The sequence below is a fragment of the Pagrus pagrus genome (genome assembly GCF_965226575.1).
Source record: "Pagrus pagrus genome assembly, chromosome: 3".
Taxonomy (NCBI): domain Eukaryota; kingdom Metazoa; phylum Chordata; class Actinopteri; order Spariformes; family Sparidae; genus Pagrus; species Pagrus pagrus.
Window position 1 is genome coordinate 10,767,565 of NC_140187.1, and position 104,539 is coordinate 10,872,103.

Below are 104,539 nucleotides of genomic sequence, written 5' to 3' on the forward strand. Positions count from 1 at the left end.
TACTTGAGTAAATATACTTAGTTACATTCCATCACTGCCACAAGCTGTAGGCGATTTAAAAGACAAATCACAATTTTACGAGGGGCACCTGAAAGCAGCAGGGGGGTCGCTGGTGATAAATAGCAGGCACACCACCTCCTGAAGCACCTGTCACGTGGCTGGCAGATACAACAGCCAATCAGGAGCCAGAAAGTTGTTTTGGAGAGCAGGGGTCTGCCTGCTGTGAGGACTGTGTCTGTGAGCAGATCTGGATTCATGTAAACTTTTGTCTCCACAGAATTCAGTGTAACGAATGAAACAGATGAGGGTCATAAACAGAAGTCAGCTATGGTGAAATCACAACATTACCTCATGTCTGTCTCTGCGTCCTCAGGGATATCTAGGTCTGAGAAAGTTTCCCAGCTGTTTACAACACATGATCCCCAGCCAGCCATGAATGTTTTGGCAAGGAAATCTAGATATTACACGGATGATTTACATGCTGATGAAAAGTGCATATCTGTGACAGAAAAATACTTTCTTGAGTCTTTAGCACCCACTGGTTAGCACTGGTGTAGATTAACTACTGAGTGTCTCCACCATTGATTAATCTCCCAATCATACATCTTAATCAATCATTCATTTGGTCCAAATGGTCCAATTTGGTCCATTTCTTTTCATATTTAGCATACTGTCGTCATCATTTTAAATTTTAAGTTAACCATGTTGATAACAGACGGTGTTATAATGAGCTGATTTCAAGTAGCAAATGTTTTACTTGTGTTTAATAGCTCTGTGAATGTTAGACATTTACAAAGGTCACAAAGAGCATTAATGAATGGCTGACAGAACAAGCAAACCTTTACATGAGGACTACTAACTGTGTCCACAGGTCTCAACCTATACTAAAAAAAAGTCATAATTAGTCAAAGGATGGACAAGTAAATAGACCATCCTTAAATAAACATTTATAAAAAACAGTTTACTCTTGGCGTTAAACGGCTTAGCTGTGGACTTTATGGCATGTGTGTTAATTAAAGATGTAATATGTAAGATTTTTTGTTGAAGAGATCTACTGAAGTTAGCATGCTAACCAGCTAGCTCTGGTCTGTCTCGGTCTAAAGCTCCCAAGCTAGCAGTGTAAGCATCAACACTCCCCCACTCCCCATGCTCATCGTCTAGACTTCTAGCTGCATGGCTAACTGAGCTAACTAGCTAATGGCAGCTACACTTCGCAGCAATTAGCGGTTGCTCTGGTGATATGCTACCCCTTTTGTAATATATATATTAGCAAGAGAGACAATTGTCAACAGTTACAGAATGCGTATTATTGTATTAATTAACTGTTACTTAATGACTGTATTAGGTAATAGTATCTTTAATAATATATTATTTAATATCTTTATAAACTATTAAATAGTGTAGAAATTAATACCATAGATAACATGAACATGTCAGTTAATGATGACTAGTGCACTGTTGATTAAATGTTAATGCTTAACTCTGCATGAATTAATTTACCCTGAGTGTAAAGTGTTACCACGAGAAGAAAATCACCAACCTGTAAAGGTTTTCATACATCCTTGTTCAGTGATGTGGCTTCACACAGTTGTAACAGAGAGTGCTGACATTTTTTGATGGTATTTCTTTTATTTGTGGTCAAATTGACCTTTGCAATCCGAGGACACTGTTTACTGATAGTAAAATCTTGTTTATTTAGCCTCTGATGGTTGACAGCATTCATCCCAATGAACATAAATAACAGTGTCAAAAGGCACAGTCAAACAAACAAACAGTCAATTATATAATACAGTTTCATTATTTTCTGTCATATCCTCTATCTCAAGCAGACATTAGACAAGAAAAAATTCTTTCACGTGGCAGATTATGCACCTTTAAATATAATCATTGCAACATCAGATCATTGCATGGCCAGTGTAGATAAGGAATACGGGTATTTTGAAAGGCAAAAGATTTACTTCTTTGAGTCATCCTCTGTACTGCATCAAAATGACACAAAAAGGCTGATAACTTTGAAGACAGATCTTCAAAGACATCACGAGTTACACGCTCTTTGAAGGACGAGGCAGCACCAGCTTCAGCCCAAGATCAACTACACAGGACGGCATGTAAGACAGGGGGATCCAGATAAGCTTGGCATCCCAGCCGGCGCTGTATCTGGTGCGTGGGTAGGCAGCCGTCAGAGCGTGCTCCATGCAGTTGGTCACTTTGCTGAGGTCAGAGTCGCAGACAGCAGTCATGATCAAACGTTGGACCTTGATGTCTGAAAATTAGAAATCAATTAAAATATATTTTGAGCATAACATGTGATACTTTCAACACATTTTTTTTTACCTCACCTTTAAATTTATGTCAGATTTATTTCTAAAGTCACAATGAACCTGCATTTTTAGATAAATGCAATGTGATTTTATATAGAAATACAGAAAACCATGAATGCTTTCCAAATTTTGACATTCATTGCTTAAAAGAGGACATTTCAATGATAAATAAGCAAACACTTTTCATTCTAATTAAAAACAGCACAACTTTCAGTATAACATATATTTCTCTCCAAATGTGTTTTAAAAAAATAAAAAAATCTTAAAAATGGTTAAAAAAAATACATACAGTGTGAAAAAAAATTAAATATTAGCAGTCTACTTACACTTATCAAGGTACTTGTCTCCATAGCTGGCTTGTACCTCAGGGGTGAGCTGGTCCCACAGGCGATGCAGCTCCCTCTCGATGGGATCGAGGCTCGTCACTGCTGTCTTGAAAAAGCCCGGCTCAATGATGCACACGTTAATTCCAAAGTAGTTTATATCTCTCCTGAAGGCAGAAAGCATATTGAGTAAATAACAGAGCTTGAAGCAGGTTTGTGACAATGGCTGCAACCCTTTGCATGAACCTTTAATATCATAAACAGGCTTAAAAACCCAGATGAAGTAAGGGTATTGCTTTATGGTAAGCACAATGAACTCATTGAAAAGCAAAGAGAAAAAACAATACTCTTCCCTGTCTGGCCTCATCTGCCCTTTCCCCTTGGCATCTGCTGCTATTATTTGATTTTAATATTACCGAAAAGGTTTAATACAAACCCCCTGTCTGCAAAGCAAATCTCCCTCATGGAACATTAAAGATATTAGGATTATGACTTCACTGACTGTTTTGTCTCATAATTGAAATACAGATGAAAAAAGGACTAACTAGCGCTACAAATCATTTAGATGGGGCTGTGTAAGTCCCACCTGAGGCAGTCGGAGAAAGACTCCACTGCAAACTTGGAGATGCAGTATCCACCGCCGTTTGCAGCCACCCTGCCCAGCACTGATGCGACGTTTACGATACGGCCTCGTGCCTTTTTGATGAGGGGCAGGAAAGTCATCGTCATGGCAATCACTCCGTTCATGTTGACTTTCAGCGTGCTGTGGTAATCCTCCACTTTCATCCACTCTGAAGGGCCCATGGGTAAAGAGCGTCCAGCGTTGTTCACAATACCCCAAAGTCCTACGAAGGAAATGAAAGAACATATTTTTGTGTTAGAGATCTCCCTTGTGAAGAGTATATTCAAGAATGCAACGTCATCAGTCACCTTTCTCGCCAACCTCCTTCTTGGTCCACTCCATGGCTTTCTGGACACTGTCCAGACTGGTCACATCCAGCAGGACGGTCTTCAAATAAGGCCCCGCCACCCTCTTCAGGTCATCTGCTCCCTTTTCTGTGAGACAGCCAGCCAGCACACGGAAACCTTTGCGATCGAGCTTCTTACACAACAGGTTTCCAAACCCAGTGTCGCAGCCGGTCACAAAGACATACTTCTCTGTGATTTCCTCAATCTCCAGGCTGTCTCTGTACAGCCACACGACAATCCATAACGTCACGAGGGTGCCGCTGATGTACAACCAAGCATTTTCCCTGAAATAGAAACAGAGAGAAGTTTGGACAGGAGAAGGCAGGGATTTGTCTTTTACAAAATAATTTACAAGCCTCAAAGTTCAAAAGTCAGGTAACAGCTGCCAAAAATGTAGTGTTTCATCGATATTTCTCACCCTAAAAGGTCGTAGACGAACTGTGTATCCATGCTGCTTCCAGGTTTAGAGGTTTTTTGGTCAACTGGAGGACTTAGTGCTTGCTGGAAAAACATGTTGAGCAAATGTTACCAGGTATTGACATGGCAAACTGCCAAATCTGATTTCTCAGGAATGGAACAGAAAGTAGAAATACACCAACTTATTTCAAGAATCATTACAACCAAATCCCTACTCGATTTCATAATATTTTAGGTTTTATTAAAGCATTCTCCTGGTTTATTGAGCCTTTGTGCCAACTTATGGGATACAATGAGTTTGTTCACCGAGGGCCTTATTAGTAGAGGTAATACTGAACTGCTTTGGGCGCATGAGAAATATTTGGATAATACTCTTAGAGAAGGAAGAAAGGCCCTGGTGAGGGAGGGAGACCCGAGGAGGGAGGGGTGCATTGTTTTCAAGCCTGATTTTAATGCCCGTGACGGAGCTGCTTAAGCTGCCCATTGCTGGAAACCAATTAGTTTTCTGGCTCATTAATGAGAAAAATAAAAGATCTTTCATTGAGTCATTTTGTACGTGATATCAAAATATCCTGCAGACTCAAAACAGATACAAGACCCACACTGTTGCTGTTGGCATGGCAACATTATTCACAAAACAAATGATCAGGTTAAGAAAATGTAATATAGTTTCAAAGCCCAAGTTAATTTATACCAGAATACCTCAATATTAATATAAATCAATCTAGTTGAATCAAACCTTTTTTTTAATACACATTTAAACAAATTATTTTGTAGATAAGAAAATAGGATTTTTACCAACATGACAGAGGTTAATCATTAAAAAACAAGTCTGACCCATGACATGCAAGCCAGAGAAAGCACGTTGTTTAATTTGATGGCGAGCAACATAAAAACTATATTATCCTACCTTTTCCTGATGGATCACCACAAGTTATCCGTCCTCTTCCCTTTCCCTTTCTGGTTATTCTTCTGTCTTAACTCAGAGAGGCCGGTCAGAGAGAGGCTTTATCCCTGTGGTTTATCCCTTAAGACAAGGCCACGATTGGTAATCCCCAATCCGTAACAAAAAAAAAAAAAAAAAAGTGGTGGTGGCGGTTTCTGTACACAATGTGAACTTGGTTATCAAAGAACTTTTTGTTTAGATATTCCAACTTGTCACTGTGAAGGATTTGCTTCTGAATCACGTCCGGTGAAAAGTTTTTTACAAAAAATCTTGTGTTTCTTTTTTTAGCATCTTCTGGCACCCAAAGGTATACAGGCAGGCATAATACGTACTTTATGTTTAAAAATTATAATAATCCCACACGTTAAAGACTTACGCACCCTCAAAAACATGTGTATAATCTCATCAGCTCATTCAGTTCACTGACCAGTTATATCACTTTTAAAGTGCACACAGTATATGCAGTATACTCTGTAGCTAGTTGTCAATACTTGAAATGAATATTTGAAATGTTTTGAGACTAGTCAGCTCATACTGCTGATGTTGACAATAAGTGGCCATTGTATTGTGGCTTATCAATATATTACTTTAACAAAACCCTGGTGCGATGAGAAAAAGTTTCTGAATATCATAACTTTTTTTCTGTCAAACATTCTGACATTTCTGTGAAAATGTTGGCTCAGATAAAGATGAATGTTCACATAAACACTACCAGCGTGAAGATGAACAGGCATGTTTCTATGTGAAGGATCAAGTGTATTACCAGCTGGTTCTTGACCCTGGTTTTTCTACCAAAAGTGGCCTTCACAGTGAATTGAAAGTGTAACTCGTTACCAAACACGCCTGCAATTACATGACCGCACCAAACAGCCAAGTACATTGTGACATAACTCTCTTTCACGTCACACATTCTAAGAATTGTCCAATGACCATAGCCAGGAAAAACCAATCAAGTCATTATTTTTAGTGGTTTACCAACAGTTTTCTTGCAAAACTTTATTGGACTTCATTAGTTGTAACCCACATATGTATACCGCGATCCACAAATATTACACTGTCCACAAACACGTAGTTTTTAAATTAAATTTGTGTTTGTGTTGTGGATGGCTTTCTGTCAGTGTGTGGGTCAAGTGACATTTGTGACTTCCCTCCTTTTTGTTTGCAGATCTTTGTCAAATTTGTATCGCAGTAGATCTGTAGAGAAAAAACATCCACAAATGTGAGGTGCAGTAATTTGTAAATTTGTAATTCTTTCATTTTATTAGTCTTTCTGTTGGTATGACTTTACACAAAGTACAGAAAATACAAATAAGATAATACACTGTGAAATATTCATGGATCATGGTACACTTTTAAGGATTGTCTTCTGTGGGTTACACCTAAATTTTAAGATCTTGAATCATGTTATTACTTTGTAATCTGGTCTGCCTTCCATTTTTGCATTGGTCATAATTAAGCCATCAGCCAAAGAACAATCCTTGATTGGGAAGTACTTTACAACTAAAAAAGCTTCACCAACTATACCTGTTTAAATAACCTGCTAAAAGCTCCCCTTTTAAAAATGAGGTTCTTATGCAAAGGTTTACTTTTCCTAATTTTTTATTTCTTCTCAGATCACAGCTGTTGTGAAGCCTGACATACAGTCATACGTTAGTGGCATTTTTATTTTGCCTCGTTTCACAAGAAAAAACACCAGTGCATTTGTTAACTTTATTAAAAATGATGTTCCATCACTGGTAACAACATTTTAAATTAAGTTGTCGGGCAAAAAACAGTGTCAGTCATCACTATGCATAAGCATATAAAAACATAAATGTAGGCGTACATAGTTCAGGTATCAGGTGCTGAAAAGAAGCCTCGGTATCAACGGACAAGGAAACAGGCGGCAATTTTTTTGCAGCCCCTTAAACTTATCACAAGCAGGTGACTACTTTCATGTGACATAGCTTGTTCCCCAACTATACAATAACTAAAATGTTATGTTTTAACTGAAGTCACTAATAAATAGAGGTTAGATCTATTTAATTTTACACACACGTTTGATCTTTGAACTCCAGCATTATTGTGTGCCTGCACTGGTTGACATTGTTGCTCACACAAGAGTTAAAGCAGTGATGCAGGTGTGTGCAATGACTTTCAACATTTCACTGAACAAAATAACCATCAGCATTAGCCCACTCAGCGGGGCAGGCAGACAAGAAAAGTCATTGCTGCTTGCATCTTAGCTCACAGGAGTCATGCGGATTTCTTTCCAGTGTATTTAGTTTCAGCTGTAAACATCCCACCAATAGGTTTATGAGGAAGCAGACTGAAGTTGACCCTTGTGCACATACTCCAGAGCTGATGCGATAGTCCTCATGTCCATCTCAATACTGCGGGCCCAGTTCTCCACATCCCCAATTTCCTGTTCAAAAGAGTAGAGAATCAGAATTAGTGTCCCCATAGTTTACATCTACCAATCTACCTATATCTACCTATAACAAGGACCAGCAACAGACTGTCTTTAAACATTTCCAGACATCCTTTCACACCCTGTAAAGAAGATAAAAATGGGAAAATTGTAGAGGGAGTGGAAACTCATTAATTTTTACCACCTTTCAAATCCGCTTGGATCTAGACCTCTGTCAAGGCTCTCGAGTGAAACTAATCTGCTTTTTGTGAACCTGATAAAAGTCACTGTGATACTGTACACTTTACATGGTGGAAAAGCCTTGTTTTGAATTAATTTCTTGTTGATACAGTGTATCCTACCTTTAGGGCCTGATTGAAACCCTCCACCATACTGATCCACTGGGCAGTTTGTTTGGAGAACTGGCTCGCCTGCACCTGGAGGGTCTTCACCTCATGGTCGAGCTTACGCTGGTTTACATATGCCTGGGCAACTCTAAAGAAAAACAGGAAACAACAATGAGATGTGCTGCAGTATTGTTAATACATACATATGGGTCATTAATTTCTTCCTTTGTAGTGAAATCATATTATAATATTCAGGCTAGACTTAATCTTACAGAGGCACTAAAGGATTTTGGCTGTAATCCTTTCTATAAAGGAACAGCTAACAATGGTCTTTGCATCCCAGTCTTGTTCTTTAAGCTGATTTCATCACAACTTTCACATTGTTAACAATCTTAATGTGTCATTTTTGGTTGTGTCACACATTAGGCAAATTCTGGTCTGCTAAGAATGGACTGATTCTATTTCTAGAAACAGCTGTTGGTGGTGGGAAACCCCAGCGGGTCAGTCTGAGTGAAATCTGTTCGGGAACTATAGTTCCTACCTAGTCTGGCACGTGCATGCGTGGCCTGTGACTTCAAGGAATATGTTTATTCGAATGGACCAGAAAAAATTTCCCACATTGTGGGACAATAAAGTTAATCTTAATCTTTATGATGCAAAAACATTATTTAGTAAATAATATGCCTCTTATCAGGAGTTGGATTACTGAGATCATCTATTGTCACTGGACCAACAAATTTAGAATTTGCTGTAAACTCTGTAAGCTCTGTAAAATGATATGTTCAAGAATGAACATTAATTATCTATCATCATGACATGTGCTGAAATACTAAAATGAAAAAATGTAAAACCATTACACTCGATTTTGAAGCAAAATTGTTAAAAAAGTGATGTTTCATCTTCTCAAAAATGAAGATTGCTGCTCTTTCTTGTTGAATACCTTTATGCTGGAGATTCATTTGAAGACATCACATTGGGCATAGTACTTTTTCAATATTTTTTGTAATTTTATTGATTACACCTTGAATCCTAAAATAAATTGAAACATCAATCAAAAACCTTTCATCCATTATTTAGCCAGTGATTTTGCTGATCTCAAAATTAATTTCAGTCCTTTTTCAAGCAAAAATACCAAACATTCTTTTGTTTTAACATCTTAATATATGAAGATCCGCTGCCTTTACCTTTTATATATTAATTAAAAGGTAATATATTTTGTCTTGGCTGTTTGTCAGACATTTGAAGACGTCACCTTGAACTTGAGGAAATTGTAACGGCCATTATTCAGAGCTTTTTGACATTTTATAGATCATATGAGATTGAGAAAGGAATGAGCAGATTAATTATTAATGAAAATCTTTAATTACACTACTAAATAACATATAATCAAAGCTAACTGTACTGGCTATTGCAGTTGATTAACAGCAATACAAGACTAAATATAAATGCAAGGCAGTTGGGTATCTTGTGAGTGAGGTGGCAAAGGTTTGAGACCAGAATTTAACAGAATTATATGACCTTTAACTGGGCCATAACTCCCAACTTCACCTATCACCACTACCACTACACCATTATGAAATCTAATGACAGGACGTCTGCTTAATATAAGGTTTAAAGAACAAGAGCAGTGAGGAAAGGAGCAGACTTTTCATACCCAACATTGAGGTGGTCTACCAGGGCTTCTGTCAGACAGGTGGCTGCAGCAATAGCTTCACGCCTGCGTCTCTCTGTGCAAGCAAACACATGAACACAGACAAAAAAAACCATCGATAAGTTGGTGGACGACAGGAGCACTCTCACAACTTCATCAGCTTTGTTTTTAGCATCCGTTAGCACGCTAGCTAACCATCTATCCTCTTACCCTGCAGCTCCTTCCGCTCATTTTGCTTCGCCTGGTGCTCCTTCAGTAAACGAGACAACATTTTAAGTGGTAGTTGAGATTATTTCGCAAATGTTTTTGTTGTTTTAACTAGCTGAATAGCATGGCTTTTACTAAACGAGACGTTGGGTATGCTAACAGCTGACTACTAGCACAGGGCGGTATCACGAGACCAGGCTCCAGAACGACAGGAGTGGGCGTTCCCAAAATGGCGTCTCGTATAAACCTATTTATCATTATTGTAATGTGTTCATGTGTGTTATTAATTACGTCACACGCAGATTAGGACTCAGACATATTTATATTTTACACGATGACACACAATGTAAGGACGAACTGCTCTTTATATTATAATTGAATCGTGAACATTTGTGTTATGGTGATGTCAATATCAGTTTTGACGTCATGCCGTTCTTGCCTTCAAAATAAAAGTGTAAATAAAAACTACTACTACTACTACTACTACACTTATAAAACTAATAATAACTCAAAAGTAAAATGGAGTGGATACAAGAATATTCCATAGATTAACATTTAGTTACTGTACACAAACATCCAATGAGATGAGATGGAAAGCAACAACAGTGATAACACAGGTAGTAAAACAAATTCCCAGTCATTACTGTTGTTATGATTGAGAACAGCAGCAGTAATAATAATAATAATAATAATAATAATAATAATAATAATAATAACTCTACTGAACTTGTTTTAAGAACATACAGTAATGTGACAGACATGCAACAACAAAACTAGCAATTCCATTAAAAAAAATCTTTGCTGTAAGTGACACAAAAGAAAACATTGTGCTCAATTGGAGCAAAACAATCCCTGCCTGAGGTCCAAGAGCTTTTCCAGAGCTTTCAGCATTGTTACAGCACAGTCCTAAAAGTGCAATGGTCATTGACACATTTAATCACAGCTACTGAGCTTGCAAGTCAGACCCATGAAACAGTTAAGTCAGATTGACCTATCTCCATTGCAACAGATCAAACTCCATCCACTGATGAAGACTTTAATTTGTTTTACAAAATTATAATTTTAAGGACACGAATGACATTGCATGATTAAATTGTGCAGAACGTGTTTTGTTATATTATTTATAATTAAATAAGTATATTTTTGTGCAAGAAAAAAAATAGGATACACTATTTTCTTTTGAAAATCTCGCACCGGAAAAGCCGGTCTTGTTCTGGCTAGCGGAACACAGGTCTGCTCTGATGGCAGGCAGTTATCTGTCAACAATCTAGGCAATTAGCTGAAACTGAAGTCTGTGAGGCCCTTTATCGTCTGCTTCTTTCAGGTATGGACATTTAGTCTTTCACTGAATGTCATGTGTGAGACTATCTCAACTGTACCATCGAAGCTGCTAACGGTGGTGTTAGCATTACTAACGTTAGTTAATGCATGGTTAGCTAAAGCCTCGGTGTTCAGGACGTCGCCGAACAAAGTTCCTCTCGGTGGTGAAACTTCTCAGTTTCTATTAATAATTCACAAAACCATTTAGATTATAGTTAGCTTATAATACATTTTAGCTATGTCACATGCGAAACACTTGGTCTACAAAAGGGTAGTGTGGGAAGTTGTCTAAACAACACATCTCCTGTTGGCTAACCTCTTGCTAACATGACAGATAAAGCTATTAAGCCACAGTTGAAGCTAACATTTCTTCCTTCATGTTGCAGATGGCAGGAAGCACGCCGCCTCTTTGACAACTATGATACTGATTTACACACAACATCTTTCTGTTAAATTATATTTATTAATGTCCCGTTTGTCAATCATTCAGAATACCTTCTTGTCCTGCCAAAGGATATTGTCAAAGATTAACAAAGTAGGTTTAGTGAGACTTAATTTAGCCAAGGATGGGATTTTCTGTTATGGAAGGTGCACAGTGGTTTCTTGAAATAGCTAAGACCTTAAACCTAGACACTGATTAACGTACTTTATAAAGCTGCAATGATAAGATGAGTTAGACAGAGCTGAGATATAGTATCCCTTCAGTGTGACTATGAACAAACAATCCAAATTATGTAAAAATGTGTGCACAGTTTATGGAGTTTAAATCCATCCTATAAATCAATCCTAGATCCTTCACTTGAAATATATCAGCCCAGCTTTATGGTAGAGATATGAGTTAACCTGGGTTGTATCTTTGAATTAGCATCATTACAAACATACTCTTTTAATGTTTCTGTATTGTACCCTACCATGTCATACATGCCCCTTGTTTTAGTTAGATTGTCCCCTCTTTCCATACTTGCAGTTTCACTCTATGTAAAGTGAGGTTGTATTTTCCGCTGACTGAAGAAACCTAATAGCCTAATCACTCTTTAAGTAGGTTACCTGCATAGAGTGTCCAATGTTTACATCTGATGATCTCATTGCGTTCGTTGCAGGTCCTTTCAGTGTAGCCAATCAAGGCTGCAGTGTTATGGATGAACCATGAAGGCCCAATTACAAGTCACAGGTAGGTTATTGTTACAAAACGTGTCTATCAACAAAAATGAGAGTACTTTGGACAGAGGAAGCTACGCTCTATGGAAGTTACTGTAGTAAATGCATGTCTTATGAGCCAGTGTTTAGGCTACTGGAAGTGGTGGTTTATATATTCATAACAAAATGGTATTAGCAAGTGATGTTGCGTGCAATTTCATTGTGGTGTTTTCTCTTTCCAGTTCTTTCAGCCAAGCTGAAGGAAAACAAAAAGAACTGGTTTGGTCCTAGTCCGTATGTTGAGGTAGCAGTGGATGGCCAGTCAAAGAGGACGGAGAAGTGTAACAATACACACAGTCCCAAATGGAAGCAGGCTCTCACAGTGTGAGTACCAATGCTGTGTTTGTCCTAGTAGAGGAGTCACTTCACAAATAGCCGATTAATTATTGGATGATGTGCTAGATGATAATAGATATATTATTAATCTGAACTGAATTTAGTATACATACAGTATTGTGAGTATTAACATCTATATTTTGGTTGCATGTTGTAACTGATTAATTGACTTTTCATTATTAGTGACAATAACCCTTAATTTTAATTTGTCTGAATTCTTAATCTTGTCATTTTCTCACATTTCTACAGAATTGTGACTCCGGTCAGCAAGCTGATCTTTCGTGTTTGGAGCCACCAGACACTGAAAGCAGACATCCTGTTGGGAATGGCCACACTGGAGATCAGTGAGACCCTTAAGGCTAATGACTTGAAACGTGAGTTCATACTACTTTGCATTACTTTTAAGGATTTTAAGTAAATATTACATTCAAAATTTTCCACTCACCGTTCCATTTACTGGCATGAGCTGAGACAACTGTGATCTTGTCATAGCACTAGGCTATTTGGTAGAGTTTGCTTGTACTTCTTTTGTCATTTCAACTTTGAATACGGAAAATATGTGTTGTCCAAGGTTCAGAATGTGGAGCTAATATTTCCAGGCTCTGGGGACTGATTCCCACAGAATATTATGAGGTATTCAGGAGGACAAGGCACCCACTACATTGTTTTTTTTTTTTTTCAACATAATAGCAAATTGTATCTTTTGTAATCTTCTTTTTCAGTCTTCATTTTGTGCCTCTGCGTCCGTCAGCAGCATATTCTGTTGTGCACACGTGTTGTGTAAGAGTGCAGATCTGCCTGTGTTTGTTATGAGAATGTTTTTATTGGGCTTTGATAAGCATAACAACCGACATGCAAACTACTCACTAGGTTTTCTTTTCCCTGGGATACAGGCCTCACCTAAGCTTATGACCTTCTGCTTGCTTGGAGTGTGTTTACAGCCTAATACAATGGCTCCCTCAGACCTGGTCAGCATGTGAAACCACGTGACAAGCAGAGAGTCTGGTCCATATTTTTCATAGCTGCTTGAATTTCATTTGCCATTACTGAACAATAAAGCATGCTTTTGGCCCCTCAAGACTAAAGAGGTTTGAGTGACTGACACTACCATCTTTAGAGCCCCATACTTAAACTAGCAGGGCTGTAACCGGTCAACAAATACCTTGAGAATGAGAGGATTACGAAAGGCCTGTGTGTGTGTGTGTGTGTGTATGTGTGTGTGTGTGTGTGTGTGTGTGGTGGGGGTTTCCTAAAGTAAATGTGTCTCTTTTTTAATCCTCCATTTATTCAGCTGCAAGCCCCACTACATCAGTGTTTCTTTGATGGTTCAATGTCTATGTCCGTGTGATGAGTTTTCCTGAGGTCTGTTTGACACTTTATGTTGTGCCCTCCCCAGTATGTGAGGTGGTGCAGACGCTGCAGCTGTGCTCTGACAGAGACCCCCGGGATGTTGTTGGTGACCTGTCAGTCTGTCTGGACGGCATGCAGGTAGACCCAGAAACCTTCGCCACAGCAGAGAAAGAACATGGTAACTAACCCCACACAGAGACACAAACTTGTTATACGAGGTTGAACAGGGTCACAATTTGACAACATACACGATGCGCAAATGTGCAGGAATCTATAAATTAAGCTGTTACTAAGAGATTTTTCCTTCCTTTCTCTTCATAGTTTGTTAAATAGTTATTAATTTTAGTGAAAAAGGCTGACACGGCTGCGGGTGTACATTTATTGGTTCTTTATATATATATATGTATGTATGCTGTTGAGAGGGAATTTTTAATGCACAAATACATTTGAGGTAATTGGCCATTACATACTTTGTACACCAGAGAACACAATTGTGTAATAAACAAAATTGTGGGATCCCTCAAAAGTAGATGCTGACGTTCTGTGTTTATGTTAAATAACCAATGATAAAATCGATTGTCCTCATTAAGTAAATGCCAAGTTGTATTGTTGCATTAACATTAACGACGTCACTGATGATGTTTTCTCTGTCATTCTAGCTACTGTTCCAAATGGAAATGCAAGACAAAATGGAGACGCTGGCAACAGGTTTAGTACACTTTCATTTCAATAAACCTATTCATGTAGAGCCGAATCTGGGCCAATAGTTTTGTTAGTTTAAAAAAAAGTTGTAATGGAAAAATTAAAATCTGAAATTGAAAGTAATTGAAAGAAAGTTCAAGTTTTCATCTTGAACTCTGAAAATACAACAATGTACTCAATTTGAAAAATAAGTGTATTATAAGTTTTTTTCCCCCAATTTAAATATAATTTGGATTTAATTGTGAAATTCTTCTGAATACATTTTTTATTTTCATTTTCCGCTTTTATTTTTCACTTTCATAAATATAGTCATATCTGAGGTCTTTTTTTTCAAGGTAATCAAACTATTGGGCCAGAATTGGCTTGTACACATAAGTACATATTTATATACATGCTTTTTTGTGTGCAAATCTTTGGTCAGCATTGGGTAAGATAAAAGCATATCTCTTATGAAGTTTGTGCGTTTACTTATAGAAACTAGTCATTGTACACTGGAAGAATTACTTGAGTAAATATTTTGATTCTCAGGTCAAGCAGAGACACATCTCCCTCCAGCGACTCAGAGGAGTGGGTTATCGTACCTAATGGTCATGCTGTCAATGGAACGGGATCTCCTTCACGATCTCCAGGGGGCTCCATCGCCTCACGTCCTCCCAGACCAGCCCGACCTCCTCCTGCTACGCCACGCCGACCAGCAGCCTCACCAAGTAGGACAGGCACAAGACATCAAAGACTTTATAATATCACAGTAGCTCACATACAGATTGACATACCAATAATTTCATATTCTTTCATATTCTTACGACCTATGAATTTTCTATCATATACAAACATGTTGTGTGCACTGTGTAATGACTGCAATCAAAGAAAACACACTGGTGCAAACATATTCACAAACTAAAATGTTTTCTTCTCTGCCATTCTCACCACTCCTCTCCCCAGCCTCCTCCAGCAGTTCCTCCCCCAGTGAGCTGAGTGAGGGTCCGGCTTCAGATGGCTCTTCTCAGGCTTCAGCCAGTGGGTGTTCAAATCAGCAGGATGACTCAGGCACAGGAGCAGCAGCAGCAGCAGCAGCAGCAGCAGCAGCAGCAGCAGCAGGCTCTTCACAGACAGCAAGCGGCCCCAAACCAGGGACCTCAACTTCAACAGCTGTGGCCACAACAACTCCGAGAATCGCACCCATGGCTAATGGCCCCTTACCACCAGGGTAAAAGAGCAGTGCGCTACACTTGGTTCTACGAGACTTCATTGAGGCCACCGATAATATTCATATAAGTTTAATTTACAGCCTCAGAAATATTTGTGTGTGTTTTAGGTTTTTTAAAGAATTTTTTTTTTTTCTGAATCTGTTTCTGGCTCTTGTGTTATGTCTTTACTCACTCATTTGTATTGTCTCTGCAGGTGGGAGCAAAGGGTGGACCAGAATGGACGGGTGTACTATGTAGATCACATTGAGAAAAGGACAACCTGGGACAGACCTGAGCCTCTGCCTACAGGGTACAGCAACACTTATCTATTATACTATGCATACTAACATGCTTCGGGTTCTGCTCTTTTGGACCTTGCAGTTGTAATACCATAAAAAAACATCTCAGACAGACATTTTTTATAACCACTTTTACCATAACTCTAGAGCTGCACTCATTTTTGTTCAAAGTGTGTTTTTAAATTTATCAGTGATGTTAAACAGATAAAAATGTCAGGTGAAGCCCTCAGGCACATCTGACATTTGGCTGACAGTGTCAACTCATCACTGCCTTCTTTTCATTTCCCTTCTCTGTAGGTGGGAGCGCAGGGTGGACCCGATGGGTAGGGTGTACTACGTGGACCACATAACCCGAACTACGACATGGCAACGCCCCACACAGGAGTCAGTGCGTAACTATGAGGAGTGGCAGCACCAGCGCAGCCAGCTGCAGGGAGCTATGCAGCAGTTCAACCAGAGGTTCATTTATGGGGTGAGAGCAATCACTTTCTTAAAACTGGATTTGTCACTTTCACCGCTCGTGCAGCACAGTTCAAACATTTATTTCTTTTGATTTGATTTAAGATCCCATTCAGACGTGATTTATGATCGATAAAAATACTCTGCTTTGAATAATAATTAGTGTCTTATATGGTTTTACCTCAGAAAAACATCATTTTAAATTTCTTAAAATTACAATTACTCCTTCCAACCTATAGAAATCCAGAATCTTTGAATATGTAGATAGGCATGATACGATATGAAAATGTCATCTCATAATTATTGTGGCAAAAGTGAGTGCCATTCATGATATTATTCCGATGATCATCAAAATAAGCTTAAAACATTTAAAATGTCTTATTTCTTGTGTTTAGTGTGTGACATCTGCGCTGCTTCTCATTCTATTCGTCTAATTTGGCTCTCGAGTCTAAAATGGGCTCAAATAGGGGTTTAGGCTACTGAGCATGACTCTGTATGTATGCATGCATGACCCCAATAATGGGTATCATTTTGAGTGACATGGTTGACAAACTTCAAATTGTAAACACTCAGTGGGAACAGAGATAACAGAGCTACAAGTTCAGTCACGCTTCATGATACATTTGAACTCTACTACAGTTCTGTGGTAGTATGTGGTAGTTTTTATGGGTTTTTTTTAGACTGAATCAACATTTTTCACGTTCTCTCTCTCTCTCTTTCTCTGGCTCAGCTCCAAGACCAGTTGGCTGCCACGGCCAATAAAGAGTTTGACCCGCTGGGCCCTCTGCCACATGGTTGGGGTAAATATTACTGAACATTGGTTTCAGCTGTATTCACAAATATGTTAAGAAAACACTGCAAAGTTGTTTTCTAGGATTTAGGCTGTGATATTAGTAGAAATGCTCGGCGGTACATTGATACTGAATCATACATTGAAAAAATAATTGTGTTTATTTTAATGTCAGAGAAAAGAACAGACACCAACGGCAGGGTGTATTTTGTTCACCACCCGACTCGGACGACACAGTGGGAGGACCCCAGGACGCAAGGGTGAGTGTATGACTGTGACTGCATCTGTGTGCACCATGTACCAAGTGAATCTTGATACTGTCTTACCTTTTTATTATACAGACTACACTGTAAATTATTCTGCCAAACCTAGCTGTACTTTTGTTTTACTGTCAGTAAGAGGCGCTAATGTGTCACCAACTTGCTCAACTCCAGTATTTCTAAAACACTCCCAAATAGGAAATCAGTGCTTACTGGTGTTAGGGGTGAAGTATGGAGAATAGAGTGACACATAATTGGGACCTCTTTTCAGAAATTCTGCTTCGGGGCAACCATTTAATACTCTGATGGATGCACAAATATTGCATGTTTAGATGTGTACATAAACCGTTATGCTCCTGCTGATAGTATATATTGGTGTTAAGTGCACATTTTCTCTTTTAATGGAATTTCAGGCTGCTGAATGATAAACCCCTGCCAGAGGGTTGGGAGATGAGGTTCACTGTGGATGGTATTCCCTACTTTGTAGACCACAACCGGCGAACCACAACCTACATCGACCCTCGCACAGGGAAATCTTCACTGTAAGTTCTTGTTTGTTTGTGTCAAGTCATGGATGTGAAGAGCGCCACACACAACATGTGTATAAGTTATCTAAATGTGCTTGAAAATGGTTTTTCGGTCTTTTCCACAGTGAGAATGGGCCACAGATAACCTATGTCAGGGACTTCAAAGCCAAAGTGCAATACTTCAGGTTCTGGTGTCAGGTATGTTCTGCACAGCAGGTGATGTAATGTTTGTTATCTCCCATTGTGAAATCTTTCTTTATCTTCATTCTGCTTTTCTGTGGGCACTCATGTCTGTAGCACTTAAGGCATGACAGGTGAATAGGGTTAAAAATATAACTAATAGATGTCACCATGAAACTTCCCCCACTGATTACTTACAAGTTTTCTTAAATTTATGTTTAAATTTGTCAGTGAAGCAAAATCTGTTTAAGCTTTAAGATAAGATAAGACATACCTTAAGTGATCTCTCTAAGGGGAAATTCAATTTGACACAACAGCACAAGGGACAAAAAGTAGCAGCGTAGAGATAGGAATGTACTAAGAGAAAAATGAAATTAAATAAAAATATACTTTATAAATAAGATTAAAATAGAAATATGAAGTGCTACACAGAATAGATTGATCTGTGTGCATATATGGAGATTTCTGACTGGGAAACAATCATTTTGAGGAAATGGCCTTTTAAAGATATGTATTATTATTATTCCACACATTTTTAGACAAAAAATGGTGAATGGGGTAAAACTAATAATGATAAAATAAACACTGTAATGTGTGTTTTGGACATTTTCTTTCCAATAGACATGTTATGGCAGATAAAAAATCCCCGAATGTCTTGAAATGAATGAAAAAACAGTGTTTTCACCTTTAACGTCTCCTCTTGAATGTGCAAAGATAAAAATGACTTTGTCCAAAATGTAGGTATTTGAATTGTTTTTGTTTTTCCTTCTCAGCAATTGTCGATGCCTCAGCACATTAAGATTACCGTCTCCCGTAAAACCTTGTTTGAGGACTCATTCCAACAGGTGATCTTTTCAATATACTTTCCTCTTTCTTTACAGTTGTCTGTTTGACAGTATTGTCTTGTTAGTGTTTGGGTTGTGTAAATGTTTTAATTCTTTTATCCGTATTCAAAGATCATGAGCTTCCACCCGCAAGATCTGAGGCGTAGACTGTGGATTATTTTTCCTGGAGAGGAAGGCTTAGACTACGGAGGTGTGGCCAGGTAATTTCAACAGAAATTTTGTGGAATCGCGTCTTATTGTATGACGTGTAAGGTGTGTTCTGTTATCGTTTGACTGTTTGACCCTACTCTTGCCTCACAAGCCACGCAACCTGTCATTCAAGTATGATTAATTTGTCAATTTATTTGTTAATTGTCTTTTGTGGTTGTGTTTTCCAGAGAATGGTTCTTCTTGCTCTCTCATGAGGTGCTCAACCCAATGTACTGTTTGTTTGAGTACGCTGGGAAGGACAACTACTGTCTGCAGATCAACCCTGCCTCCTACATCAATCCTGATCACCTGAAGTACTTCAAGTTCATTGGACGCTTCATTGCCATGGTACCTGCACTATTTGCCAACACAGTTACTTAATGTGCCATTAGTATTTGAACTTAAGGTGATGGCAGGAGTAATTTGGCCCATAAGATGGGTCATACTAATCATCATGTATAAATTATCCAAAATTGTATACAAAATCATGTTTGAAATTGAATTGGATAATGTGACACTTAAATGACAATGGCTGTCCTGCATTGTTCCTTCCAGGCTTTGTTCCACGGCAAGTTCATCGACACAGGTTTCTCCCTCCCCTTCTACAAGCGTATTCTGAACAAACCTCTGGCTCTCAAAGACCTCGAGTCCATAGATCCAGAGTTTTACAACTCACTCATCTGGATCAAGTAGGTCTGGGGATACAAACCTTAATGTGCATCTTGGTGGGTGGGTAGCTGATGGAGACGGTGTACATGATTTAATGAATAGGAAAGAATATTTATGTCACTCAAAATGGCATAGTGGTCATTTTTATGTTGGCACCCTTAATCGTTTTTATCCTGTAGACGCATGAGATATGTAAGCACCGTATTTTATTAAACAAGATGAATTTGTCTCCCAGTTACAACTGATTAAACAAAGGAGATATAACATATTAATTAGTGAGCTTTAGTGCTGCTGGTAGGTGGATTTGTTATCGTTGGACAGAGCCAGGCTAGCTCGGCTAAACTAAGCTAAGCTGTGAAAAGCTTTACTCCCCGGACATGTGAGTGGTATTAATCTTCTCCTCTACGAGAAAGTTAATCAGCTTGTTTCCCAAAATGTCAAACTTGTTCATTAAGTACACTCATAGTTGGCAAGTGATTGTGCAAAATTCTCCGTGATGCTACAGCAGCTTGTTAAACATAAAGGAGCATCTTTCAGCGGTCATGGCTCTAATTGAATTACATTTTTTCATGATTTATCCCAATGCTGTAATGTTCCTGTTTAAGTTTCAGATATTTTCAAAAAAAAACATGGCTGTCATCGGCAAAACTTTCACTAAATGCATTGTAATGCAGAAAAAACAAAACCTTGCGTTTTCTATCTCTAATGAAAAGACTTTAGATGGCTTTGTAGCCTGCTGGTCATACACGCTCTTTGATTTCTTTACAGCATTGTTATTTAAACCGTGTTAATAATGATGGTGTCTGTCTGGCCTGCAGGGATAATAACATAGAAGAGTGTGGGCTGGAGATGTTCTTCTCCGTTGACAAGGAGATCCTGGGCGAGGTTACCACCCACGAGCTGAAACCAGATGGAGGGAACGTCCAAGTAACAGAGGAAAACAAGGAGGAATACATCAGGTACACTACATCCTCTGCTGCCTCTCATTTCCCATGATATTGTATGAAGGACATTGTCATTAATAAATAAATAAATTAATTAAATGCATCATATTGTTGTAGAATGACAGCATTTAAAGGAGACCTACTGTATATTAGTATTTCAAATTTTTATTTTATGATTTAAAAACTGAATCTGATCATTCCTTCTGTATGTTTGAATTTATTTTATTTCATTGTGTTTATCTCTCTGGTTGCAGGCTGGTGGCAGAGTGGAGGCTGTCCAGAGGTGTGGAGGAGCAGACTCAAGCGTTCTTCGAAGGCTTCAATGAAGTTTTGCCTCAGCAATACCTGCAATACTTTGACGCTAAGGAATTAGAGGTACTGAAGTAACTAGACCTATTCTGTACGACCTTCACCAGAACAGAAATGTTTGATATTTAGGGTAGTGTTGTTCCTTTGAAAAAGTGTTTATGCTGCAGATAACAATCCTCCAAATTTGAGTGTGTTGTTGACACAATTATGATTTCGCTTCCCTCTTACCTGTAGGTGATGCTGTGTGGGATGCAGGAGATAGACCTGGTGGACTGGCAGAGAAACACAATCTACAGGCATTATGCCCGGAGTAGCAAACAGATCCTCTGGTTCTGGCAGGTTAGTTGCACACTGTGACTAGATTAAAAAACTATTTCTCATGCACCCCTTCTCACTTTGCTCTATTACTATAGTAGATTAATACTTTGCAATAGTAGTGTGGTAAGTTTAATGTTTTCAGTCTCAGGGTTTCATTTTCCTTTTAGCTCATAACTTGTGATGTGATGTTTTTTGCTGTGAGACAGTGAGTCATTGGGTCCAAAGACTGTCAAAACCCTGGATTAAGCACATGATTTATGAGCACTATATATAATTAAATTGTCCCTGTAAAATGAAGATAAGTATGTCACGCTGTATTTGCTGAGTTTTAACACTGAATCATCTGTTGACAGTTTGTGAAGGAGATGGACAACGAGAAGAGGATGAGACTGCTGCAGTTTGTCACAGGAACCTGTCGTCTTCCTGTGGGTGGCTTCGCTGACCTGATGGGTATGCAAAATATACACATACATTCACACACACACATACTGTGTGTCAAAACCAGCACTGACTTCTTGATTTAATTGTCTTGGTTCATACAGGAAGCAACGGCCCTCAAAAGTTCTGCATTGAAAAAGTAGGCAAAGAGAACTGGCTTCCACGAAGCCACACATGGTAAGACCTGTTATTCTATTTCTACTTTTATCAAAGTCCTCATGCCTATTACACCAGATATCTTTGTCCGAAAGGACAGGGGATTAAACTTTCATAACCAAACCCACTTAGTCATGTAGGATCGAGCAACAGCTTGCCTTCCTTTGTTGTTGGTGTTTAATTTGGCATTGGATGTTACATAACACTGAGAGAATGTTTTGTTGTTGGACTGTGAGTAATACAGTTAGTAAAATGTTTATTTAGCAGATACCATTCTGCAGCATGAAGTGGAATTGTGCAGCAGTGAACTTTAGTGCACAGTTCACACCAGATATGTCAGAATGTTTGTAAATTACACTGTACAAGTAGGAAAGCAAAGCATTTCTTCTATCAACGGCTATGTTAAAATCTGTTCATACGGCTGAATAATTACTTTGTGTTGTAAGAAATCCAATGTAAAAGTGTTATAGATTACATATTACAAGAGTGATCTAGTTTCTTTCTCTTCGTTGCATAGCTTTAATCGTCTGGACCTCCCTCCTTACAAGAGCTATGAGCAGCTGAAGGAGAAGCTCATGTTCGCTATAGAAGAGACGGAAGGTTTTGGGCAGGAGTGATGCGACAAGAACAGGAGCTGCAGGGATGGGTTGGAGGAGCCATATCCATTTCAGACAAGAGCACTTTTCAACAGATTCTCCTTGCAGCCAGGAGCTGCTTATAAACTGGTATATGGACGTACAATTCTTCATATTCTGTCACATTATCATCCGCAGTAACAAATGTTTCTAAGCTGTTTCGTCAGAAATTCCTTCATCCCGCAAGAGACCTGTGAATCCTCCTCAACCTGTTTCACTTCTCACCTGTATGATAAATTTCAGCCTAATCCAGCAGATCTTACTCTGCCCTGCTCAGCCCACTATCAGGTGACGAAGGCAGAAGAAACGCCTTTCTCACCCTTTCATGTCTGCACTCGCTGCACGTTGCGCAAGTGCAGTTTCGACGCGTACATCTGTGAATGAGTAAAGTCTTGCACCTCATGCACTAGAATTAATAATTTCAGAGGAAAGAACCATATTTGTGCATTTTGACTTAAAAATAAATAGCTTCATATCTACAAGCAACATCAAACGCACAGATATGGTTTTGGACTCGACTTTAATTTGTCTTTTATTGAAAGGATGGATGGATGAATGGATGGATGTTTTTTTTTTTTTTAAACAGCTGACTGGAGTGACTCCTGTAGCACAGTTTCTTTAATAACTTTGATAAATGTGATTACGCTTATCGAAATGATGATTTCTCTTATTTTGACAGGTTGATTATTCCTTAACTTTATAATGAGTTGAAACTTGGAACTAGTTTGCACACAGTTATGTGAGCAGTAAGACGGTTGTGATTGTTCTTAAGAGAGGTTGTATTTTTATGTGCAATAGTTTTGTAGAAAACATTTTTGCCAATAATAGAGCCAAACAGTGATTTGTTTGATCATTTTTATAACACTTGGGTAAGTTTCAGCATTTACTGTTGATTTAAATTTTCAAAATGAAGTAGGGAACACTTGCATACGGTGAAGCTTGTTTGGTTGTGATTCCATCTGACAAACTTTGCCTTCCAGAAATGGTCCGTGCTGTCTAAATATCAGCCTACATGACCATGGATGCTCACCTCCTTTACCAGTCAGGGAGGCCGAAAAGTGATAGTTATGAGGCGTTACTAATGAAGTGGGAGCATTAGAATGTATGTGTAATAGAGAACATTGATTTGAATAATTCCCACTGAAAGGTAGCCAGCTTTTTGGTAGATATCCAGAGTTAAGTATTAATCTAGATCAATAATGAAGATGCTGAATCCTAACTGTTTAATGTGTTAAGTGACTAATGCAGTTTATGTAAATATACTTAAAAATTAGTAAATGTGTTTAATGTCTTAATACGTTTAGTTCACCCAGGCAGTGGACCCCTTTGAGTTTTAGACAGAAGTTGATATAATTAAGATTTGAATCGATGCATTAGAAGGTGGCCCTAGTTTTATAGGGTGTTAGGTATTCAGATTGTACAGGAGTAGTTTATTTCATGTCTTTTCCAAAAACTAGCTACGCTAACATCATACTTAAAGTTTCTTTTTAGTATCAGGTAGAGTATCACTTTAAGGAACTGACTATGGAACCAATTTACCAAAGGATTATATTTAATTTTTTTTTTGTAAAGAATTTGGCTAGAAAGTCTAATTCAACAATCAGTTTTTAACATCCCCAAATGATTACACATTGTTGTAACTATTAAGTTCTGAGTTGTTTTTCATTATAAAGTAGGTAACGCTATGAGGTACAAGAAAACAAAAGGGTAGCTCAGCTGCTTACATTTTAAATACAAATTTCGATCTGTAAAGTGATATATATTTTTTAAGACTAGTAGCTGTCCAAGCATCAAAGCTGTGTGTAGTGTGTGTAGGCAGCGTGGTGTGATTTCCGTGGCATAATTTCAATGTTTATCCCAGATCATTACACAAATTCAGTTTCAGCAAGTTCCTTTTAATTTCAATAGGACGTATCCGCAAAAATATAACTCATGTATGAACTATGTGGGTGTATGTCATTACAAAATTTAAAAAATGCTGGTTCTCAATGGCCTAACCTCTCCCTCACTGACCTGACGGGTATTTTAACCCCTCAGTCAATACCAGTTACTGCTCACTTTGTCAGATGTTTCACATTATCTCACATTTTTCCCCCTAATTCAATGCACATCCACCTTTAACACTCAGTGTGTAACTGCCAGTGTGCAGACTTGTGAAGAGATTATTCTAAAAAAAGAAAAAAACCCTTGATTTTTTTTTAAAAAAGGGCTTTGTGATTTAAAATGTTGACTGTTGAATATTTTAACAGATTAAAACTCATATTATAGCACCTTCACACTCCAAACTGGTTGAATTAACCACTTCACTGTTAAATCTCTGCTGTGTTCCAGATCATGGGGCAGTTCTATGTATAGAAATATGCAAACTAGTGTTTTAGATGTGCTGATTGCATTGTAAATCATGTTGATATTGTAATCACTGTTTTTTTTTTTTTTTGAGGCTCTAACTTTTTTGATAAGTGGAAGTCAAGGGTTGAAGACTATTTATTTCGAGGATGGGTTTCATGTAACAATGGACTGGATTGATTGAGAAAATTAAAAAAGTAATAAAATGATTGAAACACTGGGCTCCTGCAGGACACTTGTGACGTGTTACTGATTATCACTGAAATGTATTTTTTTCACTGTCATACACACAATTCACTACATTTTAAAAAAAAACTTAGGCAACAATTGTATTGCATATTAACCTCTTAAAATATGAAAAATATATTGACCGAAGAACAAAATCTCAAAATGTGCTGACGGAATTAAAATAGTATTATGCACTGTAACCTGTGCAGGGTAAGACTTAAGACTTTAATTACTGAGCATTAATTCTGAAAGGTGTCATAACACGTGTCTGCACTCTTTCGTTGTGTGACATCCACTCTCACAGCAACAGCATAGCTGGCTAATTCAATTACCAATGTTACGCACCAAAGTCTTGAATCCACAGCAAACAACAGATTATAGACAAACAAATCAGTTTTGCAGTCTCATCTCATCTAAAATACATTTACATACGAAATAAGGGACATTCATTTTAGTTAATTTAATTCACTTTTTTTTTCTTTTTATATTGGAACCAGTACAGTACAGTGTCATTTATTTACATAGGATGGATTATCTGACATCTTAAAGATAAGTGGAAGTGAATAGTACCTAAATACATCATTTTATTATATTCATTATTAATTTACTACTATTATACTGTATACAACAACAGAATGCTGCGTCTACATTAATAAAACAGTGAAAGGAGGCATACTACACCTCTACTTGTGATATTTTAGATATATTTTGCATGTATTCTTGTGCTTTTACTGAAATAAACTGTGAATGTATGGCTTTTATTTTGGGGTTTTAGTACTTTTACTTAATTAAAGGATGAGAGTACTTCTTCCACCAAAGGTTATGTACTGTAAAAAAAAGTTTTCAAAATGTTTTCTTTTATTACATAAACATATGACTTACAATGAGCATGGCTATTACATGTAATATGTACCAGATAACTGTACACGTGAACACCCTTAAATTTAAGCCTCCCATTTTAAAAGTACCACATTTTGTGCCACCTGACTCTAACTCCTGCAGGACATGACTAAAGACTGGTCATAAATGTCTTTGTTTTTGTTCTGAAAGGCGTTCTAACATATGTCTGCACTTTGCATGTGAGACATCCACTCTGGCATTATGTAATATGCAAAAGCTTAATGACTAATTCAGTAATATTATGCACCGAAGTGGCTTTAATCCACAACAAACAGCAAACATTTGACATTTAGAGTCTCATCTTGTTGACATTCTTCAGTGATGAATGTGACAAATGAAGGGACACTCTCAAGTAAGCATGTGTCTTACAATGAGCAGGTATTACATGTTATCTGCACCAGATTACTGTACACGTGTACAACCTTAAATTAAGGCCTCCCATTTTAAAAGTACCACACTTTGTGCCACCTGACTCTTACTCCTCCAGGACATGACTAAAGACTGGTCATACATTTCTGTGCTTTTGTTCTGAAAGGTGTTCTAACATGTGTCTGTACAGCTTTAATCCACAACAAACGGCACATATTTGACATTTAGCGTCTCATCTTGCCGACATTCTTCAGTGATTATTGTGACAAATGAAGGGACACTCAAGTTAAAATATGCCCATTTTTTGGTCATTCTAGGAACACATTTTTTTTTCTTTTCATACCGTCATATTGTTAAGGTCTGCACTCTTTGTACGAGGCCTCCACTGTCACATTATGTAACGCAGTAACTAAATGACTAATACTAACTAACCATACACACCAAAGCCTGGTATGTAGCCTGGTACCTGTAGTGCTAGTTCATCGCGCTTATCTGAAATAGGATGTTAGTGTAAGTTAACGGTTGAATGCTATTTATACATGTATGGAGGATGGATGGGTTTCATGTCACAACAGACTGGACAGGGATAGAGGGAATATAATTATTGAAACACCAGGCTCCTACAGGACACTTGTGGATTGTTAATCATGTTTAAATATATCTTCTAAATAAATATTGGCCATTGTTTTGCACATTGACAGAATGTAGCAGTATTCTCGGTCTCTCTTTGCCCCTTATTTAAAAAAACCTAAAATATGTGCCCCTGATTGTACTTCTCCTGCAGGATTTGACTATCGACTGGTCTTGAATTTCTTTGTATTTCTTCTGAAAGATGTGACAAAATGTGTAACTCTTCATAGGCGGAATCCACTGTCACATTATGTAACATGCTGTAGCTAAATGACTAATTCAGTTACCGATGTTACACACCTTTAATTCAGCTTTATTCCACAACAAACCCATTTAAAGTCCCATCTTGCCAACATTTTCAATACATTTACACACAAATCAAGGAACATTTATAACTTAAATAATATAATCTATAAATATAATGTCTATTCTAAAAACATTTTTATTTTGGTACCAAAAACAGATTTGTTCACTGCCCTTAATTTACAACGGATGTTAGTGGGAAGTTAATGGTTAAACACCGCTTGAAATTGGTGCCCTCTGATTGGACTTCTGCAGGATTTGACTAAAAGCTGGACTTGAAATTCTTTGTATTTCTGTGAGAAAATGTGTCAGTCTTCATAGGAGGAATCCATTCTCACATTATGTAACAGGTGAGAGCTATATGACTAATGCAAAGTTACACACCAAAGTCTGGTATGCAGCTTTTAGCTACAACTGAGTCAGACTAAGCAAATAGTACAACAGTAACAGTGTTTTGAGGCCATATCTCGCCTTAATTTCTTTATGTTTACATAAAACCGAAGGGACTCTTTTAAGCTAAAATATATCTGATATTTATGTATTTTTTTGTTTACAAAAATCACACATTTGGTACCAAAACACCAAAATAGCGCACTGCACTTATTTTACATAGGAACCTCTTTTCTACTGCTGCACGACGGCGAGTTTCCGCTGTGACGCTTGTGTGTGCAACATGTATTTGTGTCCCCTCGGCTCTGTTGAAAGTCATGGCAGGTCCCGATCTGTTAAAAACTCTTCTGTACACCGTCAATAATCTCCTGCAGCAGGAGAAATACAAAGCGGCGTTGGCAGTGCTGAAAGGATTCAGAAATGGCGCCGTGTGAGTGAAAACGTTCAATAAACTAGCTAGCTCGCTCGCTAAGCTAACGATAGTTTACTTTACCACACAGCTGGTGGCTGACAGCTCTGTGGCCAATCAGCTGTAGTTTACATAGGTCGTTAGCTTCAGCTCCCTTGAGTACTGTACAAAAGCAGCAGATTTTGTTGACTAAATTAAAAGCAGTGGGGGATGTTTGACCTTGTTTTGTGATCCCAGTCAACACTGACATTGCAGTGTGTTTTATTTCTCAGATATGGGGCCAAAATCAGAGCACCACATGCCTTGGTAATGACATTTCTATTCAGAAGTGGCAGGTAAGAATTTGAGATGTCGTGAAGCACCTTCCTTTTCTAATACGTACAATGCCTCTGAAGTCTGAACACGTTTTTCTTTCTTCTGACAGTTTGAAGGACAAGCTCAAAGCCATTTTGAAGGCCACATACACCCACTCTCGCAACCTGGCGTACTTTGTGTTCACATACAAAGGACTGCAAGGCATCCAGGAGAGGATCCAGGGGAAGAGTTTGCAGTCTCACTCCTTTCTGGCTGCCTGTGTTGGAGGATGGTTGGTGTTTGGAGATAACAACAACATCAATAGTCAGGTCTGATCAGCCTGTTGTCCAGAAACGTCACTCTTCATGAGCACATCATCATAAATCTGAGGCTGTAATTGATCATTTAAATGCGTTCAACTCATTAACACTTTCCCTTTCTCTGTAGATCAACATGTACCTGCTGTCCAGGATCCTGTTCGCGCTGTCTCGGCTGGCTGTAGAGAAAGGATTTATCCCCCAGCCTAAACACGACCCTTTCCCACTGTTCGCCACGCTGGTGTGGGGCATTGTGTTGTGGCTGTTTGAGTATTACCCACACACCCTCCAGCCCTCCCTGCAGTCCTCAATGAACTACCTCTACCATGACAGCAATGTGTGGCATGACATCTCAGACTTCCTCGTTTACAATAAGCCAAGGACTCCTGCTGTTTAGAAAGGAAGCTTTTTTCTCTATGGACCAATTCTCTACAATGCAATGAATAGTATTTTTTAAAATTATGATTGAATGTTGCCTTTTTAAAATTATTGCCAGATTATAGTTGTATAGAACTGTGTAACGTTTTTTTTGTTTAATGTTTGATTAACCAAAGTATTTTCTTGTGTGTTGAGCATGTTGTGCTGCTGACACCAAATTTTCAGCTAAAGACACACACCAGCATATATGCACATGCTGTATAATTTGTCCCGCTGATATTTGGGTGATTGTACAATTGTCTGTTTTTAATTCAAGGAGTATGTCATTAAATTTCCCCGTTTGCGGGACAAATAAAGGAATTTCTGATTCTGATTCTCTGAATACACTCATAATAGACTGAGAGCTATTGAAGTGTATGAGGTAATGATGACAACTATCTGAAATTTGGAGCATTCTGTGTTGCAGTGTCAAGTGCCATGTCTCCCATTTTGGTGTTACTACTAATCAAGTAAAGATTACCTCACACTGCTGCAATCTTATTTAAGACACTGATCTGCTCTGCAGGACCTGCAGAAGAAATAATGGTTGTGCACCTTGATGCTTTTGTTCATTTAGTTTGCTTTGAAACCAAAGGTGTGCCATTATTATATCATATTCAATGAGGGTTGAATGAAGTCCTGTTTCAGTCAAACCTGTTTCCAGATTTCCTTTTCTTCAAAGGCTTAACCACCACTTTTGCAATTCAATATCCAAAATGAATGGATCTGCAAGTCAAAGTACAAGTACAAATGATTTTGTAATCTATGCCATATTGCCTTACAAGAGTGCGGTATTAATTTGGATTAGAATGCATGAGCAGAAAATGCATCAATATCTTCAAATGTGTAAACGGCTGTTATGTAACTTAACAAAGTTTGTACTTGACTCACTAATGTAGTTTTAAAGCTTCAATATTTGTGATTGCAAGTGATTGAAAGTAATGTGCATTTAGTTTAGCTCTGCACTTACAGTTTTCAAGTAGTTTTCACAGGATTTCAATTGTATGTTACATCACGTACATACATACATCATCTGCTCTATATGTTATGTGGCCTAAAGGGAACTTGTGATAGTTTGATGCTGCTTTAAGCTCAATGCTAACTTCAGCATACCCAGAATGAATGATGCTAATATGCTAAAGACTGCTGAGTCTTACTTTTGCAGGCATTTTGTCATAAACCGCTGGGAAATTAGAGTTGTGATCTGATAATAGTGTTAGAGGTAAGAGAGGCAATCAAATAATTGAAGGTAATTGGAGATGTTTCCCTCAAAACCACAAATGTTGACATAATGTTGGTGCTAAGGGAAAAGTCAGTGGTTCACCAAAGTCATTAGGATTTATCCTCAGGGATTCATGAATTCTGGTACCAAATCTTGTACCAATCTACAAAAGGTGAAGATATTTCACTAGAATAATGAAATATTCCATTTGACACTGTTGCATGAAGACACCAGATAGATAAGTAGTCCCCTGGCCTGTCGCAACTTCAAGTCAGTATTCATTCTCCAAAAATGTATCCACCCAATGTACAGGACATACCTGTCATTATCAAGAGATGAGTGGCCCATATACCCATTGAACATGAATTGCGCAATAAAGCTATTTTCTCTTGTAGGCAAGCCTGAACATCAATGGGAACACTTATAAGCTCCCACGCCTCTAACTAAGAAGTAACTGTGTCTTAGTTCAACCTGGTCAGGGCTGCAGGCAGTGGGTTAAAGTGCAGTACATGCGAGGAAACTGCATTATCCCTCTACTTTCAGCTAATCTGCCTTTATGATCAAAGCAGCTCATGAATGTAATGCTGTACCAGTCCACATCAGGGAACTCAGTTACAGTAAAGGACACGACCTATGCCATAAAATCTGAGAAACATTATTTGGCAAATGTCTGTTAATATGCAACATCTACTGCTAAACTGCCCTGTTGCCTGTCCTAAATTTGGTTGGTTGTTGGTATTGGTAATTGGTGTCCTTATCTGCGTATTTGGCGATGTTACGTGCCATGTCGGTGCTTGCTTGTCTTTGCTTGTCTGTTTTTAGTCACGAGTGACTTGCTCTGCTTTTACTGTACTTGACGTGCCTTACATCATGATTGTTGCTTTAAACTTGTTTCTTGATTTTGGTGAGTGTGTGTATGTTTGCATCAGTAAACTGTTATAACTTTTTCATTTTTTAGACTTGAGGGACTTTGCAATTGGATAAAAACAATGTTTAGCTTTTGACAGTGTGCATGAACTTTTGTGACTCAACTACTCGACGAGTTCACTTCACTTAAGAGTGCAGTCACTTAAAGCAACAATATGTAGAAATTTTGAATTGAATACAAATTGGCACCCCCATAGTTTCTGAGTGCAACACCACTGCTGTAAATAAAAAAAAATCCCAGGCTAATGGCAGCTACAGTTAGCCGCAGTTAGCAGTTACTTAACAACAAGTAGCTTATCTTGTCCATCAGGAAACTCCATAAATCAATGCCAGTTCAGGAAGAGCAGTCAGAGGACATCAGAGGGAAAAAACAGTAAATATGTTCTACTTTCTTATTGCATGTCTGTATTTTTATGTTCAGGAACCCAGGAAGACAAGAGGCACATCCATGTGCTTAAATAAACACAAACATAAACACACATACCATAGTTCTTATAGGACTAATGTGTAATCCCAGCTAAACCTTAAAGACTGTAACTGCAAGGAATGGAACACCATTACAGACGTGTTCACAAAACTGTCTGAAGCTCACCACTCGTGCATTTTATTGAACAGACAATGATCAGATCAGCATCTGACACAGGTGTATAACCCAAAACAGACAGTCTTTAAATGCCACTCATATAAAATAACCAGTCAATATAAGAAGAATGACACACAGAGGTACTTAGTGGTTAATAATTGTTTTTATTTTACTAGTACTACTATACTACTAATAATAGTTATATTAATTTTGATAAGTAAATGAGTATATTAAAACATTTAAAACTGAAGATGATTAATCATAATTCAAAATAATTCAAGTCACGTAAACAAAGGAAACACCTTAATCTTAATTAGTCATTTTATGTTGTACGTAGAGTCAAAGACAATGACGAAAGTCGCAGCAGTGAGTAAAGAACCAGTGTATTCTGACCACGCTGGGCTTCCCGGGAAGCAGATGTGCCAGCAAAACCACAAGAGTCTGAATCAATTTTCAAAATAAATGATGAAACAAACGTCACGTAAAAGTCTCTGTCACGCAAGATCAAAAGGAAAGATAAGTGTGGCGTGAAAAAACTCATCCTCACTGAATAAAAGTATAACAGCACATGGCGTGAAATAATACTGCAATAAGAGCTTTCTGAATAGATGTTATATTTAATAAAAGAGAATGAGGTTTGCTCTGTTCTCACTAAAAATGTATCACTGCTCCTGCTACAGATCTTATATCTGTGTTGCAATGTTGTCAGCGTGCAGGTTTTCACACCCATCACTATAATCCTCTGGCTCCGTGGAAGTGGGCGAGTCTGATTACTCATGTGATGCCTAATTTTACACGTGAAACCGTACACCTGCAACCTCGACGAGGAGGGGCGTACTTTGTGATGTACACATGACTTGAGGGCCTTGGTGACTATGGAGAAAAACCAGTTCACTTTCTCACTGATGCTTGTAGAGGGTGCGGCGAGAGCTTTATAAAGCTGTAGAGGGCGACAGTAGGGCCATAAGCATCAGAGCGAAAAAAGAGACACTAGCAAATGGAAGGTGAGACTTCGGATATGCACGCTTACTCTCTTTTCTTTGCTCATTTTGTTGTTTTATCACTTATCCGTCACAGCAACCTGGCTTTATGCTCTTGATCATTTTATTTCTTGCATAAAGCTGCTGTCTAACTGTTGAATACCTTTTTCTGTGGCAATTTCTAATTAGTCTTTTATGCATTTGCAGACTTAAGGTTTAAAAATGTCGACCTGGAAAATTCGGAGAACCTGGAGAAACACAGGACGGAGGACTTCAGCACCTCCAAAGCCCTGGTGGTGCGGAGAGGAGCCCCGTTCAGAGTCAGTCTGCAGCTGGAGGGCCGACCTTTCAACCCCAAGACTGACTCTCTGAGGGTCAAAGTTATGCTAGGTAGGCTAGATTTAGATTTAATCTAGATTTTGCTGCATGGGTGTCTTTAAAAATCCCTTTGCCTGATTGTCCTTCTCCCTTTTTCTCCTCAGGCCGCCTGTATGTGGTGATGCCCGTCACTTTCATTAAGAAGGTTTCTTCCACTCACTGGACTGCATACATTGAACCAAAGGGCTTGAACCTCCAGAACCCCTCCGTATACATCTCCTCCCCTGCCTCCGCCACGGTGGGCTGCTACAGATTTCAGGTGTTCGCTCAGAACAACCGGAAGACCCGCGCCTATGGCAAATTCATCCTGCTCTGCAATCCCTGGTGTCCTGGTGAGTACAAGTGAATTAGTCAGGAGCTTTTTAATGAAGTCTAAATAAAATTTTGCAGACTCAAAAGGTTTTGGCTTGTAAGCTAAACAAACCAGATATTTACTTCTAGGTATGATTTGATGAGTTCAAGATGATGCATCTCATTCATTCATCACCTTTAATCCTTATTAGTTCCCTTTGTGTGAGTCTGATCGCTACAGTACAGTGGTGATTTGCTGTGTGACTGGCTTTGTGAATCATACAGAGGTAAGGGATGATCCTCACAGCGAATGTCCGGCACCAGCTTCACAAACTAGATTAAAAAGATGTAATAAAATGAATATGGATGCTGCAGTCTTGAACTATTTGTGGTGTATTTTAAATGCAGGATGTACTAAACACAAGGTTTATTTCTCTCAGAGGACACAGTGCATATTCCCTTTGAGGACCAGAGAGAGGAGTACGTCCAGAACGACTCTGGGCTGCTGTTTATGGGCACGGCTAAGAACATTGTGTCAAGACCATGGTCCTTTGATCAGGTACGAAAATGAAAATCTGTTGATCAGGATTTTTGTTGAGCTAGAAAATAAATCATGAGGTTATTAACAGAGGAGGTGATGATTCAATTCTGGGAGTCAGTTTTACATGTAGCCTCATAAATGTAGTTTATATTGTTGCGCCTTTTTTATTGGATTGCTTGTGTCAACTCGCAGTTTCTTCTTTTAGTCTTTGAGTTGGATTCAATCCTTCTGTCAGAAAGCAGCTGTTACAAAATCAAGGGAAATAGAGGGAACAAAGGAGGGTTAAAGTTTGGTAAAAGAATATTTAGTTAAAAGTAAAACCCTCAATCCTAAAACTGACCTGAAATATCACATATTGGTAAAAAATAAAACAAAAGGAAGACTTGTGACGAAAGATAAAATGGCATAACCAGATCTTGGCACTCAAGGTGGTTTGAAGAATATAAAAGACCTTTTTCCCATCAGGCTAGAAACATAAAAAAATACACCAACATGTATCGACTTGCGCCTTCTTCAAGGTAGCACCCTGAAACCTTGAGTGCCTGCACCTGGATGATTTATGCTGCTTTTTCTTTCTTCACCGGTGGTTTGAGGGACACCAGTAGCACTCCTGCCACCTTTTTCTATCACATATTGATCATTTGAAAGGATGTTAATCATGTATAAATGCTTCAAAAGTGATGACATTTGAATCTAATTCTCATTCTCATTTCTTTAAAGTATGAGCCTGGGGTTCTGGAGACGTGCCTGAACCTTCTCCAGGTCAGCCCTCAGCACCAGAAGAACAGGAGAATGGACTACCTGAACCGAAACAACCCCGTCTACATCAGCAGGGTCGTGTCTGCCATGGTGAGTGTGAACGGATTCAGGGTAAAAAACACAACGTCATGTTTGCTCAAGTCTGTCTCAGGTATTTTTTATTGTTTACTTTGTGTGACAACAACAGCGTCAAAGCTGCTTATTAAAAACATGTTGCGGCTTGAACTGGGTCACTGTGTTCTGCACACGTTGTACAGATAAACACACACCTCCTGCAATGTTCTGTACAGTAAATGATGCATGCAGGAACACTATAATTATTTAAATTGATGAAAGTTGTTATTAAAATGACTGTGTAACTGCTTGATTTATGTTCATTGGGAACTCATACTTATCTTTTATGTTCAGATAAACAGTGAGGACGACCGGGGAGTGCTGAAAGGGAACTGGTCTGGTGACTACAAACAAGGAGTTCATCCCTCCTTGTGGACTGGGAGCGCTGACATCTTGAAACAGTGGACTCAGTCTGGTTACAGCCCAGTCAAGTATGGGCAGTGCTGGGTGTTCGCAGCTGTCATGTGCACAGGTGATTATATAACGATAACTGAAAAATGAATTACATATCGGTTATTCACTCTTTACATAACTATACGTCTCGTTTGGTCCCCAGTTATGATGTTTCCACACTTAAAAATTTGAATTCCACATTTTAATGTACATTTCTTACATTGAAATTTGCATTCATATTTGAAAAAAAGACAATTACTTGTGAAAATGCCCACTTCACTTTTTATTTTTTATTTTCACATGTTAACATGATCATGTAAAAAAAAAAGTGGATATCGTGTGCCATGTTTTGTCTCCGCATGTGGAAATTCTAGTTCATATGTGACATTGTTTCTTTTCCTGCGTTAAGATTTCAGTCCAAATGTGAAAACACTCACTGTGTTGCTCCTGTGTGAAAAGGCAACTTTCACACATGACAAATTCACAAACGCAGTACTTAACCAATAACATCTGACGCCACGACTGATGTCTTATCAGTGATGACAGCTGATTAATTTTTCCGTGACGCATCCCTCGGGTGTCATCATCATGTTAACGTCTTTGCCTGTGTTCTGATTACCCCTTTCAGTCATGAGAGTTCTTGGCATTCCTTGTCGCGTCGTCACCAACTTCAACTCTGCTCACGACACCAATGGCAACCTGGTGATTGAGGAGTTTTACAGTGAGACAGGGAAGAAGCTCCACCGCAGCAAAGACAGCATTTGGTGAGCGGTTATTTAACTCCTGAATGTTTTTTTCAGATATGATCAACAGTTTGGGGAATTTTTTTGAATAGATTTAAAGTGACTAATAACATGTATTGAGTTTTGTGAATCAAACAAGCCTATTCATGCTTTTTCCTTCTTTTGCCTCTTCTAAACAGGAACTTCCACGTCTGGGTGGAGTGCTGGATGAACCGCCGGGATCTTGGAAAGGGATTGGATGGCTGGCAGGTTCTGGACCCGACCCCCCAGGAGAGGAGTGGAGGTGTGTGAGACTTTCCTGTTCTCACTTCTATACTCAGCTCTGAATGTTTTCCTGAGTAAACATGACCATCTTTCCCTCCTAGGAGTGTTCTGCTGTGGCCCTGCCCCGGTCAAAGCAATCAGGGATCGGCGTATTGACCTGGTTTATGACATCCCCTTTGTCTACGCCGAGGTGAACGCCGACGTCCACTCAATCGTACTGAGCGAGGGTCGGGTGCTCAGCTACAACAAAGACACAGAGCGAGTGGGATCCCTCATCTGCACCAAAGCTGTGGGCTACCCCAGATACCAGAACCTCACAGGAGACTACAAACACCTGAAAAGTATGAGCCAAAACCAGAAAATACACACAATAAGTGCCATGATGTTATCTTCAAGACATGAAAATCACTCAAGTCTTTCTTTCAATCTTTGCATCACAGGCCCCACTTCAACACTTTCATCAAGAAGTTCCACAATGTCAGATGACTCAACATTAAGAAGAGGTAATTTTTAATTTTCCATTCAGTAATCAGACTCGTTCTCCGTCTAAACAAACGTCATCTCACGCGCCGGCTTTCTTCATGTTTAATCAGCAGGCTCGTCCAAGGGGGTCGCGGTCTTCCTGGCCCTGGACAAGGCTCCTGTCGCCGGGGAGCCCGTCCGCTTCACGGTGAAGGTCATCAACAGGCAGAGCGTTGCCAAGATGATGAAGGTGCATGTCAACGCCCAGGCTAAAGAGTACAACAACAGCCCCTTAGACACCTTCTGGGAAACTCACGGTGTCATAAAGCTGGCCCCCATGGAAGGTAAATCCACTTTTTTCTCTCATCTACACACTCAAATTCCCACTTCTTAAGTGTTGTGTTGTTAAATATCTGCCTCTTCCTCCCTCAGCCAAAGTCATTCAACAGCAGATCCTCCCAGCTCAGTATGAGGATGTGGTGGGAGACAACCTGGTCAACCTGGCTGTAGTCCTGCAGGACACGGCCAGTCAGGAACGGGTCCTGGCCACAGAGGAGTTCAATATCACCAGCCCAGAGCTCAGCATAGAGGTATGAGAGACATGTTATTCAGCAATAGTTTAGATGACAAAGTCACTTCTATGGAGGGATTAGGCTCTTAAAATGTGTGGTAATAAATGAAGCCAACTTTTAGATACCAAATATGTAATGCTTTACAAAGGGATACAAAAACAGATTTACTTATCTGTTAAGTAAATGTGTGAAACATTCTGGTTTCACATCGAGTCAATTTCGGGGGTTCACTAACGCAAACGTCTCCTTCAGGTTGCAGATGGAGGCTCCGTCGTGCCTGGAAAAGAGCAGACAGCCACAGTGTCCTTCACCAACCCATTCTCACACCCGGTGAGCGGAGCGCTGACTGTCGCCGGCGCCGGGCTGCTCCAGGGCAAGGTTCACTTCAGGTGAGAAGGCTTCATTGTTTATGTGTGTGTTGATGTCGCCTCAGTGACTTGTGCACATCATGAATAGCAGCAGAATGAGTAAGGAATGCTCAGACAGAGGAGTGTCACTGTAAAATACAAGATGGTACAGTGTGTGTTTGTGGAAGGAATGCAGGCTTGTTACACTTCTTTTGTTAAGCCAGTGTGTTCAGTGTTTATTCAGGTGTGGCTAATGATCAACCAAATGTTCCAGTTTGCAGACTAGGGGAATTATTTGAGTACTGAAGGGTCATTTAATACTATTACACTGCACTTTGTCATGTTTTATCTACCATAGAGTGAATTAGGGCATAGAAGACGTACAGTGTCCACAATCAATGTGAGATTTGACCATGTTTTTCGAAGATTAAAAAACTAGTAAACAACTTTTAAAATAAGATAATCTCATATTTCCTGATCTCATATTTTAAATCTTGGCAAGCACAGAAGTTTTTTTTTAACAGTGAAGTTTTAGATGATTAGCCATGTGTGATCTCTACAGTATTTGTAGTACTTTAATAACTCTTTAATATCTTGTGTCTTCCTGCAGGATGTCTCAGCTGCGTCCAGGAGGAACAGTGCAGCAGGGGATCACCTTCACCCCCAGCATGGTGGGATCGAAGATGCTGCAGGCCAGCCTGCTGCTCACAAACATGAACACCACCATCAGAGGCTTCAAAATGGTCTTTGTCAGCAGAGCTTAGGTCCTCTTCATTGTGTGTATTGCCTATTTTACTTTTCATTTGGAGAGTTTGATTGCAGCGTTTTGTTTCGTCTTCGCTTCAGAATCGCACTTTTTATTTATGTTGTAAAAAAAAAAAAAGGAGAAGCCAGAACGTGGCAACGAGGTGGCAGCATCAGACGCAGGGGAAACATTCTGATTATTGCTGTGTGTGATATAAATGTGAATGTAAATTATAATTATTTATTTTGCTATTTATTTTTGCTATTTATGTGATCGAGCCATGAGAGTTATTACCGCTACGTGAAAATCCTGCATTTTACTTGAATTTTTAAAAAAGCTGCAACAAATGATTTCCATTGATTACTGTGCTTTTTTGCTACGTGTGGAAAATAAAATAAACAAACAGGTTTAAATCTACAAGAAATGGAAGTGTGTTTTTTTTCCTCTCCTGTAGAGGGAGACATGTCCTCAAGAAAGGTCTAATTTAGCTCAGTCAGCATGATATGTCTCTCAAACCTCTTGATATTTATATGTATTTCACACAAGGGTCATTTATCATTTATTTATTTGTCATTTAATCCGACTCGCTTCATACGCCTCTGGGCCGAGGAAATCTGGAAAATGATATGAAACTCGACTCGTCTTTCCCCACAATGCAATTAATTTATCTTTATTAATCTATTTCAACTGTCTGTCAAAACAAAATCGACAATAAAGCATTATATACAAATCATAGCTAAGCTGACAGGCAGTGTAATCGGCACATGCACAACCATACCAGATCATCTATATTACAAACAGGTTACTTTGGAGATGAAACAAGGGCAGAAAAGGAGGAGAGTTAAAACATGACAACACATACAACCCAGAATCAAAAGTAAGGATTCGAGCACCAGCCTATAATACAGCATCTTCAAGACAACTTCTTGTCAAAACATATTTTACAAGAGCACATTTTTGGTCTTTGAAGGGAAGTTTTTTTTTTTAACGGCGAGCTCCCAAACTGTTTATACCTCATTGTGTTGTGAATTTAACTAATAATAAATAGCTCACATTTTAATGGTAAAATACAATCAGACTATTTTCAATAGCCTCTACCTATGAGGAGAAAATGACACATGGATCAAACGTTTCTAAAATAATAGTGAAGACGAATCTATCCCACGTAAGATAATAACTTTAAGTTTCTAATTTTTGTCTTTAGAAGAGATTTGATCATTGGAAAATGGGTTAAGTCTCACAACAAATAATAATAATAAAAAAAGACACAGCAGAACAAACAACCCCACAGCAATCTGACCTTTTCATCCATGCATTCAGTGCATCACTTTTTATGTACAAAAGTGGGACACCTGTCATAAAGTTGAGATGAACTGAATAAAAGAAAAGGAAAAAGGCTTTTAAAAAAGTATTTGCAGTATTAACCACAGTTCTCCCTGGGGTTAGTTCTGAAGCTTTGGTTCCCTTTTTTGTACTTTGGTCTTTTGTTTTTGGTCCGGCACTTTTGGCTTCATGTGTCATAGATATACTGCAGCCTCGCTTCGAAATCCTCACTGTTCCTTTGGCTTTGGTGTGAAATTGTCCGCCTGGGTGCTCATTAGGGATCAAATGTCTTTCGCCAAACCTTGAAAGAGCAATACTGACTCTGAATCAGTCTCTAGGGTGCGCCTTCACCGACTAGCTGCACTCAGGAGTTCAGCAGCTTCTCATGATTTGGATGGAAGAGCAGAAGCATGTCAGCTGGCGCCCTCTAGAGGTAGTCCAGCTCCAGTGCATGGCTCAGGGCCTCCAGATCGGCCCGACAGGACACCCTCCAGAACGGCATGTTCTTCTGAGAAAACAACAACGACAACATTGTTAATGGAAATTAAAATCAAGGTTATGTATCATGCAAACTTATGCAGTGCAGATGTGCAAAACAGACTATGGTTGGGAGTTTGTTTATAGTATGTGACAAAGTACATGTGGATAACATAGTTAGTCTCTAATGTACAAAAGCACGATGCAAAGAAAGATTTGCTGGAATGTCAAAGCCAGGAAAAAATCTGACATTTCAATTCAAAGAATATATATAAAAAAAAGCATATGGACACAGGAGCTGAAGAAACTGTGAGTCTCTGAAGGTTAACTGATTAGTTGAGGTCCATTTTTCAAGCAGTCAGAGTCATAAAAAAACAGATTGAGTTATACCTTCTTGGCCACGGACTCTTCTTCCGCTCCGTCTCCTATCACAACATACACTGCTCTCCGACCAAACCTCTGAGAGACACGCTCGAAACAGCTCTCTTTGCCTTTGAAAAGAAGGAAAATCAGAATTTATATTAAAGATGATATAAGATATTTTATTAGGTAATATTAAAGATCCCCCACACATGTTCTTTGATGTTATTCTTGCAGAAAGAGAGGATAATTACCACAGAAACATTCCTACTCATACTCGCAAATATTTATCATTTCACAGGTTTAACTGTTTGACACAAGATGTCTCCTTCGTCACCATTAAGTCCATCGTCAGTGCATGTGCACTGGAGGCTTCATGTTCCCACATCAGACTAGTGTCTGCTGAATATTGGACCAGGACTGGCTTCAAAACTATTTGTGGTGTCACAACTAACGGTCGTAGGCCCACCTCTTAAAATCAGATCTTCAATAAGTGCAAAGAAAATTTTGACTTTCTGCAGATTACTGTGCACATGCATCATTCTCTGCAGTGAAGCTCAAACATTCAACTAAAGGAACAAGAAGAAAAACTCATTTTTGTCTGGAGGACATTTTCCTCACCTGTCTTGGTGGCACTGTATATGTTCTCTATGGGGAACGCTGAGCCCAGACCGTACAGTAACACCTTGGAGAGGGCGGGGATGAGCTGGGTGGTGGTTACCAACACATTCACACAGTTCGGCCTGAGGGAACAAAGGACAGAAACATTTATACTACGGTTCAGTCACGACACCTTAATTGACACATAAATACAGCTAATGTTATTTGACCTGCTGCTGTAAATCAAGCCACGGGAGCATGAACCAACCTGGAGTTAATGAGAGCCAAAGCTTTGAGTGCCTGAGTCAGCCACAGGTCAGTCAGGACCTCCATCTCTCTCCTCAGCTGTAACCACTCCTCTCGCTTGGGGCTGCCCAGCAAACCTGCCCAACAGAGAGACGCTTGGTGGTCAGTTATTGTACCAAAACAAGGAGCACATGAGCCCCTCCAGCTCCAATGCATGGAAGACCTCATTAACTGACACGCTGCAAAACCATATTTTTACAGCAGGACCGTCTGCAGCGTTTGGTCGGATAATTCTCACACGACAACCTCGAGCCAAAACCTCACACACATGGTTTCCAGCAGACTTAAAGCAGCCAGCTGCAATCGGCGGAGCACACAGGTCCACACACAACAAGTTGTGAGTCATTATCCCAGTTGACAAACAAAGCTGCCGCCTTCCTTTCAGCTTTCATCACCACATCATGGTTCAATTAATTTAATGAGTAATACGTCGGGAATGAGGCATATTTTGCTGCAAAGATTCTCCTCTAAAGAGCAGGTGTTTATCGTTTACGGTCACAACGTTTTCATCCCTAATAGAAGTTTGATGATGCACAAACTGGAGCTTCAACAGTGCAGCTTTTATAGCTCGATAAGGCCTCTCTCTATCAAAACAATGACAACAAAAGACAGTTGATGATGTTGTGGAGTAGCGTGGGATCATGGGCGTCTTCATTTTGAAACAGCCATTACCCATGAAAATCTATCTGAAGCTAATGAGGCATTTAAGCTTTAATCAGGTTACATTGAGTCACATTATCGTTATCTCGAGTAAATTTACACATTTCTTTTGGTTTGAAAATAGTTGGAAACTACACAACTCAATAAAAAACAAGATCTCGTCATTTTTAGACATTTAAATGTGGAAATGTTACATTTTAAACCTTTGATTAAATTAATTAGCTTGTTGCCTACACTGTAAATTTTAAAAGTTGATTTTATTTTAACAACATTAGGAAACTGATTACCTCAGAACTATAAAATTTAAGATGTACGAGTTAAAATGTTTTAACAATCTAAAATCATTAGTCCACTTTACTTGGTAATTTTGAGGTAACCAGTTTCCTTGATTTTTTTAAAGTAAGATCACGTTATCAGATTTTACAGTGTGGTGTCAGGTAAATATGTATGTTTCCATGATGATATTAATCACATAATATAATTAATCACATCAATTAATCCCAATGATTATATCTTCTGCCATTATTAGTTCTAATTTCACTGTGTGAAAACCACATACAACCCTTATTAAACCTCAGGGAAAAGAGGCGCGCCTCTTTTCCCTGAGGTTTAATAAGGGTTGTATGTGGTTAAACCTGATGAACTGATCTTACCTAAAAAATCAAGGAAAGCGATTGCCTCAAAACTAATAATTTAAAGTTAAAAATGCTGAGCTCATACAACTTAAATGTGATAGTCTACTTATATAAGGTAATCTGCTCCCTTACTTTTTTAAAGTAAAGTCAACTTTTAAAATATACAGCAGAGGTTGACAGCAGACAGCTGAGTTAAATAAAAAGAGAGTGAAGCTTACCCCCGACATTATTCTTGTATGTATTGTAGATCTCCTTGACTCTGCGGTATCGGAAAGCCAGCTTCCTCATCCAGTCCACCCCTCCGTGGACCCCTGACCCGAGGCACAGAGAGCCGGCCCCTGCTGGGCTCTGGAAGCCGTCCGTCCCGAAGTTGTAAGTGCTGCAGGATCACGATACAGGAAACAGTCAGGGTATAGATCATAAAGACGCAAGCTGCATTTTTCCAGAGCGTCGTATAGTAGCACTATCATGTGTGTGTCAGCGGGGATGCTCTAAGAATAAGGACGACTGTATTCATGGATACATTTTCTAGCTGTTGGAGTTGATTCAGACTTTTAAGAACAAGAAGGCAGCGCTTAAACCATTCATCAAATTTAGGGAGGTGTGCCAGTGCAACCACAAAAAATTTCAAGGACAAGAAACGCTTTAAAATCGAACCTCGAAGACACTGAGTTTTAGCCATGAATGACGCTTTGTCAGGAAGGAATCATGAAGCATATACATTCAGCACGACTGGGATGAATATAAAAACATCTCTGAGAATTGAAAAGGGCCAAGTTCAATAAAATAAATACTTCAAAAAAAGTAGTTTGGTACAGTCTGGCTCTTTCTCAAATCACTCCGAAAAGTATCCTAAAGTGCTTCAACAAGTTTATCCAATAAAACGTCTGGACTGGGGGAGACAGAGGGAATGATAAAGAGAGATTTTGATGAGGAATGAAAGCGTTGGATAATCCTGCGACATATTATATGGCTGTGGAAGTCGGGAAAATAAAAGACATGCACATGCTTGCATGCATGAACACACACAGACACACACTCGTCGTCTCATCTCTCGGCCTTTTTTTCCTCCCGTGCACTAAAACCCAGAGGGCAAGTCTGGTTCATAAGCCACAGCAGAACTGCTGGATTGTCAAGTAACTCAGTAAGCGCGTACAGTAACACAGTAGAAGCCTCACCTCAGGTCCTGTCCGTTGTCATCTGATGCCACGTCATCAATATGAACCTGGTCACATTCCTGGGAAATGAAAAGGAGAGCGGATGTATCAAGAGATCCATTTTCAGAGTGAAGCCCTGTACGGGCAGATCCCCTCTTCAGGGGAGCCTGCGGGGAGCGATAGGAGTTACAGAAATAAAAAAGAGCTAAAATAAAAGGCGAGGAAGGAGGAACTAAAGTGTCAAGACACGGGACAGCGAGGCGCCGGAGATGCACGACAGTCAACTTGGCTGTGCGATTCTTGTGTAACCGCGTAGTAACTCAATGCAAAGCATAGCTGCGTTTTATCAGACTCCCAACATTCTGGTTCAAAATCAAAATAAAGAAAAGGCCCATTGTCTGACGGCAGCACAGTGGTGAGCATGTTGTTCCTCTCTATTGAACGTTAATGCTACCAACCAAACCACACTGTTTAAAACTACACTGTTGCTCAAACATGTGGCTACAAAACACCGTCAGCAATATGCAGTTAAATGTGAAACTTGAAAACAGTTATTCCGATTGAATAAGAAAATGAAACAAGGGGCATAAATCCATCATCACAGGCAACGAGGAAATACACAAGTGCTTCTAGCAATGACCGTCCGCTGACAAAACTAAGATCTGTATTGTTTCTTGTCTTTATCCAGAGTCTAGCCTCAAACCTCCAAGTCTCACAGCAGTGATACACACACACACACACACACACATAAAAAAGTCCCAGTATAACTTCCAGTTGTCACGCATTGACCCAGGACAGACAGGGGCTCCTATCACCTTTCAGCCATCTTGAGCCAGATGGAGACGCTACCTCATCTTCCCTCCAATCTCCTCATAACTCAATTCCCAGCGGCTGCAACCGCCTCCCACTCAGGTGCCATCCGCCCCCGCAGCACCGCCACTGACCATGCGATACAAATGACCCATTAGGGCTTCACAGTGAGTAGAGAAAGCCTGCAGAGGATTCTCATTTTATTTCAGATTTAGAGCTGGAAATTAATTGGCATACACGTCGTAGCAACCTCATTATTTAGGAAAATTTCAACTGGAAACTCTGACTTTGATTAATCAGGCAGCCAGGCACGCCAATTACAATTATGTAATTTTCTAGTGGTATTAGTTATGACAGCAGCGATAACACTCAAAGCCACTGATGTAGCTACTGACATGGGAAGGACAGGATAATTGTACCTCAAGACTCAACAGCGGTTGTCGGGCCGCTGTGGCGTACTGCTTCAGAGATTTACTGAGCCCTGACAACAAAAGAGGGGATAAGAACCGGGTTTGCAAATGGCTTTGTTGGCTCCTTTCCCTCCCTCTCGACTGTTCCTCCTCCCATTTGACTAATTTTCCTCTCGGATACTCCGACACACACCTATAATTACAGCACAAAGTGTACTTGTTCTCTCTCCCTCCCGACCCTCTCTAATCGTTTTTCTTTGTCGGAACAAGGCAGAGGAATGCGGGACGACAAACACATGAACTCCTCAGTCACTCGCAGGTAGTAAAGCTGCATTTTAATGACCACTTTTTTGAGGAGTCATCCTTTTAAGAGGTTGCATCAATGCCCGCGTTCACTGTGCTGGATTTCTAGGCAAGCAGTTTGGGCCTAACTCTGAGAGAGCTCATGCCAGCAGTTAACAACCCCTCCTTTTAATATTCTTGCTCAGCTGAGGAGGGCAGATTGTTAGGAAAATGCTGTAGTAAGAATTAATACTGGATAGATGTTGCGTGAGGGGATTTTTTTTACAATGACTGCCACTGTGCTTTACGCCAGGTAAGAAAACAGCACCCAAATGTCAAACCTCTTACTAGGCTACCAGGGAAGGGTTTCTGGTCAGCAGTGTGCCAGCTTATAATATTGGATATGTCCTCACCACGGCTAATTTCCAGCTTACTGGAAAATAATTCACAGTTTCATGATTATTGCATAAGACTGAGGTGAATATAAAATAGTATAAGCGTTTCTCTCAACACACTCCACTCATTGTCTTCTGTCATGGCTCAGATATAAACTCACCTCCAAGTCGTTGAAGAAAAGCCTTGAGTCGGCCAGGTTAAAGATCATCTCTTCCATCCACAAACCGAGAGACACGGCCTTTGAGGAGTCCTGATGCACACAAAGAGAGACACACATGAACTCTGGATTAATACGTTGCTTTGAAACCGCACTGCACACTTCTACTACAGGGTTAAAAGTCACTGTTTACACTTCTGCATCTATTATTTCGACCTTATCTTGAATGAGGTTTTTTTTAATTCTCTTTGGCTTCTCGAACCAAAACTACAACCAATTAATGCCCCAACGTATTCCCCATCAATCAAATGTGTCAGCGAAGGATGTACTATGTCTTTAGGCATGTGCAGTTTACATACAGCATAATGAGGCAACAAAATTCCCCCTCAAGCACAGTTAGTACTCTTATCTCACGATCAACCAGACATCGCGTGGGTTTCGACACATTTAAATGAAAGAAAACTGGTCTGTAAAGCGTGTGGTTTGACCTAGTTAAAAAAAAAAATGATACCAGGACAACAGCTCTCCATAACTTCAGGGGATGCATCCCTCTCTAACAAATAATAAAATCACGAGCTCAGGCTGAGATTGATGGCCTAAGAGGTTTGGTATTCAGAGAGTAATCAGTTAAATCGGATTATTGAACATTACTCTTCTCAGTCTTCTCGTCTTGTCAGCGCAGCCGCCTGTTTGTCTCTCCGAACAACTTTTTTTCTTCCCTTCCTCAGCAAATTCATCAGCGAGATTGACATCAACAGGTTTTTTCAGGGAGAGGCAAGAGTGAATATTTATCTGTCAATCAAACTGCCGATTCTTATCTTCGACTATTCCTTTTCTGACCTGTTTTGGCTCTCGGCCCGCCAGTTCCCCAAAACTTTTGCCTGATTTATTACAGTAAATTATGCACAGCCTCATTTAATTTAATCATTTAAAATCACAGATGACTCAGTTATTAAACTTCATGAAAAAACAATAAGGAACAGTGTTTTTTAGAAAGCTTGAGCCCCTGAACTAAAGTTGGGACGTTGTGTAAAATGTAAATAAAAACTGAACTCGATGACTTGCAAATCCTTCATGATCTTCATTCAATTGAATACACAACAAAGACAAAGATATTAATGTTCAAACTGCTGAACGTTATTGTTTTGTGTAAATGCACACTCATAGATTTGATGCCTGCGGCACACAAAGCGAGAAGAACCACAGCGTCCCAACTTTTTTGAATACTGATATTATACAATATTTGGTTTATTTGCTTTACCATGCAAACATACTTTATATATATAAGATAAAGTCACTAAGGTACCAACAAGACTAAAAGTCAACCATGCAAGCGTACTAGACTGTGTGAGGCTGTACACAGTACTATTTTGAGCTAAATGCTAACATCAGCATGCTAACATGCTCACTATGACGATGCTAAAATGTTTAGCCGGTATAATATTTACCAGGTTAAAGTTGCTATTTGTAAACGTGGGCCACCTGTTGAATTCATACTCCAGAAAAATAGGGGCGGCGTGTCACCAGAGTAGCTACTAACTGCATCCATCTTTAGTCATAAGTCAGTTAGCCATGCAGCTAGCGCTCCTTCTACCTGAGTCTGACCAGGGGCTAGGTAGTGAGCATGCTAACTCCATAAGAAATCTCTGCAACACAATATATATATGTATTCTTCTTATTCTTTCTGGATGTTTTAAACCAAAATTCTTACATATTGCACCTTCAACCATCTTAGTTTAGCTTGTTAGCATTTGTGAACTAGCATTAAACACAAGATGCAGCAGAGGCTGATGGAAATATAATGAGTTTTGCAGGTATTTGGACACAGCAACGGACAAATTACAATTTTGACCACATGGAAAGTGAAGGGCTTTCCAAAAATGATTACAGTTCCTCCATGAACGTGTGCGCCAAATTTCATGGCCCTCCATCCAATAGTTGTTGCACCACTTCACTTCAGACTAAAAGTGTCAACTCAAGGGTGCGGAAAAAAAGTCAGGCAAGGTTCATCCTCTGGGGGACCATGAATGCCTGTACAAATTTCCATGTCAATCCATCCAATATTTGTTGAGCTATTTCAGTCTGGATCAAAGTGCTGGACCCGGAGAGCAGCATTTCCATCCAACACTGCTAGTACAGCACAAATTGTAGGTAGACTTGGTGTTCACTGTGATAGATGACACAGTTGTAGCAAGTTTTAAGAATCTCCTGTTTGATTTTCATTCAGATTATCATATAAATTAATGAAAACCAATGACCGAACAACAACAAGTCAATGCAATGTGTCGCATGCGATGTCTTATAAACAACAAGGCGCCGCAGATTTCACCCGAATTAATCATCTCAGTTAGAGCAGTAAAAAAGAGGACAGGTATCTTTGATCTACTGCACTCTTTGTTTGTGTTCGTTGTTCACTCTCTTTCATTAACATCACCCAGCCTTTCTTCTCCCCTTCCCTTTCTTTTACACGGGAAAACACCAGACAAACATGCCGGTGTTGCATTACGTAAATTTCAGTTTTTTTCTTCTTAATAAGCAAATAAGGGATCATCAGACGCAGAACACAGATATACAAAATGTGTGGGCAGACAGGCTGACAAGCAGCGGGGGGGTGTTGTCGTTGACGACTACAAAAGCAGGTGTGTGTGTGTATGTGTGCTGCATTGTTTTGATGGCGCGATGGCCCGTCTTTGGCAGCGAGACAAGAGAAACAGCGGGGTGTCAGCCAAAGGTGAACGATAGATTTATGCACCTGAAATGGAAGGCCTGAAGACCTGTCTCCTGGAGCAAAAATGGCAGAAACGGGCTTGATGACACATGCGAGGTAAATGATGACAATTACAATGCACCCCCCCTCCGACAAAAGGGTGCAAAGAGAAAAAGGTAAGTGAGGACAAAGGGCGGAAAGAGTTCAGCGGGAGGATGGCGAGGAGAAAATGATGAGGGGGAGGATTGAGAAACACTGGCGTGAAGAGGAAGAGATGAATGGAAAAGATGAAGAGGGTGGTGTTAAAGGCTTAAGAGAGGATTGTGCTTGTCTAAATAATTGAAATAATTATCTCTAATCACAGTCCTCTGAGAACGAGGGCTGCTCTACAGACTGGCACAAATAAAAGCCTCTGTCTGATAATCCCGGAGAAGGAGAAAGACAAAAAAAGGAGTTAGGAAAAGACAAAAAAACCCCCCAGAAGCATTACGTTCCCACCTTCACCTTAAGTTCGATATGAAAGACAGAGCTAGGAGGAAAAAATTCTCACACAAGAGGACAAAAAGTGGTGCTGTATGATAGATGAGATAATGGAAGAGCTGTTAGAGGGGAGGGAATCAGCTCCTCATGTGGATGTCCATTCACCTCTGGCTCACCAAGCTGGTGAAAACAACTGTCTCTCAACACACCCATTAGTCTTTCCTGCAGGCCGGGTCCAGACTTGCCTTTACGTATAGGTCCAAACATTTGTTTATGATAAGAGTTAAATCCGCTGACTCTAATGGGACGAGCCTGGGTTGTTAAAAGCAGACATGCAGCGGGACACAGAGCGGTGAAGTGATTCATGCCAGAAAAAAGCAGCACTATGGTTGTCAGAGGAGGATGAGTTAGCTGCGTTGCGAGGTCCTAAGCTGTCTTGACGCTTTGCACTGTTAATCTGTTTTTCCGCTGTCACTCATTTAATTCCTCCGCTGCATGTCTGAGTTTTGATGTCAGAGTCTGTCCAACTGAGCTTCCCTGGATCCAGCAGCGGGACGTTTGGGTGGTGGGAGGAATCAGGAATTCTTGGCACATGAGTCACATTTCAACACATCCACTCTCTCCACGCTCTATCTCTCGTTGTCTCTTCCTCCTTGTTTCTTTTCGTCCCCCCCCCCTTCTCCTCCCCGTGGCAGAAAAGAAAGAAAAAGAAACAACTGCATGCATGGCCTGCCGAGGGCTGAACCGATCAGAAACGCTGCTCTCAAACTCCCATCAGCCTTGTGTCAACCCGCAGGGGGACCGTGAGAATTCAAAACACAGATTCCCGGCCAAAACTAAGAAACGCACCGCTGTCCGCCCCTTGTCAGCTGCCTGTCTGTTATGTAAAGGTCCCACTGGTTGTCAATCACGCCGCAGCATGCCGGGGTAGCTAAACAACCCCGGTGCATTAAGAAAAGAAACAAGAGGGCAGAAAGGCAAAACAGTCAGCGTGTGAAAATGCTCAGGGATGAGACCCAAAGGTTGTGGATTCGGCTTTGGCTGCCAATCCTTTGACTGTGTCTTTGACTGACAAAGACGAATTTGGGTAAAGAAAGATGACACTGGTTTTATGCTGTGAGGGTTTGGAGCCAAACCGTGCCTACATATCCTGTAATCATCTCTTGTCAAAGTGTGGTGATCTACAGCACATATGTCTTACTGTAAATGACAGAGGGAGGGGTCATATCACCGTACCTTGCCAAATCGTGAGGAGAAGGTTCCCGTGAGGAGCGAATGGAAAATGATGATGGTTTCATCCAGGTCCCAGATAAACACCCGCTGCAGTGAAATAACAGATATGTAATGTTAACCTCATGAATGTGTGCGTGTGTGTGAGGCAGAGGGAGAAAGATAAATACTGTCGAGAAATACTGATAATGTTCAATAACACTGTGTGTGTGCGTGTGTTCACCTCTATATCAGAGTCCAGAGGTGGAGCGGGGTCACTGACTCTTTTCCTCCCCCTCAGCTTCCCATCTGACCCCCTTCGTGCTGGGACCCCCTCTTCTTTACCTGGTGTGGGGGGGCTGGGCGGCGGGTGGTACTCTCCTAGAACAAACACCCGTCAAACAAAGCTATTAACCAGTCTCTATTAAACAAGCTTCATTTAAAATTTCCACATGTGAAATTTACATTTTTACATATGAATGACATGCTTGCTTTGTCTTTATCTCACATGAAGGTCTCAAAACACGTGAAAGATGCTATTTTCACACGTGAATTCCACATTTTTACAAGCAATGGCCTATTTTCCTCATGTGAACTGGCTCTATAGCTCAGTGGTTAGAGCACTGGTCTTGTAAACCAGGGGTCGTGAGTTCAATCCTCACTAGGGCCTGAGTTAACCTTAAGTTTGTCCTTCTACCAAGCTACATATTCTGTCCTGCTAATGGAAATGTTTATGTGGTCTCTGAATATGACTGAAGGGAAAAGAAAAAAGCTGGAATGCCAAATAAAGTAGGTGAAATAAATACTTCAATACATTTCTGATTAACTATTGCCGATTATCTTGTCCATTTAAAAACAAATAACAAACAAACAAAAAATGTAACGGCGTAAACATTATGAATCCAAACAAAAAGCACAGGTGGTTCATCGCTTCTTACCTGTGTGTGACTCTGGGCTGTGATTGGGCAGCATGACGGGATGTTCTGGATGCTGATAGGCTAATGGAGCTGTGATGGCAGCAGGGCTGATGTTGCTGCCGGTTAGGTAGGGGCTGTTGTAGTGATGTGAGTTATAATATGGAGAGTATTGACTCGGACTGTAGCTTGAGTACGCTGAAAACTCCTGTCAGGGAATAAACTTTAATTAGTCAGTGGCATTAAAAATGAAGAGCGTCATTCCAACACTATGATTAATATGAGACAGCTATGAAAGCAGCTCAATTTTTATGTTATTCATTAAATTTGCTATGATTTATGTCATATTTTTTCCTTTTATTGTGGAAACTCTTCAGATGTCTCGGAGGTAAAGCTTGTGACTCACTTGTTGTGTAGGGTTGAACGGGGTCGAACTGGAGATTGCATGGGTGCCTTGAAAAATTCCAGATGAAATACCGCCACCTGAGAAGGGATGTGAAGACAAAGGTCAAACTTTTCAGCAATAAATCATGGAGAACATAGAGAGCAATTAAAACCTGTAAACTGGTAGATTGAGATTTGACTGCGTTAACACCTTCTATCGATGAATATAATTTCACAACATCCGATCTGAGCCGTGTTGGAGGAAGTAATGAGCCGTAAACTGTGGCTCCTTCTTCCATGTGACAGCTCAGTGCTGCAGGGGCTGGGGGTGAGATTTATGTTTGACATAACTATACAGGTGGGAAAGTCTGCCGCTCTTCTCCTAGTGATGTTACTCTTCTCAAGAATCTTCTCAGTCTAATCAAGCCAAGGCAGGAATGTCTTACTCTGAAGCAATTTCCTGCCACCTCAACCTGCATCTTTCTGTCAAGTCTGTTGTTTGTTTGTCTGATTGATCATTTCTCTTGTAATCTAATTACCTTTTGCCTACGGCACTGTAAAGCTTTTTAAATCTTCATTCCATCCCTTTTGTTTGTGCATCATATGTGGCTTCTCATAAAGGACATTTAACTTATCGATGGGTTCATTTAAGTATAGTATCAAACAGTCTTACATCATAGTGCCAATGGAGATCTCCTTAATGATTTTTCAATCGTCAGTGACTGGAACAGTGTTTACTTGTGTGGTGAAGTTTAAACAAGACTGCTAATCGAGCGCTAAGAGCCTGTGCTCTCATGCCCGCCACTGATGGTGACATGCTGATGGCATGCAGGTATGTTTTCCATGTTTAGTGTGTTTAGCTCAGAGCTACAATAACATTTGATGATTAGCCTGAAACACAAAGTACAGCTGAGGCTTACAGAACACTATGAGGTACTACTTTGGCTCTAATTCAAATATTGATGGCACTTGGTAAAAAAGGAAAGAGATAAAGTTATAACAGTTCCTCTTATGGTGAACATAAATGTCTGTACCAAATTTCATGGCAATCCATCCAACTGTCACATATATAAGACCCAGTGTGGCACTAGACGTAACGTTGGGAGATCCCCAAAGTCAGCAGGATCAGTCCTCTGGGAACTATGAATGTCTGTGAGAAATTTAAAATCCATCAAGCAGATCTTGAGATATTTCACTAGATAAGTGAAAACTTATAAAGTTTATAAAGATAAAGTCAGGAATCATAAAATTCATTAGGATCCATCCTCTCGGGACTATGAATGCCTGGAGAAAAATGAATGGCAGTCAAATTAATAGTTAATGAAATGGTTCAGTGTAGACCAAAGTGGAGGACCAACTGACTAAAACTGATGCTAGCTGGCGTTGCTAAAAATGCTGAAAGGACCAGTGTGTAGGATTGTAGGAGTGTAGTGAAGTAGCATCTCCCCTCACCCTCCCCTTCCAGTCCTGCTAAAAATGCGATTGGCACTTTCTAGAGCCGGTGTGGTTTGTCTGTTCTGGGCTACTGTAGACACGGTGGACTCAGTGAAATGGAAATCGCTCCCTCTGTCTATATAAAAGGCTCGTTCCAAGGTAACAAATTTGTGTGTTGCCGCGAGCTGCAACCTGACACAAAGTAAACTCTGGACATCTAGACATGTAGAAGATAATACTTGTATGCACTGCAATGAAAGCACCGTGATATTAACCAGATCAAATAACATTCACAAAGAATTGCTTCCAACTATTTACTGAATGGGTGTTTTTTGTTATTGAAGGGAGGAAGGTACAATTAACATCATGCAATTGAAGAACTAACCTCAGGTCCGTCATTAGAAAGACTAAATCAACTTTAAACCATCTGTTTGTTTTGACTGTTTGCTGTACAACAGGTTGCCCTCCGGCATTATTAAAAAGGTACTCTCCTCTGCCCTGACATGGCCCGAAGCATCCTGAGCTGTTTTTAAACATGTACTTCCTCATGGCTGCCTTCCATCATTTCACCAGTCCATACCGCTCCCTCTTCCTCCCTATTTCTTCTCCTCCACTCCACAGTGCATGACAAACAGGAGAATAATGACTCAGTGGAAGAACCACGCTGAAACCTCCCCGCACAACACAACAATCTTCAAAGCGGCTAAAGGAAAAATACAGGAGGTCTCTCGAGTAAACACGAAAAGGCTCCCAAAGTCCCCATTTGGTTTGAGTTGTATGCACAGTGTACAGTACGTGTTTCAGTGGCTTTTTGTGGTATGTGTCCGTTTGTGCGTGCTTGTGTATTGTGTACAGTATAATGGATGACATGGAAACATTCCGAAATCCTACAAACATTTGGTTGTTGTGGCCGTTTATTACCGTTTGAAGTTTGCAGTTAATGATTTATGCATAAAAATATTCAAACAAAATTATGCTGTTTGGGAACAGTGTCTCTCAAACTCAAACTACACTCTGTTAAAAAAAAAACTTTTTTGTCGCGCTCCAACAGAGCCCAGTCACTGAAAGCTTTGCAGTTTGTTAGAGGTTTCATCAAAAGTGTGTTTACATGAATATTTACATTCCTGTGTAATGTCTGACATCTGAATATTCTCTTAAAGAGGAAGTGATATGGAAAACAAGACATTCACATCGAAACACCAAAGACAGTGAGAGGATAGAGACAGGGGGTACCATTCCCCCCTCATGTACTCCAACATCTTCTCACGTGACTGAAGTTTCTATACATGTGATAACAGCTCAGTCATCTCCATGACAACCAAGCAAACTTCAGTGGACGTTGAGTTGATGCTGTCAAACTGCGACTCCAAGGTCCAAAAAAGAAATGTCCGGCTTAAGTGATGCACTAACTCACAAACTTCTTTGCATAACCTTTTTAAGTCTGGCTCTGAATCAGCTGACTGTGTGGTGAAGAAAAGGAGGTCAGTATTTATCCCAAACCAACAATTCTGGTAAAACATGTTGATAAAATCAGACAGAAACTGCGGTGTACAACTGTAGATTAAAGTCGGACCACAAAGCCATTCTGTAAACTGTGATGAAATTCATAATGTTCAGTTCGGTTAATAATTGCACTGTTTATTAGGGCTTAAAATTAATCATAAAAAAATAAATAACGTCTGTACGCACACTCCCATTAACATTTATAACCTCCACGTGACGTCAAGGCTTTTATTTTTCTATTTTTAACCTCTGATTCTGCCCAGCAACTAGTGTTTGGGTGCTCCCGCTTTAAACCCCTTGAACTGTTCATCAGTTCATCAGTTACGATGGATTAAATTAAATTTGAATATGCAATAACTTAGGAAAATCCAGAGGTCTAACCGGTTTGAAACAGGCCGTCGAATAACATATCCTTCACGAATAATAAGAATAAGAGAGTGAATAAGAGGGAGCTGTTTGATCTTCAGATAAAGTTTTATGACTTTTTATTTCAATAAGTGTTTTTTGTAATGTGTAGATATGCAGATCTTTTAAAGACACGTTTATGTCGAGAAACACTACAAAATATACTCGTGGTAATGGTTTTGCCCTCCTACTGTATGAACATAAAAAATAAAATAGGTACTCATATGGTTCCAATCTATGTGTTTATCTGTAATGAATGATCAAACGTCAGCTGTACTGTTCATCTTTGTTTCCTCTTCCAAATAAGCTCCGCTGACCTGAAGGTTTGTTGAAAACCTCACATACGTATGACTGCTACTTTTACCCCGTCTGATTTCTTGTTCGGCTTTGACCCACCATACTCGCTCCATTCCTGGATAAATGAGGGATTATTATCAACTTTCAGAGCGCCAACTCCTGATTTGACATCCAAATAAGGCGGTTTAGATCGTTGGCTTTTATAAAAACCTGTCTGACTCTCTGAACGCTCCGTTTCTTGGCCTGTGTTGCCGCTGTGTACCCTGATCTCAGCGACTGACTCGGTGGGTACAATGCTGTTATTACTGGTCAAAACTACAAAAATAAGATCAGAGATACAGTAAAAACCTGGAATTAACCTTTACCGAACTCTAAATAATCTCAAATGTGTACACTTTTTGTGAATGTCATCGGTGGGTATTCTTGGAACAAAATCATCCCAACGTGCCACTAAAAAGGAAAATACTAAAGATAGAGATGTGAATGTATTGTCCCATTATAATAAAGAGAGCTCATATTCCAATTAGCAGAGATCTGAGCATTTTAAAAAGCTGACATATTCAGTATTTAGTAACGTGGGGAAAACCAAACTCATCTGTTTACTGTTAACCCTGTTTGTTTCTCCTTTGTCTCATCCATACAGTGGAATCAGGGTCATCCCACCAGTCTGCAACTTTAAACCTACTCACCCCTCCGTATAATGCACCTTAACCTCTCCCCTCTCACACACAAGGTCAATTTCACGCTGCTTTCAAAGCCATAAAGTCGCACAGAGCGAGTCATGCTTTGGGCGCCGGACGACTGAGGAATGTGTACAGCGCAGATACACACAATCACAAAAACACTCACACACTCACACGGCCATGCGTGGGCAGAGAGCTGCACACACTCCCGAGCATACCACGTCTTCATTTTGAGTTTTTGTTTTTCCGGCAAAGACCCTCTTCCCATCTCTTCTCCCCTTCGTTATTCTTGTTTTTTTTTTCTCTTTCCTCCCATCCTCTCTATTTCTCTTCCCCTCTTCCTATGTGTTTTCTTACTCTCTCCTTTTCTCTACCAGACACAAACGCTTGCATGCTGTGTTGTTGGTCTGAGCGGAGAAAGGGGGCCTGACCCCGAGAAAAGAGGAGGGGTGGGGAGACTTTTGACGCCAGGAGTCCAGACCGCAGCTAATGGAGAACAGGTGTGGCAGAGAGAAGGAGAGGAAAAAGAGAGAAAGAGGAGAGGAGAGGAGAGGAGAGGAGAGGAGAGGAGAGGAGAGGAGAGGAGAGGAGAGGAAAATAAAAGATGCATGCTCCTTCCAGTACGGTTAAAATCTCAGTTTTGTATCCATACATTCAGTAAAGTGTTTCAGACTGACCGTGTGTGTGAGAGTAGCCGTAGAGACTCTGACCGGGAGGAGTGCTGCTGAAGTTCGAGTAGCCGAGGAGTCCCGTCTGTCCTGGAGAGTGACTCAGGCCGTCTTCTGTTTTAATGTCTAGGTGTGAAGACAGGTAACAGGGAACGAATGAGCTCGAGCTGACAGAACAACGTTACGTTTGTAGTCGCAAGTACATTAGAATATCTTTATTGTCAATGTGCAAGTAGATATGACAAAATTAAGTACACAGCTTCCATGCTCGATGCTAAAACAATAAATGGTAGGGGTGGGAATCAAAGTGAAACTCCAGATACGATATTGTAACAAAGTTATTGCCTATGATAACGATGACAGTGATTCTGCGAGACATTACGATACTTTACAATGTCTGATGAACTGATGAAGAAAATAATGGGTTTTAAATCAGGGTTATTCTGCATGCATGTATGGAAGTTTTAGTATACACTCTCTATTGTGAGGCGTTGTCTTTTTTCCAAAGTGTGCACTTTTCCCTCAACAACCCTGACCACGAGCTTAGGACTCAAAGTAAGTATGTAGAACACTTTAAAATCCATCTCTGTAACACAACCAGCTTGTTTCTTGTGTACACTACATTTCCCCCTCTTGTCCCCCTCGTGTCTCCTTTTGTGTTCTGTAATGTCATTGTGGTGTAATGTGACTGAGTTCATTTTCAGTTCAACGCTGATGATGTCCAATGTGCTGTACTCTTATTGTGTAGTAACCTGAGCTACACTAAGTCACAGAGTGTGGTGACAGATGATTTAGAAAAGTTTGGCTGTACTTACTGTAGGATGGCATGCTGTAGCCCTGCGTATGGTGAGTGTAAGGTGTGTATGGCCCTGCAGCCTGGAGGGCAGGGCTGTACTGAGTCTGTCCATACGCAGCCATGACACTTCTCCAGGTCAGCTGAGCTTGGAGAGGGAAGAAACGACGAAGAAACTTTTGTCTGCAACGACAGAACATCGGTGGCGGCACAGTTAGAAATGAGAGTGAGGACGAACATACTCTGCTACACAATAAATGCTACAAACAGAAAAAAACAGAACTGGTTTGTTGCGCCTCTAGCGCAAAGCAACAACTAATTATAATCTCAGTTAAGCAACAAAATGTGACTTGCTGGAAAGATAAAGTTGATTCTTGTGTCTCATTCCCAGGTGAGCAAACACTAAGGTTGGCATCCAACCTGAGCTGTCAACCCAAAGTGCTGGGATGAGGCTCAATGATTAATACTTTTCTCCAGGAAGGTAAAGGAAAAGAAAAACCTAATAAACCCTTACAGCTCTTGGTCCGATGAACTTAACATCAGACAGTTTAAGGCTAAATCACAATGAATTTAAAGGATCTGGCGTTTCCCTCCTGATTTCAATCAACAGACATTAACAGTGCCAAATGTTTGCTTCAACTCTTTTAAGTATGAATACAAAGACATAACTTTCCAAAGCATGACAAAAAAAGTGACGCAATTCCACTTTTACTGTAATTTCAGTGACGAATGTTGGGAAAAACTCACCTGCAGCAGGTAGGACGGAATCGAAACAGATAATCAAAAAGCCCTGTGAATGAAAAAAGAAGGAATTTAATAAAACAAATAAACAAAATGTTTTAAATAAGATGAAACTTTATTTTATCGGACATTATCCCCTAATCACGGTTGTGAAATTCCAGAGAACGTTCACAATGCAGAGGCAGACTCTTTAACTCTTAACAAAAATGTGGTAACACCCATCATCTCATCGCCTTACTCTCCAAAAAATAAATAAAGGTGTGAAATCCTGACAAACAGTTTGGTTATCATGCAAAGGTTTATGTTAAGCGTCTTTATTCTGTCTGTCGACTTCACGGTCAGAACGGCCTCCTTTCATCTATAGCACTTCACTCTCGTCTTTGTAGTTTCCCCTCTCTCACCTGGCTCTGTAGAGAGAGCTTTATCCTCTTTATCCCTTCACACTGCTGTTAGTCAGGTTCCTCTCGAGCCGTCAACTGTCCTGTGGAAACAATAGCAAACAGACACCATCAGGACACAGGTATGCAGGTAACTGACACATGGTGACGTGCCCCGGGCCCTACGAGGAGGGGGGGTTTGGTTTTTTCTCCGTGCACACAGTTTTTGAGGTGAAGGACAGATGGAAAGAGAAAGAACAAGATTAATGTGGTATTGATGTGCAGAGTGTGGTCACTGATGACTGACAACCAAATGATGAGCAAAAGGAACCTGACAGGTGACACAGTTTCGAGGGAAAATGTTACGCAATGCTGCACAATGACTCCCTGGTGCTGTGCATATTGTGGGCAGTTACTCAGCAAAAATAACCAGGAAAGAGACAAGGCACTGGTCCAAATTCAAACTAACAGCGACATGTGGGTAATTCTCATTCCCGGCAGAACTTCTCATGTATTTTTGATGATCCGATGATACAATAGAGCTTTGTTTGGCAAGAAGACAAAGGCAGGTTGACACAGGAGAGATTTTGCAATTGATTTCTGCTGAGGTTTATAAATGGTATTTCATTTGAATCTACAGAAAATTAAATGTATCATAACATCTATAAGTTTGCACAAAGTGAAATGGAAGTTTTTGTCTAATGTATGCTGCCAACTCCATTAAGAAGTAGTGATGGAAGGATTAAAAGAGGCTGGAAAGATGAGAGGGAAGGGGAGGTCCCGGCTCAGAGAGCTGGAGGTCAAAAGGCCAGTGCCACATGAATTAGTCTGAGCAGGAAGCTGAATGAGGTCAGTCCGCCCGCCAGCAGATCCTAAACTCACACAAGTCGAAAGCAAGATGCACTGTGGATGACTTTAGGTCAAAACCAAGTGATACAAACACTTCTGTGTACTTTTGCACTCAGCAAACACTGAGACGTTGTATGACCGTTGTTTGAACGTCAAATCAAGACGTCAAAATACTTCCAAAATGGAAATTGTGCAAACATCCATGTGTTGACTGGTTGTCAGCTGGACGTCTTTCCTGGATGTCATAGCAACGTTGAAATATGAAATTTCCCACCGAAAGGCTTATTCAGCTATGCTGCTGAAGTTTATATATACAGTGTGCAGGTTTATACACCCTAAAAACCCTAAATAATAAGTATAAAATTACTTAAAAACGTTTAAAATGAAGTACAACTCAGAAAGGAACATGGCCTTCAGGACTCAAACCACAGTCTCGTGGATGAAAATGGAAGCCATCTTTGTACGGCGTCACAGTTTGGACGTCTGACTGGTGCATTTACTTGTTTTAAGTAAAATGATCAATATTCCCTGCTTTAAAAGAGCGGGTCTGACTGGGCCATTATGGATGTGGAAACAATGTCACCATCTGCCGTCTGCCTCATAACCACATTTAAGTACAGGCCTCAGACTCGGACACAACATCACCAATGTTTGCTGCAGTAGGCAACAATGTCTTAAACAACAGTGAAAATACATTCAATTTTGTGGCAAAAGCTTGAGAAAGACCCTCTCCTCTATCAACTTGATAATTCCCAGAGCACTAAAATGATTAAAGTTGGTTTTCTGAGTTTGGTGTAAAAGAACTCAACCCCACCTGACACCTTTGGGATGAAATAAAATGGCGACTATGAGCCAGGCGTGATTGCCAAACACTAGTAGTGCCCTTGTGGCTGAACGGGATCATCCCTAAAGCCAGGATCCAAATAATCACATGGAAAGCCGTCCCAGAAGAGTGAGAGTCTGGTAGAGCAACACATTAGTACCCATGGGTTTGAATGAGCTGTTCAACCATCACACGTGACCTCACGCTTTTGGTCGTGTGGTCTTAAAAAACATAAAACAGTAAGAAAACGACAAAAGGTTAAAATACTCATGCTCTTGTTTATTTGTGTTGTATATCAATGCACAACAAGCTGAACTCATATCATTTTCATCTTTCTCTTTCTCTCTCCCTCTGCCTCTTTCCGTCTCTCTCTTCCCCTCTGGGCCATTCCAATCTGGCAAAGCTGCAGCTAACTGCCCCGACCCCTGACCCCGCTGACAACACAACGACAGAGACAGATGACAGTCATGAATTATAGGGGCAGCAGGGTTTTACAGCGGCAGCGAGATGAAGGCGAGGGGGGGGAAAGTAAAAGCTGGGACCGTGTTGATCAACAGAAGCTTCGCCGGCGTCACAAAACCTGAGACGACCTACAGAATATGTTGTGCTGTTCTCATGTCATTAAGAGCAACATTTTTGACAGAATAGAAGAGAAAACTAATGTTATGTTATGTCAGCTCCAGCTGATGGAGCCTCCCTCCCGGCTTTTAAAACACCCGAGACAGCTCACTGTGTTTTTTGAGTAAATAAAGATGTTTCTACCATGAAACAGCCACAACGAATCCACCTGCACGTCTGTTATTGACCGTAAAATAAACATTAATAACAGCCTGTAAATGTGACACTAAGGAGATGATTTAAAGTCTGTCTTATCACTAATATCAATAGCAAGAGGATCCAAGTATAGATGGATTTTTAGATATTTCTGATTGAATTTGTTCCAAGTGAAGAATTAAGCAAATTAACCAACAAACTGTCTTTTTTTTTAACTTCAACTCACTTTGAATCTGTACTTTTAATCCAAACCATGTGTTCATGTTTTTCATTGGCTTTTCTATGATCTTCCACTTCAGAAATGACCCACAAGACCTTGTAACCATCAGAGACCCCGATGCGACCTTCATCACAGGCAGACTGTGAAGCTCGAGAGAGTATCACTGATCCCACAGCACAGAGGATAAACAAGGAAAGTGCTGTTGAGCTTTGCATTTCCTAGTAGGGATCAAAATGTGAAGGCAACGGCTGGTCAGAGTCCTCTTGACTTCAGCTGCATCCCTGCAACCGTCCTGTTCGCACACACACACACGCATGTACACACAAAAACCGTGTGTGATAGCGAAGGCACTTCCTGGTTCAGGGCGAGGCCTGGGAGGAGGGCGCACAAGGCCATGGGAACTGCAGGACACCGGAGGGAAGATGAGCGGAGCTCAGCAGAGATGTGGAGGGCCGAGGGCTGAAACTAAAGCTAAAACAAACCCAGCGGGGCCACGGGGGGCCACAGGGCCACAAGGCCAGTCCCGCCAGCTTCACCTGGGTCCCAGGGTTCTGCTAGACCACTGCTTCTTTCACGGATATCAAATTCTACCCTTCGAGCTGATGGACTACATCACGGGATGGTGTATTGTGTTTTAAGTTGAAATGTCATTTGATACAGTCAAAGGGATACACCGAGTTTATACAGATTTACCTGTTGTTCAACCAAACTGTTGAGCGAGGAAAAGACGACAGAAATGAAACTGATATGTGCCGACTAGTTCATTAATCAAGAGGACGTCACGCTCATTACAAGGTAGCCCGTGCGAGGCATCGTTCGACAACATCCGTTGGCAAGCGGTCAAGTGCAGAGGGGGGCTGAAACAGGAGGAGACATAGCAATCGATAAAATGTGTCCAGATAAAATCCACCAACATCTTATATGAAAGGTCAACTGTCTCGTCAAGTGTTGGTTCACGAGTGAGTCAGGGTTAATTAAATTTTCTATGAAGGATGTGTGCCGTTGATCTTATTTACATTCTTCAAAACTGATTTGAATATTATGTCTGGTTTCTGTATGTCTGTCTGTCTGTGTGTGTGTCTGTTCGTGGTTGGACGTGTTTAGAGTGTCAATACATGTTTCGTATCAGTGTCTGTCTGAGTCCTTGTCATGTCTGGTCACACACTGCGGCGACCCTGCGAGGATTTGACCTCTTATTAAAACATTTCTCGACCAACTGCTTGGCTAGGTGACTCGCTGGTCTGTAATCGTGCCATATGGGACCCCACCTGGAGCCCTCAAATTTGGACAGTCGATTTGCCGAAGTGCCTGGGGCAAGGTTGGGGGTGGATTCAGTGCCGCACACAAACCCTCTCTCTTTCTCTCTGTCGCTGATAAAAGACACAGAACAAGGGCCCAGTATCTGTGTGACACTGTCGTGCCATCTGCCAGCTACTGATCTGTTCCACGATCTTTGGCACACGGTCCAACAGACTGCAGTCAAAAGCAAAAGCACACTTTTATTTCAGCATATCATATATCAAGGATTTTCATGTTATGTTTTCATTTGCATCCAGATTCAGATTTAAAAAGAAAGCCAGCGCCTTGTTAGAAGTGGTTGTTTCACTTGACAGTTTATTTATAATCTCTGAAAAAATAACGTAATTTTTTCTTCTTTTATTGTGTTTTATGACTACTTTTTTGCCCTTTATAAGGCACCTTGTGACGTCTCTGCTATTGAAAAGTGCTATATATATAAGTTTCTTACTTAGAGCCAACATATTAGCCCTTTCCTGCAAACTCTGTCCTGATAAGCCTGATAATCCCTCAATAAACTCACTGTATACAGCTTCAGAGAGAGATCTACCATGTCCCATGCAAACTCATTATATACCTATAGACAGAAATAGAAATATACAGTGCAGAGCTACAGCTAAGGATGATTATTATCTATTATTCAGTAGATTCAATTCTCTTCGCTCCATAATTTGCCTTCTCTTAGAAAATAGTAAAAACAGTCCAGTATTACATCATAACCAAAGTGAAGACCGTAATATTTATTTTTCTGTCAAATAAGACAAAGAAAAGTGTTTAACTCTCTCAACTGAGGAGCTGGAGCCAGGTTATGTTTGGGTTTTTTGTTTGAAACATAACTTAAATCGATTGTCAATTATCAAAATTGCTGCTGATTCAGTTTCGACTAATCATCTTAGCTCCACAAAGAATCGTCAAACACTACCTACAAACACTGCCGTCAAGTTGGGCACAATGTTTATCGTCAGTCCAAGATGGATGGTTGAACTTGTCTTTAATCAACGAAGGATAAAAGTAATAAACGTGTAAAGTGTAAAAGAGAGAAACGCTGAAAATCAAAGTTTCCTTTGGCCAATTGAAACTGGTTAATTAGCTGTGCAGAAACTGAGGCTCAGACGTGCTGGTGGTCCGCCAACAGATGTTCAGGATTGATAATCTCAACCCGGGACGACCTCAGCAACCAGAGAATTCATTAAGAGGCAAACACATTCCAAGTGCACATATTTTAGCATCAAGTACATTAACAAAGTTTGTTATCACAGCCCATATTCTGCTCGATGTCCTATTTGTGCTAATGTGTGTACACTTGATACACTATAATTCATTGTTGTTGCCACGCCAAAATCAATTAACAGAATATTTCTGTTTACACGCAGACAAAGACGTCCATCAGCAGAAAAAAAAAGAAAGAGAAACAGTGGGTTACTTTTGATGTTTGGAATACGCTTAACTCTGCCAGTAACCTGTCGAGTTTCTGTTGACTCCACAACACATTCGCTGACGCAGTAAAAAGCGAAAATACAAGAGTAAGATGTTTCCGTGTTTCAGTCACCTGTTTTATCAGGCTGACCCATCTCGGTGAGGTTTCACACAGCCGGCACGGAAACGCTCGGAGGGCTGTGGTGTTTAAATCATCAACCGAGAATTAGGGAACCTGAGTGACCAGTTTAAAACCTGCGCAAGCGATAAATCCCGATTAATCCCCTTTACAGACACGTTCAACTCTCACAGGAGTCTCTGCAACTTTTTCTTCAAATAAGCAAAAAAACACACACACCTGGCCAGTACTTCAGCTCTTTAAATGAAAAGTGAATGTCTCCTTTGAACAAAACAGAAGTCATTCTACAAGAGGCTCCAATTAATCTCTGGCAGCAGTGAACCTGTTGCCGACTCTGTCTGCACTCTGTAACTTTAGACGGAGACTTGGTGGCCCTTTTCTTTCCACTTGACTAACTCCCTGCAACAAGACTTGCTTTAATGCCAGCAGCTACCCCCTTCTGTCCCCTCAGTAATGAAAACCTCTTTCTTCCACAATGCCAGTGTCTTTATCTCCTGCACACACTCCTTTCGCTCCTTCCTAAATTACCTCTCAATAAAATTCTGCATTCTTTTTATACTTCCTAATTCTTTCTTTCGTCCCTCCTCGCTCGCCCTCATCTCCCGACACACACTCTAATAATATCCCTAATAATTTTCCCCTGTAATATTGCCAAATCCGAGAGGGACCACCTACCCCAAGGCCCAGACTCTGACTCTCCCAGAACCAGTGCCCCGGGACGGGGGTCAGAGTGGGGGACAGCTGGCAGACCTCCCAGCAGCCTGGAGGAGTGGGTGTGGGGTTGGAGGACTGGGCTGACCCCAGTCAGATGGTGGTCTGGCTCCCAGGTAAAAAACATCTGGTCCAGTGATGGGAGGGCGGTCGCACACGCGCTCGCACACTCAAAACTGACACACGCCTGACTGCATGAGTGCTCCTGCCTTCTCTAATGAACTCACACACACACACAAATGTACACACACACTCAGGCTGGCTGCTTTATTAGTCATTAGGACAAAAAGGTTTGCCCTCGATCAGTCTCCTCAGCAGATAGAAGCAAGTGGCCGCCCTAGTTGCCAACAGCTGGCCAGACAAACTTGCTGGTAGCTGAAGGTCCAATTACTTCTTTACTGATAATTTTACTGTGTGAGCGTGTGTGTGTGTGTGTGAGAGACAGAGAAAGTGAGAGAAAAGAGGAAGCAAGAGAGATTTATGCCTCCGTGCACAGATAAGAATGCAGGACAAATGAGATAAGACAGAAATTATGAGCAGGTATTAAAAGATGGAAAATGGTGGAGAAAAAATTTGGACGCCTCATGAAATAGTCCCTGAGCTTCAGAGAATGATTAAATTCTCTTTTCAGTGGAAAACACCCAAAACGTCATTATTAGGCACGAAAAAAAATGAAATACGGTCGCTGCGATGTGTGTGGCTTCACCAGTCTCCAGATGAGATAAGGGGGAGAGGAGATGGCCAGAGAGACAGCTGTTGTCTGCTGACAGCCGAGGGTTTGATACACACACATAGACCTACACACACATCGCCCACGAGGCCTCCCCGGGTGCTCTCTGGGGCTTAGGGGAATTAAAAAGGCAGGGAGGAAGGGTGAGGAGAAGACTTTCAGAGGGAAGTGCGATAACCTCTGAGCCTCAGACTGTTCGAGAGCCAACGGATCAACATGTAGTGTCACCAGCATCTCTTTTCCATCCCGGTCTCTGGTTTCACATATTAATATGTACGTGCAGATTCACACACGCACACGTCCGAGGTCTCACCACACAACTGACTCACTACTTCTGACAGTTTACACTGATTAGAGGGTGAAAAAAAAAAATCTTTGTTTGGCATCATCACCTTCTGCTGTTGCTTTAATGCTTTGCTTTGATAAAGAGGTTTTTTTTTTTTGTTTTTTTTTTTACAGAGAACAGTCTTGATGTAGTCAGACAGCTGCACATATCAGGCTACACTCATGATTACTTCTTCTGAAGTTGTATAAAGTTCAGAAGCTGAAACCTGAAACTCGAAACATGAAATTAATGATTTTTTTAACCCAAAGTTTGACTTCTTTCTTTTGTTTTTAAATTTGACTTTTTTTTTTGAAAGACTTCCATGATAATGCCCTCAGGAGATATTTGGACTTAAACACAAAAAACTTAAGATGCAAAAGTAAAAGAGGTGCAAATGCAATACGATAAAGAAGAAAAATGTCGGATAAACGAGCAAAAAAAGTGCACTTCTGGCTCTTTAAAAGTCATTTTTTATTTACGAACAAAGTGAGACTTTAAAGTCTCCTGTGTTCAGATTTACGGTTCAAGTAATCTGTTGCTCTCATTATAAAAACAAGGACAAACCGAGGTAATGACACTTTAATTACCTGTCGAACATAAAGTACACAGTGTTGGAACCTGCTCCACCAAACTGTCAGATTATGACGACCTTGTGCAAATTTGGACGAGCACAAAGACAGAGTGTGAACGAACACAATGGTGTCACGGAACAAGAAAAACAGCATCTGAACTGAGCACGACGACAACTTGCACAACGCACCGCATATCCAGCCCGTCGGGGAAAAAACTGTGAGAATATCTCGAATATATTCTCAGACTGTGACAGCCCTGGTTTAACCCTGAGTTCAAGTCAGCAAAGGCTGTTTGACTCCCAGAGAAAGAGAGAGAGGAGGAGGAGGAGGAGGAGGAGGAGGAGAAAGAGATACACAGAAGCTAAGAGACATCTAGAGCCGTGCGGCTGTGAAGAAATATAATGAAATCGGTGCAGATAAAGTCAGGAAGAGCAGAGCTTCCTATGAAAATATTTATCATTCCACGAACGTTTGGCTTCAGAGGGCTTTGGACTTAATTTGTGTTTTCTTAAGAGGGGGTGCCTCGCGCTACAGGATGGGGAATTCTCCACAGCCCGGGACTTTTTGGGCTGCTGCGCTTATTCACAATTTATTAGAGCCAGTAATAGGAACCATGAAGGCTGAGGAGAGCGAGGGGGAGAGGGAGAGAGAGAGGGAGAGAGAAGGTCCCGGCCCGGCCGTGCATGGAGAGGAGGGAGTCCAGAAATGGGGCCTAATGTTATTAAGAGAAGAACCGCAGTGTTAAATCAAACACGCCCGAGCACACACACCTTCGGTATGTGGTCTGTGCGCACAACTCGGGCCCTCCCCCTCCCTCCACCTCCACCTCCACCTCCACCTCCATCAAGACTCCTGGATGTTATTTGTGTGGGGTTGAGATACAGGTATATAAAGGAGAGTTACTGAGATTTACAATCCGTCACTGAACTGAAGCTGATACGGTGTCTGTCGAAAATAGAAATCCCACTTTGGCTGACAAGAGACAAGGAGAGATATACGTTCAGTTATTTTTATAAAAGTCGAGAGTAGAGAGCTGGTGTGAAAGAAAATTATTTTAATATTAAACTGTGTTTCCCCTGCGTTAACAATGATGATATTAATAAAAATGTATTTTTTTTCCATCTAGGAAGATGAAAAAACTAAATTGTATAGTTGAAATAATGCTAATTTAAATTTTATTAATTTTATTTTAAATAGAAATGATGTTAGGAGCTCTCGTATTTCTTTAAAAAATGCATACGTTTTAAAAAATCAGGACAATTTTAAGAATGACAAGAAAATGCCATATTATATCTATTTTTTTTATTTTTTAAACCCAAAGGGCCCCATTAATCCTTGTCCCTCCAACTGTGCAGCTGATAGAAAATGATTAAAGGTGATTTAAATGGCTGGCAAAACACAGCGGGTGAGTGAGTTTTCAGGTCTGGAGCCATGAAGGGGTCCTTGAAAAATATGAATACCGGCCTTTGAAAAATGCTTAGCGAGGCTCCCCCCCCCAATTTACTTAATGAGGGTCCCTGCGTGGCTGCTGAGGGGGTGTCAGTGATTTGGGTGTAATCTTCTGTACTTAAAGCCAAAAAAGTGTTGCAGCGACTCCAGCAAGAAAAACAAAGGCGCTCAGGGTGCCTCACACACTCCTCGGCCCACCACACACACCTTTTAAAGGGCTCAGTGAGCTATTTTTTTTAAGTTTTCTGTTGTTATTGATGACTTTCACAATAAATAAAAACAACAGAGACTGGAGCAGTAAGGGTGGAAATGATGTGACAGTATCTCCAGCTGACAGGAAGATTTCCAAAGAGCATTTACGCTTCCCATTGGCTTTACTTTGTCTTCATTACAACACAGTTTGTAGTCTATAATTTAAAATATGTCCTGCGAGCGTTTGGTTGTTTTATGAAACACGTGAGATCCTTTTTCTTTAAGAATTATAAAAAATAATATTAATATCTGTCTGCTATTGTTGTTTCCTCAATTATCCAGACACATTCAATGAAAATAAACCTTTTCAAAAACTGTCATCTGTTTTATTTAATGATCTGATTAAAAAAACACAAATGGAAATATTTTATAAATTAATTATATATAATATTCATTCTTATGTTTATATTGTAAACTTAATATAAGTGTGTCAGGGGGTTATTAGTGGCATTAAGGGGATATCATTCTGATATAAATCTAAAATTAAATGCCAGGAATTAAAGCAGATTGAAGCAGCTGAAATATACTTATTTACATATTTTCCCAGAGAGAAAGGTGAGCTCCAGTGTTTGGACCAGAATAAACACCTTAAATCACAAACTCGATGTCATGATCGTAAATATAAAAAAAGGCTGAAGGAGTTCACACTTACCATAATTCAGGAGGAAGAATATGCAGGAAAATAATAATTAAAAAATCCGATTATCAGTCAGAGCGGTTGTCTCTCCATGCCCCGGAGGACTCCGCAGACTCTCCACCAGTGTCCCGGCAAATCAGCGACAAAGTGAGCGAGCTCACAGATCCCGAGAAGAAGAAGAAGAGGAGGCAGAAGAAGAGGAGGAAGAAGAGGAAGAAGCACGAGTTTGTCGGTCGACAGACAGCTGACAGCTTTCTGCAGACACTCACTCTCATCGATCTCACTTCTCCTCTGCAGCTTCAGGAGCGTGTTTGCTTTCCCGGCGGTGGGGAAGTGATGTTAAGTAAATGAGCGAAGATCTCTGGTTCCTCCTCCTCCTCCTCCTCCTCCTCACCCAGAGAGGTGCGCGCAATGCACACAGCCTGAACGTGTATGTGTGTGTGTGTGTGTGTGTGGCGCCCTCCCATATCCAAACCATTTAGAGCTGCTTCACCTCTCTTCTTCTTCTTCTTCTTCTTCTTCTTCTTCTTCTTCTTCTATCTGCGCTTTAAATCTTTGTTTGGTCAAGGGCTCTTCTTCGTTTGTTTACACAACGACTCACCCAACTATTCAGTGCGACTCTGTGAAGCTGCGGACTCTCTGTATGCACTCCAGATAGGAGCATTTATCAGTTTGTGGTAAACAACTGCAGGGTATGGACAGCTTTATCAAGATTGTTATCTTGAGTGTGTGTGTGTGTGTGTGTGTGTGTGTGTGTGTGTGGGTGTGTGGGGGTGGGGAGATTCATTATTTCCATCCCTCCTCTCACTTCATTCATACTATTTCTTTATAGGATTTACCTGGCAGGTGACAACTCTCTAGCTGAAACAATGAACAGCACACACAGTTACCTTTTGCAAAAATGTGCTGTTTTTTTTAAAATTAATTATTTTTTTTATTGGTCTTTGGTCAAAGCTAAACCCAAGACTAATACACAGCAATTACGTGATTAGCCTGTTAAAAGTCATTGGAAAAAGTAGGTTACTCATTATCCAATAAGTGTTAAGTTATTGTATAAATACCACTGATTAGCCCACTGATGCAATAAAGCATACAGTTGTCACTCTACTGTAATTTTAAATGTTGACACGATACTAAAATCCACCTCTTTGATACGGCAAAAAGGGAAAACAAAAAAATCATCTGCTCACAAAGTAGGATGATGACCTTACTTTTCCCCTCCTTGTCCATTTCTTGGTTGTTCGGTGGGTTTTTCAGCAGCTACTGAATGGATTTCCACCAAACTTGGTTGGAGGATGGGTTTCGGCCCACAACAGACCCCATTAGCTTTTGTTGCAGATCCAGGAATTTTTTTCTCACTCTCTGTAACATTGTGAGATGGGATGTTTTTCTCCATTTTCATGAATCTCTCCAGGAATAATGATCTTAATGAAAAAACTTACTGGTATCTGAGAGTGAGTATCATTCCATGCAGATCTGGTGAGCTTAAAGGAGCACTATGTAGTTTTGGAGAAGAAATTCAAAGTCAGACTTTTGATATTTACAGTTTTAATGAGGTAATAATACAAACTCAGAATGTTTTCCCCATAACTGAATACACAAGCTGTTCTCAGAGGAAAATAAGGTCCCCACGACACTGTTTCAAGCTAGAAAGGTGGCAGGGTCCGCCAAATAAAAAACAAAGTAAAACGGTATGAAATCGTGTCGTCCATTATGGTCAGTTTGTTTATCAGCCATGAAAACGAAGACATGTTAACTTAGTTTGTTTAGGCATGAAAAATCAGCCGATGAAGATCTTTCTCTTCTGAATTAAATGTCTTCCCCAAAACTACATAGTGCACTTTTAATTAATGGTTAATCAGTTATGGGTGGTTTAAAATTTAGAGAGGTATAGGCCTGTCAAGCTTGATATTAGATAGAGACTGTAGGGCCTTGGTGAAGGTATACACTATGTAGTTTTGGAAAAGAAATTCAAACTCAAAAAGGTAACATTCACAATGTTAATACGGTAATAATACAAACTTAGAAATATATAGTGGATATATACTTCCATAACTAAATACACAAGCTGTTCTCAGAGGAAAACAAGGTCCCCAGAGCACAGTTTGAAGCGGTGGTGGCTTCTTAGGGTCCTGCAAATATAGACAAAGTAAAACAGTATCACACTCACAAATGTTTAATGATGTCTATTCAGTTTCTTTAGTCGTGAAAATTTAGATTTATCTCCTCTGATCAAAATTCAGAGAGCGCTGGTGCAGCACACGTCACACATGCCAGCAGATTTGTAATGATTTTAATATCTGTGCAGCCTTCGGTTGAAATTCTGACTGTAGATCTGCTTTTTTTAAGAGCTTCAGTACTTTCAAAATGATCAAATGCAGACATCATATCTTTTTAAACACAAAAAAGTTTAAAAGTAATGATGCTTTGGACAACCTTATTAAAGCATAAGCATAAACCTTTTATTGAGAGTAGCTCACTGGAAAATCTGACTTGCCTTTGGGTAGTTTAATCGATAACAATGAATTATATTATGAAGCCGATCACATGTTTCGTTTGTAAAATCGTAACTTCAGTTTAATTTGTCTGGTAAATCGAATGGAATGTTTCCCCTCATCTGTGTATAAATATAAAGTCACATAAAAATGGAAATACGCAAGTGCCTCGAAAAGTACAGTTTACCAAATGTTCTTTTGACTGCCGATCATTTATTTTTACACCAAAATAGAGCTGCAAAAGACATCTGGAAAAAAGCTGCGTACTGTAAATAAACTGTAAAATTGATCCCAGTTGCACGAAACTTCCACGTCCATCAGGGCTTTTTTTCATCGCTCCAAAATCAGTCGGGAAGCTGTAATTATTTCTGTAAAATCATATTTTGATTCTCTCAGTTTGAAGACCTAAAATCAAAATGACTGACATCTACATATTTATGTCGTCCTTTTCCTACATTATCTAAATACATGTTCCTAGTTCCTTCTGACATTTCCAGGATAAATTATCAGGCAACAAACCCATTTTAAACTCATTCTCATTTTCTCTTTTTTAACCCTGGAGCGTATCACCTGCTCCTGGTTGTGTATATGGTAAATGTCAAAGATCCTTCAAGGTTACCAAAACAGGTCATGTGGGTGTCTTGACAACACCTGCTGAATAGAAGAAAAGCAATACATGATGGTCTGCTCCTCCCGTTTCCACATAAGTTCCCTTGAAACAGACAATGCAGGCGTCTCGTCATCTGTCTGCCTGTTTGTTTCTTATAATGAGAATATGTGTGTGTGTGTGTGTCTGTGCCAGCTTGATATGTGCCCAACGTGTGTGCCATTGTCTCAGTGTGTATTCTGTAACATGAGGAACAGTGTGTCGGAGCTAGAAGCCGAGACTCAGGAGGAAACAGGTTCTCCTGAGCGAGGACAACAGGATGCCCTCGCTGACATCCGCAGACATGGATACGTCAGGGCACCTGGGGGAGACTCATGCTGCTTCACATGGGCCAGTGTCGGCATCACTGACCTTTCTGAATAAAAGAAAAGAACATCCTCGAGGGTACGGCTCTCAAAAAAGCTGGATAACAACACGTGTCCTGGGTGAAAAAGGTGTTATTTTTCAGCGCAGTGTAAAATAAGGACAAAGGGACAAAAAGAAGGAGAAAGATAGATGAGGAACTGAATTTGTGGTTGCTACGATATCAAGAATTTAAAGGACACTTCACCATATTATAGTTTATTGGATAAATTACAGTTGTTATGTTGTGCTGTGATGCTGTCATTTACTGCTTTATTTCCTTGACCCAATAAATCAAGATCGACTTCAGTTTAATTCTCCTGCTGCCAATAGTCACATCCAAAATCCCCCGCAGAATGCGCCACAACTTGTTGCATTTGGCACCGTGAGCTGTCAGACTCACGACAGTGACAGCAATAAGGAAGAGAGGACACTTTCCTGTTGTGAAAATGATTCATGGCCTTCCCTCAAAATTCTGCGTTACTTCAGCGTGGAGTGGAAAATTGATATATCTCCGACTTATGCAGTCAATGATGACAATTATGAGTCTAGAAAGGAAATCTTGGTCTTTAAATGTGAGAAGATACAAAAACAAAATGTTGATATTTCAACCCTGTTTAATGACAGTGTGTTGAGGGCTGATGCAGGAAGAAGCGAGGTGTTACAATGCACCCTATAGTAAAGTTAAGAAGGTCAGGGAAGGATCATTTACAGTAAGCATTCGCTGAGGAAAAAACATTTTTTAAATTCAATACCTCCACTTTGCTCTTTTTGTTCGGTTTGTTTTACGCCAGGCAAACATTTTATCTTTGTGGGCGGACAGAACACATGTTGGGTCACGAGAATAGCTTTGAAAAGCAACTTGTTGCTGGTTAACAGGTAGAAAAATAACATTTTGTGTCGGGAATGCTGTCTGAATCACAGAGTAATGTACAGAATACTGAAATGGCCAACAAAAAATTAAGCATTTTGAGCTGTATTTTGTGTGTTTTGGTGCAAATAACTCATCTATAGCTACACATGGTTGTATGAACACACTTAATTTAGCGAAGCAATTAAAGCTTTATTTCAATTTCTCTTTGTCACAATATTTACAAAAATGTCCTTAACCACATTATTTCATGTCCTAATCTTTAATGTCATGTGTTTACTTTTACTACACTGAAAAATCACTTCATTATGAGAAGATATGTGTTCTGGTATGTTAGATCACGTGCTGTGAAAAATTTTGGGAAACTTGCAACCATGATACATAAAAACAAAGGCTCGACCTGAATTTGAACAATAAAATGCTAAATAACAACAACATGCACACAGAAATGCACCGTAAAATTGCAGGAACAGGAATATATAACTGCTAGGATTAATGCTACTATTTTTATCGGTGCTTTAAATATCAACAGCTGCGACCTAATGTACTGCAGTTTCAGTGACATGATGAGATATGATCGCCGTCAACTGCTTCGTCATTAGTCAAAACCAAAACATCACAATTTCCCTGTACTGTACTTGACTCACAACTGTCGATAAGGATGATATAAATGAAGGGAATTTTGATCTCATGGTGTTATTGACGGAAAAATGTCCAACAAATGCACGGACACACTGGAAAAAAAAAATCCTTTATTGTGACATGACAGCACTGAGGTACAAAATGACAATGGCTCTGGGAAGTACCGTGACCCAGACACGATGAACTAGTCTGCCTCAGGTTCAAACAGCAGGCGGGCAGGCCAGCTCCTTTCTTCCACTGGAATGTGCGGTGGAGAAATAAAAGCTGCCATTGTCTCTCTCTTCCTATGATGGCCTCAGTTGGTTTTCTGTCCTCTTGCCAGCTGGCAGTATTCGCTGAGACACACTGTCACGGTGTGTGTCATCGGGGTTGCTCCTGTCAGGATGCAGGAAAGTGCTGCTAAAGTTTGTTTTGTTACAGAGAAGAAGGTGTCAGAGAGGAATCTGTCTTTAAATGTAACTCAGCTGATGGAGACTCTCATGTGACGTGGTCCGCGGTTTGAAGTTTAACATTTTGACGTGTGAAACTTAATTGTTCTTAATCAGGCCTCATATCAAAGGTAGCATTTTCTGATAAAGACATGTAGAATATGCCAATAATATTCAGATTTTAGGAGCATCGTTTGGTGTACACAGCGAAGATGCATCCCAACTGGGATTTTTACCACAGTTTAACACAGCCGCTTGCCTGCATACGAAAGAAAAAGTCCCCTTTTTCGGTCAGAAGAAGAAACACTTTAAATACTTTTAAACATTATGAAACATCAACATCAACTTTTTAAAGAAAACATTAGTGCAATATTCATTTCAGCCATGTAAACAGCTTAGTAAGAATGTTGTCTCTTTTTTTAAATAAGGGCAAACACGGATATTTTGCGCATGCAAACACAGTCATTGATGTGAATGTCTTGTAAGCATTATCATTCCCATGCTGAGGGATACTGAGAGAACTCGGAAAGGGGAGGGAGCGAGAATATAAACATGAGGAGAGCATGGATGTAATAGTATACTTCGCAGGGCTTAACGCCATGTGAAAGGAAGCAAGAGCCCTATAATAACCACATCTGGGTTTAGATGCCCCCCTATTTATACCCCTCAAAAGCATAAACCTTAGCTCTCCAAGGCCTACACCCCCCCCATCTGCCCCATGGCATCACCTCCACCTTTAGAAACTCTCCCTGCTTGAAAACCAGCTAAAATTATGTAAGTCTGAGACGAGTCTACTTGAGTCGACAACAAGCTCAACATCTGTCAACTTGTTCCCCATGATTCCCATCTTATTCTGGATTGTCCTCAAATAAATTATCAGCATGCATCAGCAAAGAAAGAAATCCAATTTGATACAATTTTGACTATGTGCAAAGCAATCATAACATTTGTGCTCTGGGCCATGATCATAGTGATAGACCGCTTATGAGTTTGTTTGCATAATGAAAGAAGGATGCGACTTTAACCTCTGTTATTGGTTGGTTGGTCGAAAGTCATTGCGGGAAAGGTGGTTCAAGTCAAACTGGCAGGTAGATACAGAAGTGTCTCTAAGGACTGGGTAGTGCTAGCAAAGAAAAGATGTGTTATCCGACCTTGCCTGAGGGAATTTTCTGTTTTAAATGGCATCATGAGACATAACAGGCCATAGTGAAAATATGGTGATAACCAGCGCTCATTTTCATATGTTGCATTTGGTTGTACAAATAAAAAAGCGGAAAGAAACAGTTGGTAAACAAGTGGTGAAAAAAGAGAAGGGCGTTTCCAAAGCTGTCCCATCTGACAAGACGGCTCATTAGGGTCAAAACAGTTCAAGGGTGTTTTTTTTAAGATAATAAAGACTTGATGGAAATTTTAATGGCAACTAAAACTAACCAAAAAGCATAAAAATAAGTCTTAGTGAGGTGTCGGGCCAACATGACCCACCAGAAAGCCCCAGTGGTGGCATAAACGTATAACATTCTTTAAAGTCTGTCTAACAGGTCGGTCCAGACTCTCCCTCAGGTGATCAGCTGGGATGAGATCTGGTGTCATACCACAGCATGATTCACATCATTGTCACATTCGTCTAACCATTCAGTGACCTTTATGGAGGCATCTGCATTTTTTAGCATGTCATAGGACTGTCACATTTAACTAAATAAAACCTAAATCCAAAAGCAGATTTTTGAGGTGCAGTACAAGTGCAGACTTTTCAGAGAACAGGAGGTAAATCACCCCTCCACTCTTCTAAAAGCATTTTTCTCTCCCTCTGTCTCTAATAAACACACCCAGCATCCCTCCATTCTTCCCCACTGGGACCAGTGATGGAGCAACCCTCCCTCCCAGTGAGACAGCTCTCACCCGAGCTGGTCATATGCTGTGCGTGTTATTTAACTGACCCTGGCCTCTAACCGTAAGGCAGGGAGGCCCATCAGGAACACACGCATGTGCAGGGTCGCGAAGGGGTTGTTTTTCAACTGTAACATATTGCAGATTTCTGTTTGAAAAACAGTCCAAAAATAGATAGAAAAAGACCCAAATAATCAATGTTTTGTGTGTTTTAACACTTGCATATGGACACACGACTGGGATCAACACAAAGGTTTGACTTACAAGTATATTTAATGATCAGACTCTTTAATTTTATTCAAATAGGTAATGTAAGAACATGCATCTGTGTTCTTGTTGCTGTTTTTTTATACATATTTTGTCTTATATAACCAAATTATAGCAAACCTATTACATGCAATCCATTCCCACTCTGCACAGGAATGTACCCATGAAGCAGTGCATGTACTGTATACATACACACACAGACACAAAAAGCCCACATGTATACTCCCCCTCCAAAGCTGCCCAGCACCGCTCTGCGCCCTCCTCAGTGCCCCCCATGTCTCAGGAATGTGGGAATGATTGCCTTAATTTTATAAAGCGCACGGCTTCCTTTGGTTCAATTTTCACCAACACCATAAAAAAGAAGCAGTTGTAAGGTCAGCAAGAACCCATCTGGTTTTGCCATTGCTGCGGCTTTAATGACAGGTAATAAAAGTTCAATTTGACAGAAATTACAACAGATGTTTCAGGCTGTAAGCCGCAGACAGAGTTGGTTCCACAGCGGGATGAAACCCCAGCCTGCAGGAGCTGCCCCTCTGGTCTGATATACTGTATGAAATGACTAATGTTTGTACAGCATGAAAAACTGCATTAAAGATTCACATGTAACAAGTATGCAGAAGGTTCCCAGCTTTACATGCTTCCTTTTCTAAATGATCTGCTCGATAACGTGAGTTTTTTTTTTCTTTTTTCAGCACAGGAAGTTTTTCCTCACTCCAATCGAGGGTCTAAGGACAGAGGATGTCCTCCACTGTACAGATTGTAAAGCCCACTGAGGCAATGTGATTGTGATTTTGGGCTATATTAATGAAATTTTGATTTGAAGTCCCGCCCCTCCTGTTGTGCCACATGGGACCTTATTTCGGGCAAAAATTGCGCAGTCAATGGCGAGAGACACATCATTTTTTTTTATCCCGTTTGAATTGTGCAATGAATTACATTGCGGTTTGTGGACGAAGTGGTCCCTTTGGCGCAGTAAAAGTACGAATAAAGGTGAAAATCACAACAAGTCTGACCATATTGACAGCTGCAATTATGCAAAAGGAGAGTAAGTCAGTTTTGTGAGCTAGCTATGGGACCGGCTACAAGGTTTCAGTTATGGGTGGTGAGCTTTAAACGAGACGACATTACTTATGCCATTGTTGGGTGTGAAGTCTTTGTAATTTCGTACTTTCACTGTTTTATACTTGATTATTTTTAAGACCAACTGCGACTTTTTCAAGTTGAAAAATTGTCTTTTAAATTGACAAACATCATATGTGTAATTCGTGGTACAATTAAAATCATAAAGAAATATTTCTAAAGAATAAAATAGAAGATAATATAAGCTGAAAGGAGTAAGGCAAATACAGTTCAGTTACAGAGCAGTGCCAGATATGAATAGTTAGTCCCAAATTAGATTAAATAACAGGCAGTGGCAATCAGAAAAGTATGAGAGATCTGCAACAACTGAGAGATCTCAAGTTTGGTGGAAGTTTGTTCCAGATGTGTCCTGCAAAAAAACTGATAGGCTGCTTCTCCCTGTTTACTTTTTGTCTCAGTAAGCAGACGGTTTATAATGGAGCAGGAAATCAGGCAAGATATCAGCGATGGTATACAGTATCTTTTGTAGATAATGAAACATGAATGTAACTCTAAACACTGTCATATTTGTGGACACATTAGTATACCAGGATCATACAATGCAATTCATCAAAACAAGCCTCCACTAAATGATATCTTTGTGGCAGGGAGGTGATGATTCATCTCCGCGAATATTATGAGTCTGTAGTTTGTGGTGTTATTGTGTTGGATTGTGTTATAATGCACTGTGAGGTCTTGTTGGCAAATTTTGTTCCTGTCTGTACAAACACCACAAAATGTGACCTCAAGTTGAATCACCATGTCTCTGACACAGTTTCAACAACGGCTGAAGCTCAGTAAACACTTAAGAGCCATCGCTTAAGGATTTAAACTCTTCTTTCGGACATGATAATAGTTTAAGCAACTTTCACATTAATTGACAGAAAAATACTCTGCAACTGCTTTGATTAAAGGATTAATTATTTATGGTTTAAGTCAATTTTCAAACATTAAATCTCAAAAATGATTTAGTTCTGGCTTCTCATTCTCATGGGGTTTGGGCTGACATTTAAAAATATCATCTTTAATAAAATGTTCTGGGCTTTTTTTTTGACATTTTATAGACAAAACAATAAATTAATTTAGTTAGAAATAAAATAGGTGATACTGAAAATAATTAACCCCACTTTAAATAGTTAATTTGAAATAATACTTTTTCTTTTATTTAGTTGCCAACTGTTCCTCAACAGAGTGAAACATCACTTGTAAACACCATTAAACACTCAATAGATAAGCTGTCATCCCATTAACTGTTATTTGATCCCATTTATATTTTCTGTTTGTTTATCAGGTTGGTACAACAGGACTGTCAGTCTCTTCCTCCCTGCCAGCCTCTGAGTGCACCGTTGAACCGTGAGAAAGTTTTTCATGCGCTGACACCTTTCTCACCGAACTGTAACAGCATTAAACTTTGAAGGAATGTCTCAGCGGATATGTGAAATTGAACATCCTCGGGGCAGGTATTCACCTGACTCTTCTCTATGTTTTCCCATGAGTACAAACACAACAGTGGCTGTGTCAGCCCGTGTGAAAACTGCTTACATTTCTGCTTCATGTATTACACGGCACGCGAGTCAACACCAGATCAACAAGATGTCACTCTCATCAGTTAGAGCTGCCGAGAATAACAGAAAACCACTCACTAGAAAAGGCGATAAACTCCTGTCCGTCTTAAGAAAACTAAACTACAAAATGTTTCTGAAAAACACAGCTGGTGTTCAAGCGACAGCTCAGACGATTGACACTTGTTCTCACTTCTGGTGATTTATAATTCCCTCATGAATGCAAATAAAGCAAAACCTCAGCCGGTCTCCTGCTCTCTATATGATGGATGATCTCCTGAGAGAATTTTGCTTTTTTGAAACCCTCCACCGGCACCCCGAACCTACACACAAAAACGCACTTTCAACTCTTCCATTTCCTGCGCGCAGGCCCAGAGGTGAGACAGATACGTTCACACGTAGCTTTACAAGTTCCCACGACAGGGCAGAAAGCACTGGACTTTGGGATCCATGCTTGATGGGGATATTTAAAACTCTTTCTCTGACAGAGACAAAGACGAGGTGTGTCGAGAGTATTGTATTTCCGTGGCGTCAACATGATTCGAGGAATGGTGTGAAATAGTTTCACGACAACATAGCCTATTGTTTTTTTTAACAATGTCAGAGGTTTTCTTTCACATTTTTGGAGTTGCTGGTGTTGACAAAGGAGCGACATTACTGGACAGTGATGATACCACTTCGAATGGCTTTCCTTCGGGTAATGGTTTTAAGAACAAGGAAAAAGAAGGAGCCTTGAGTCAATTACACCTCAACTGTAAAGGTATAACGATAGCATTCGATGAGGTCAAAAGGTCGTTGGTTTCAAAAGTGTGCTTGGAATTTACCATAATGTCATTTAACCCAATGATATTTTGTTACTTTTCCATTCAGGGATGATTTTCAGCATGTGTCGATCTTTTTTCTGCTGTTTTCGTTTCGCAAAAATGCTGACTTTGCTGCCCGTGCCTGACCGTGATGTGAGAGGGAAGTATGGCAAAAACTTCCTTGTTGAGACGATTGAGTATCACACCATCGTTTTGGTTCCTTTTCCCCCAGTTTGACCTCAGTGTGGCTTTTGAATTACAGTATTCAGGAAAAACATTGTGGTTTCAAATAATAAAGTTTGGCAACGCTTTTCTGAATATATAATTTTGTTGTGCTTGATATTGATGATTGTAATGTGCTAACAAAAATCTACACAACCACGCTAGCGTGTACACAAGCACAGTGGTGCTTTGAACTATGCTAACAACAGCACGCTAACGTGCTCACAATGCTCCAATTTACCATGTCCACCATCTTAGTTTAGCATATTAACACTTGCTAACCATCACTAAACACAAAGTACAGCTGAGCAGCCCTGACTCAAGGATACAATGTTGGCAGTTATCATTTCTGCAAACCCCTGACATGTTCACATTTGTAACTGTCGTAGGCTACGTACCATATTGACACTTGTTTATGACCTGACAGTCATATCTGAGGTGGAGGGGATGGCTGCCAAGCTAGTGACCAAGTTCAAGACTGCGTTTTATATCCTATTTTTTTTAAGTAATCATGTATTGAAGGCGAGGATGCCACTCCTGCTGGGTTTGCAACCTTGTGATTTATTTGAAACATGTATCTCACAAATACTGAATGTCATTGTGTCATTTTTATAATTGCATGTTCTGCCCTCTGGCAGTTGCACTCGGCACGACAAGGTGATTATTTCTTTATTTGATCCCATCTTACTCATCACATCTACAAGCAATGTAAGTATTGCCAATTGCAGTCACACAGCATCTACCTTTAAAAAAATGAGGATGGAGGACAGAATAAAGCAATCAGCAATATTCAGTATTCTGCAGACAAGAAATCTTTAATGACAAACATTACACGAACAGAACATCAGCGGTTCTATTTGAGCAAAAGACGCAACTGACATTAAATTAAACATTTATTTATTTGTTGTCATTTGTTATAAAGTATAATGCAATGCAAAAGTTCATGCTCAATTGCCCACAGAGCTGAAACAAAATGTTTGTTGTTGCATGATGTCACCTCTGCCTATGTTGAGCTGGATTCCCATGGCTGGAAGGCTGAAGGAAGCTAGAGTTCAGTACATGACCTGTATGTGCATGTCTGAGTGTTTCTGCCTATCTATTAGAAGGAAAGCAAAAGTTTTTAATCACTGTCAGCAAAAGGAAGTGAGTTGTAGCAGGTGATGAGTAATGGGGTAAGTCTCGGGGGGGATGAGGGCAGGCAAGAAAGACACATTTTCAGTTATAAAGTGAAAACATCACTGGGTGTTGAGGACGCAAAAGATTATATCTTGTTGCTTTCACCTGCTCATGGCAAAGCTGTCAAAGAACAAATGGAAGGGATGCAAACAAATAAAATAGAGGGCAATAAAGAGAGTGAAAGATCACAAGAAGAAGGATGTTGGGTGTCTGTTTTATACGAAAGGGGACGATCTGAAATAGTTCCTCATAGCTTTCTGAGGTACAGAAGCCCCGCTGCTCCACAATTCAAAACAGATTTAAGACTTAAAACAAGAAAGAAAGCAAGAAAACCAGTGCGATGCTGTGAGGCAACAGCTCACTCTCTCCACTGGATCCTGCAGTACCAAGGTCAAAGGACAGGAAATTAATTAAAAACCAAAGGTCAAAAATAATACCAGGGCACAGACCTATATACTGTATGTGGTGAGACACGCCCTGAGATGAACTTCACACACTTGACACACACTGAAGGTGTTGCTGTGCATGGCATACAGTATTTCCTTTCCACCATTTTTGAGGTTCAATGTAAAAATATATTTTCCCTTTCATGTTCTGTCATTAACAATCATTTTCTAGCTGGCGGTTGAATTTCACCCACATGCTATTTTGAAACAAAAAGTTACGGCTATTTTTCGACTTACTGGAGCCGCGCATTAATGAACTGTACTTTTACAGTGTGTCTGTCTGAAAAATATGAAAACAGGCTTTTCTAACGAGCCTAATAAAAAGACCCAGCAGTGTCTGAGTCTGAAATATTACAGTCTGCATCGCAGATATACATATTATTGTGGTTTACACTTAATTTCACTGTTTTATGTTTTGAGTCTGATGCTCTTGAAGCGCTGGAGAAACTCTTGACTCATATTTCTTCAATAAGCACTATTAGGAACGCTGTCTTTAAATTGATTATTGACTTTAAAACCAAATAGGACAAATTGCCGTCGCTGCTTTTATCCGTCTGCTGTGAGTATGTCGTATTGATTTTGATCCCAAATGAAATGCGGGAGGGTGACCTTCCCTTGGCCTTTGACCTTTCGTCCCTCCTACCCGACGCTTACACAAAGCCACAGAAGTTTTTGCTCGGAAATCAATGATTTGAAAAGTGATAGCTGAACAGGAAGCTAATGGATGAGGGTGGAGATTTGTAGCACTAAAAGAAGTTGACTGTATGAAGCTGCACCAGTCAGTGTAAGATGTGCAATAAAGGTGCAATAATGTGTAAAGCAGCTGAGAAAATTAAGAAGTACCTGCCAAAATACAAAATACTTTATAAATCATCCGTCTATATTTAAACCTATGTTATCAATGCAGACAGATGGCTTGTATGCGAATTAGGAGCATTTTTTCAGTTATGTTCTGCCTCTTTTTAAATATCTATTCTGGTTGTTTACCTTTGTGTTTGTACTCAGTGTTAGGTCAACAGTAAATCTGAATCAGATTGTTCATTTGTTTCAGCAAAAACAGAGTTGAATATATTAATGGCTTTGCACAATGACTCTGGCAAGAGAAGCTTTCCACTCACAGCAAGAGAAGTGTCAAAACATGAAACTCAAAGAGCGATGAGTGAAAGTATAATTTTCCTGGATTCAATGTTGAGCTTGTCTCTTTTTTTTTTGCTATAATTTAATACGAAGAATCACAGAATGAAGTAGTGAAAACCACTGACAGCATGTGGGAGTTGCTGAGTCAACGCAATCAAAAATAGTCACAATAGAATAACGAAGACATTGTAAAATGATCATTAAACACAAGATGTAAATTCTGTATTTCTCAATCACGTTCACCAACTTCTGTCCTCACTCTCTGATTTACAATCTTGCGACAGGCGACCTTATTTGAACATTATAGGAAACATTTGGGATAACATGAGTACGCAAATCAACAAAATATATGAGTGTCTCGTCATTTTTATACATTTTAATGCAGAAATGTAACAGAATATATTTTTAAAGACACCAATTTTGCATTAACTATGTGGGAGTTGCGAAGTCAACAAAATGATAAAATGATTGTTAACTCTAAAATGCCAATTATATGTTCCCGTACGAAAAATATTTGCCTACTGCCTACTGAAATAAGTGAAAAAATGGTAATTTAAGCCAGTAACTCTCTTATCTACCAACGTATCCCTAATGCAAGCTAACTTATCTTCCGTGTCTTTGTCTTCCAGCACATATTTTCATTTGTAGACACGTTTTTTATCTAAATTATTGAAGACAATGCTTTCTGCTGAATGATCCATTTCACCTTTTCACCCTCAGGAATGAAGAAAAGGATCTCGCAGAACACGGAAGCGATGTGGGAGAAACATGCTCTGAGAAGAGGAGACGCTGGTGTGACTCCCAGAGTTACCTGCCCTGGGTGATCAGGATAGAAACTCCCTCAGGCTTGTTTTTTTTCTTTTCTTTTTTTTTGTCTCTCATTGTAGAAGAGAAACAGAAGGGAGGGGCGAGAGAAGGAGGCCACAGGTGACCTTTTGGATTATCAACTCGATGCCTGGGGGCGAATGAGTGGGAGAGAAAGAGGGAGGGAGGGGGAGGAGAGGAGAGGTGGGGACGTGTTGAGGTAAAAAGGTAAAGGTGTGAAAAACAGCAGCGATGTGTTCATTTCCTCTCCGGTCTGCTTGGTGGCTCCAGGCGCTGGATTTTCACCGAGGCCTCACCTTGCCGCACATCGTCTTGTCACTGCAAAGTGTGTGAAAACTCCGCCCACAGAGAGAAACACAGCAAGGAAGGCTGAGTGTTAACACTTTACTACAAGAGACACAAAATCCTGAGTGAATGAGGATCAGGAACCAACTGCTGAATAATGAACAGCATCAGTTTACTGTAGGGGGCACAAGGAGTTCCTCATATGTACATAATAAGGAGGAAGTGAGTGATTGTTGGTTCTGTTATCTAACTAAAGATGAATGATCCTGTCTGTTTTCTCCATTTTTGGATTTTTCCCAACAACAGTTGTATTGCAAGGGGCCCAAGGAAGTACAGTGTCAAGTGTGAAGTAGTTTGGATTCAGATTCTTGTGTAAAAACTGCAAGCGAGAGACACTGCCCTGCAGAGTTGGAGTTTTGGATGCAGCAATTCCTGGCACACAGTTTTAGACGTGAGCATGAGCCAATTTAAACAACTGTCGGTGACTACTTGAAATTCAGTGCGATATTACTTTTTCACTGTTCAATAGCATTTATAATACTACATTTTACAATATCAGGTGCAATATTGCTTTAATTGCTTCTCAGTATCATTGTAAATATACTTCTGAAAAGCAATCGGCCCATTTGAGCAGCAAAGTTCTGAACGGGTACTGCATTAGTTGAGCTTATTTGGAACGATTAATTAGGAAACCAATCAGAAGATCTAGGAACTCATCATTACTCACTTGATTTGATGCACTTATATTATATCCCTGCATTCAATATTAGTTTATGTGCTGTTTCCAAAATCAAAGAACCCGGAAACTGGGACAAAATGTCAAGTCCATCTGCTGATGAAGATAAAATGAAATGATGAAAAGAAGAAGAAGAAAGAAGAAGCAACCATATAAAACTTGTTTAGTTTGTTTTGGTTTTTTTAAATGACGTACCTTAAGATCTTAAATCCAGTTCTGACTTGAACCCTAAATTGTTTTTGTTGGTTTGCTATATGTTTGTTTTTGCATGCACGTGAGTGGGTGTATTTGTCTGTCCTCTGCGGCTCATATAAAGTCTCCTTTGAAATAATTTCCCCTTTTTTTATAACAAGGCTTTTGGTGGGTTTTTTGGTGGTTTTCCTCTTGATTAACACTTCTTTTCATTATATCACGTGTCACCCTAATGGCTGTAAATACTGTTTGCCTCTACATTAAAGATGTCTTTATTTTGTATGACTTTATGCATCCTGCAAGCACTTAAATACAAGGACGTATCAAAGGTTTTATGGCTGTAAACCAAACATTGGCTGAGGGCAGTTTGTCATCGTGTCAGTTCAAAGCGTAAGTCCTGTGCGTCATTTAGTCATTTTGCCATTTTGGAGACCACATGAAAACCAAAACCACACGAGTCAGTACAGATTGTGCAGGGACACCAGTCAGTGGTCATAAATGAGCACCAGTTGCAGAAAATCACTGTAATTTCTTACATGCACTGTACATCTATTATATAACCAACAGATAGGAGAGATGAAGGTTTTTCTCCTGAAGCTTTTTGCAACAACTGTTACTTCTGCATCTTTAAAAACTACAAATAAAGAGGAAGTTATCACACAAATGATCCATGAAGTTGACTTGCAATGAAAGACAATAACACTCTTCACTGCCTTTCTCTTCTATTTTTGCACCAACATTCCCTTGTGATTGTTTTGTTCTCTTTCCTTCCTCTCAAAAAGAAAACACAAGAATAAAAAACCCTATTGGATCCATCCCCGTCCTGAGGACTTTGCTGCGAATCCACAGGGCGCAGAGGCCCAACGTGTTTATGGTCATGTCTGTGAGCAGTCGACAGGCACTGGAGCACCGCACACAACCACACCTAATTAGAACAAGACTGTTTGACTTACTGCATTACCCTGCTATTACTCAGACTGGGTACTGAAGGACACAAGACTTGGCTTTAATAACTCTGCACACAACTGAGGGAAAGTTTCTAGCAATCAAAGTCAGACGAGTATTCAAAGTCATGGTTGCTGCACACTGTCTTTCCCCAGTTATAGCTACATAACCCAATCGCCAGAATAAATGTTGGCACTGTACATTTTTCCAAACCACTGATATGTTGAAACCTTACATTGCCTAAAGTCAGGTTAGTTTTAGGTACAAAAACTACTTGGTTAGAATTAGGAAAAGATCATGTTTTAACTTAAAATTCCTGGAAATCGTACCGACATCTCTTGAAAAATACCAGTGTTTGTTGGTTGAAATGTGATCTTGTCTACCTGTCATGCCATCATCATCCCTTCCTCCTACTGCTAAAGAAGTCAACTCATGGACATGTAATCTGAATGTCATAAGGGTTAGGGTTAGACACATCCTCATACCTATCCATATGATATTGCTGTGTCAGTGTTGTTAAGACACTGAAATGGACCAATCACATTTCTGTAATGTCATCTCTTAGCAACTCTGGGATAAAGACTGGAAAAATACACACATGGGAGAATCAGTCCTTTCAAACATGTTTAACATTGTGAAAAGTTCTACTTTAACCCAAACATTGTTGTCCTTAACCCAACCAAGTATATTTGGTGTCTAAACCTAACCAAGTATTTTCGATCTAACCAAAACAGCAACAGAAAACTGAACAGACAATAATTAATGAACTATAAAATAATATATTCCAAGCAGGATTCTATTCCCAGTCGCCTGATTGATAGTCCTACACATCAACTACTCAACCACACGATGCACTTTTCTTGCTATTTCCCTTAAGTTGAAATGACTATCCCGGAACAACGTTAATTGGGATGTTCTCGAACAAGAAAACGTCTTGTCTTGGATTAAAGTCCTGTGTTTGCTTTACCCAACGATCCGACCCATCTTCTTCTCAATGCAGATATTGCCCCTCTTTATAGAGCTACTATACTACTTCCCCTGACTTCCTTCTTTGCCCCCGTCATAATTGACATGGCCATTAGAGGTCGCTGCCTAACAAGAAACCTAAATGGGTCATAATAAGCTGCTTGCACAGTTGAATATAGTTGAATATGTGGTTATATTTCTAATGATGATGGGCTGTATGATGCATATTGTAGACACGTTGATATGATACATATGAAACATTCAAATTTAACATATCTGTGGTTAGCAGAAATGTACAATGACAACATTTTAACCCGGTGACTGGGCATGCTGGCTTCATGGATGGATCAATGACTGATGGACAAATTAAAACATACACTTTAATTCAGATGGGGTGTATCAATTATTAATAACGCTGCAAAGATTCCATCGGCTCATCAATTATTCACATATCTGATCGGGAACAGTTCTCCATTGGCTGATTTAATTATCTGACAAGTAAAGAGGCTTTTAAAAGGCACTGTTTTTTCTATTTAGTTAATCACTTTATTGATAAACCACCAGGATGGAAAGTAAACCAATTGTCTTGGGACCATGAATGATGGATGCTGAGTGGTTTGTGACTGACCATCCCCCCCTTGTTTTAACAAGTCTAGTCTTACCACCATCAAGCAGTAGTGAAGGAGAAGTAAAGCACGACTCAATGGTTAAGTCTACGATTTGGACGGAAAATATTCCTGGCACACGATGGCGTGCATTTAAAGTTAAACTACATGGTGGCCTAACAAAAGTTCACATATTTTTGATCACCTAATTCTCAACAAGATATCAAAATACATTATTTAAAGCAGGTTTAGACAGCTGAGCCTCCTTAGCTGAGATTTGCCATTGGCGCGAAACACTTTCCCAACAGATCATTTGCTCAAACTGTCACTGAGTTGCGCTGCTCCAATCCATCTTTTCTTATCTCCCGTCCATCTCGTTTATCCAGAAATGGTTTTCATCCTGTGTTTTCACTCTTGTGCTTTAGCGCTGGCCACAGTGACTACTGATCCAGTCCCTCCTAGACTGAGCCGATGGTGAGATCGCACAATGATTTTGACAAGTTCAAACAGCGATGTAGGCAGAGTGGAATAGGCAGCATTAACCCTGACTCACTGGGCCCAGTGACAAAGCTTCAGAGAAAAAGCGCCTGTTTTCAGGCTGGAGGGTTGTGATAATGGGACTTTTGGGATCCATAAAAACTGACGGCTGCAGGGGTGTCTGCATGTCTCAATGTGTGAATCATGTTTTCTGCTTCTGAACGCAGCATGAGCTCCACTGTACGGTTTGAATTTGTGAGAAATGTCTCTGGCTGTCTCTGTCTTTATTGTAGTCTTCAGATGGTGTTAGGAGCTCATGAACACAGGATCATTGCTCTTACGCTGTATGGTCTGAATTATTGAAAAATGGCATGCTTTGCAGAAACTGAAACATATGAGCAGTGTTTTATGTTTTGAATAGAATAGTACTATCTTAGCTTGCTCATCTGAACTGAAGACATACAATTTAAATAATTACAAAATGACTTAGGACAGATCATTCGCTTGATTAATATGAAATGTGCAAATTTAATGATCTATGGTTTGCAAAAATGTACAATGCCAGTGTTTTGTTCTGGTGACTTATGGACAATAAACAACAATGAATTGATCCGACTAACAAGTATTATTTGTAATGCCTAATATAGCATATAACTGCCTTTGCGTGACCTTTTTCTAAATCTAACCAAGTCTTGTTTGTGCTGCACCAAACCTTAACCATAGTGTTGTTACATCATGAAACTGATTTATTCTTCAACAGTGACTTGTAATGTTTTTGGAAGGCACAGACGTCAATTTTTTATAGCCGCTGTTTTAGTCGCATGGACGAACAATAAACATATGTTGTCATTTAATTTGAAGGACTTGGTGGAAAGTCACTAACAAATATGCAATTTAATCCACGTTGAGTAATCTTTGCAAAAATATCCACTAAAAATAAGCACAGTTGCCCTTTGAGCCTTCATCATTACATCAACAAAGTGTCCATATGTTAAGCCTCGCTTAGAAATGCCTGTCTACTCTTTTTGAGCTTTGTAGTTCATATCAAGATTGACGCTCTAAACAGCTGCTGCTACACTTTCTCTCTGCGATGTAGCTTGGAAACCTGAGCTGTGCTATTGATCGGACTTCCACTACTGGGTTATTAGCTGGCAGCCTGATGTCTCCACGTTCACTTCATGACCCTCTCTTAAAAGACAGTGGGGGTGTGATGAATGATAGACAAATATACACCACATTAATCTTCCCCAAAGATTTTTAGACTCTGAGGAACTGTGTCTATTTTAAATGCTTTCTTTTAACTCACCAATGATTCCTTGACCCTCTTGCTGGTGTGACATTTATTTCCTTTTCATGGTGTATATTTAATCATCATTGCATAACTGATGTCTGCAAATCCTACAAGGAATTCACACCAAAGGCTTCTACTAATATTGAGAAAGGCATGCTTTCTCACTGTCACTTTGAGTGTCATAACACACTGACGTGCTGCGTTTGAGACAAACCAGGCAAACTTGGATTTATTATTTCATACTTTAATGATTATCTGGCTCGCTTTATTCGACTTAATTTTATGAGCCTGTCGCTCCAGCCTGGAGACACTGCTGTTAAACTTGGCCTAATCCTGCCTAAGAAAGAGGGGGAAAAAAGAGAGAAAGGCAGACCAGTGAAAAGATAGGCATGGAGCGGGGGGATGCAGAAGAAAAATATCTGAACGGCATTTTGCAAAAGAACCTCTTAAGTTAAGAAAACACAGCAGTTGAGGAGAAACAGCTGTGTGCGCTGAAGCCTGGCATCCTGACGATGAAAACACAGGCCGTTAATAATAAAAATAATAAGCCTGCTGAGTTCCTAATAAAAGGACCCTGATGAGATAATTCAGTCATGTGAGGGGCCCTCAGTGCATTGCTGTCACTACACACCATCAGCTCCACCACCACAGAAGAAGAAGCGAAAAAGGGGAAGGAGTTGGCAGGGAACAGTGGGATGCTGCTGGCCTCCTTCTCTGGTGCCACACACCAGCTTCACCACAGAAGAAGAAAGTCTTACTCAATGATGCCACACGTGGGTATGGACTGCATGTTAGCATTGGTTCAGAGCCAGCAGTTGGATTCAGAATCTGGACTGAATACTTCAGCATTTATGTGTGGGTTTATTTGTGTGTGTGTGTATGGTTTGTGTGCATGTTTGTTGATGCAGAATGCCAGGGGAACCCCAAACCACCCAGTTTTTCATCCTATCCTTTTCCTACCTTACTCTTTTCTGACATTTCTGTCATCTGTCTCTCTCTCTTTCGGCCATCTGGCTTCAGTGAACAGACCTCTGACAGAAGTGCTCAGACAGCTCAGTCTTACTGGCCTGCGTGGCTTTAAGGGGACTCGAATCCCCCAAATCTCACTGCAAAAATGTCAGTGAAAGCTTTGCCAATAAATACATAGAGGCAGGCAGTAAATAGTTCATTATTCTTTTTTTTATTGGGTGGAGAAGAATACAAAAAAGCCTTAGATCATCTGTAATTGTCATTGAATTTAATGTAAAAGGAAATGACTGGTTGATGACATTCAGGTACCGTTTGATTTGTGTTTTATGCCCCCCGTGTGCTTTTCAGCCTTCGCATGTCCCTCGAGGAGTGTTTGCTGTGGCATGAGTGGCACGTAGCCAAGCCTGCCTCCATATCTGCACTGATTTATGGGAAACCTGGGAGCAGGAATAAATGAGAGAGAAGCGTATTAGGACATAAATCATCATCATCACAATAACTACGCCGTCATAAAACGGCAGCCCAACCTTTGTCAGAGGCAAAAGGGAAATCCGTAAAGAACGACAGAAAAATGAGAACTGTGAGAAAAGGAGAGACCAAAGAGCAGATATGGCCAGTAAACTAATACTGCCTTGATTAGTCATGCCGGGAATGGCCTTTTAAATTACCCTGCTACACGCTACACGCCATCTATCTACTGGAGCTGTGAGGTTCTTTTTAATTCTATTTAATCAAAATTAAGCGACCAAGGTTTTCAAAACGTTTGCTTTAACTGATCCATTACTGTGTAAAAAAGCACTTATGAATTGAATCTTTGAAGCTGCAATATCGATAGTGCGTAATAAAAATGGGTGTGCACGAAACCTATAGATAATTTCCTGGTGTTTGCTGGTGAACATAGTGGAGCATTGAGAAACTAACAGTCGGGAATTCCCTCAGGAAATCAATGCAAATCATTGCTAATGTCACGCTATATTTGCTGGATGTGCAAGTAAACAATGGTTGTGCTAACAAGCTAACAAGAAATGCTGCAGATGTAGCCAGACTCATCAGTGATGAAAGTACATTTACTCAGGAACTGTACTCGAGTACAATTTTGAGGTGCTTGTGCCAGAGTATTTCCATTTTCTGCTACTTTATGCTTCCACTTCACTACATTTAAGATCTTTATCGTAAAAGATCTTAAATCGTGAGCGTAAAGATTAATATTGTAGTGGTTCAGTTACTACTTTGCAGATTGCATTCTGCATAAGAGACAAAGTTTCCATTTTGTAGTTTTATTTTATTTTATCAGCAATCTGATTAAAAAAACAAAAAACATTGATTTCATTCATCACAAAAATATATGAATATTGGATCTGATAAGACTTAAGTACATTTATTGCCAGAAAATTACTTTAGATACGTAAGTACAGTTAATATCAGATACTTAAAGACCTTTACTCAAGTACTATTCAAATGAGTGACTTCAACCTTAACCAAAGAAATATTTCAACACGATATCTTTACTTTAAATCAAGTATGACTTTGGGTTACTTTGTACAACACTGCTGAATTATGAGTTTGTTTTTACAAACAACTCTCTCTTTCTCTCCTTACAGTATTATAAGTACAGGATTTGGATGTACTATACTATCAGCTCATTCCTCTTCTACAATACAAACCTCAACCAGAACTCTTACAACAGAGGGTTAACCAGAACATTGTGAGCTCGAAGTTGGGTACATTAGGATTTTCTTTTTTCAGCTTGGAGGCTGAGAGCAGGATTGAAGTCTTGGCATACCGAAAGAGATAATCGGCAACCACAGTGAGTACAAAAGTTAGGCTTTAATGATTCTAACTCTAACCCAAATAATGTTAAGTTAAGTTTCTGTCAGTATTTGGGCCAACCAGCTTTTATATGTACGGTTCCAAAAGGCGTCCGTTGCTGTTTTAGCCACCTGACAAGCAAAGTGTTTCTAAATTTGAAGCTGAAAGCTCTCATTTTGAAGCACATTTTAAAAACAATGAAAAAGAAAATAAATAAAGAAAGAAAGAAAGAAAAAGAAAGAAAGAAAGAAAGAATAAAAGAAAAAAACATGCTGCCAAAATATTTACTCATCCTCTTCCTGATGTAGAGCTGGAACTGATATGTCAACAGTGGAGCTGAATGGCCAGTTCGGGCTCTGTCCTTGGGCTGTGATGGTATTGTTGTTGTGAAGACAGTGCAGGGAGTTGGCCAAGGAGGAAGTGAAAACAACATCCATCCCCACACAAACTATAGGCTGCACACTGGATAAACCCACACCAACACATACTCGTTGTTCTCGGGTATCTGTTTCATGATGTAGTGGCCACTGCCCAGCTGGTTTGTAACCACTCAGAGGGAGGTGAAGGGTGTTAGTTAGTTAACACTGTTTACGGTTCCTCCTCGTGACTGAGAAAGAAACAATGTGTTACATAAGGAGACTCTCTGTGGCACTTTACAGCTCATTTAGGAAGAATTTTCTATTGTTCACTGAGCACCACCTCCTTTGTAACCGCTGCTCTTCCTGTCAAGCATTCTGCTCTCATGCCACATAAAATGATAACAAAGGGAAGATTTAACAGTAAACGTTGTTGTAATGTAGAAATTGTCATGTTATTGTACAGTATTGTCGAGGGTTACAAATAATCTAGTACATGTAAGTAAATCAAGCTTATCATACAGCAGCTAAAATGAAAACTGTCGCTAGGGGAGCTTATCAACTGCAGCTAGGTAGCTAATTAAGCTAATTGTTAGCTCCATGAGTTTGCGGTCTCTGGCAGACTTTTTATATGTTATTAGCTCACTTTAATTAAAAAAGTGCAACCCTGTAAATGGGAACTTTAATAAGCACTTCATGGCTACATGCTGTGCCAAATGACTGAGGCTAAAGCTGCTCCATGTAAAAAAATATGAAGGAGCAGTGTTGTTTTTGTTGTCAGTTTTGATTTTTCTTTAATGTTACAAGAGAGGGGATTTTTGAGATGAAGAATAGTTGTTTAGCTATCTCTGGTAACTTTCGTTGGGGTTGCTTAACTTTCCCGAAACCAAAATTACAACCAAGAAGCTAATGATAGCATCCGTGACTAGCTTCAACGAAGCGAGACGATGCAGTGAATGTGCTGGGCGTGACGTAACCTGCTACCCTGCAACCTGATGTAGTGAGTTAATGATATGCTAACCCGTTCCTTGAAAGTAATGCTCGGGTACTACTGTAAGCAGTAAGCTAGTTAGCTGGACATGCTTTTGCACTTGTGTTTTTGGTTTTCCAAACTGTTTGAAAGCCGATTATCGCTCACACTACGGCGGCATGTGGACAACTCCAACGACCAGTCAGACATGCTGGGTCTGTTAACGTTGTTACATGTTTGGTTTTATGATTGACGCTTGTTTGAATGGTCAATTTTGCATAATTCATCAAAATCCTAACTGTAAAATATAACAATCCCTTCCAAAGTTTATTGTTTATCAAACTTGATAACCTGTAACCTAAATGTTATTTTCACATGAAGGAGCAGCTATCAGTCCACATTAGTGCAAGACATTTCTCCAGGCACAAAACATTATGATCATGTGGTGTTGTTTCAGGGTATAAAAACATATCCTCGAGCTCTGTGTGTTTGGTCTGATAGCCTGACCACAATGTGTGATGTCAGTGTTTGGAGAGCTTAGACTGGAAACCTGCTTTTCCGTCCTCCCCCCTCTTTGCGCCTTCATCCCCCTTTCCCCTTCCTCATATACGGTTCATGTGTTGCTGATTACCCCAAAGTCCAGGTCTGGACCCAGAACTTCCACCTTCTTCGCTCATGTGGTTTAATGCAGCCGGCTCCTTCGCTGGAAATCCCCTGACTGACTCCCACCTTAAAGCACCCTGCAACCGCATGCGTGTACACAGGTATGCGATGTTTGCGGTTTGTGCACAAATTCAACCCCAAACCCATACACACAGGTACTGTATGCAAAAACACACACACATCCCCACATACACACACACATCTTCCCCTCTTTTCTTCCCTGGGGTCCTTTTGATTGACAGTGGCCGCTCCTGCAAGGGATTATGGTGGAAAACGGGGGGTGGAGGTCCCGCGGAAGGGTGAAGGGGTTTGAGGCCGGGGCGAGGGAGAGTGAGAAAGAGGGCTGGGGATTAGGCCCACTGAGCTTCATTAACCTGAATGTTTACACAAGCTGATCTCTCGCAATGAGACCTTTTTCCTTCCCACAAGTGTCCCCTTCAAGAATCTGCTGCCCCTTCCTCCATCCCCTCAATCCCAGTGAAGCAGTGAAGCACCTTCCACAGCCAACAAGTCAAGCATACAGCCCAGCCCGATAAGAGCCAGGATTAGGGGTAATGTAGCCATGAAGCAATGTTTATGAGTGGACTCAGAGTTTGAGGTTGTATCTGCACATTTACTTATTAGATGAAGGGTTTATTATGTTTTTGCACAACTTTAAATTGGCAACGGACAACTTTTTTTGCTTTAACTGATTATTCTGAAGTTAATACTGATTGCCAGTTTTAGAAACATGACATCATCTCCATTTGTCTATGCTATGTGGCCTGCAACTGGGCTGGATTATTATTATACAAAAAACAACGGATGAATTACTGCACAAAGGAAGGGCGTCTGCCAGTACACAACCAAAACTGGAAGATGCATTGTTTTACCTGGTCGTCACCCCTACGTGGCGGTGGAACAACTGGAATAACTAAGGAAGAAACTGTGTGGGTTAAAACACTCAAAATAATTCAAATTGACATTGTAGAGGTAGTCGGTTAGTTAGTTTCCGATTTTCTTAAAATGTTACGGTTGATACGCCGTGCAGAGAAAAACAAAGTCTGGAAATGATAGAGAAACAGGCTGGAGGAAGCCAATCTGCTTGTATTTTAAATGGACCCCATCAGCCAGTTTCCTTTCCAAGGCCAACACGGCTAAAACAATGTATTCAACGCTCATTTTAATGGTAAGTAAAAATAAGTGAGGGGCACATGTGGCCTGTGGAGATCTGCTACTTAACAACGTTAAGTGAGTGTTAAATTGAGCTGCTAATACCATGAAGCTTGTGGCGCAAAACTAAATCGAGGTAACGAATGTGCTAAGCTTGACAAAAATCGAGTTTCAACAATCTGTGTAAATTCCTGCTCATGTTTCTTACTTTAAGGCCCTTCAAGTCATTGTTGTGATTTGCTACTGTAAAGAAGAGAAGGGAGAAAATCTGTGAATTTCACATTTTGTTGGATCGTTTTTGTGGTTTCCGTAATGAACGACTCTTAGGAGTTCAACTAAGAGCTGAACATTTGACACTTTTGATTAAGACGTTCCCGTTTTTCCAGCGCAGAACAAAAAGGTGTTTCCCACCAGTGCGATGCGAAAATGTGCTGTGGCAATACAGAAAATCAAAGCATGTCTTTCTGTGACCATCATATAATGTTAAGAAGTAAATATCAGCCGCATTGGCATCTTTAATTAATCCCAATTGCTGGGCGATCTCATGTTTTGTCCCTGACTTGGTTGTTGAGGTAGGTGTTGTGGTGTTTGTCGTACAGTATTGGATGCTGTGAGACCAAATTGATTGAAGTTTTTCTCCCATTTCAACCTGGACATCAGCTGAAACAAAGGACTTCATTTGTCAAAAGTATATTTCCTTAGGCGGAAATCCACTGACATTGAGGCATTGACATTTCCCCCACACGAATGTTCCTCAGCGGTGGGCATTCGTTAGCGAGAACCCATAAAATCAGTTTTTATACATTTCCGTGCAAAAGTTTTCGTACGAAAACCCGTGGTTGATGTAAAAAGGCTTTAAATTGCACCTAATTCTGTAATGCTTTACAACACAATTAAGTGCAAAGAGCTGGTAAATTAGTGCCAATCACATGGCAGACTTCAAACACACCGACTTGCGCTTTCGTTGCTACTCTCCAAGGACCCATTGAGCCGTCCAGAGTTGTGCCTGAGCTCTAAGGACAACACTGGGGGCTATTTGCTTCTCAGATTAAAGAGGTTGAGCAAGAAAGCAGCAGCAGCGGTAGGAAGACGAGCTCCAGAGGTTTCCCCCCTGAAGAGCAGTTAGCAGAAAAGGACTGCCCGTATTGTTTAGCATCTCCGGGAAAAGGGTGTTTTCTCTCGGCACTGAGGTGGAAAAGTAAATTTGCGTTTGCTCTGAGCCTGGCTACGGCTCCGGCAAACTGCGAATGGTGTGTCGACAGCCCCGAGACTGCCCCCTTCACAGAGCTAAAGAACTAAAGGGACATGGCTCATGCTAAAGTAAACAAAAAGAGGTGTAGAGCTCTTACTTAGACAGGCAGGCTGTGGCATGTGTTTCAAAGTCGCCATCACATCAAATGGCCCGGCGGATCAACTGGAAGTTATTCCGCAAGAGGCACTTCTTTGCCGGCATGTGCCATGTGGGTCTAATTTTTCACCTTGAATGATTGTGAATGCGGCGGAGGGTCAACGTAGGTCCACGCCTGCCTGACAAGATGCTGATTCTGAAGACAGAAAAGAACGAAAGGGAGAGAAAGCTCACGAGGGAGAGTAAAAAGACAGACAGAGAGCCGACAAGGGTGCCAAATCACGACTGCTGAGGACCAGCCGTCTACACAATCTCAGACAGGAAAGGGAATGTGGTGGGGGGGAAGAGAAGGGGAGAATGAGCGATTGGAGAAAGGGGTGCAGTGAGGAAAAGAGAGAAATAGTTTTTGAGGAGACATCTGGCTTTGATTAAGAGGGGCAGTGTGGACAAGCCAGCCTTTGCCGCTTGTTTTGACTGGGCTTTTCGGGGGGAAGTTGATGTTGTTTGTTTTTGAATAGCAAGTGGCTTGTTAATTGATGAGCACGAGCCACGGACACAAGGACCGAGCAGAGATTAGGCCTTCCAGTAGGAGTTGTGTTTATCGATTTGTGTGTTTGTGCACAAGTACACTATGTATTTGTGGGAATGGGTGATGACTGCGGGGGAGGCTGGAATATATACAAAGCATAAATTTGTTCCTCGAAATGCCAAACCTTTTCTCAGCGTTGGCTCTTGCAGTGCTCTTTGATGGACGGACATGAGCTATATTTGTTAACAATACTTTTTCCACTAAAGCTCAGAAAACCACTGGAATTCGGGGAGTTGATGCTGATGAAGAATAGAAACGAAGCGGGGCTGAAGGAGAAGAGAAGAATGCAGCTGAAGAGAATAAAGCGAGGGAAAATTAAAAAGGGGAAAGATAAGAATCGACTGAGTAAAACACAGAATTATAGTAGAAAAAAAAGTCCTTGTTTGACGGCTATAAAACATCTGTCTTTCTGGAGAGAAAAAAACTAGAGAAAATCTGTGGTCGACTTTGAAAACGATCGTCGTTCCAATCTCACGACGAGAGCGAAACATTTCAAACGCCCCGTGCAGCAAAAACTGGGGCTCAGACCTCCTTTCTGTTACTTCTTCGCAGACATATTGAGTGTGAGAGGAACCTCATGGCACAGCGTCCTGCACCGCTGAATATGAATAAACCATCAAGTGCAGAGACTCAAGCCAAGCCAAACTCAGCACGCAGGCATCACAGCAGAACAGGCCAGGAGGCCCTGGAGCTCTTACTGGCAAGCACAGACGAACTCCACCACCCCCCCTCCCTCGCCGTTAAACCCCCGTTCCCAAAGTCAATTGCCCATCAAAAAAAGATAATGGCTTTAAAAAAAAAAAAAAGAAATCCTGCAGCAATTTTTTTCTGCTCTCTGATTTTCAATTATCGTTAGGGTGAGAAGACATGCATTCAAAGATACTGTCGGGCAGAAGGGAATCGGAGGGGATACTGGTGAAACTGGAGACCTGGAGTCAGGCAGCTCGTTCTCTGAGGGCTCTGAGGTTGTGACGATGATTGGGAGTGAAGTCTGTTTGGTAGCTGCTGCTTCTGCTTCAAGGGCAGCTGCAGAAATGTCAGAGGGGTATGAACCTTGGTCCCTGGCACAGTCAGGCAAATTTAAACCCAAATGTGTGTGAAGGATCGAAGAATGATTAAGAGTGGCGTTTATTAGCCAATGATGTCTGAAGGGCAAGCAGGTAAGACAGCCACTTTAACAGCGCATTACATCAAGGTGGGGAGCGGCGGGGGTAGGATGAAACTGTAGTATTGGACCGAACCACTTTAGAGTATTATCACAAAATACTTTATCAGTTTAAAGAAAAGCCTTCCACAGTTAAATCTGTCTATATTTCAAGTAGTAGTATCACACACAAAATATAATCTACAGGATTCATGTACACGGACAAGAATTGTAAATTTGTTTTCGTGACTCTTACCATGACGTTCTTCTGCGGTCACGAAACACTACGTGTATTAACCACGCTGGAGCCGCAGGGAGTGGTTAGTGGGTGAACGGTGGGCGTAGCTTTTGAAATTGTCATGAAATGGATTCAACATGGTTAGGTTTTGAGTTAAAGTTTTTTTCGAATGCTGATGAAAAGCCATCGTGTACAAGGTCACACATTTCCTCCATTTTTAAAATTGAGTGCCGAGCGGAAAAAAAATGGCGATGCGCACTTACTTTGAATTTTTATTGTAATTCATTATTTATGATCATACAAAACATTTCTAACATGCCAGAGCATTTAAACAATGTGTTAATTCAGTGTCTGAGGGTTTATTAAAAGATGTCTTTCTAGTATTAAATAAATCACGCGTTATTTTAAAGCACTACTTTAAGGTAACTTTAAGATTACTTTGCCAAATATTCAGCAGCATTTGGCTGGAAGGTTGAGTTAGTTTCCCACCCAAAATAATGCAAGATAAATCCTTCTACATCTCAGCAGCCATTACATTGTGCAACATGAGACCTCTTAACGATGCTGATTGTGTTTGTTTGGTCTCTCTTGAAGATGCATAAGATTCTCATAGCCATGGTGGCTTCCACAACCTCTGACTAGTTTTACTACTACTACTACTTTTTTTGGCTCTTGAGTGCATCACACAAGGTAGGAATCAAAACATTACAATAAAACACATTGTACAAAGCATGCCTGAGATAAAACAGCTGAGCGCATTTGTCACAAACTCATTCACATTGTGAAAACTTGCAGAAATTCAAAGGCGTGCTTTAAGGAACATAAACATCTTCCTACATAAATGACAAGCAGTAACACATCTCACTTTACAGGCTCACAAGCAAACAAGTGACTGTTGAACCTGCAGTTACCTGAGTTGTCTCTTCTGTCTGCGCTTCAGGAACTGCCCATTAATTAAAATTCTTAAATACATTTTAAGGTTTAATTGACTATCACATGTATTTACATATCATCATGTACCACTTCTGACGTTCACTCTCTCCACTCGACATGTTTTAACACCTCACGCAGTGGACAAACTTGTTATCTGTGCTGTGTTTAATTGGCTCAGAGGTCTTGAACCTCTGGGCCACCGCACCTCGGCAGCAGCAGCGCAGTGCGTCGGGGGATCAGTGAAACATTATCCGCAGGACGGGAAACCAGCTGGGGAGCAGAGAACGGGAGCGACTCGAGGATGTTCTCTCTGCTTACCAAACAGAAACTCAAGAGGATCTGTTCCGAAGGGGCGAGGAGGAAGGTGTTAAAGAAAGTATCAATATCCTGGAACGTCGCCCATATCTTCAGGGCCCTGTGTTGTGTTTGAGAGTGTGTGTGTGTGTGCAAGACAGAGATTTCCTGGTCTTGGAAAAATATTCTACACCGCCCTTCACAGCTAGCACAAAACAGAGCTAGTTTTGAGTTTTTAAGGTTTGACCACAAATGGTGATCATTTGCCAAGTGTGGGAATTAAGGGGAATTAAATCCATGTTTTTTTATTGTTATGTCTGAAGACTGGGAGGTCTAAAAAATTCAATTTCCTATACTTATTATTAACAAGAGAAATATGTGGCAATAGGCTTCACGCTCAGTACAGTTATTGTTTCATTTTCCACCTAGATGTATTACTTCACCCCATCCACGAGTTGCACGCCGCCTTTTAACGTAATGTTTGGTCTCAAATTTTAATCCGACTGTTTGCAAATCCAACAATCTAAAGTGAATGTGAGGACAGCCTGACGTAGAGGCGTACAAGAGCTGTCAAGACTAATAACACTTGATAATTACAACAATGTGAGTCAAAAGGTAACGATGTCAACAAGAACAGAAGTCTTTTCACTGGAAATTGAGTTGACAACATTTTCATCATAACTGTCCGTCTTCGCTGTAATCTCGCTGTCAGGCAGAGCCTTTTTCTTTCGCAGGTTTTCCTTCTAATTACCTGCCTTCTCCAGATAATTCGCCAATCAGCGTCGGAGGACCGAAACAGGCGACCGCAGGTGAGACCTGTGGCTGTCTGTCATTATCTCATCAACCCGTCAATCACGCTGAAGCGCCGCCCTGAGGGGAGCATTCGCCAATAGGCACGCAGGTGAACCCTTAAATCAGCTTTAATTGGGCTGCTGAGTAACAAGCGCGGTTGAAAGGTGTGGGAAAGTGAGACTGGTGTCGGCGAACTTTATGGGGCTCTGACAGACTCCCCGCCAACTGCGGAGGCAGAAAGAGTGATAATAGTCCCTCTATCATCGCTCGTTAACTTGCCTAAAGAAATAGACTAAACATTGGTTTTAGCATGAGAGGACAGTGTCAATCTCTACACTGTTTTCTCTGTATTTTAAAAAAATATTTTCTCTTTTCCTAAAGAATGGCCCCAGGCTTTATGAATAGATGTATACAGTATCGGCGTATTTTTAAAGCTTGCCTTGTGCAGAATTACATAAGAAAAGTCTAAAGACAGCAGCATGTGATCTTAATTTGACTGATATATCATACATTATCCTCTGATGATGATGATTTTTATTTGATCCTGCTGTAGATCACTTGTCAAACAAGACAGTATTGATTCTGGTATGGATTTTGCACATTTTTGCTTCAGTTTCTTTCAAACAATATTTGGCACTCTGCCTGTAGGCGATTAACCAATAGCTTTCACAGACAAGCACCCACCCAACCAAGCTCCTGGACTCTGGCCGTGAATACTTCTCTCAACTCAACACTACAAATTTATTGACAGCTTTTAAAAAATATTTACTACCCCACTTCCTCTCCCAGCGGGCACCCAGCCTGTAATCTCCCGACCCGTTTATTAGATCATTTGTCAAAGCCTCAAGCTTTTTCTTCTCCCTCTTTTTCTTTTTGTCATCATCCCCTCCTTTCACTTTCTGGAAGGAGGGGTGTGTATGTAATGTACTGTACGTGCATGTGTGTGTGTGTGTGAAAGAGAGAGAGATAGAGATGGAGAGAGAGAGAGAGAGAGTAAAGGGTGAGACAGGGAGTGCAGCGGGCCTCGGAGATTAACTCCTTCCATGCCTTCCTTTTCCTTTTTAAAACAGAATTTACAGCTGATTAGCCTCCACTGTAAAGACAGGCCCCAGTTCCCAGAAGGAACGCTGCTAAACATTTATGCAAGGCCAGACGTAAAGACCCTTATTAAAAACATGTGTTCTTCCAAAGACCCCTCAGAGAGACATCTAGGAGGGGACTGAGGAAAAACGCTGCAGACTGAGGGCCCATTTTCAGCCCATCGTTGAAGAAATGTGTGTTGTCCTCAACCAGACACTTGAGGATGCCAACGATGACCAAAACCTACGACAACATTTAAATAGTTGTTCAGAATAAAAAGCCAGAGCAAAGAAGTAGTTCAGGACACTAAGTCTTCTAATATTTGAAGGAATAGTTCAGCATTTTGGGTTTTTACACTTATTTGCTTCCTTGCTGGAGCCAACAGCTGGTTAGCTTGGCTTCGTTTAGTGTCTCTGTCCGAAGGAACCAAATCCACCAACAAGCACCTATAAAGCTCACTAATAAACATGCTCACTAATAAACATGTTATATCTCGTTTGTTTATTCCATACAAAAACCAAAAAGCATAAGTGACAAATTGCGGCTTGACGGGGGGTAATGTACCGGACTACTTCTTGGCTGGGAGCCAGGACTTTCTGAATTCATCCTTCAGGAAGTTTATCTGGGCCAAAAAAGTCTCCGACACATAACCCTGTAACATTGTAAACCCACAATGTGTCATCTTGTGAGCTTTAGAGGTGCAGGTAGATGGATTTTGTTACCTTTGGACAGAGCCAGGCTAGCTGTTTTCCCACTGCCAGTCTTTTTTACTAAGCTAACTGGCTTATGGTTGCTTGCTATATACTTACCGGCTAGGTAAACAAACAAGATGTAATAGGTCACATAGTGAACTTTAGAGATGCAGGTAGGTCGTTTTTGTTACCTTCGGACAGAGCCAGGCTAGCTGTTTTCCCACTGCCAGTCTTTACGCTAAGCTAACTGGGTCATGGTTGTAGCTGTATACTTACCGGCTAGGTAAGCAGGCTATGGAGGTAAACAAACAAGGTATAACATGTCATTTAGCGAGCTTTAGAGGTGCGAGAAAGCGACTTTCTGAATGTCGATCTGTTCCTATGAAGACTAAGCACTCGGGTTAATAAACTCAAAATAACAACTCCACTCCAAATGGGTTTTTGGTTAGCATTCAAAGTTAGCACTGAGCTCATCGTGGCGCAGCGGTACACAGAATCACCCACTGTTTCCCCTCATGTCTGTGTAATGTGAGTGTGTGTGGGCAGGAGAAAGTGAGAGAGGGGGCATGAGACGGTGAAAGTGAGAGTAAGTAAAAAAAAAAAAGAAAGTCCCAAAAAAAGTGAGTGTGAGTTTTATTATTGCTGAAGACGTGTACGGTGAGGCGGCGGCTGGCGTGGACACCCTGAACCTTAGCTACCGTCGCTGCCAGGCCTCAGCTGCTACGTGTGCTTAGTCTTCACCACGTGCCCGCAGAGTATACAACGCAGCCACAGGTATGTCCCCATCACCCCGGGCCACACCAGTCCACAGCCAGGAGGCTGTCAGAACCTTTCGGGTATCCCGTCAAGCTAATGAGATGTGACTGAGTCTGTGCTGCCAACGCACAAGCAATTGTTCCATTCATATGGTCTCCACTGATGTATGGAGACTTTCCTTTCTCGGTCACAGCCGTCAAGGAGGACCCAGGATCGTGTGTGTGTGTGTTTGTCGTACGGTTGCCTGCGTATACAGACTGTAAATGTATGTGTGCCTGTATGTATCCATTTATCTGTTCCTGGGTTTGCGTCTGCGGGTGCTCAGAGCTGGTTTGCCACAGTGGAAAAGATAATCATAAACTGGCTGATGGTAAAAATGTGTCCAGGTGGACTGTGTGTGTGTGTGTGTGTGTGTGTGTGTGTGTGTGTGTGTGTGTGTGTGTTGGTGCACGAGTCTGTGTCTCGGCTTGACTCATAAAGGTTCCAGTGCCTCATGAAGTTTGTGGTAAATAAAATGTTGAGCTGTACACTTAAGTAGCAGCCGATGGATTAAAACTGTCACCCAGCAGGCTGGTGCAACAGGGAAAAATGGTCCGCAATCATCTGCTTGAGGAATCATGGCAACACTGGGCGTGTTTTTCTTCAACAGTCAGGCTCTGGAAGCCGAGAGGTACAGACAAAACCTGATTTCCATGCTGCTGACTCATCTGTAACATTTCCAAATCTGATTGGAATCACCTATAATAATAAACCCTAATCTTTTAAATGTAGCGTTTCATCCTGCTCGTGCTATAAACAATGACAATAAAAATAAAACTCCGATTCTAATCCCCCGTTTATGACATTTTATCACACAAGCTATCAACAATCTGTATCAGCGTATGGCAAAAGCTCTATTGGGTTAATCACGCTCATACGGCTTAGACCAAGTGGATAGAAAAATTAGTTATGGGCGATGTTTCCAACTGACATAATTTTAGCTATGCGAGTTTCAACATAAACAGAAGAAGGAATGAGAAAATAATTGTGGTCGACTGGTGTGTGTGGTAACCCGTCGCAGTCTTCATGTTGGATGTGGTGTGCTTTTTCCAGGGTTTTGGATTTCTCATTATATGTTAGGTACATGAACTTGCATATGGCTCGATGCGTTGTGTTAGAGCTAACAGAGCTGTTCCCTATTCGACTTAAAATCACAAATATTATATTCTTTCATATATATGTGTGTGTGTGTGTGTATATAGCAGACGTTTTATTGAGAGGAAATGTTGCGGTGGTGATCGAATCTGTAGTTAAATTCCTGACGTTGTATGGTGTCCCTTCATCCTCTGTAGTTGTTCGAGGAAATTATGGCTTTACTGCAGCTTTTATATAATATGATCCATTTTTGGATCGTAGGATTTGTG

The 104,539-nt window shown here is 40.4% G+C and overlaps 6 protein-coding genes across 6 annotated transcripts; 3 read left to right on the plus strand and 3 right to left on the minus strand.

Moving 5' to 3' along the window:
* Nucleotides 1–1,695: 1,695 nt before the first annotated feature.
* rdh5 (retinol dehydrogenase 5 (11-cis/9-cis)) lies at nt 1,696–5,000 on the minus strand. The gene is made up of 6 exons (XM_084348313.1): nt 4,941–5,000; nt 4,032–4,114; nt 3,575–3,897; nt 3,231–3,489; nt 2,648–2,811; nt 1,696–2,263 (listed from the first exon to the last, which is right to left on the minus strand). Exons 2-6 carry the CDS (start codon nt 4,061–4,063, stop codon nt 2,043–2,045), a joined length of 999 nt encoding a protein of 332 aa, XP_084204439.1. The 5' UTR covers nt 4,064–4,114; nt 4,941–5,000; the 3' UTR covers nt 1,696–2,042.
* A 1,209-nt stretch (nt 5,001–6,209) lies between these two features.
* bloc1s1 (biogenesis of lysosomal organelles complex-1, subunit 1) lies at nt 6,210–9,792 on the minus strand. The gene is made up of 4 exons (XM_084348229.1): nt 9,574–9,792; nt 9,367–9,439; nt 7,728–7,860; nt 6,210–7,380 (listed from the first exon to the last, which is right to left on the minus strand). Exons 1-4 carry the CDS (start codon nt 9,632–9,634, stop codon nt 7,270–7,272), a joined length of 378 nt encoding a protein of 125 aa, XP_084204355.1. The 5' UTR covers nt 9,635–9,792; the 3' UTR covers nt 6,210–7,269.
* Nucleotides 9,793–10,771: 979 nt separating this feature from the next.
* On the plus strand, nt 10,772–25,256 carry itcha (itchy E3 ubiquitin protein ligase a). The gene is made up of 24 exons (XM_084347757.1): nt 10,772–10,894; nt 11,991–12,061; nt 12,270–12,411; nt 12,673–12,797; nt 13,820–13,951; nt 14,433–14,481; nt 15,004–15,182; nt 15,418–15,682; nt 15,877–15,972; nt 16,259–16,433; nt 17,151–17,220; nt 17,386–17,470; nt 17,884–18,012; nt 18,123–18,195; nt 18,951–19,022; nt 19,134–19,222; nt 19,400–19,559; nt 19,767–19,900; nt 20,699–20,839; nt 21,079–21,199; nt 21,368–21,472; nt 21,805–21,901; nt 21,994–22,066; nt 22,563–25,256. The coding sequence occupies exons 2-24, from the start codon at nt 12,037–12,039 to the stop codon at nt 22,660–22,662; spliced, it is 2,637 nt and encodes an 878-aa protein (XP_084203883.1). The 5' UTR covers nt 10,772–10,894; nt 11,991–12,036; the 3' UTR covers nt 22,663–25,256.
* Nucleotides 25,257–28,116: 2,860 nt separating this feature from the next.
* pxmp4 (peroxisomal membrane protein 4) lies at nt 28,117–29,617 on the plus strand. The gene is made up of 4 exons (XM_084349772.1): nt 28,117–28,276; nt 28,528–28,590; nt 28,680–28,878; nt 28,997–29,617. The coding sequence occupies exons 1-4, from the start codon at nt 28,164–28,166 to the stop codon at nt 29,261–29,263; spliced, it is 642 nt and encodes a 213-aa protein (XP_084205898.1). The 5' UTR covers nt 28,117–28,163; the 3' UTR covers nt 29,264–29,617.
* A 3,347-nt stretch (nt 29,618–32,964) lies between these two features.
* tgm5l (transglutaminase 5, like) lies at nt 32,965–39,012 on the plus strand. The gene is made up of 14 exons (XM_084349770.1): nt 32,965–33,019; nt 33,203–33,385; nt 33,478–33,705; nt 34,105–34,223; nt 34,926–35,054; nt 35,373–35,550; nt 36,100–36,235; nt 36,394–36,497; nt 36,580–36,819; nt 36,919–36,981; nt 37,072–37,284; nt 37,373–37,530; nt 37,765–37,901; nt 38,470–39,012. The coding sequence occupies exons 1-14, from the start codon at nt 33,013–33,015 to the stop codon at nt 38,621–38,623; spliced, it is 2,049 nt and encodes a 682-aa protein (XP_084205896.1). The 5' UTR covers nt 32,965–33,012; the 3' UTR covers nt 38,624–39,012.
* A 246-nt stretch (nt 39,013–39,258) lies between these two features.
* On the minus strand, nt 39,259–69,279 carry eya2 (EYA transcriptional coactivator and phosphatase 2). The gene is made up of 16 exons (XM_084348074.1): nt 68,981–69,279; nt 58,797–58,876; nt 58,402–58,444; nt 57,677–57,837; nt 56,871–56,987; nt 51,894–51,970; nt 51,512–51,695; nt 50,818–50,954; nt 50,601–50,684; nt 46,181–46,270; nt 44,144–44,202; nt 43,184–43,344; nt 41,633–41,747; nt 41,386–41,507; nt 40,795–40,895; nt 39,259–40,435 (listed from the first exon to the last, which is right to left on the minus strand). Exons 4-16 carry the CDS (start codon nt 57,777–57,779, stop codon nt 40,355–40,357), a joined length of 1,431 nt encoding a protein of 476 aa, XP_084204200.1. The 5' UTR covers nt 57,780–57,837; nt 58,402–58,444; nt 58,797–58,876; nt 68,981–69,279; the 3' UTR covers nt 39,259–40,354.
* Nucleotides 69,280–104,539: the final 35,260 nt, after the last annotated feature.

Bases quoted from the DNA above. Each gene is read 5' to 3' on its own strand.
- rdh5 (XM_084348313.1), bottom strand. From the start codon at position 4,063: ATGGATACACAGTTCGTCTACGACCTTTTAGG. The intron at 3,490-3,574 runs GTGACTGATGAC...TTTCCTTCGTAG, and splicing joins GAAGGAGGTTGGCGAGAAAG to GACTTTGGGGTATTGTGAAC. The intron at 2,812-3,230 runs GTGGGACTTACA...TTCTGCCTTCAG, and splicing joins TCTTTCTCCGACTGCCTCAG to GAGAGATATAAACTACTTTG.
- eya2 (XM_084348074.1), bottom strand. From the start codon at position 57,779: ATGGCTGCGTATGGACAGACTCAGTACAGCCCTGCCCTCCAGGCTGCA. The intron at 46,271-50,600 runs GTACGGTGATAT...TGTGTGCATCAG, and splicing joins TCTCCTCACGATTTGGCAAG to GACTCCTCAAAGGCCGTGTC. The intron at 43,345-44,143 runs GTGAGGCTTCTA...GTGATCCTGCAG, and splicing joins GACAACGGACAGGACCTGAG to CACTTACAACTTCGGGACGG.
- pxmp4 (XM_084349772.1), top strand. From the start codon at position 28,164: ATGGCAGGTCCCGATCTGTTAAAAACTCTTCTGTACACCGTCAATAAT. The intron at 28,277-28,527 runs GTGAGTGAAAAC...TTTATTTCTCAG, and splicing joins GGATTCAGAAATGGCGCCGT to ATATGGGGCCAAAATCAGAG. The intron at 28,591-28,679 runs GTAAGAATTTGA...TTCTTCTGACAG, and splicing joins TTTCTATTCAGAAGTGGCAG to TTTGAAGGACAAGCTCAAAG.
- tgm5l (XM_084349770.1), top strand. The intron at 34,224-34,925 runs GTACGAAAATGA...ATTTCTTTAAAG, and splicing joins GACCATGGTCCTTTGATCAG to TATGAGCCTGGGGTTCTGGA. The intron at 37,285-37,372 runs GTAAATCCACTT...TTCCTCCCTCAG, and splicing joins AAAGCTGGCCCCCATGGAAG to CCAAAGTCATTCAACAGCAG.
- bloc1s1 (XM_084348229.1), bottom strand. From the start codon at position 9,634: ATGTTGTCTCGTTTACTGAAGGAGCACCAGGCGAAGCAAAATGAGCGG. The intron at 9,440-9,573 runs GTAAGAGGATAG...TTGCTTGCACAG, and splicing joins TGAGCGGAAGGAGCTGCAGG to AGAGACGCAGGCGTGAAGCT. The intron at 7,381-7,727 runs GTAGGATACACT...TCTTTTGAACAG, and splicing joins GTTTCAATCAGGCCCTAAAG to GAAATTGGGGATGTGGAGAA.
- itcha (XM_084347757.1), top strand. From the start codon at position 12,037: ATGAAGGCCCAATTACAAGTCACAG. The intron at 12,798-13,819 runs GTGAGTTCATAC...TGCCCTCCCCAG, and splicing joins TAAGGCTAATGACTTGAAAC to TATGTGAGGTGGTGCAGACG. The intron at 14,482-15,003 runs GTTTAGTACACT...TTTGATTCTCAG, and splicing joins AATGGAGACGCTGGCAACAG to GTCAAGCAGAGACACATCTC.